The 144,179-nt window shown below is 34.6% G+C and overlaps 8 protein-coding genes across 11 annotated transcripts; 2 read left to right on the top strand and 6 right to left on the bottom strand.

Annotated features, from left to right (window-relative positions):
• The first annotated feature begins 18,414 nt into the window (after positions 1 to 18,414).
• On the top strand, positions 18,415 to 25,488 carry LOC107779213 (putative hexosyltransferase MUCI70). 3 transcript variants are annotated; one of them, XM_016599586.2, is made up of 9 exons: positions 18,415 to 19,347; positions 19,983 to 20,237; positions 20,374 to 20,584; positions 20,722 to 20,831; positions 20,959 to 21,158; positions 23,076 to 23,179; positions 23,940 to 24,127; positions 24,257 to 24,456; positions 24,946 to 25,488. In XM_016599586.2, the coding sequence occupies exons 1-9, from the start codon at positions 19,221 to 19,223 to the stop codon at positions 25,144 to 25,146; spliced, it is 1,596 nt and encodes a 531-aa protein (XP_016455072.1). In that variant the 5' UTR covers positions 18,415 to 19,220; the 3' UTR covers positions 25,147 to 25,488. The 3 variants fall into 3 exon arrangements, with proteins under 3 accessions (XP_016455072.1, XP_016455073.1, XP_016455074.1); XM_016599587.2 differs by having other exon boundaries at positions 18,434 to 19,347; positions 20,037 to 20,237; XM_016599588.2 differs by having other exon boundaries at positions 19,086 to 19,347; positions 20,040 to 20,237.
• A 12,809-nt stretch (positions 25,489 to 38,297) lies between these two features.
• On the bottom strand, positions 38,298 to 42,277 carry LOC107830016 (pentatricopeptide repeat-containing protein At2g20710, mitochondrial-like). The gene is made up of 2 exons (XM_016657487.2): positions 41,906 to 42,277; positions 38,298 to 40,022 (listed from the first exon to the last, which is right to left on the bottom strand). Exons 1-2 carry the CDS (start codon positions 42,185 to 42,187, stop codon positions 38,874 to 38,876), a joined length of 1,431 nt encoding a protein of 476 aa, XP_016512973.1. The 5' UTR covers positions 42,188 to 42,277; the 3' UTR covers positions 38,298 to 38,873.
• Positions 42,278 to 43,917: 1,640 nt separating this feature from the next.
• On the top strand, positions 43,918 to 50,298 carry LOC107830015 (uncharacterized). The gene is made up of 5 exons (XM_016657486.2): positions 43,918 to 44,266; positions 46,319 to 46,372; positions 47,581 to 47,684; positions 48,976 to 49,014; positions 49,994 to 50,298. Exons 1-5 carry the CDS (start codon positions 44,191 to 44,193, stop codon positions 50,144 to 50,146), a joined length of 426 nt encoding a protein of 141 aa, XP_016512972.1. The 5' UTR covers positions 43,918 to 44,190; the 3' UTR covers positions 50,147 to 50,298.
• An 18,552-nt stretch (positions 50,299 to 68,850) lies between these two features.
• On the bottom strand, positions 68,851 to 72,199 carry LOC107807159 (sphingolipid delta(4)-desaturase DES1-like). Its single transcript, NM_001325801.1, is given in 2 exon segments — positions 68,851 to 69,681; positions 72,038 to 72,199. Coding segments are annotated over 2 exon segments (993 nt in total).
• Positions 72,200 to 74,536: 2,337 nt separating this feature from the next.
• On the bottom strand, positions 74,537 to 84,106 carry LOC107773966 (E3 ubiquitin-protein ligase AIRP2-like). 2 transcript variants are annotated; one of them, XM_075246200.1, is made up of 5 exons: positions 83,818 to 84,106; positions 82,120 to 82,270; positions 81,921 to 81,987; positions 81,316 to 81,550; positions 74,537 to 74,952 (listed from the first exon to the last, which is right to left on the bottom strand). In XM_075246200.1, the coding sequence occupies exons 1-5, from the start codon at positions 83,907 to 83,909 to the stop codon at positions 74,742 to 74,744; spliced, it is 756 nt and encodes a 251-aa protein (XP_075102301.1). In that variant the 5' UTR covers positions 83,910 to 84,106; the 3' UTR covers positions 74,537 to 74,741. The 2 variants fall into 2 exon arrangements, with proteins under 2 accessions (XP_075102301.1, XP_075102302.1); XM_075246201.1 differs by having other exon boundaries at positions 82,120 to 82,295; positions 83,818 to 83,980.
• A 10,378-nt stretch (positions 84,107 to 94,484) lies between these two features.
• Positions 94,485 to 98,194, bottom strand: LOC107814063 (CBS domain-containing protein CBSX5-like). Its single transcript, XM_016639393.2, has 2 exons — positions 97,551 to 98,194; positions 94,485 to 95,526 (listed from the first exon to the last, which is right to left on the bottom strand). The coding sequence occupies exons 1-2, from the start codon at positions 97,889 to 97,891 to the stop codon at positions 94,689 to 94,691; spliced, it is 1,179 nt and encodes a 392-aa protein (XP_016494879.1). The 5' UTR covers positions 97,892 to 98,194; the 3' UTR covers positions 94,485 to 94,688.
• Positions 98,195 to 103,251: 5,057 nt separating this feature from the next.
• Positions 103,252 to 116,094, bottom strand: LOC107814064 (snRNA-activating protein complex subunit-like). Its single transcript, NM_001325917.1, has 12 exons — positions 115,745 to 116,094; positions 113,675 to 113,835; positions 113,362 to 113,417; positions 112,377 to 112,443; positions 112,168 to 112,223; positions 111,334 to 111,469; positions 110,457 to 110,545; positions 110,243 to 110,333; positions 106,811 to 106,906; positions 106,057 to 106,182; positions 105,699 to 105,959; positions 103,252 to 104,022 (listed from the first exon to the last, which is right to left on the bottom strand). Exons 2-12 carry the CDS (start codon positions 113,807 to 113,809, stop codon positions 103,741 to 103,743), a joined length of 1,395 nt encoding a protein of 464 aa, NP_001312846.1. The 5' UTR covers positions 113,810 to 113,835; positions 115,745 to 116,094; the 3' UTR covers positions 103,252 to 103,740.
• Positions 116,095 to 124,793: 8,699 nt separating this feature from the next.
• On the bottom strand, positions 124,794 to 137,517 carry LOC107814062 (uncharacterized). Its single transcript, XM_075246266.1, has 12 exons — positions 137,089 to 137,517; positions 129,721 to 129,805; positions 128,379 to 128,509; positions 128,187 to 128,289; positions 127,972 to 127,986; positions 127,414 to 127,559; positions 127,077 to 127,272; positions 126,935 to 127,009; positions 126,605 to 126,721; positions 126,309 to 126,353; positions 125,874 to 125,972; positions 124,794 to 125,170 (listed from the first exon to the last, which is right to left on the bottom strand). The coding sequence occupies exons 1-12, from the start codon at positions 137,406 to 137,408 to the stop codon at positions 125,150 to 125,152; spliced, it is 1,353 nt and encodes a 450-aa protein (XP_075102367.1). The 5' UTR covers positions 137,409 to 137,517; the 3' UTR covers positions 124,794 to 125,149.
• Positions 137,518 to 144,179: the final 6,662 nt, after the last annotated feature.

Here is a 144,179-nt window from a genome sequence, read left to right as displayed (position 1 = left end):
CGAATTTAGGTGCTAATTTTTCGGAAGTTTCTGAAAACTAGGATCCCTAGTATGTTATGGTAAATTGCAAGGTATGGGACTTGAGTCCCACATCGGTATTGTAATGTACTGATGTGGGGTTTGTATAGCCTTGGGCTCTCCCACCTTAATAGCTAGCGTTCGGGTGTAGTTATCCCAGGGCTGTATCAATGGTATCAGAGCCACCCACCACTCTCCGTACCCACCGTGCCATGGATAGTGACACCGATATTGCAGTATTCGCCCGGGGCTAGAAAAGTCTAGCACACAACCGTCGGGGATGATAGATGCGGAGCGTGGTAGTTTGTTATGGTCCATTGCAAGGTATGAGATTTGAGTCCCACATAGGTATTGCAATGTGCTGATGTGAGGTTTATATAGCCTTGAGATCTCCCACCTTATTAGCGAGTTTTTGGGGTGTGGTTCTCCCTGAATTGTATCAAAGTGATATGATATTTGGACTTTAAAATCATGGAGAAGAGAAAATGGGATGTAGGATCCAACAAAGAAGACAATAGGGATGGCAAAAAAAGAAGATAAAATATAATTTTTTACATATGCCACTTAGATATACACTTTTAAAAGTGTTTTATAGTGTTAACGCCTTCTTTTTGCATGCAAATCACGCGTGTGCCACGTAATAAAAAAGGTGTGTCTTAGACCTCATTTGTTTGCACTTAATGGAGGTCTGAATCTTAATCATTCATATCACAATCACTAATTGTATTTGTTTTCAACGTCTGAATCTTAATTATCCAGATCTCATCCATTAAGTGTGTTTGTTTTCAACGTCTGAATATTAATTATTCATATCTTATTCATTAAGTGTATTTGTTTTTTTAATTTTACAATCACTTAATGGGCCTGAATAGGTCTATATGATTAAGATGTATAACAAAAACTTAATTTCATTAAGATGCATCCATCTTCATTCATTACTAACTGCTGCTACCGCCTACAATTATCAACTACCATCACCACCATCCTCAACCATAACCGCCGTCACTACCGCCACTATCATACTCATCCACAACTACCCACTCACCCACCTCAACTAATCACCCCATCACCATCAACAACCATAGCTGACATCACCCACTATTATAAACTAGCTACCACCATCCATTATCATCATCCTCAATCACAACCACCACCACCACCACCACCCATCATTATTAACTATCACCACCCACCACCATCATCCTCAACCATAATCGCCATCGATGTCAATAATCACTAGCTATTACCCAGAACCACCACCATCATCCAAAAATACCACCAACCACTGTCTTTGGTCGGTACTAACAAGCACCTCTATATAATTAGTATTTTATTAGAATTTTGTGTTTATTAATTTTTAAATAAAGATAAATTTTATATATTCAGATATTAAAAAAACAAACAGTCTTAATTATTTAATAATCAGATCTTAATACACATCCTAATATTTAGATGTGTATTTAGATTCAGATGTCTTAATTTTAATACAAATCTTGATATTAAGATGACGAGCGCAAAACTCAACATAAAATTGATGCTCGCTAACTAATGATACTATAATATAATATCGTCCCCATAGAGATTGAATTTAAATAATTCTCAAGTATTTCCTAATTTAATTGCTATTCAGGAAGATCAACACTCGAGTTAAATGATTATGATCTAAATTTAACTACTAAAATAACGCAACTGACAATTGACAACAAGGAATTGGAGATTCGCATAGTGGTTTCTTATCAATGTGAGGGATAAGGGTTTGACAGGATAGGTGCAAGATAGATATTTGGGATTTAACTCTAGTTTAATTCACTCTAATATTCTAATGATTCTCACGAATTCACTCGATGATTAGTTCAAATGTGGAGTCAATACTCCTCTCTCGATTAAATCTTAATTCTACGAGATGAACTAATATAAGCACTGTGAAGTATGCAAGCATGCCTTAATGGATTAGTCCTTAGGAAAATGTCTCTCGAATATTCTCCTAACTTGATTCAATCAACAATTCATCAAGCTCTTTTGATTACTTAAGATAATCATTGAATTAAATCAAACAAAATAGTGCAAAGATAATCACCAAGATATTCCTCTTTCGATTAAATAAACTGATGAATAAAGTTGCAACAATTCAAAACTCCATAAACGAATTCAAGCATGAACTAGGGTTAAAATCCACAAATATTTATCAAAATACTATATCAATCAAACCCTAAGGTAAACTACTCCATAACATGGAGGAAGTCATCACAAATATAATTAACGAACAAGAAAATATCAACATAACGTTACAATCCAAATTCCCGTATTGAATTGATGAAAAGATAATGAAATCTTGTGTCTTGTAGCCTCCAATGCTCTCCCAAAGCTTCCAAGGCCAAAAGTCCTATAGAAATCGTATTTTTGGTGTATTTATACATGTAGGAATAGGCCCGGACGAAACTATCCTCTCCAAGCCGAAGTAGGAGAAATACTCTGTAACAATTGCACATGCGTGGTGAATGGCACTCCGCCCCATGCGATACACCTGTGAGAAGTTCAGAGAGTTGATTTTTACACTTTGCAGGAATTTTGCACTAGATCCCCGCTACACATGACGCGTCGTGGTAGTGTAAGTTTCTCAGAGTAATTTTTGTTTTCTCACTTTTTGACATCCATACTTGGTCCTCGATCCCCGAATGTGATCCCGGCTTAATTTCATGGGCTTTTACTCAGACTTCAATGCTCCAACTTGTTCAAATTAGCTCCCGAATATCTTTTTAACTCGAAATTACTTCCTGCAAGGCATAAAACATATAATAAGTGTAATACACTAACATTCAAGCTCAAACACAAGACAGTAATCAGAGTGCAAACTATGACTAAAACACGTGACTCTACCTACCATCAACACCCCACACTTAAACCATTGCTTGTCCTCGAGAAATCAAACCGCACTTCACAAAGAGACGGCCTTCTTATCAGACAACTTCCCTAACACATCATGCCAAGAATATTTAAAACAGACGAAGCACTATATCATAAAATCCTTGTCTCAAGACTCGACTAACGAGCACCTCGTATTTTTTTACAACATACTCACTTACTCTAACACAGAGCTCAAAGAATTCACCTTACCTTCTCAAATCATATGCCCTCACATAAACAATAGAGAGTAGTTCCACACACGATAAAATTCAAGAACAATTAGGACTCAAAATAGAAAGAATTCACTCACTCTTAGAATTAAGATTCATATGCCATAAAAGACGTACCATAGGCTTTCCCGTCGTGTAGTACTCTACTAATTTAAGCTCATTCAGTTAAGGATCAAGTATGGCTTTATTTTAGTTGTAATATAGGTTGCGGGACGGGTAGGATGTATATGGATATGGTGGCTACACTTTCCTGAGCACTTTAATACTTACAATTTTACAATTTAAACTCCACACTTATGTTGAATCAAACCCCAACCTTTATTCATAATAGCATCAAACTCCCAATATCTTTAAGCACAAACAAGATGATAACTACCACTAGCATGGAATCCATTTTTTCTTTTCTAAGTGCTGATTCTTTCTTTTTTTTCAATCAAACTCATTTTTTTCAATTCTTTACAAGTGTTTCTCACAATTTTTCACACAATGCACCTTTCTCCTTTTTCAATAGCTCCACTCAATAACCCGACCATACCTCAATTTTAGCTTTCACAAGCTCATAACAATTTCAAGTGCTCAAGAGAGGTAAGAGGTTCAAACAAATGGTCAATTCAAACAAAGTGGATCAGGCTTGTAGTGTGGTTGCCAAAGAAATAGGATTACAGGCTAAACGGGGCTAACTAAGATACACATTTATTAGATGGGTAAAAGCATATATGTGGCTCGATAAAGAAATTCCTATATCACTTCCTAGACTGAACAAGACTACTATTTCGCTTTGCAAATACACGGGACAAGTTCTAGACATCAACCAACATGCACACAATATCACAAAACCTCACTCACACCATGGCACATAACTCACTTAGGACTGGATCTATTCCGACTCTCTAGTCAAAGCAGATAAGCAGAGTCACAATCAAACAATTTAAGGTACCTATCCAGTCGAGAACTAAGCCTAGGCGTCACAAATGAGGTACTCATTGCTCTCAAGGCACAACAAAGTCAAGGAAAGTCATCTCCATTTAATACATAGCACAAAGACTTCAAATTTCCTAACAAAAGAAAAACTAACAACACCTGGTTCAAACAAAATCCTTGAAAAAGAACTGAAGCATAAAGAAAAACCAAGGAGAAATTGTTGCACTACCTACGAAAACAAAACAAAAATAAATGGCTCAAAAAATGTTCTTCGACTTTGATCCCTCAAGAAGACAGTCGAGGAAATCCATCATCGTAAACAGTCAAAAAATTTAGTGATTTAAAAAAAATAACAACAAACACACATGTACATATTTACATCCCCGCCCTACACTTTAAATTGTGGCGTGTCCCTATGACACACAAGTAAAAAGCAAGAGGTAAAGAAAACTCCCCTGAATTTTTTCCGTTTCCGAGAACTTATGAACTTCACCCCTAATTCTGAATTCATTCTTCATTTTCACTCTTTGGGATTCTTTATGGAGCTCATCAAGACAATGTCCTCTAAGGATATCTGCAAGCCTCGCTCTTTTCTTTCTTTCTTGGCCTCATTTTGAGCGGTGGATTGTTCTTGCAGGATTATCTTCAACTTGTTTCTTCATTCTTTTACAGGACCGATCCATGCATATTCCTGTAAATCCCCAAAAATAAAATCCACATGATCAAGGTTAGAATAAGAAAACAAAGAAGAAAGGTCATGTGAATATTCATGTGGTATGTCCAAGACCATTTTTCTCTTCTACTAAAGGTTATAAATGTGGAAAGGTGGATGGGATTTGAACTCTTCTTTTATTGATTCACAATCAACCAAACCCTCATCTACTGTCATCTCAATTGAATTAGATTCCTCTCGCATAGTGAAAACCTCTCTCTGTAGATGTTTATCCTTGTGGGTAGGCTCATTCTCACAGGGTATCTCCTCCATATATTTACTATCAAAATGCAATGAGCTTTCTGAAATGAGCTTTCTGAAAGTATATTTACTAGTTTACTCACTTGCGTTGTTAGGTTCTTAATGGCTTCAACATTTTGTATAAGTCCTTGATTTTGTATAAATCTTTCTTCAAAACTATTCATGAACTTATACAAAAGCTCTTCTAAACTACCATTTTCCTCTTGAGGTGGTTGTCTCACTTCGCTCTCATTCCAGTCATAATAAGGATATTCATCCCAACTAGAGTCAAGATTGTGCCCATATGAAACCTCATACCTGTACGGACTAGAAATAGAGTGAGACTGTTCAAAACACGAACCATAAGAAGGATACTTACCTGCTTGACAGCCAACCCATATATGATTTCCACCACGTTTAAAATAAATAGCATACTTGTGATAATGTTCAGCTGTTAATTCTGCAACCGTTTTCTTAGGTTGGTTGTACTCCATCTTCACAGTAATTAGAGTTCAATATCAATAATAGTTTATTGAAGTTTTCACCCCAAGAACTTGTTAGATGCTACAAAAAGATCTTAAAGAGAAGTTAACTAAAAAAAATATTATTAATAATAAAAAACTAATTCCCGAATTAGCACCAAAAATTATTTTGAACACTATTTATTGCCAATACCCGCCAACGACGCCAAAATTTGACGAGCGCAAAATCTAACATGAAATTGATGCTCGCTAATCAAAGGTAGTATAGTATAATATCGTCTCCACAGAGATTAGATTTAAATAATGCTCAAGTATTTCCTAATTTAATTGCTATTCAGCAGGATCAACACTTGAGTTAAATGATTATGATCTAAGTTTAACTACTAAAATAACGCAACTGACAATTGACAATAAGGAATTGGAGATTCGCATAGTGGTTTCTTATCAATGTAAGGGATAAAGGTTTGACAGGATAGGTGCAAGATAGATATTTGGGATTTAACTCTAGTTTAATTCACTCTAATATTCTAATGATTCTCACGAATTCACTCGATGATTAGTTCAAATGTGTAGTCAATACTCCTCTCTCGATTAAATCTTAATTCTACGAGATGAACTAATATAAGCACTATGAAGTATGCAAGCGTGCGTTAATGGATTAGTCCTTAGGAAAACGTCTCTCGAATATTCTCCTAACTTGATTCAATCAACAATTCAACAAGCTCTTTTGATTACTTAAGATAATCAATGAATTAAATCAAACAAAAATATTGCAAAGATAATTACCAAGATATTCCTCTTTCGATTAAATAAACTAATGAATAAAGTTGCAACAATTCAAAACTCCATAAACGAATTCAAGCATAAACTAGTGTTAAAATCCACAATTATTTATCAAAACACCATATCCATCAAACTCTAAGATAAACTACTCCATAATCATGGAAAAGTCATCACAAATATAATTAACGAGTAACAAAACATCAATATAACGTTATAATTCAAAATTCCATATTGAATTAATGGAAAGATGATGAAGTCTTGTGTCTTGTAGCCTCCAATGCTCTCCCAAAGCTTCCAAGGTCAAAAGACCTCTAAAAATCGTGTTTTTTGTGTATTTATATCATGTAGGAATGGGCTCAGACGAAACTATCATTTTCAAGCCGAAATAGGAGAAATACTCTGTAAAAATTACACATGCTCGGTGCATGGCGCGCCGCCCCACGCGGTGAGCCTGTGAGAAGTTCAGAGAGTTGATTTTTACACTTTACATGAATTTTGTTGTCACAACCCATACCGAGGGGCTGTGACGAGTGCCCGAGTTCTACCTATCGAATACCCCTAAGCATATGTCTAAGCTATAAACATGAAATAAATGTAGGTCGTGCCTAAAGTCTGGAAATAAACTACTGATACATATATATACGGTAGAGCCGACAAGGCCACATACTATCCAACTATACATGATTGTCTACAGACCTCTAATAGAGTGTATAACTGTATAGAGGATAGGACTGGGTCCAGCCATACCTATATGTATACAAAATTATCGTACCAAAACTCAATAGCAACTCCGGATCAAATGGAGCACACCAACTCTCGCTGAGCAAGGATCCTAAGATGGGGGACCATCAGCCTGTCTACCTGCACATGCGGCATGAAACGCATGCACCCAGGCAATAGGGACGTCAGTACGAATAATGTACCGAGTATGTAAGGTATAAAAATTAGTATATAACAGACATGAAAGAAGCATGGAGTAAATAATTCAACCTGAAATTCTGAATAGCTCTGTGAATCATGAAAAATTTATAATGTCATGCATATGCGTATAAATGTCATAACATGCATATGTGTATGCGTACATAACATTATCAAGCTTCTAAGGGCATCCCATCATATCATCTCAGCCACTAAGGGCGAAATCATTAATGTATACCAGCTGATCAGGTGGTGGTGCGTATATAACGCCATAACCTTTCCCCATACCCCATATACATATACTATACGTGTATATAATGCCATCTCGTCATGGGTCAATATACATGTATAAATGGATGCAATGCATAATGAAGTAAGTCAATAATATCTCTTGGAATGTCATCATACCCATGAACAGACAATATGAAAGTAGGACATATGGGAAATCCAGAACATAGGACATACTCCATCTAAGAATAGAATTATTTATGAAAGTTGTGTGCTTACTCATTTCGTTTGTATCATATGGATCATGACAAAAGGAAAACATTTATAGACTTAACATACCTCAAGTCGTAAATGAAACTCATCAACAAGCTTATGACAACTAGCGCGCAAACCCTATAATAAAGAAATACGTGTACAACTTAGATGGCGGTGGTATATCACGTATCTCAAATGATAACTCGATTCTAAAATAAAATGGGCAGCATTTCCCCTGATTTCACTGATCCCTCAAGACACTATAGGCGAGATACAAACACAATACAATCAGCAACTCAAAAACAACCCAACTACAATCCGGGACCTTCAATACAACAAAACCCCCCAAATATACCATAACATACCCAATCAATAAGTTATCAATTAGCCTGAAATTGCAACAACAAGCGACCAGCCTACTACCCTACCACATGTGGCATTTCTCCACACCCTTCATCATTCAAACTCCATAAATCAGTAGCACAATAGGCCAACACGAGTGGACTACAAAACAGTCCACTAAAAGTGAAATAAAGCGAACTTACGGCTTCCGATCACCGTCCAGTGAGTTCTAAATATTATAAAATGAATTTATCAACCTTACTTGATATTTAAACACTTAAATAAAAAACTTAGGCATTTTATTAAATATTAAATACATTCTAAAACTCAAACTACAAAGAAAAAGACAGGCGATATAGTGATACTTACGTCGTAGGGATCTTTCTAATGTTATTGCGTCTCGATTTTGTACCCGGGATGTTAGTATTCTTTGAAACACTATTAAAGAGCTCAAGGACAGGTTTTATGGTATTCTATGTAAAAATAAATAGAGAGACGAGTTAAGACATATATATCAACTTTTGAAAAGTCAAAGAGGTGCTAGCTTGGCACCCTCTCATTCGCCCATCTTCTGACGCTTATATCTTTTTATCCGGATGTCGTATGAACAAAAGGTTAAGAGCATTCGAAACTACATTCCAAGACCTTCAATTTTATATATAATATGTCCCAAAATACCCCATATAGCACACGAAATATATTTCTCAAAAAACTCTGTTACAAGGCAAATCCTTAATCGGTTTTTCCGCAACTTAAATCCGATTTTTTCCAAACTTATATTTTCTATCAAAACATCATATATAGTCATATTATGACTTTAAAATCATTTAAATCATGATTAACAAGTCTCATAATTATTATACATCACTTTGGGATGCATAGGGTGTAACAATCTTCCCCCTTAGAAATATTCGTCCCCGATTATTAAACTCCCAGAGATCTATAGAATTTTTTTTTGGCAGAGTCTCCTCCATAACGGTACTACTACCAACCTGTCATACAGAAAACCCAACAACACAAATTCACACAGGGCCACAATCATCAAAAACACCAATGGCCTCATATGACCAATGACATCTACTAACGTAAGAATTAAGTACCATATATGTACCTAAAGGCTGTGATGTCTCAGACCGATACTCCTATGGAAGTGGAAACAAGTGAGGATACCTAGAGCTTATGTCTTCTTCAGCTTCCCAAGTCATCTCCTCTACATTCTTGTTCCTCTAAAGTACTTTAACTAAAGCTACGTCCTTAGTTCTCAATCTCTGAACTTGTCTATCTAGTATAGCAATGGGAGATTCCTCATATGATAGCTGCTCTGTGACCTAAACATCGTCAACTGGAACGACTCTAGAAGGATCACCAATACACTTGCGGAGCATAAACACGTGAAAAACTGGATGTACTGACTCTAAGTTGGAATGCAAGTCTAACTCATATGCTACCTGGCCTACTCTGTGTATGATCTTATAAGGTCCAATGTATCGAGGGCTAAGCTTTCCTTTCTTACCGAATCTCATAATGCCTTTCATTGGTGATACCTTTAGGAATACCCAGTCATCTACCTGAAACTCCAAGTCTCACCGCCGGTTATCTGCATAGGATTTATGACGACTCTGAGTTGCTAATAGCCTTTCCGTATAAGCTTAATCTTCTCAACTGCCTGTTGTACCAACTCTGGTCCTACTAACTTAGTTTCCCCAACCTCGAACCATCCGATAGTTGACCTACACTTCCGTCCATAAAGTGCTTCATATGGAGCCATCTGGATGCTTGAATGATAGCTATTATTATATGTGAACTCAATAAGTGGAAGATGATCATCCCAGCTACCCCTGAAGTCCATCACATAAGCCTGTAGCATATCCTCTAGTGTCTGAATAGTACGCTCCGCCTGACCATCTTTCTGGGGATGATATATTGTACTAAGACTTACTTGAGTCCCCAATCCTTTTTGGAAGGACCTCCAGAAATTAGCTTTAAACTGAGCACCTCTATCTGAGATAATAGATATAGGGACACCATGAAATCATATTATCTCTTTAACGTAAAGCCTTGCATAATCCTCTGTTGAATATGTAGTCCTGACATGAAAAAAATGGGCTGATTTTATAAGTCTATCAACAATAACCCATATAGAATCGAACTTACGCTGGGTACGAGTTAAGCCTATGATGAAATACATATTAATCACTTCCCATTTCCAAGTTGGAATCTCTATAGCCTACAATAATCTTTCAGGTTTCTGATGCTCAATCTTAACTTGCTAACAATTAGGGCACTGAGCAACAAACTCTACTATATCCTTCTTCATTTTGTCCCACCAGTATATTCCTCCGATATCATGATACATCTTTGTCACTCCTAGATGGATAGAATAATGAGAATAGTGAGCTTCTCCCATAACCTGTTGGCACAACCCTGCCATATTTGGAACACATAATCGACCTCGATATCTGAGGACTCCATCTCCTGTAATCTCAAATGTTGTATTCTCCTTTTGAGAGGATGTATCTCTGTAATGAGCTAGCACATTATCTTCATACTGATGTTCCTTCACTTTAGTTACTAAAGAGGATGTTGTCGTGTCCTGAATAGTAACTCTGGTACCACCTGAATCTAGTAATAGAACTCCAAGATTAGCTAGCTGATGATCTCACGATCTATCTCACTCTTCTCTGGCTGTAAATATGACAGACTACCCATAGATCTACGACTGAGGGCGTCGGCTACTACATTCGCCTTCCCTGGATGGTATAAAATATCAACACCATAGTCTTTCAGTAGCTCCAACCATTGCCTCTAACGTAAATTCAATTACCTTTTGCTTGAATATTTACTGAAGGCTCTTATGGTCCGTATAGATATCAATATGAATGCCATACAAATAGTGCCTCCACATCTTTAGTGCATGAATCACCACGGCTAACTCTAAATCGTGGGTCGGGTAATTCTTCTAGTGGTTTCTTAGTTATCTAGAAGCATAAGCGACAACCTTACCATGCTACATCAATACACAACCCAATCCAACGCCCGAAGAATCACAATAGATAACATAACCATCGGTTCCTTCTGGAAGTGTCAAAACTGGTGCTGAAGTCAATCTTTCATTGAATGCCTAGAAACTCCGCTCACAAGTATCAGTCCACTGAAACTTAGCTGCCTTCTGAGTCAACTTTGTCAATGGTGTTGAAAGAGAAGAAAAACCCTATACAAATCTCCTATAATAACCTGCTAAACCCAGGAAGCTACGAACCTCCGTCGGTGTCGTGGGTCTAGGCCAAGTCTTCACTGCCTTAATCTTCTATGTATTTTTATGGATAGCCTCACCTGAAATACTATGTCCAAGGAAAGTTATAGAATTCAACCAGAATTCACATTTGGAGAATTTTGCATACAACTTCCTTTCTTGTAGAATTGTGAGCACAGTACGCAAATGATTTGCATGCTCAGCCTCTGAACAAGAATAAACCAAAATATCATCTATAAATACAATCACGAATAGATCTAGAAAGGGTCTGAACACACGGTTCATAAAGTCCATGAATACTACTGGGGCATTGGTCAAACCAAACGACATAACACGAAACTCAAAGTGCCCGTATCTAGTCCTGAACGTTGTCTTTGGAATATCTTTCTCTTTAAGCCTTACTTGATGGTACCTAGACCTCAAGTTTATCTTCGAGAAACACCTGGCACCTTGCAACTGATCAAATATATCATCAATCCTCGGGAGTGGGTACTTATTCTTGATCGTCGCCTTATTTAACTGTCTGTAATCAATATACATCCGCAAGGAACCATTTTTCTTTCTCACAAATAACACAGGTGCTCCCCACGGTGATATACTGGGTCTGATAAAGCCTTTTCAAGCAAATCCCTCAATTGTTCTTTCAACCCTCTTAGCTCTGTAGGTGTCATTCTATAAGGAGGAATAGATATCGATTGAGTATCTGGTAATGTGTCAATAGCAAACTCAATCTCCATCTCTGGTGGAAGGCATGGAAGCTCATCGGTAAAAACATCGGGAAACTCACTAACCACCGGGATGGATTGAAGGGTATGTGACTCTACTTTCACATTTAGTACCCGAACTAAGTGATAAATATAGCCCTTCATGATCATCTTCCTTGCCTTGAGATAGGAAATAAACCTACCTCTTGGCGATGCAGTATTACCTTTCCACTCCAGAATTGGCTCCCCTGGAAACTGGAACCAAACCATCTTTGATCTACAATCAACGTTAGCATAACAAGAAGCCAACCAATCCATACCCATTATAATATCAAATTCCACCATATCTAAATCAATCAGGTCGGCTATTGTAGAATGACTATGAACTACTACTATACAGTCTTTATATACCCGTCTAACTATTATTGGATCCCAACAGGTGTAGACACCTCAAAAAGTTCAATCAACTCGGGTTTTATCCCAAACTTACTAGCAATTAGCGGAGTGAGGTACGATAAGGTGGAACCTGGATCAATCAATGCATATACATCATATGAGGAGACTGATAATATACCTTTAACAACATCAGATGATGACTCATGATCCTGTAGACCCGCTAAGGCATTGATACGGTTTTGAGGACCGCTCTAGCTAGATGCTCTACTTCTGCCTCTACCACGACCAGCTGGTGCCTTTGAACCTTGCCTATGGAGGCGTACTGATGATGACGAACTGGCTACAGATCTCGCTGGCTGAACTATACCTGTACTATCTCTCATCGGACAATCTCTCATAACGTGGCCTGGATAACCACAAGTATAACAAACACCCAACCCTACAAGGCACTGCCCGACATGCTGCTTACCACACTGAGCACATCGTGGCAAGGGTGGCCTCATATGACTTGACTCACCCCTATACTGTGAACTAGAGGCCCCGGAACTCTGACTGGGCCTTGAATATATGGAACAATCAAATCTCCTACCGGCAAACTGATGGGGTGCACTAGCCGATGGCTAGGCTGGATACCTTGGGTACTGTTGTCTCTGACCACCTCGAAACTCACCAGAAGGACCTGAAAATCTCGCTCTCTTACTCTGGCCCATATCATGCTCACAATCAGCCCTCTACATCTGCTTACACTCCTCTACACCCTGAGCGTATGACCGAATACGAGAAATATCAATGCCTGGATGAAGTGAGATCGCCATACAATCATTAAGCAGATGCGGCTCCAACCCCATCACGAACCGGTGAACCAGATCCTCCATCTTAGCTACAATAGTGGGAGCATACCTAGCCAAAGAATCAAACTAAATAATGTACTCCCGAACACTCATATTACCCTGTCGAAGGGTCAAGAACCTATCAATCTGGACCGTCTAAGCTCTTGTAGCAAATAATGACGAAGAAAAGCCTATGTAAACTTCTACCATACTACTGGAAGGGCGTCCTCACCTCTAGACAACTCCCAAGACTCGTACCAATTAACTGCAATATCCCGAAGTCTATAGGAAGCCAGCTCAACTGACTCGGTTGCAGTGGCCTTCATTACCCTCAAAGTCCTCTGCATCCTATCGATAAATACCTAAGGGTCCTCATTTGGATCTGCTCCAGTGAATATCAGAGGGTCCAAATTAATGAAATCATGAACCCTCTCATTGATGGCCCTATCTGCATGACCAATACCTACCTCCAGGCGCCGATCATGTGCGGTCACTAATCGAGTCAATAGCTGAATAGCATCGATCTCCTGACCTGGTGTATTTGGCTGAGGAGCTGCGGGTACTGGGGCTGGTGCTAGAGCTGGTGCCCCTCGATCTCATTCGGAGAGGGTAGGGTATGTGAAGTCTGAGATAGAGTCTCACTATGTGTCTCTCTATGAGCCATGGTAACTCGTGGCGCTCGACTTGTAGAATCAGCATCCACGAACTTGCCCTTCTGGGCGGCTGTAGCCTTCTTGGGCATCGCTGAAAACATAATATATCATTAGGAAAATGAATTCTTATATCGCACGATCTAAGATAAGAAGGGAGGGTAACATCCTATATGTCCTGTAGCCTCATGTTTATAAGTGTGGTATACAACACACTCATAAATAAGACTCTACTAGACACGATCTGTAGACAAACCTAGGATGGAACTTTTCTGATACCACTTTTGTCACGACCCATACCGAGGGGATGTGATGAGTGCCCGAGTTCTATCGATCGAACACCCCTAAGCATATGTCTAAGATATAAACATGAAATAAGTGTAAGTCATGCCTAACGTCTGAAAATAAACTACTGATTCATATGAACAACATACATGGTAAAATTTGCCCAAATATATATATATATATATATATATATATATATATATATATATATATATATATATATATATATATATATATATATATATATATATATATACACATAGCGAGCCGACAAGGCCACATACTATCCAACTATACATGACTGTCTACAGACCTCTAACAGAGTGTACAATTATATAGAGGACTGGACTAGGCCCCGTCATAACCATACGCATACAAAAGTATCGTACCAAAACTCAATAGCAGCTCCGGATCAAATAAAGCATATCAACTCTCGCTGAGCAAGGATACTAAGATGGGGACCGTCAACCTGTCTACCTACACCTGCGACATGAAACGCAGGCCCCCGAGCAATATAGGCGTTAGTACGAATAATGTACCAAGTATGTAAGGCATAAAAATTAGTATATAACAGACATTAAAGAAACATAGAGTAAAGAACTCAACCTGAAATTATGAATATCACTGTGAATCATGAAAAATTTATAATGTCATGCATGTGCGTATAAATGTCATAACATGCATAGGTGTATGCGTACATAACATCATCAAGCCTCTGAGGGCATCCCATCATATCATCTTGGCCACCGTGTGCGAAATTATCAACGTATACCAGCTGATCAGGTGGTGGTGCGTATATAACGTCATAACCTTTCCCCATACCCCATATACATATACTATACGTGTATATAACGCCATCTGATCATGGGTCGGTATACATGTATAAATGGATGTAATGCATAATGAAGTAAGTCAATAATATCTCTTGGAATGTCATAATACCCATGAACAGACAATATGAAAGCAGGACATATGGGGAATCCAGAATATAGGCAACCCTAGTACTTCTAAAAATAGAATCATTTATGAAAGTTATGTGCTTGCTCGTTTAGTTTGTATCATATGGATCATGCCAAAAGTAAAGAAGGTATAGTCTTAACATACCTCAAGTCGTCAATGCAACTCATCAATAAGCTTATGACAATTAGCGCGCCAACCTTATAACAAAGAAATACGTGTACAACTTAGATGGCGGTGGTATATCACGTATCTCAAATGATAACTCGATTCTAAAATAAAATGGGCAGCATTTTCTCTGATTTCACTGCTCCCTCAAGCCTACTATAGGAGAGATACAAACACAATACAATCAGTAACTCAAAAACAACCCAACTACAATTCGGGACCTTCAAAACCCCCAAATATACCATAACATACCCAATCAATAAGTTATCAATTAGCCTGAAATTGCAATAACGAGCAACCAGCCTACTACCCTACCACATGTGGAGTTTCTCCACGCCCTTTATCATTCCAAACTCCATAAATCAGCAGCACAATAGGCCAACACGAGTGAACTACAAAACAGTCCACTAAAAGTGAAATAAATCAAACTCACGACTTCTGATCACCGTCCCATGAGTTTTAAATATTAGGAAATAAATTTATCAACCTTCTTTGATATTTAAAAACTTAAATATAAAAATTAGGCATTTTATTAACTATTAAATACATTCCAAAACTCATACTACGAAGAAAAAGAGAGGCGATATAGCGATACTTACGTCGTAGGGATCGTTCTGATGTTATTGCTTCGTACCCGAGATGTTAGTATTCTTTGAAACACTATTAGAGAGATCAAGGATATATTTTATGGTATTCTTTGGTCGGGTTATATGTAAAAATGAAGATAGAGAGAGAGAGAGAGAGAGAGAGAGAGAGAGAGAGAGAGAGAGAGAGAGAGAGAGAGAGAGAGAGAGAGAGAGAGAGAGAGAGAGAGAGAGAGACGAGTTAAGACATATATATCAACTTTTGAAAAGTCAAAGAGGTGTTAGCTTGGCACCCTCTCATTCGCCCATCTTCTGACGCTTATATCTTTTTATTCGAATGTCGTATGAACGAACAGTTAAGAGTATTGGAAATTACATTCCAAGACCTTCAATTTGGTATATGATATGTCCCAACAAGACCTTATATAACACACGAAATAATTTCTCAAAAAGCTCTGTTACAAGGCAAATCCTTAGTCGATTTTTCCGCAACTTAAATCCGATTTTTCTCAAACTTTATATTTTCTATCCAAATATCATATATAGTCATATTATGACTTTAAAATCATTTAAATCATGATTAACAAGTCTTATATTCATTATATGTCACCTTAGGACGAACAGGGTGTAACATTTGCACTAGCGCCCCGCTACGCATGACGCGACGCGGTAGTGTAATTTTTCCCAAAGTAATTTTTGTTTTCTCACTTTTTGACATCTAGACTTGATCCCCGACCCCCGAATGTGATCCCGACTTAATTTCTTTTGTTTTTATTCAGATTTCAAAGCTTCAATTTGTACAAATTAGCTCCCGAATATCTTTTTAACTCGAAATTACTTTATGCAAGGCATAAAATATATAATAAGTACAATACACTAACATTCAAGCTCAAACACAAGTAAAATACAGTAATTAGAGCGCAAACTATGACTAAAATACGTGATTCTAGCCTACCATCATTAGACATGTATTCAAATTAAGACGCTTTAATCTTTAAAAAAAAAACAAATGAGGCCTTAGTTATACTATAGAAAGCTTGAGTGTGTAAGGTAAGTTTTGTCCGCGAAAAACGTATAACATGAATTTGGTCGATAGTTCAGGGGTAACTTATTTTACCTTTTTTTATATAATAATTCAACCCTGTATCCTAATTTTTCTTAGTAATATTGCAAGTTTATTCTTCAATCTAATATGTGGCTTAACATCAAAACTTAAAAGAGGCCCTAAACCTTTTTAGTAAAATTGATATATATTGTATTTGATGTTTATTCTTATAGCGTCCTAAAATGCAAGGAAGTTAATTATATTTGGATAATTAATTTTTTCACTTAATAATATGGTCTGTACATGTAAATCTCATGAGACATTGTTGATTTTAAGTTAGATCTTATTTGATTTTAATTTATAATTTTTTTTAGATTGAGGGAATTGTTAGAAAAATATTAAAGCCACTCTAAAAGCAATAGAAACATTTTTAATAATATAAATAAGACTTCACATATGCAAATTAGAGTATCATCTTTTACTTGTATAATTTTCATACCACTTTTAATTCTAAAAATTGGTAAAACCATCGATTTCGTAGATCATTATACTTTAAAAGATATTCAAGGTTAATAGCTTGTTTGACCAAGGTTCTCCGAGGGTAAAAATGCTCCCCACCCTATCCCCAAAAGTATCTTTTTAAGGAGTTGCAGTTTTTTACCAAACTATTAGGAGGAAACATGCTATATGACAATATATTTTTATTAATCTAATAGTTTTATAATCTAGTTAGCTTGAGCTTGAAAATAGTCTTTTTAAAGAAATTAAATCTTACAACACTAAAGTTATAAACAAGAATGATTCAAGTTCAAATGCATTAGACAAAATTAAGATAGAAAGTAGCTACAAATATAATTGCCTACTATTTTCAACCATAATTACATTATATATTTTAAAATGTACATAGTATAAACTTTGAAATATAGACGTAATGATTGATAAAAATTGACATGTGACTACAAAAAATTATTTTTTCACTAAAAATAAATATATGGAGTAATTATTTATATTATATATAAAATTAATTTTGGGGCCTTAATTGTTTGGGGGGCTGCTTTCGTGCGCCGCATATTATATATCTATTTTAGAAGAATGTTCAAATTATATTCACCTCACGTAGTTCTCAATTAGTAAATATGCTATATTATGACTCGTTATTTGAGTTACTCTCAATCTTCATATTCCTATAGATAATAAAACCTCAATCATTCAGTTGTTAAAGAATTTTGACATTTAGTAGTGCTAGTTAGAAAATTTGACACATAATTTGAGTATTAACTATTGGGCGAGGCCCGAACGTTGGATGCTAGGAGTGTTTAGGACGTGCAATCACGCACTTGAAGCGTAAGCAACTAAGTCCCACGTGTTAATCTCATGGTGTTTTGACGGTGCACCGCCCCGGGGCACATACGTGGTGCATTCAATAAAGTATACACTATCTATTTTGTGGAGGAAATGTGTTATTAATTTGACCCTATTTTGTGTACAATGTGTTATTAATTTATTTCTATACACAGAACTCTACGAAGAAATTAATAAATTATACAAATATATCTAACCATGAAAGTGGAAAATTAAATTCCTAAACTAATAATTACCTTGAACGGTGATCTGAGATTTGATAGGTTTCCACAAAACCCTAGGAATTAATTTCCACCCCCATCTCAATTTCAGTAACGTTTATTCTACTCCTTTTTTAATTTTGTATCTTTTGTTTCTATTGGAATGGTACTTTTTATATTCTAAAACCAGCTTATGGTTTTTCAGTTTTGATTCTTAGGATTGAATTGTTTTCTTTTAAAGAGATGATTGGTTTTTATTCTGGAGATAATTTGGTGAATTGGGTCTCTTTTTCTGGTTGAATTTAGCGCAAAAAATTGAACTTCAGAAAGATAACAGTTGGATTTTCTGGTTTATTTTTTATTCTGAGATCATTTGGTGAGTTGGGTGTCGTGTTTCTTAGTGCTTTTCTCGCCTGAGTGGGGGATTTTGTTGAAGTAATCCACATTTAGGAAGTGAATTTTGTACCAAGATTTGAACTTTAGGAAAATAAAAATTGGAATAACTGGTTGAGTTGGGTATCGTTTTTTCTTGGTGAATTTAGTGCTTTTTTCACCTGAGTGGGGGAATTTTGGTGAAGTAATCCACATTAGGTGGTGAATTTTGTACCAAGATTTGAACTTTAGAAGATGACAAGTTGCATGTGAATGAGTAGAAGGCTAGCAATATTGGTCATTGGGTATGGTTCTTTGCAGCAACAGCTACCTCAGAACAATTCTGCTACATTCCAAACTATACCTTGAAAGCCAACTAAAATGTATAAGGAGAAAGAAGGATTGTTGCCCTGGATCCACAAATTCGCGCCTAGAAAGAAGGTTGGGATGCTGCTGTTGTGTGCTGTTTCATTAGCAGTTCTTGTCTGGGTCTTGTTTGTTGACAAAGGTTTGGTCTCTAATCTTTTGCCGTTGCAGCTTTTTGAATTTTACATTAGCCGAAGCCAACTAGTTTTGGTTATTGAGATCCTAGTTGATAGATCGATTATTTGATTAGGACTTAAACTCCAACCTTAAGCTTTCAACTTAATGGAGCATAAATTTAACTTTAAATGCGTACCACGTGATTCTGTTTTGATTTGTGCTGATTGGTAGCTACAGTTTGTCGTTCTAACACTCTGGGAAATAGCATATTTGATTATAATACTACGAAATTAACAATCTTATATAGCTTTATTATTACTGTTACCACAATCGTTTTGCAATTTTAAACATGAGATGCTCTTATGTTGTCAGTCATCTGATAATTATAGCTTTGGGCTTGCTAAAGGCTGAAATGGTTACCTTCGCTTGATGGTGTTTAGTTTTGTATCTTTTTTTAACTTTTCTTCATTAGGAGATTTCGTGATTATGTCTCGTTTACACTGAAGATTCTCAACTAACATTTTGAATCTTCTTATATGTCGGCTGAATAAATGATTTGATTTGGCTGTTCCATATGTGGGTGATTCTAGATGACAGCGCCTTCCTTTATTTTTGTTTTTTGTTTTCTGTCAACCTCTGCAATTTTCAACTCTTTCATAGGTGAAGATGCACAAGAACTTAATGCCTCCATAACTAATAGTGTGTTTACTCCAGAAGCTGGACAAAAGGATAATTCTACGTATATTGAGTCAATAGAACAAACTAATGTTGGACAAAGTGCATCAATTGTCCAACCTCTTCCTCCTCCGCCTCCTACTGTATACTTCAAAGGATACACTCTTCCTCCTGGGAATCCATGTGAAGGCTTCACGTTGCCACCGCCGCCAGCAGATAAAAAGAGGACGGGACCAAGGCGTAAGTTTAAGTTTTCATATATTTACCAATAATAAGATTTTAAATATATAAATTTGTCTCGGATGGACCGTCCAGGTGAAAAAAATGTAAGTTGCAGATTCTGAACTGGATGTTTACATTCTTTTTACTCTTTCAGCATGTCCAGTATGCTACCTTCCTGTTGAACAAGCTATTGCATTAATGCCGGGTGCACCATCCTTTTCTCCTGGGATTAGCAATTTGACTTACATTCGTGAAGAAAATTTAAGAAAAACCGAGTTTGGAGGTTCAGAATTTGGAGGATATCCTTCACTGATGCAAAGGAATGATTCATATGATTTAAGAGAGTCCATGAGTGTGCACTGTGGGTATGATATTTCAGAGCCCTCCTGGGCAATTCTTTTATAATATAAAGCTTCATTATTGTTGTACATTATTGCACGATTTTCAATATCTCTTACTTTGTGTTGTTTGTGTTTATTTTTGCTTCAAATCCATGTGATAGATTTATTAGAGGCATCAGGCCCGGACATCAGACAGGTTTTGACATTGATGATTCTGACCTTCTTGAAATGGAATCTTGTCGAGGTGTTGTTGTGGCATCAGCAATATTTGGTATTGATCTTTCCGTACACGCCCTCTGTCTTATTTCTTGTTGGATTGATCTTTCAGTACACGCCCTCTGTCTTATTTCTTGTTGGATCTGCTGGCTATGAGTTGTAACAAGTACATTCTTGGACAGGCGCTTTTGATTTGATAAGGCAACCAAAAAATATCAGCGAATATGCAAAGAAAAATGCATGCTTTTGTATGTTCGTGGATGAAGAAACAGAAGTTTTCTTAAGAAATTCTAGTGAGCTAGATGGTACCATGAGAATTGGTTTATGGAGAATTGTCAGTGTTCATAACCTACCTTATGATGATCCGAGGCGAAATGGGAAGGTTGGTTTTCTCAATGATACATTGCCTATGTTTGAATAGCAGTTGAAATTTGTAAGCATTATTAGTTGGGTATGGGTATTTATTAGAGTGCTTATCACGCTTTTGAAAATGTGACTGCATTGAAACCTTTGAAAAGAATTTTGTTGAGTGGACAGGAGAATAGTAATGTAAAGGAATTTTCTTCCTTTTTTGTCTCCCCTAAACCATCTCCCCTCTCCCCACAAAGGTAATCCCAGAATTTTCAAATTATTGGCATCTATGCAATCATTTACTAAGCCTTATTTGTCAGGACTACTTTTCAATCAGCATATATGATCATAATGTCTGTTTACGCAAGTGATATTTGGAAGTGAACTGAAAAACAGTGCACTTAATAGATAGTTTAATGTACTTAGATTACATTCATGGTTGCTGAACCCATTCGCTGCAGAGCTACAATTTATATTGACACAACCTTTGAGGAATAGCAGTTAAGATCTAGTTGGCAGCACTGCAACCAGTTAGTTAATGAAAAGCCTCTGGCTCTGTTAGTAATAGCAGTTAAGATTTATATGATTGGCAAATTCTGTTCCTTAAGATTCTTACAAGTGCATCTCTTCTACCTCCTTATCCTTTTGTCTGCTTTGTGTACACAATTATTTTTTCTATTCATCTTTGAAGTTCGGATACCTTTCTCAATATCCATCTACACGTGGATTTAAGCTTTTCCTTTCAAATGTTGAATTATACAGCCTGAAGAAGCCCTAGGCTGGCTATTTCTTGAAATATCCTGGTCTACAGTCGTTTTTTTCCTCTCTTTTTTTGGCTGCCTTATGAGCTAGTATAAAATGCAGTACACAATGGTTTTTTAATGAGATCCGCACAATGGTCAAGTTTCATGTATTTCTTTACTGATATTCTTGTTGCAGAAGGCAATTTTGAGACATGAATAGCCTTTCGCTTTTGGCTATGATACTTTATGTAATGTCAAATATGGTTACTTGTTAACTTAGGATCTTCCCTGTTACTTATTACCTTTTTGGAAAAGAGTAGGTGATGCTTTATGTGATTTAGTTCCTGTAGCAATTTAAATCCAGACTAGTCTTTCTTTTTCACAGTTCTTGTCGAGCACTCGATATCCAGTACTTGTATTCTCTTATCCATTGCTTCCTTGAATTTTCAAGAATAGAGAACCTTTAAAAAAAAAATTGTTTCACTTACAGTGGCATTATGAAAATGACCCTTTGATGGAAGTACAGCATGATCACGAAGATTTTTAGTGAACTAGATTAGTAATTGAGCTTGATACTGATCTCAGGATTGCTATAAGGACTTTATGTGAAATCTTCTCACTCAAACTTCTCTCTTCTATTTTCATCTGCATTATTGCCTTTTAGTAGGGCAGCTTTGCATTTTCTACCTGGATTGAAGTGACAAGGCTATATCATTTTTCTTTTTTGATAACGGTGGTGTCTGGCGTAGCTTGCGCACACCTCGACTATTCCACAGGGTGCCTGCTGCCTCCTGCAGCACAAGTACGGGGTAACTCTGTTCTGCCAGTGCCATCAAGGATAGGCAGATAGGAAGAACCCACCTAGCGTGTTTTGTTTCTGTTGGGTTTTAAGCCCTAGTCTCCCATGGCTTTTTACCCACTTCATTGACCATCAACCCTCATCTTTGGGTGCGACAAGGCTATATTATTTTCTACTTCCTTTTGTTTGGCAGTTTTTGTTGTTTCCCTATCCCATTTAACGTTTTTGTTCACTCAGTATTCTTCTGCACTGTGTATATGTTCATGAAATTATTATCTGATGGGAAAGAAAAGCTTTTGAGTACTTGAAAACCATTCATTGGCATGGGTTAGCTGAGTGCTTCACCTACCTAAATTGGTATCATATGTAAACTTAACTGATTAGTTTGTATTTGTTGACATTTCAGGTTCCAAAGCTTCTGCTTCACAGGCTTTTTCCTAATGCCCGTTATTCTCTATGGATAGATGCAAAACTTGAGCTGGTTGTCGATCCATATCAAATACTTGAAAGGTATGCCTAGGACTAAATACACATTTCATATATTCAAAGCAAAACTCATACTTAACCACAATGTTGCTTCCTCTGGGTTGAATTCTGTCTCTTGACTAATGATAGTAAGGGTTTCTGTAGAGCTTCCGCATTAGCAACCACCCGTATGACTTTCAAAAATGTATAGGCATAATTCCCCCTGATTTATCACTGGACAGAGATTCGCCTAGACTGTCCTAGCTAAAATCAACTATAATAAGCGTAAAAACATTTTGGTTCTAGCAGCTCTTAACCATAGTAGCCTGCACAAGCTTAATCAGCCTTTAATAGAAATGTAAAAAGGGTTTCTGGGAAGTTAAACGTTTGTTGCCAAAAGTTTAGTCACCTCTCAGATTTGTCAGCACGGGCTCTTCTATCGCTTTTATCAAAACAAAAATGATCTTTCTGCTACATGTCAGCATTGTGAAATGATAGATATGGTCATATTGCGTTATGATCTCTGCTAAAGCATTCTGGACATACTCAACAATGCTTTTGCATTGTTTTCACACCTTACAAGGATGAACAAGTCATACATCATTTTTTTTGTTCAAAAAAGATGAATAAGTTTACATGAAAATTGCTCTTGTTGCGTGACTTAGGTTAAGAGTAAGGGGATTGCCCTTCTGATAAAAGGTTATAAAAGACTGCAAATGTTGAATGTTGGACTAGTGATGCAGGGCTTTTATTGTTCTTTACAATTGCTTAGCTGAATTTTTTTTAATTTTAATTTCAATTTCAGGTTCTTGTGGAGAAAAAATGCGAGCTTTGCGATATCAAGGCATTATAGGCGCTTTGATGTGTATGTAGAAGCAGAAGCTAATAAGGCTGCTGCAAAGTTTGACAATGCTTCCATCGATTTCCAAGTTGAATTCTATAAAAAGGAAGGTCTAACTCCTTATTCCACAGCTAAACTTCCTATTACAAGTGGTAAGGATGTGAACGTCATTTTTCTCATCTTTCCTTACTATTTATGTACAATTCACCCCACCTCCCCCCCGAATTTAATAATGTCATTGTCTTTTTGATAAATATTTTAGCATACTATTTTGCACGCAGATGTCCCGGAGGGATGTGTAATAGTAAGAGAGCACAATCCAATCTCCAATCTATTTGCTTGTCTTTGGTTTAATGAAGTGGACCGTTTTACTCCAAGAGACCAAATAAGCTTCGCCATTGTGAGGGACAAGATCATGTCAAAGACAAATTGGACTGTTAATATGTTCCTGGACTGTGAAAGGCGCAACTTTGTGGTTCAGGTGATCTTTATGTCTTTGCTTTTGGATTTTCAGTTGATTTTACTCCACCTAACAACCTCTTTCCTTCATAAGGTAGGGGTAAGGTCTGCGTACACATTCCACTCCCCAGACCCCACGTGTTTGTTTGTTGTTGTAGTTGATTTTACTCCGGTAAAGTGAATTGGGGGAAAAAAAGAAGCAAAAGACACGTGCCTCCTTGTACCAGCTTTTTTTGAGAATTATGACACAAGATTCATAATAAGCTAATGGCGATTTCTGCAATGTATAGGAGATTCTTATGGTCGCAGGAAAAAAAAATGCAATTTCGAGTTGCTACTTATTTAGATGACCGTTGAAATTCTCTTTTCTTACTTTCCTCTTTCTTTAAAAACAAAAAACGATTTCACTTTGTGCATGCTTGAATAAGAACTACGCAATGCAATTTCAACCACGCTTTATTTCTGTTATATGATAGATTAACTTTCTGCTATACTTTCTTGTTATCTGCAGGGGTATCATAGAGACATTCTTGAGCACTGGGCTCCCCCGCCTCCACCTGGCGGTACTGAAATTGTTCATCCTCCTCCGCCTGTAGTCGATGAAACCCTACAGACCTCACGCAATGTTACATCATCAAGTTATGTTACTGATCCCAGAAAGCGTGAGAGGAATAGGAAATCCAAGCGTCATAGAAAAGTTATAGGAAGTTAGGATGCTAACTTAAATTTTTTGCTTAGGCATATTCTTTTGTTTCCTTCCCTGTTGCAAGGATATCATATTTTTGGGGCTAGGAACTATGTTAGATGAAAGTTATAGATGTTAACAAAAAGGGCAGTGTCAAGCAGGGGTAGATGCAACACTTGTGAACAGGTCCATTCGAACTTAGTATTTTCGACGTGGAACATAAATATTAGTGCTAAGAACCTTAAAGGTCGAATTCAATCAAATTTAAATCTTGACAACTTTAGATGAAATATTAGATGAAATTTTGTTGTATATATCTGAGCATTGTAAACAATATTTCATATCATAGCAATATCTAGAACTTTCACCAGCTTGTTTCTGAAGAAAGTAAAAAAAATTCAAAGCCCTTGGTACTACTTTGGTGTCTAAATTCTTGATATTGGGGATAAGGACTCATTTGGTCTGCAGCTAATGAGGTGACATACTAAAAGACTCCCCTGTTAAACTTAAACATCAAGAAACGTGCATGGGCAAATAGCTATAATTATATTGCTAATCAAAAATTAGTCACCATCTCAAATTACTCATCATTTAGTTACTATTTAACGCTAATATAAAATTTAGACAAAAATATATCTAGCTAAAACATAGAAAATTTTCAATTCTCGGAGCTTTTACAACTGAAATTTCAGCACACCTTGGAAAATTCCCTATAGGAGAAACTTCAGCATAATGTGATAAGTTTTAACCTTTTACGAGTGAAACTCTAATACACTGATGAAAAATGCGTTTATTTAAAATCACATTACATTTGGTAAGTAAAATGCTGCAATTTACTTACCAATTTATTTTCAGGTTGAATGATTACCTTGTATTTGGCTTCTACTCAATATAAGAAAATTTACACGGTTAGTAGTAGATAAAAAATATAATCAAATTGATTAACATAAAATCTTATTTGTAAAGATTGAATCTCGTTAACATAAGAAAGCGTGCATTATATACTGTAGTGGAAAAGATGGTTCAAAAATTGTTCTAGATAACGTGTGTGAATCTTAGGTGTGATATTTTTGTATTTTTTGAGTTTTCCTAATAGAGTTTCTAACTCGCCACTAATTGGGGGATGATAAAAGAGGGAGTTAAGTTATTTATACTCAGAGTTTAAAGATAATGAATTTTAATATTTGATAGTAACAAAGTTAATTACCATTTTTAATAGATTATTAAATACTTATCAACATGGCATATCTATGTGAAGGCGCATGGTGCACGTGAACACATGCTCCTCTTCCTATACCATGTGTAACAATGCGATATTCTTTAAAAATTATCTTAAATATATTTGTGTGCGCTCAAGCTCAAAGAGTTTTGTGGTGCAATGATTATTGGGTGCACCTTTACAAATAAAGTTAGAGGTTCAAATTTCACATTTGTAGGCAGATTTAGTATTCCCTCTTGTGTTTTAATTAAGTATATTTTTCTTTTTTTATATTTGATTTATTCATTCAAAATCCCCAAATCCAACACATTAAATCCTTGTTCCCTTTGTTATCACAAAATTTTATATAATTAAAACTAATAGCAGTGGAGGATGTAGAATATAGTCAACATATTTAATATTCTCAGCATTTTCTATATGAAGTATAGGTATGTATGTTAAATCATTAAAATTGCAGGGAAAAATTTAATTTTTAACCTATAATTCTAAATGGTAATGCATTCATGATAAGAACCTAAAGATAGAACCCGTCAAATAAAAATTCTGAATTCACCTCTTTGTAATAGTTCACCCATCTTCTTAAATTCCTAGATCCGCTTCTGCTTATCAAGATAATTTATATGTAATTATCTTCTCTCTCTTTCCAATTTATTTTTCAAATTACCTTTGTTAGCGCCAAATTTAGTTCGTTTGTCAGTTATCTTCCGTTGGGTTTTTGCATAGCTCGACCGTTAACTTCCTTCTCTATACAAACTAACATAACCCCTTCAATTTAACTCTCTCAATTTTCTGCATTTTTCATTCTTTAATCTAAATCCTCGCCATTTTTTCCATTGTCATTGCTCAAAACATTCCTTGCTTTTCTTTTGTTTGCTGATCATGGGCGACGAAGAAAAACAAAGACTGTGAGTTGATACGTATTTTCTACATTAACTCTTTTATTCCCTCTTCATTTGGGATTTCTGCAATTCTTGCTCTGCGCAGTGACTCTATTTTCTTGGTTTTCACACACAGTTTTTCCATGAATACTTCCGTGATATAGCCATTCCCCATTCATGTGGGGGATTGTTGAGGTTTTAATTTTTTAAGATGTAATATTCTTAAAATGAGGGTGAATGGGAAATGGAGGAAAAATGAAATTTTGAGTAAAATTTTAAGTTTCCCCTCTTAACAATGAGACATTGTCCCATATTGGAAGTGGAAGACATTTTTGGTGGGTATATATATAATTGCTCTTCTTGTAGCTCTTAAAGAGTTAAGAAGAAAGCAAGCCTCGCGCCGTCGTCGTCGCTCGCTCGGCTACGGCTACGGCTACGGCTACGGCTACGGCTTCGGCCAAATGATTGATTGATTAATTTTTTGGACCAAATTTATTTGTTAATAGTAAATATTAACGTAAGATTATCCGTATTTGTAACGGATATTTTCCAATCCGTGTATTGATAATTTGGCAGCCGGATAATGGTCTTCCCACCATGAAGTGCTTGCTCCACAAACATGTAATGCTTGCTCCACCATGAAGGGTGGACGTTTGGTCTTGCACTCCTTCTTGGATGCTATATATATGAGCAGCAAATGTTGAAGAAAGATACTCAACTCAACATACAATTCGCTCAACAAATTGGCTATACATTGCATTCCTTCCTCTCAGAACTTCCATACGTTTTTCTGAGTATATACTCCTTCGTTCTGCATTGTTTTTAACTTCAAACAAAGCAACTGTAAGTGTGATTTGCTACCGAACTTTGTGTTCGCCGAAACACTGGGGTTTGAAGTACCGCTACACCAGTGTGTTATTCGTTCTATCCTGGGAGGAAATAATCCATTACCTTGGGTACTAGGAGGGGATTAAATTCCTTAAGGAAACACTGTGAATTCAGTGGGCTCGAATTTATTATTATTGTTTCATTACGTTAACTTATATTTTGCAGAATTAATATTTACAAATACAGGAATATTGACCGGGAATAACAAAATTTGGGAAAACTTGAGCAGCAAATTAATTTATGACAATCATTGCTTTTTTGATAAATGTTTAGTAGTATTACTATGGATAATTCTTTAATGGGGACTGTTGTTTCTTGAAGTTTCTTGGTAGTAATATTTTTGCTCAATTTGGTTACATATGAAATGTACATGGCTTGATGATCATGTTGTTCCTGATAGTCTTACAAATGAAATGAGGCCATTTTCTTTAATTTCTGCACACGTTCTTGAAAAGTTTAGTCATCATTGTTATATATATATAGAGAGATTGGGGCGTATTTCACATTTCTTTAATTTCTGCACGCGTTCTTGAAAAGTCTAGTTCATCATTGTTTTTAGAGAGAGATGCACAAGTAAATTGCTCCTTTAGTAACAATTTGTTTGTCACATTGCTGTTTGAAAGATTTTCTAAAATATTATTTTGAAAGTGTAAGAACTCCTTCCTTCGTCAGATAAAATGTTTAACGTAAAACCTATGAGATACTCAACACTGAAGTTCCATGGCCTGAGCACATCCCGCTGCCACAAGAATCCTCTGCAACGGTATTACCTGCGCGAGAATTTCTTAAGTTTTTTCATATTTCCACTTAGATGATTGAGATTGAATACAATGTTGGTAAGTTTTCTAATTGTGATTTGAAGGCAATATTTTTAATATTTCTAAGTTATTTCCATGTTAGATAATTGTAACTTGAATAAAATATTCTTGATTTTCAGGCTGCACAGAATGTGGCACCTAGTAATTTTCCTGCAATGGCAGAACCATGTGTGGCCCGACCAATTTCGTGGCCTAAAGCCAAACTTTACGAGGGGCCTTAACTTTTTTATTAATAAAAAATATTTTATTTTTATTTGAATTCTATTTTTCTAACTTTTTTTTAGATGCAAAGTTATTATTATTTTTTTATAATCAATTTCTCCTAATAAGTCTTTCTCAATTGACAATATAACTAATTCATTTAATATCTTTGAGACATTGTTGACTTTAGGTAAGGTTTTATCAATTTAATTTTGAAACACTTTTTTTCGCTGAAGCAACGGTAATAGGAGTTATTAACATTATTCTATAAGTAATATATACATTTGAAAAACAATCAAACCTTTTTATTTGATTGAGTATATCAATTAAATTTTTATCTTCTAATTGTTCTATTTTCCTTAATATTTTTTATTAAGAAAATAAATCTAAACTATTAATATCGGGTTGATTATTATGATTTAAGGAGCATTCAAGATGAAGGCAGCATTTTTTCAAATTTCCATCAACTAGTGATCTCAGTTTTTACCGCCAAATATAAAACCAAAAATATTTTCATATGCCTCTAATTGTTCAAATCTATTTTAAAGTGAAAAAATAACCTTGTCTACTACTCTCTCCGGTCCATAATAAGTGATTTTTTTGGCTTTTATTTTGGTTCAAAATAAGTGTCCTTTTATATAATCGAGAAGGAATTAACTTTATTTTTTAAAATTTACCCTTATTTACATATCTCAATGTGTCAAGTTAATAACATATAAATTTTAACTAAGTATAATTCAGTCAAAATACATTTTTGTTCTAGGAGTAAGTATTTTCTTAAGGGGCGCATCAAAGGTTAAAAAGTCATTTATTATGGACCAGAGGGAATATGTATAAAAAGTAATCAACTCTAAAGGACACTTCGGAAGATTTTGAGATTTCACTATTAACATTCTCCTCAAATTGTTTTTTCCTATATATTACACGTTTCTTATGAAATTCGGGTTCGATATTAATTTCAAATGCAATTTCCTTGGCAGAAATTAAAGCAGTTGTAAATCCTTCATCTCTTTATTTGTTAAATAAAGAAATCAAACTTTTTCACTTCACATAACTTTTTTAAAAAAAAATTATATATAATCTATTAGGTGTAAAAAAAAAGGGCCTCCACAAATGTGGAGCCTACAGCAGTTGCTTTACCTGCTTTATGGACGGGCCGCCCCTAGGCAGAACCAATTCCCGATGCCCCTACAGATAGTTCGCGTTCTATACCAAGAACATCTGGTGCAGGTTTGTTTAATTCCAGATTAGTTTTCTGTAATTTGAGTTGCATAAGGACTATTCAATTGTCCTCATAACTGAATGTATTTGGTCCCTAACTCACCTGGTGATTAGCAAAGTGATTAAAGATTTGTTACTTTGTAGTCCTTCCAATATTAGATGAATTAATCAGTTCCGTTTTAATGGCAAACTGTTAACGGATATTCTGCTGTTAGGCACATCCAACCAATCCAGAAATATGCAGGTTTGTTTGATAATTGACAGTTCGCGTCCTATTGATCCAAAAACATCTGATGCAGGTTTGTTTGATAATTGACATACTAATTAATTCCAGATGCTATAAAAATACTGTTTAAATGGATATGAAACTTTACTTTTTTTATAATTTGGGACTCACATATTTGGAATCAGAATAACAATGTTGGATTTTGCTGACCTATCAAAGTATAGTATACAATGTTTGAAATCTTTAACATTTTGTGTTTAGAATCATGAACTGTTTTAGTGGTAAAGTAATACTAACTGATATAAATTCTTGTTGGTTTTTAGGATCTTGAATTCCAGCCAATCTAGCTCTTGACTGATCTACCAGTTGACATGGAATGGAGAATATGATATTTTAGGAAACGCTATTAACTGATCCAATTGAGCATTACAGTAGTATATACTTTCTTGTCCTGTAGAAATACATTTAGTACAAAAACTTTCTTAAGCTCTCAGGCCTATGACTCTACACTCTTATTATTGCCTATCCCTTATATAATTAGGCCTTCTATTATCAAATCCTTTTGGTTTACTTAGTTGCTTGGAGATCAATCTCTTTTTTAGTGTATAGAAACTACAGTGTAAATTGAAGAAGAGAAACGAAAATTATATTAATGGAGGTACTAGAGTTATATATGAAAGAAGAATAGTTATATCTCTTGAGACTAAACCAAAAATTTTGGATGTTATAATCTCATATACGTTACACTATGAAGCCGTGGGTACGTGTGTATGTGCGTGTGTTTTTAATTTCTACATATACATATAAAATATAATCCATATATTGATTTTCTATAATTTTTTTATCCTAACAATAGTTTTTAGAAGAAACAAATAGAAGCATTTCTTTCAATTTATTCATAATTGTGTGATGCATCTTAAATTGAGTCAAAAACTATGTTTAAATTTTTGCAAATTGTCTGATCAATCAATATGATCCTAAAAAGATACTTTAAATATTATAGACCAATATTTAAATATTCGGCGCGAATAAGTTTTAACCTTGTTGATATTAGTGTTATTATTTATCAAGACATGCGATTTTATTTCTTACAAATTTAGGCCTATCATTATTTCTTACTACATCACTGAATATCCTAAATTATGCTTTCGGTGATTGCTAAAGTGATAACACTGATAGCTACTCAGAGTGGACGACAGTCAGTACATTCTAACATATACATCAATATACATAGTGTGGTTTAAAAACATCACGACTCTTACATGATGTTTTAAAAATAAACTACCAAAAATCACCAAACTGCATCGATAACGAAGAGAAATCGAGATGATTGGATATACATAATAGAATAACCAAAAAATTGATATGATAAAGTTTCATAAATAACCGGCCGAACCGAATCATTCACACCCCTAGTTGTGATGAAAATAAATACATCAATTTCAAGCTTTTGATTAACCTAGCTAACTACATATGGAATGGACATCCAAAAATATTACTATTAATCATAACATTAAAATTTTATTTGCATTCATCGACAATGTAACCTTTGCATATACTCAGTTTAATGTGACTAACTATAGCAATTAATTTACTTACGCATTTTTCCAGGTACATAGATGGTCACCTTGTATTTGACATATTATTATTATTATTCACTAGTATAAAAGAATTGCACACTATTAGCAGATAAAAATAATACACAATTGATTAAAATAAAATGTTGTTTCTTACAGAAGAATTTTTCATACCCAAAATTCACTAAAATTGCAACAACTAATAGATATGAGAACATTGTCGAGTTCAGTAAAGATTTATCATACGTGTATATGATGTACTCAATGTATTCGAGCTTACCCCACTAATGTATTAGAAATTATACCTTGGGACAGCCATTTGCATAGCTATTCAGAGTTGCACTTGGAGACTTACGATTCCTCGAACTTGCATCATGACATGGCCATTGTGTAATTCCTTGAGAATCATGTCACTCACCCGTCACGTGTACTTTAAAAAAAATAATGAGTTCATGATAAGAATCTTAAAGGTTTGACTCATAGAGTTTAAATATTAGTTTCGCCTCTGATAGAAATAAAGGTGGAGCTACATGTAATGAAGCCAAGGGGCTCAATTAAGTTCTTTTTATCGAAAAATTACATTGTATAACTAAAGTAATTTTATATATATATATATATATATATATATATATATATCGTTGAAATGTCAAAACCAAGGAAGGCATACATGATAAAAGTGGTTTAAAAATTGGCTTAGGCCAAGTTTAATTCTTATACTATGTGATATTCTTATTTTTTTTCTTTTTTGAGTTTTCTTAAATGAATTTTTTACTCTACCACTAATAGGAGGATGATAAAAAGAAATTTTGACAAACTATAATTAATGCTTATAAAAGATTTACATGCAATATCCATCAAGTAACTTGGTTGTGTCATATCTGGCCAATATTTCTTTTGCGTTTCTTTTTTTCTTTTTCCTTTTCTTTTTTCAAATTACCGCCAAAGTTTTGTTAGTTTGTCAGTTATCTTCCGTTCGGTTATTGCAGGGCTTTGACAGTTAAATATATTCCTCCTCTGCAAAACGAACAATACCCAAAATTCAGTTTTACGCTCTCCCACTTTCTCTCTTTACTGCAATTTTCATTCCTTCTCTCTTTTTCTGCATTTTCCATTCTCTCTTTTCTGCATTTTTCATTCTTTAATCCGAATTAGTAAAGCATTGCTGTGATAATGGACGACGAACAGAAACAAAATCTGTGAGTTGATTCCTATTTTCTACATTTACTTTTTCTTTTTCTCTTCATTTGTGATTTATGCAGTTTTTTGCTCTGTATACTGACTCTGTTTTTCTCTTTTTCTTTGTTTTCAGACGTAAGAAGAGAAAGCATGATACTGAAGCTAATGTCGATCAGCCAAATATTGGTTAGTCTTCCTAAAATTCTGATCTTCCAATAATAGTAATTTGAATTTGCTTTAATAGAGACATGCTATATCTTGAATGGGGGACTGTTGTTTCTTGAAATTTCTTACTAAAATAATATTTTTGCTCAATTTGTTGATTGTTATGTATGAAATGTACAAAGACGGCTATTCCTTAAATGGGAACTGTTGTTTCTTGAAGTTTCTTAGTTATATTTTTGCTTAATTTGGTGAAGATTTTACATGAATGTAAAATTTCTTTAATTTCTGTACACGTTTTTGAAAAGTTTGGTCATCATTGTTAGTCTTCCTTTTTGATAAATGTTACTAGTAATTTGAATTTGCTTTAATGGAGATAAGCTATTTCTTGAATGGGGACTGTTGTTTGTTGAAATTTCTCAATATTTTTTTACCAATTTAGTGATTGTTATTTGTTATATAATGAAATGTACATCATGTTGTTCCTGATAAATGAAATGAGGTCATTTTCTTTGATTTCTGCACACGTTCTTGAAAAAGTTTAGTTGTTTTTAGAAAGACATGCACAAGTATTTAGTAACAATTTATGATATTGTTTCAGCTCAAATAACAGAAGGATTTCAGCCACAGCACGCCCCGCTTCCAGAAGAATCCTCTGCTGCGGTATTTACCTGCAAAAAAAAATCTTAATTTATTTTCATGTTTCCACTTAGATAATTGTGGTTTGAATGCAATGTTCTTAATATTTCTAAGTTATTTTCATGTTAGATAATTGTAACTTGAATGCAATGTTCTTGATTTTCAGGCTACACAGAATGTGGCAACTAACACTGTGGTGCCTATACAAAATGCTGATCCTATGATGCCAAGGCCAATAAATAATACTAGAAATCGAATGATATTAAACAGTTCAGCGACATATCTTGGACATATAGCGAGGCAAGTCCGGGGTATACATATTCCTAGGATGCCAAGGCCAATGAGTAATACTAGAAATCGAATGATATTAAACAGTTCGACGACATATGTAGGACAGCTGGTGAGGCAACGACATGGTATACATAGTCCACAGTTTCCTAGGATGCCAAGGCCAATAAATAATAATCAACTGATGTTAAATGTTGTCGCGGAACATTTTAGAGAAAGGGTGATGCAAGGCATTGGTATACATATTCCAGAAGAGCAATCTGCATCAAACTCTTTGGTCCAAGGACAGAGTTCTACTTCTTCAGACACAGACACAGATTTGCAGACAGAACCAACTTCTGATGCTCCTACAGATGACAGCTCGCGTCCCATTGAGCCAAAAACATCTGATGAAGGTTTGTACTCTTGATAATGTCTGACATATGAAGTCACCTATGTAATTAGAATGTGTTTATATTGACATACTAATACATTAAATCCATGTTGAGCTGCCAATTGTAGCCTAGAGACTAAAGCATAGAGTTTCATATGAACACTTGTAGCATTGACTATATTTGCCATTTAACATAAAAGGGGTAGCCTTGGTATGATCCTTCTTGCATTAGATATTAGATGGTAAAATTCTGCAGCTTTAGTAATGATTAATTTTAAGGACACTGGCAATTGTTTGGATTGATCTACTAGTTTGCATAATATAGTATTCAAGCTATTGTCATTTTAATTCTGAAAGGACAATAAAGTGTGAGCACTGGCGCGCTTATATAAATAGCTGAACTAGAAAATAGATTAACTCTACGAGCAATTACCTAAGGCGTATGACTATCATTTTTTCTGATGTTTTCATTCCTTACATATACTTAGCTCTAATGGCGTATGACCATACACTGACAGTTACTGAAGGTTACACTCTTAGTGATATGAATGAATAAGAAGACAAATCCGTTGGCCCTCTATTAACAAATCCGTTAGCTTTATTTACCTGTTGCTTGGAAATCTATCTGTGTATAGAAACTAGTACCCTGATCAATATTAGGAAAGCTGTAAATCGAAGAACGAATTTAAAACTAATGGAGGCACTAGAAATGTGGAAGAAGAATAGCATCTCTATGTATGTATGTATGTATGTATGTATGTATGTATGTATGTATGTATGTATGTATGTATGTATGTATGTATGTATGTATGCATGTGTGTGTTTTTGTGCGCGCGTGTGTACATACCAGACTATATCTGCCACTAATGATAGCGGTATGAATGAGTAAATAGCACGGTGATTCTCTTAGTTAAGTTTATTGAAGAGCACATTTCTGGTGGTCATATATATATATATATTTGCAAAGACCATTGGAAGTCTGATATTTGAGAGGATCTTGTGTGGGTATTTCCTATTAAGGAGAGAGATAACTAGACTTATTTGAACATAAAAATACCATTTAAAGATTTAACTGCAGACACATTCTTGTCTGAGCTAAATGGATATGGAACTTTTTTATAATTTGGATCTGGATAAGGACTATTCAATTGTATTCACATAACTGGATATGTTTAATCCCTAGATCACCTGGTGATTAGCAAAGTGATTAAAGATTTACTGGTTAACTATTTGTTGGTTATTAGTCCTTCCTAAATGGATTAATCAGTTGTGTTTTAGTGGCAAACTAATAATGGATATTCTGCTTCTCTTGCTGTTAGGGACTTCCAACCAATCCAGAAATATTCAGACAGAACCAACTCCCAATGCCCCTACAGACGACAGTTCGCGTCCTAAGCCAAAAGCATCTGATGCAGGTTTGTTTCCACACTTCACAGTTTGTTCTTAGAATCCATTTCTCTTGATAATGTCTGGCTAATGAAGTCTCCTATGTAAGTACAAGTTTTATATATTGACATACCAATACAATTAAAGAAAACTTGAGTCCTTTTAGCACCAGTTAAGAGGATTAAGTTTCATACTTGAAGGGAAATGAATCCTGAACTGCAATTTGCACATTCTGTTCTCTTGATAATGTCTGATTTATGAAGCCATATATGTAACTAGAATCTGTAAACATTGACATACCAATACATTAAAGAAAAGTTGAGTCCTTTTGGCACCAGTACTTAAGAGGATTAAGTTGCATACTTGAAAGGAAATGAATCCTGAACTGTAATTTGCTCGATTAGCTCATTGTGGTTCATGTGTAGCAATTATCTGCCTAAGCATTCCAAATAAAAAAAATTTAGGGTCAAAAATATTTTATTCCTAGTAGTCCAGATGCGCCAGAGGCAAAACGGAATAATATAGCGTAGCCAAGTAATAATCTGTGGCAGATTAGCCAAAGAAGTGTGATATTTTGTGTGGGTTTTTCCTATTAAAGAGAGAGAGTTAGAGTTATTCCAGATATGAAACTTTTTTATAACTTGGAGCTGCATAAGGACTATTCAACTGTACTCACATAACTTGATGTGTCTAATCCCTACATAACCTGGTAATTAGCAAAGTGACTAAAGATCATTTGATGAATTATTGTGTTTTTGTAGCAAGCTAATATGGATACTCTGCTTCTCTTGCTGTTAGGCACTTCCAACCAATCCAGAAATTTGCAGACAGAAGCAACTCCCAATGCCCCTACAGACGACAGTTTGCGTCCTATGGCAAGAACATCTGATGCAGGTTTGTTTAAATGCAAACTTTAACATTTTGTTTTTAGAATCTTCCAGTGAATCATGACCTGTTTTAGGGGTAAAGTAATACTAACTGATATATATTCTTGTTGGTTTTTAGGATCTTCCAGCCAATCCAGCTCCTGATCATGCACCTACCTCTCTCTAACCAAATCAAGAATTCTGATCTACACACTATTAACTGATTCCATTGAGCATTTCACTTCCTTGTAATTTTTTTTGGATCTTATAATCTCATATTACTTGATACTGTGAAGCCGTGGCTGCGTGTGCACGCACACTCTATATCCGCCATTAATGCTAGCTAGTGATGTGTATGAGTATGACTGTATGAGGTAATAATAGTTGTACTACATTTCTGTTGGTCATACATATTATGCAAAGACCAGTGAGGCTATGTCATGTTTGCTGATCAAACTTGTTTTAGAGTTCGTTTTGATTCTTATAACATAATAGCATTTCTTACTTGGTTTGTGAAAAAAGGTTTCATGCTAATTAACGACAAGATAAGTAGTCCAGTGATCCATCTCCTGATGCACCCAACTCTCTCCAACCAAATGAAGATTGTTGATTAACTGATTTACCAGTTGACAATGCAAGGAGAATGTGATATAACTGAACCCATTGAGCATTTCACTGTCTTGTGAATACTTACTTAAGCTCGTTGTGTGCTGCAGCTTGGATTGATCCACTCAGTTTGCATAATAATATTCGACGGCCATTAGAGTAGTCCTTAATTTGTTCCAGTTATAGTATAGTCCATTTTTATATGACAGAGAAATCTATAGCGCTCGGTTGATAACAAACCCGCCCGTCTACCTTTCTGCACTTAAATACTAAACTTTTGTTTGTAACTCGTGAGTCATGACGTGTGCCTAACTCATGTATCATAGGCTATGCTCTTACCACTAGAACAAACCCCACGGGGCTAGTATAGTCCTTTTAATTCTGAAACTAAAATGCCACATAATCATTCTGCTGACAATCAATATCCTCACAAGACTATTATTAAAAGAAAAAACGACTCCCTGCGGAAAACTTCGTTATGACACAATTCTGAAAATTAGAAATTATCTTTTGCCTGTTTATATACGTCTGCCACGTAGAAAAATTGCAGCTTATCGCTATTTTTATCAATTTTCATACTAATTTGACTACTGAAATTGCAGGCAGAAAGGGAAATGTAGGCTACATTTGCAACTGAAACAACACCAGGCCATATGAGATGCAAAGAAGTTACTGATCCAGAGTAGAGAGTATTGGAAGAAGAAGAATACATATACAGCACATCCAGAAGACCACAACATGGTTTCTTTTTAAAAGACAAATACATATACAGCACATCCAGAAGACCACAACATTCTGTCAAATGTTGCGCTTTAACAGGATATACAAGCTCATTAAGATGTAGGGATTGACTCTCTGTTCAGAGCTGAATAAACAAGTCAATACCCACGTTAAGAGCTCATTGACACAGCATGTGCCGAGCTCAATAATAGTATTGACGACTAATCTTGGGTAGGGTATGCTAGTAATCACGAATGAACATGCAGGCTAGGATCATTAGAAGCTAATAATCAACAAGTTTCATTGAGATAAACGTCATGCTTTTCATGCAATAAAAGACTGGAATTGCTCCTGCTTGTAAGGTGAAAGCAGAACCTGTGTATTCAGTTAACTACTTTGCTCTTGAGCGTCCTAATAAGCTTCAGTTTATAGTACACAGCCAAAACATAGTCATACCTCACATCCCAGTGTCCTGGACTTCAATTGTTCCTACCCTAGATACTGGTAAATTTAGAGTTTTACTTTGTTGATAAAGCACCGCAACTTGTCACAAAAAACTGCTGGAAAAACACCCTTCACTTCTAAAGACCTCACAAACTCCTCAGCCTTCTCCACATTTCCCTGATTTTCCCAATATTCTACACAGGTACGTAAAGTCTCCCTGCTAGGTTTAAATTTAGGCGGGCAGATTGAGACTGCCTTGCTCAATGCTTCTACAGCTTTTGAGACCTGATCTTCATGGATATACCCACTTGCCAAATGACACCATGTGGCGACTGAAGGAACACCCCCTTTTGATGATCCTCTGTCAATGAGGGCCTTAGCCTTCTGTAGAAGACCATTTCTACAATAAACGCCAATCAAAATATTTGGAACACGGAAGTCATAGGATAACCCCCTCGATTCCCATTCCTCAAATATTTGTTCAGCTCCTTCTATGTCGTCAAATTTCATTAATGAGTTCATCATGCTAATGTAACCCTTATTATAAATTGGTTGATTCTGCTTGTACAGATCCCAAACTCGGCGAACCTCTTCCTTCTTTCCAGCTTGTGCATACTGTCTTAGTAATAAATCAAATGCAACGTTATTTTTCTTGACAGGGGCAAGCATGCCCTCCAGTTTAGTTAGCATTGCCAAAGCTTTTTCCCCTTGCCCAACTTTAAGATACATCTCTGCAGCGATACTATAAGTATTCCAATCCAATGTGATCCGTTGATCAGATTCCATCATCATTACTATTTTATCTATTCCATCAGAATCTCCAGCAGCAGCATATGCACTTAACCGGATCATGAGAGTGAACTGGTCAAATGTTATACCCTTCCCCTCCATTTCATTCATCATGTTGTCCATTTTTTCCCAACTTCCTGTTTGATAATACATTTTCATCATAAAATTGTAGCATAATGGTGTTCTAGCAAGCCCCATATCCCTTACTTTCTGCATGATTTCCTCAGCTTTCTGAACACGCTTTTCACTGGTATAGCAGTTTAGAAGAGCTGAATAAACATGAAAGCCTTTCAGCTGTCGTGGGATGCTATTTAAGTACTTCTCAACTTCTTCTAGACCTTTAACTTTAAACAACAGATGAATTCGCGCTGCAATATCAGCAGGTTGGGGGCTGAAAAATCTTTTGTCAGTCATCCAATAAGATACCTGTCAACAAAATTAAGATCACTCAAGAGGGCAGAGGCAAGATTGATTAAAATCAGCTGCGTATGAAATAAAAGCGAGCAGCTTGATGCTTTCGCCTTGGATCTCCTGACACGTATGCAAAATTTTGTTCTTTCCACATCTTGAAAGAGTGAGGAACTATGTCCCTTATTATTCATATACAACACAGATTAGCCTTTGGTAGTTAGGTAAACCATTGGCATTTAAAACGCATGGCCAGGGCCACAAGGGAATAGAGATTACTCGATTAGTGCAAAAAATCATGCACAACTTTGATATCTCTGAAGGACACACACCATGCCCTTTTTAAAAAGGTGAAGTAGTTTTATAGATAAACTAGCACAGATTGTGCACTATTATTACTGTACAACATCTTCAGAAGCAAAACAGCAAAAGCATGCCCCTTTTACTCCTGTAGGGCTTCTAACAGTTGTAACACTGATTCAGCCTTATTTACATGTTCCAATCTACACCATGAGCAGAAACAAAAGTATACAGTTAAGTTTTATCTTGATGATAGAGTGACGCTAGCAGTCTTTGGAACATCTTCCATTTCTTTGAGTCCATATAGTCCACCATATGCATGCTGGTATAGCATTCCACCACATGAGCATGCCACACACCAGCCTTTTTTATGAAGAAATTTTTATATTCCCAGGCAATATTTGTCATAAGACATAAAAGCAGACACAAAAAGAGTAGGAACCCAAGTGTCAAAGACACCACGACAGGGATCCTTGGTATTAACAGAAAAGCATTTAGTTCGCAGCAGACAAACTGAAGCGCAGTGCAGTGCACCATGAAGGCTTTCCCAGTGTTATGCCTAAGCCAACAGGTAAATCCTCGATAACAACCATACGCACAAAGTTGTTACGCATCAGCTAATTCACATTGGACCTTAATCACCTGTTATGATAGTCTTTTACCCTTTACCCATTTGTTTTAAAGAAACAAAATACAAAAAGAAATGATCTAATTCACAATACATTGGGTTAAATTCATAGAACAAAGAACATGTTAAGAGAGTGTTTGGTCAAGCTTATAAGCTGGTCAAACTGGCTTATAAGCATCTTTTGGCTTATCAACAAGTTTGGCAAAATCCCAAAGTACTTACAAGTCAAGTACTTATAATACCTGAGGAGCCCTAAATAAAACCGCTAACTTCCTCTCCATTCCATGTCTGCCGTTCCTCCTTTTCCTTACAAATATACTTCTAAATTTGTAGTAATTTTTGTAAAAACTCTATGAGTAGTTTAGTCAATTGCTTATTATCAGTTTCGGGATAATAAGCATAAATGCTAATACCAAATCAGTTTCAGGACTTCTATTCCAACACGTAACTGCTAAAATCAAATTAGTTTCATCACTTCAATTCAAATACGTAACTGCTAAACTCAAATAAGTTTCAGCACGTCTATCCAAACACGTAGCTGCTAAAATCAAATTAGTTTCATCACTTCTATTCAAACACGTAACTGCTAAACTCAAATCAATTTCAGCACGTCTATTCAAACACGTAGCTGCTGAAATTAAATCAGTTTTAGCACTTCTATTCAAACATGTAATTGCTAAAATTAAATCAGTTTTAGCATTTCTATTCAAATACGTAACTGCTAATATTATATCAGTTTCAACAATTCTATTCAAACATGTAACTGCTAAAATAAAATTAGTTTCAGCACTTCTATGCAAACACGTAACTGCTAAAATCAAATCAGTTCCAACACTTCTATTCAAACACGTAACTGCTAAAATCAGTACTTATCAGCACTGTATGCTTATTAGCTATTTACAATCAGCTAACACTGACGTGCTCCAAAATTATAAGAGTGTGACTAATAGACAGGTGTAGTTAGTTATGTTACCTCAAGGGCATGTTTGTATCTTCTGTAGCCTCTTAATTCTTTAATCATATTCTGAAGGTCTTCTTTAACCACAAATTTCCCTTCTTTGATCCATTGATCAAGAACGGGTACTATCGACTCATTTGGGTCCCCTAAAGGTGAAATTCTTCTGTACAGTGAGTCTCCATTGGGTGATCTATACAGATGTTTACTTGACATTGAAACATAGAAACGGTTTAACACATTTCTGTTAGCAGATATTGAATTTGAAGAATTTCTTAAGATAGGGATTAAAAGCTTCATTTAGGGTTTATGGTGAATTTGGGGAAGTGAAGAAGAAATGGCGTTGGGGTTTAAGGGTTTGGCGGGGGGCTGAAAATGATGAAGTGCACAAATAGCCGCTTTAGAACCGTATTAAAAGCATAGCTTCCAAAAATTTTAAAATGTGCAATTTTGTTCGAGAACTTTTCGAAAAAGTATTTTTGAGTAAAACAATTTAAAAAATAATTTATATTTAATTAATTAATTTAAAAAGTATTTTTGTAATTTGTACTTGATTAAGATTTCAAAAGTGCTTTTAGAAAAAGTTAAAATAAGTTATTTTTAAAGAAAACAAGCACTTTTGGCTTCACAAAAAATTGTCAAATAGGCTAAAAGTATTTAAAATTTAGTTATCTCGAAATCAATTTTTAGATTTGAATTCAAGGTTTGAAGTTATGAATCGCCGAAAAAGCATTAAAACTTTTAATGATATTTTAAACTTAATCTTTGGCGGAAGTTAGACTCCAAAAAGTTCAATAAATAAAATTTTTATGTCAAACACTCATATATGTAATATATTAGGATGGACTTTTTATAGGAATTCAAGCTTAATGCTTTATCACACGATAATTTACGGGTATATTTCAAGTCTCATTTTCTCAACTACAATTTATGTTCAAATACCTTTTCTTCCACAATTTTATTTCTTTGACTTCGAATGTAAGTTATTAGCATTGATATCATAAATTTGTTTACACGGTCAGATTACCCAAAAGGTAATTAAAGCAACTTTATTTAGTAATTTTGATTGATAATTTCATTAAATGATAAGTAATTCGTTATAAAATATCAAATTTTAGATAATTTTTAAGAATTTTATTTCATATTAGTCATATAATTTGATTTTTTGTAATTATCTTTTCCCTTTAGTTAGATATTTTCAAATTCGAATCTTGCCTATACAAAATCCTATTACTGTCAGACCTCTTTATAACAGTATCCTTATATAACAACCATTTATTATAAAAACCAAGTTTTCCTCAAAACCGAATTTTTAAGTTATATTTTACCTTTTTATAACAACACTTTACCTATAAAACAGCAACAATCATAGTTATAGCAGAGCTCTCTTTGTAAAATTACCCCTCTATAACAGCCAGATAAATTCTCTAAGATTACTATAATATTTCTAGAAATCTGCACACAATCTTTTCCATTGAACAAGTTTTCATCTTGTATAATACAGAAGATTTGCACATGATATCTTTTTCATTAGACAAATGCAAAAAATATTTAGATAGAAGATTTAACTATTAAATTCTTAGGTTGGCTTCAAGGAAAAGCTATCGGATACCCTTTTGCTGAAAGTTTGGACAAAAATTTTCGTCAATTCAAGCGTTATGTCGCTAGTAAGAGAATGAAATCTACGAAACAAGGTACAATTATAAAGTTCTTCCCTCAATCTTGAAAGAATTTATTTTTCTAATAGCTTTAAAATGTATTCGCTTTATTTAATATTTAATTAGTGAAATATACATATCTTTTGAGATTTTAAATTTGAATAGTTTTTTGATCTTTTATATGTAATATTAGAAAGAAGAATTGGTTTTTGATTTTTAGATAATTTTTGTCTATAATAGTCAAAATTATTTAAACTTTTAGTGTTGTTATAGGTGTATAGCAATTATTTACTATAAAAGCAAAAAAAATATTAAAACAAATAATGTTGTTATAAAAATACTTGAAAATATAAAATTGGATGTGAATCCAGATTAAATGATTACATGGGATAGAAGAGAAAACAAAACCCGAGGGACAAGCAGCGATACAAAAGAGTAAAGACAGCATATTTTTCGAAGTAACCGTTGTTTGTGACTTGTGCCCCCAATTCTATTTTCGACCATCTCTTCCTTCCTTTTCCTCTCCTAGTTTTTTCCATAACTCCATCTCCTTCTTGACCCAATAAGGCAACAACAACAACAAAAAAAAAAAAAAAAAAGAAGAACAGGAAAGGCGAGGGTTATAATTTTTAGCTGTGAAAAGAGATGATTCCGCAGCAATGGGCACCGCCTTGTAACAATCAGTGCACCCATAAATACGCTGCTCTCATGCAAATCCCTTGTAATTACTCTCTTCTCACTCTTGTAGATATTTTTCTTTAAATTCTAAATGCATTTGCTCTATGTCTGAATTTTATACTATGTTAATGTGTGCTATCAAAACAAGAATAATCTCCATTTTATTTTTGTTTGATGGGAGGAAAGTAGTTGCCATTTGCTATAGGATTTTGGGAATTTTATGCAAAAGCAGAAATTTTATGTTAATTTTCCAAGTGGGTGTGACTAATTGTTCAAGAAATAATTAAAAAGAGTTAAGTTTTATGCGCTGGCGGTCACTTAAAAGCTATATGTAGGTCACTCTCTTTAATGAGTATTGATTGATATGTAACTTGCTATAATATATTAAAATGCAATGATGGTGTAAAAGCTTTCATTGCAACAACAACAGACAAAGACGGTATCTTTAGAGCTTATGGTGGTCTTTCAAATTGATTACATTGTTTATTAGCGGCTGGTACCAAATTAAGAGGTTTTCTTTAATCAAAATGCATCTAAGCCCTATAGACTGCGATGAATTGCTTTTCTGGTTAGTATGAATTTGAGTGATTGTTGAATATATGCATCCATCCGACATTTTATGCATGATATAGCATTATAGCTTAGCACATTGCGTTAGGCTGTTTTCAACTGTGTCTGGCTATTGAAGGAAGAGGAAGAAAGTATTAGTGCCTGGAGGAAAATTTTCAACTTGCCGTCATTAGGGTGTTATTTCTCTTCTATCCTAATTATACCTTGCAAACAGGTTTTGGTTGGACTATGTGTTTGGTTGGATTTCTGTGGCGTGCCGTTTCTTTCTCATTTATATTCCTTTCGGCTCTTACCAAACCCATTCTACCTTATAGACCGGGAAACTCAGACTACTGCTGACCGGGACCGGTTTACCATCATAATCCGTTGGCTTGTTTGGCGTAACTCATTACTTACAATGAAGTAAATTCTAAGCATTCCTCTAGGCCTGTGCATTTGGTTGGATTTCTAAGGCATGCTGTTTAATTTGAATCCTCCCAACTCTTAGCAAGCCTATTCTACCTTCATAGTCCGGGAAACTCAGACTACTGCTGACTGGGCTGCGTTTGCCATCATAAGCATGTTTGGTGTAACTCATTACTTACAATGAAGTGAATTGCACACATTCCCTTTTGTGCAATTTATGGTTAGCTTACTGAATTTTCAAATGATAAGATTTTGAGCCAATCTAGCTACTCTGAATAATCAGCAACAATTCATGGACTAAAATAATAGAAAGAGTGTGTTGGTTAAGCATTCAAAAATGTGTTACTTAAGCAGAAAAGGGAAAGTAAATCCTAGACATTGAGATTTTTAATCAGCTACCTCTCTTCTCTTGAGAAGGATAAGTTGGTAAAGTAACAACTCTTTAAAGAATTTTAAGATAACTGCCAACAGGAACGGTCAATAAGGTCTTAAAAAATGTCAAGTTCCTTTAACTATGGAAAATTTGAAGGTCTTTTTATTTTCCTAACGATCATCTATTTGTGATTGGTCTGTTCTCTTTGTTTAAGTTGTCATTGCAATTAAAGGTCACCTTGGGTAGCTTAAGAATATCTAGTTGTGAATGGATAAGATGCATTAGCAGGTTCATATTCAAGTATCTAAATTCTATCTTTTTTTATTACCTTGAGTGGAGTCTCTCAGATTTTGTATCCTAATAAAATCAATGCTGGTTGGACAAATATAAACTTACTTGGAATTTGCTCTTCTTTCAAAGTATTGCATGTCATAAACATCAAGTATTGCATGGTAATTCTACTGAATAATAAGTGTGTTGTTTATGGAGTAGATGGAAAAGGAGGGTAGCTAGTAAAAACCCAATACTTTAACAACAATCACTCCGGCCTTTTTTAGCTTGCGATCTTTATCTATTTGTTATTTCGTTACGAAACAATTCTCTAAGATATATTTTCTTTGACAAAATATAATACCACTTTAAGTTTATTTCAAATGTTTTAGTATTGACTTATTCTTGTAGTAATTTGTTTCTTGGCATGAATAAGCTCGGATATATCACAATTTTGCTATGTCTGAATTTTTGAAGGGAGAGTCTTCTGCAAAAAAGGATGTGATGCTGATGGCGAGACATGGGATGAATGTAAGTTCCAAGCGTCCATGCTATGGATATTGTTGGTTTCTGAATAACCCTGGTGAATAGTTAAGTTGCTTGCTCTCTTTATCTTGTTGTCTGACCATTGTGATGAGGAACTATGTTGCCTGTAAAGATCTCTGGTGAATAGCAATTTTGTTATGTTGCGCAAGATAATATGTAAATATGGGTTGCATCCCAGCAGGGCAGATGCACCTTCGCTTACGTGGTGTTATCCGACACCACTTTGTCTGTAATTTTCACTATATATATATATATATATATATAAAAACATAGGTTAAATAAGATAAAATGACACCACTAGTTAGAGCTCCTTGGCTCTACTGGTCAAGTGCCTTAGTTTAATTGGAGGCCACGGGTTCGAACATCGTCAGATGCATCGGTGTTTTAAAATTTCTGTGCATATAAGTGGGGCTTGAACTATTGACCTCTTAGATGGTAAGTTCATACTAAAACAGTAGGTCGAGGGTCAATATCACACATTCCAAAGAAAAATAAATTCCCTTCTAAGGTGCTATTGTTTTCATTGTAAGTTGTTTTACTATTTCTTTTTTCTTTCATCTTATTTCTCGGTGATGAAGTAGATTAAGACCGATTTGAGGAATCAAATGAATGATGAGTTTTTGAGTGATTGTTTGGTGTCTTATATAGAAAATGAAGAATTTAATATTATTTCTAATGAGACTATTATAGATACATTTCAAAAAACAAAAACTCGCCGAGGAGAGTTGTAGCAATGTACTTGAATTCTGTTTTATTAATATGATTCGAATTGTGTTCTTTTTTGATATATGATATCGTTAGAGTAATTTGTTCATTTGTTCACTTCTTTGAATGTCGACAATGCTTTGGAAAATTCTGCATACGCCACTGCAGCCCAGTACTATCTAGTTTATGAACGTGGAAAACCATGCCTCAACTTTGTAGAATGCCCATGTAGTTGTTCTCTTATATGGATAGCTTAAGTTATTTAACCTCGAGAGTCGAGACAAACATCGTAAGTTGATATTCATGGTTCCTCAAGTTCGGGGAATGGCCATAATGTGGCTCCCCTTTGGAGTTCAAATTAAATTATTTAATCTCGAGATGTTGCATGTATCTATCACTAATGCTCAGGAAATGTCTTAAACCTGAGACCTCAATGAGGCTTAACTATTGGTCCAAGCTACACTAGAAGAATGAATAGCTATATGCAGGTTTGTCAGAATGTGAGGAAATATGCTATAAAAATCCAGTTCTGAAGGATCAACAGTGGAGTGCTTACATTGATCGATCCCCTGGTGCTGCCAGCTGCTCTGAGGTCTCCCCACCCTTCTTATTATCTTCATTCATTGGTTGTTCTTTCACAGTTCTCAAAATGTGATGTTTCTAACAATGTCATTTGTATCACGAAGAATTTTATCGATCGTAGTTCAAATTCAATTTTCAATCTGTACAAGGCCTGGATTGAACGTCAACACTCTCAATAGTATTCTTCATAATCTTACCAAATTGCCAAATTGTATGTAGCAAAAGACTGACAAAACAAGGTTGTATATTTTGAGCTTCTAAAATATCAAGGGAGCTTCTAGAGCAGTTGTGCAAGCCTTTACTTCATATGTTAATATAAGCATTCATAACTTCATCAAAATAATATAGCGTTCATCGATCCCTGGATCAGTATCTTGACTATCTGGTTTTTGAGGTTAAAAATGGAAGGCTTAGAGATCCCTCTTAATTTGGCCGCAAGTACTATTTCTTAAGCCAACTTAAAAGTTACTTTTTCATGTCATGAAAGTTAATTACCTATATCTAGTATGATCAGTCATCAGTTTTATCCTTTGTTGCGCGGACTCTCCAAAATGCTGCCACACCCGTTTCCTATTTTTGGAGGATCCGACACGCACCCAACAACATTTTCGGAGAATCCGAGCAACATAGGTTTTATCGGCTAAATTGATTTTGAGGAGGGACTTGCTAAGCAATTGATGATTTAATACCTCTTCTTATTTAGTTTGTTAATTTGATTTCTTTAGGTATTATAGTAGTTAGAATTTCAATACTCTTTTAGCATTTCTGCATTGCAGTTGGTTCTTCTTTGGTTTCTCCTCTTTTTGTCTTTTAGCTTCTGAATCTGCATCATAGGAAAGCGTGAGTGGCGCGCCAACAAAATATGTTGCGCTTATTGTTTAGACTCATAAACAGGAACATATTGAGAGAAAAAGAAGGGAAAAAAAGGCTAAGGGGTTGAGTTCTACTCTTTAGTTTACATTATCATCTATTGAGTTAGCCTCTTAAGCTCACTTTGTGCAGACAAAATATAAGTGATGAGTTGTAGAGAATGATTGCTAACAGTTTTGGAATGTGCACAAAGAGGTCTCTGGAGAAAATGACTGAATTCCTATCCAAAGAGGAAAGATATTGTTCCATCATAATTAGAACACCGTTTGGGACGGAGGCGTAGTAGTAGTAGTTGTTGTTGTTGTTGTTGTATTATTGAATATCGTATTATCTGTTTGTTTCTGGAGTATAATCTTCAAATAAAAAACGTGAACTGCATAAACGTCTTTTTTGGCACATAAGTGACATTTAATCTTCTTTATTGCACGCAGGAATGCTTTCATGCTTGTGTAGCTGGCTGCGGATACAAGGTCAGTTTGTGTTATGGGCATAAGCTTTGGGAGTTTATTTCCCAAGTAGTTGCACTAACTGAACTGTCTAAGTAATTGTAAAATAAATTAAACTGGGTCGAGATAATATGCATTGATACAATACCTTCTTGTAACTTGTTTCGTGACCAGTGATCATGAGACCCTAATGTCAGTCGAGAAAATAGCTGTAATTTCTCAAATCAAGATACTGAAAAGCTTGGAAATTGCTGCTCTTTTTCCCTGTCATAAAATTTGTTGGACATGTTTTCGGAAGCTTGCTGCTTGAAAAGTTATTGAGTGCTGATCCTTCTTTTCTTCTCAAAAGTATGCGTGCAGATAATGAGTGAAGTTCAAGATATTTAGAAGCATGGATATAAGTAAGTGTGGTTATCAAAAGAGGATCCAAGTGAAAGTAGCACCTCAAACTTACTCTATGTTTTACCCTCTGTCAGGGCTAGGAAGAAACAAGTGCAAGAAGAAAAAAAAGATAAAAAATTTAGAAGTAACTTTATGTGGACATAAGAGCAAGGTAGGGGTAAGGTCTTGGAGGGAGAAAGCCAAGGGTCTATCGGAAACAGCCTGTCTACCCCAGGGTAGGGGTAAGGTCTGCGTACACACTGCCCTCCCCAGACCCCACTAGTGAGATTATACTGGGTTGTTGTTGTTGTTGTTTATGTGGACATAAGTACGAGGGTCGGGTAGATAAGATTTAACATGGGTAATTTCTATGTTAGCATTTGAAGAATGCATATCAAATATCCATACCGATGTTATGGGCACATCTAGGTGAATGAAGAATCCATGTAAACTAATTAACCTGCGATTTGATCCAATTATTTTGATCGAGTGCTTGCTCATTTAGTCTGCAACCGCGCTAGCATTTTGTGTTGCATTTGATGTTATTGTGCTCCTCTACATGCTATGCTTGTCATGTGCATTTCTTGTTTCTTATTCAATGGCTTTGTTGTTGGTTGTGCAGTTTGATGTCCCTTCGCAAAAAGTCGATCAAATCCATCCGAGCAAGCCTCTCAAGCCTCCTCTCAAAGAGAAGCCGGCCATGCCTGCTGTTAAAAGAATACCATCCCTTGAATCCAGCCACACTATTGATGATGTACCTGGGACTTCAGCGTAGCAGCAGTGGATCTAACAGTTAAGATAACTGGGAATCTAACAATAGATGTATTCGTCAAGTATGCATTTGTTTTATTCTACTAGTATTACTAGCATAAGTTCTAAGTTTTGGGTCTTTTGGAAACATTTTTGATAGTCCATTGGAAAATTGGCAAGAATTTTAAGGCTAACAAACAATCATAGACAAGTGTCTCATAATATCATGAGAAGAACTTTCTGTACTACTTAGCAAAACAAGTATAATTTCTCAGTTTTGTAACAACATATTAGACATACCCATTATAATCCCATAAGTGGGGTTTAGAGAGAGTAGTATGGACGCAGACCTTACCCCTATTTAGTGGAGGTAGAGATGTCGTTTCTGAAGACCCCCGGCTCAGGGACAGATGAAAAAAAGCAATAGCAACAAGCAGTAACAACAACGATATAATAAGATAACTGAAGCGAAAGAAATAAGTGGTAGAAATATAACTCTAAGTGCTTGATGGCATTATTGATTAAGATTGTCGTTGGTTGTCTAGATTAACTTAGTGTTATGGTGCTATTTTCAGCTAACGGACTTATTATAAAATATAAAAAAAAATGAAAAGGTCCAAAATTGCCGTTGCAATTGCGAAATTGTCTAAAATTGTCCCTTTACTTGTCTGGTTCACAGGTTGTTATATGTTGCTTATATTCATGGACATTTATTTAATTCGAGATATAGACTGGATTTAGTTAATTCATTTTGAAAGGATTGCAAATATTCCTCGCTAGTGGATGAAAATATTACTACTCCCTCCGTGCCATTTTATATGATACACTTTGACTAGACACAAAATTTAATAAAAAAAGAAAAAATTGAAATTTGTTGTCTAAAACAAGTCATAAATATTTGTGTGGTTAAAACTTAAAACTCATCTCATTAAAAGTAAAGTGAGAAATTTAAAGTTAAATTGTTTTCAAATATGAAAAATTATCATTTTTTTTTGGCTTGATTAAAAGTCTCCAACCAGATTAGTGTCACATAAATTGAGATAAAGGAAGTATCTAATAACCTCCATATAAAAGTCTCCCGCTCACTATCAAGAAAATTATTTTTATCATATTAAGTATAAACAAATAATTTATCTCGTCTTGATGCGTTTTAATTTCTTTGCTATAAAATTTCCATATAATATTAAACTTTCCTGCTATCTTCTATACTTGATAAAATAGTTCTTTAACGAGACGTTATTATTGAGATCCCCTGGCACTTTAATATACGTACTCTAATAATCAACAATAAAGGAATATTTAAACTTATTTATCAAAATTGTCCTAATCTTATATATTACATGTTCTAAACAATTTTTTAAAAACTCAAGGAGTCGAGAGTTTCCTTACAATTTATATACAATTCATTATTATTACTTTAATTATGAGATTTAGTTATACATTTTTCCTTTTTTCTCGCATCTCATATTTCTCTATTCTATGTCGCCTCTCTCCATCCAAAACTCCATTAATTGAGTGCCAAAATATGTGGGTTCCTCTAAGATACAAGAATCAAAAGTGTTTTTTAAGACTTTTAATTTAATATGGAATGTATCTTAATATGCCGCCTCTCTACACCTTTTTTTATCTCCATATTCCTTTTTTTAAGATCATACACTTAGATACAAGTATCTCACATGTATCAATCCGAAACAACGTTAAAGAAATATAAAAGCACGTCATATTTGCTTGAAAACCCATAGAGGACACTTTTAAGTGATGTTTCATTTGAAATAAGAATTGGTTGTATTTTAAAGTTTTTCGATTGTTGCATAACTAAAATGATATCCTTATCGCAGGTGTTTCATTTATTGTATAATACTTGGAATTGAATTATCTACGATTTTCATACATTATTTTTACCTAGTTAAATACAACTACAACATCATATAAATTTTATACTATATGTCTTTAGTATATATTTTGTATATGATTTGTATATATTTTGTATGTGGTGTATTATTTTTACGCTCTGAAATTCCAATCAAAATTTCCTCTCTTAATACAATTTTGATACATATCAATAATTTTATATCAAAAGATAGTATTTATGACTTAAATACAAATTTCATTCACGATTCATACATTATACAACTATTTTTCAACTTTCATTTATCATTCAAATAAATAAAAAAATACTACCACAACAGAATACAACATTAATACAATTTTGTATGTCTATTGTATGTCATGCGTTATTTTTCTTTTTCGAGTTTCAATCTGAAATCCAGCAAAAATCAACTCTAATCTTCACCAAGCACCCTCAAAATTGAGATATAAACTCCAAGGAATATTCTCAATCATTTACAACAATATCCCATCCAAAAAATAATAATTTTTATAAATCTAAATTCCAATTCAAAGCTTTGAACCTTTTTAATGCCTGTCAACTTGAAATTTACTTTTAGTACTTTACTACCAATCTGAATGCTTCTTCATCTATTTTGAAACTTTAAAAAAAAAAAATTAAAAAAAAAAATAAAAAAAAAGGATGTTTCCTTAATACTAATAGTTGAAAAGTTCTGTGAGGACTGAGAGATTGAAAACTTCCAAGGCGGGTTGATACATATCTATAATTTAATAATAATCTATGATGAATTTTAGCTTATACTATAAGTATTAAGCTTAGAAGTAGGCACTTTTCAAGTCACAAACTCCAGATTTCAAAGAGGACAAATAAGAAAATAACTCCAGTATTAGTTTATTCTCCTGAAAAGTTGCTCTATTTTTCAAAGGAATAACTGTAATACTATATTCAATTCTTAATATAAAGGGATACTTATTAATACTATTTTGTATATAATTTATAAATTATATATCAACTTGTAATTAAGTTAAAACCTAAACAGTGAGAGTAAATAAGTTTCTGATATAGTACATACTATATCAGGTAAAAATCTCTATAAATAATTTCATATTCTAAAAGAACAAAGTAATCAATAAAATTATAGAGACTTTTTTTTATAAACAATACACTTCATATGATCAAAACCTTTAATCTAAGAAATACTTTTCATAAAAGGAAGGGCTCTATTTCGTTAAAATGTAGCTTTTAGCCCAATCATATGTATATTGTCCCAAATTTACAAGGAAATTTTTTATAAAGTTTTAAAGATTACTACGGATTTTTATCCAAACTATTGAAATAGCAGCTAGTGAACACAAAATATATATGTTTTATAGCAAAAACACATCCAAAATGAATCACTCCTTATCCGAGAATCACACTTCTCCTAATCTCAACTATGTATTCCTAATTTCATAAAATTTTAAAGATTACCACGAATTTTTATCCAAATTTTACATTTTAGAGCAAAAACCCATCAAAAATAAATACCCCATTACTTGATAATCACACTTCTCCTAATCCCAACGATATATTCCTAATTTCTCGCTCATGAGTCATGAATTGCAGAAAAAATATTGCCCAATAATGATTATACTATTGGGCTAAAAGCCAATTAGAAGGAAAAAAATTGGATTAATTGTTAAAATGAGAGAAAGCATATGATGTGAGATCCAGGTTGAAAAAATTATCAAAATACTAGTGGACCAAAAAGGTAAATATGACTGTCACACCCCTTTTATGCCCCAAAAACGATAATGTGTGTTATGGATGGTGGATTAAAGAGTTTTTCCAAATAAAGTGACAAACTTGAATAGGGATTATTTTATTTACAGAGTCGCCTCTTGGAATTGAGTTTTGGGTGTTTCAAGTCACCTTTTATTTGAATCCCTAGTCAAAGGAAGGTTTGACTCTAATATTATTGATCTGCGAAAACAAAGTCCGGATAAGAAATTCTATTGACCGGGGAGAAGGTGTAAGGCATTCCCCGAATCCTGTGGTTCTAGCACGGTCGCTTTATTGACTACAACTTAGCTTGAATTAATTTTGGACAAACTGTGATTTATTGGTTTCCATATTTTTCTTTATCCGCTTTTTGTTGCTTGATTATTCGTAATTAAGGAATTATCTTGAAACGAGTCACGCGTACATGTACCCGTTTTATTTTGCGCATTAAAAATCATGCCACGCATGTGTGTACACAATTGATAACACTTTTATTATTATTAAAATTGTTCTGTTAAAGTTGCGTGAACGCATACCTTGCCTTTAACTTTGAAAATCATAATTATGTTACGTGAATGTATACATAATCACGATAATTAATTTATTACTGTGCGCCTAAAGCATACTAGAGATATTTATGAGTTATTTTCCTAAACTAGTTTGGGATTAAGGCCCAAGGTTTATGGGGATCATTGTGGAAGGAGTAAGATTTGACTATTATAATTATGAAATAAATGGAGACAAAAGGCTAAATCTTCTTAAATCCTATCAGCCCCAAACTACTCCAAACATAATCAAACATCTCTAAAAATCCAACTAGCTAATCAAATCCCATTTATGACATACTATATGAACTAAAACAAATATTAACTAAGCAACCTTTTAATTTCCACCAAGCAAACCTATGGCCCATATTGATACACCATAAATCACAAGGCACAATACCAACTCAACTACTGTCTTCTTCGAATGTTCCCCATTTTACATGTATATAAATTAAACCAAAACTATATGCTTACAGGATAAGAAAAAGAAAAAGAAGAAAACAAACAAAATAACCACAACCTATTTGATTAGAGCTTACTAGAATTCCCTTTATTTATTCATTTTTTTAGTAGTTATTTTACCTACAAAAGAAATTTAATAGTGCGATGAAATATGCAAATCAGTAACTTCCACCCATCAAGTAAACACATGAATATAAATCTTAACTCATACAAATTCTAGTGATGTTCTTAAACAAACGTAGGCAACAAAGAAATTTAGTAAGCTATCAAAGACATTTAAACAAAATAAAGCACTAAAAGATTAAACAAGAACATGATATTAAACCAAAAGTGAATCAAAGAAGAAAGTGACCTTTGTTGAGCAGAGCTTTTCACTGTATTAATAAAGAGCCTCGAGTGTTGGGTTACAAGGAAGAAAACTAACCAAACTTGACAGTGGACTAGAGCATCAAACGAAACAGAACGGCGAACTTGCCTCCGTCGACTGAAACTCGTGTGTTTTAAATGGGTAACTGTTGCTGCGTTTTGGCAGCAATTTCAACCATGTTTTGGCTTGATTTTTATGGATGTTTCGTGGATTTTTATGGATATTTTGGGGCTGGGATTCGGACTGGTTTTTATCATTTTTTGGCTATTTTCGCAGCTGATTATTTGCTGGAAAAATAGTTGTTTTCAGCTGCTTTTGGAGCTAAAGATGAAGGGAAAATCCATAAAGTTTTGATGGTTGATGAGGTATTTTTAATGGAGATTTTGTGGTAGTCTCATTCCCACCTCAGCTGCTGCATTTTGGCTTTTTTTAAGAAGAAAGGGGAGCCCCCGTTTTTCTCCTCACTCCTTTTGTTTTCAGCCCCTCCCCCCCTTCGTGTGTGTGTGTGTTTTTTTTCTGAAAAAGGGACATGTGGGGGTTGTGATGGAGGACAAACATGGGGGACAAGGAGTGGGGAACAATGGAGAGTGGAGTAGGAAGCAAAGAAAAGTGGAGTGGGGACACGCGTGGAAGATGTAAGCGGAAAATATTCAAGCACGGTAAAAAATTAGGTGTCACAGCATGCCCCTCTTTGCTTGAAAACATTAAAAGTTTTCAGGCAAAGATAAAGTGAGCCGTGTGACTAAGTTTTGACCATATCGTTATTCAAAAGAGGAAGAAAATAAAAGAAAAAGGTGCAACCGAGTCCTGGTTTTGGACAGCCTACATATCCCGAGTTATAAGGGAATCAGGTCGCATGTAGTTCAAGTAGAATGATGGAGTGATGAGTTCGAGAGTCAAGCGAGGTTCCGTCGAGGCTCCGGTCTATGGCCCTACTATTACATCAAAATCTAAAGAAACTAAACAAGCCTATCAGCTATGAGTTACAAGATTCCTATCTATAAGTCTTCTGAAGCTTGATCTTGAGTCTTGACTGGTTGTTCATGAAGACTCTGATCTGAACCCTGATGCTTGCTAACTGTAGGTGCTAGTTCATTCTTCTACGGCTTCTTCTGAGCAAAACGGGAAATGTGAAGCTCGTAACTTCAGTCATGTTTTGAGCAGTCCATATCCTTTCCATCTGCTTCTGCATTTGGATTCACTTCTTTTCCTTTTCTTTTTTTTATTCTGGATTGAGACTTCTTTTGTTCATTTCGAACTATGTGCCTCGAGGTAAAACCTACTCAGATATCACAACAAACAAACGAATGAAATTTTTTTTGCCCCAGTTTTCACTAGGAAAATTTCGTGAGTTATTGTAACAAAATTCTAAACTACTTCTTTATTGAAAGCAATAAAAAAAACGGGAATGGTGTACGCTGAAAAGGTCATAATTATTTTCTTTTATTGTCCCAAAATAATGTCTCAACCAAGGATTGGTGTATGGAAAAATGTGGCCATGGAATGATATACCTTATATTGGCAATGATATCAGGGAGTGGTGTACCCTACATTTAAAATCAAATCAACTAGGGAGTGGTGTACCTTATATTGGAAAACACAACTAGGGATTGGTGTACCCTATACTGGTAAGGAGACTAGGAAGTGGTGACCCTATTTCGGAAAACACAACTAGGGAATGGTGTACCATGATACTGGTAAGGAAATGTAACTAGGGGTTGGTACCATGTATTACTGAAAAGGAAATGTAACCAGGGGATGGTGCCATGTATTACTCAAAAGGAAATGTAACTAGGGGTTGGCACTCTGTATTACTGAAAAGGAAATGTAACTAGGGGTTAGCACCCTGTATTACTGAAAAGGAAATGTAACCATGGATTGGCGCCCTGTATTACTGAAAAAGGAAATATAACTAGGGGTTGGCACCCTGTATTATTGAAAAGGAAATGTAACCAGGGGTTGGCGCCCTGTATTACTGAAAAACAATGCTGAATCCCCTGGGCGAAAAGATTCTACCTCGGTTAAACTACGAAAAGAAAAACTGGGCGAAGAGTACTTATACCCGGAATTATGAGTTAGATCCCCCTAGGCAAAAAGGTTCTACCTGGGTTAAGCTACGAAAAAATACCTGGGCGAAGAGTACTTCTAGCCGAAAATATGAGCTGGATCCCCCTAGGCGAAAAGGTTCTACCTGGGTTAAGCTACAAAAAATAACCTGGACGAAGAGTACTTCTACCCGGAACTATGAGTTGGATCCCCCTAGGTGAAAAGGCTCTACCTGGGTTAAGCTACGTAAAACAACTTGAGTGAAGAGTATTTCTACCCGGAACTATGAGCTGGATCCCCCTAGGCGAAAAGGTTCTACCCGGGTTAAACTACGTAAAACATCCTGGGCGAAGAGTACTTCTACCCGGAATTATGAGCTAGATCCCCCTAGGCAAAAAGGTTCTACCTGGGTTAAGCTACGAAAAACTACCTGGGCAAAGAGTGCTTCTAGCCGGAGATATGAGCTGGATCCCCCTAGGCGAAAAGGTTCTACCTGGGTTAAGCTACAAAAAATAACCTGGGTGAAGAGTACTTCTATCCGAAACTATGAGTTGGATCCCCCTAGGCGAAAAGGCTCTACTTGGGTTAAGCTACGAAAAACAACCTGGGTGAAGAGTACTTCTACCCGGAACTGTGAGCTGGATCCCCCTAGGCGAAAAGGTTCTACCTGGGTTAAGCTACGTAAAACAACCTGAGCGAAAAGTACTTCTAGCCAGAAATATGAGCTGGATCCCCCTAGGCGAAAAGGTTCTACCTGGGTTAAGCTACGAAAAACAACCTGGGCGAAGAGTACTTCTACCCGGAATTGTGAGTTGGATCCCCCTAGGCGAAAAGGCTCTACCTGGGTTAAGCTACGAAAAACAGCCTGGGTGAAGAGTACCTCTACCCGGAACTGTGAGCTGGATCCCCCTAGGCGAAAAGGTTCTACCTGGGTTAAGCTACGTAAAACAACCTGAGCGACGAATACTTCTACCCGGAACTATGAGCCGGATCCCCTAGGCGAAAAGGTTCTACCTTTATTAAGCTACTTAAAACAATCTGAGCGAAGAGTACTTCTACCCGGAACTATGAGCTGGATCCCCGTAGGCGAAAAAGTTCTACCTGGGTTAAGCTACGAAAAACAACATGAGCGAAGAGTACTTCTACCCGGAACTATGAGCTAGATCCCCCTAGGCGAAAAGGTTCTACCTGGGTTAATCTACGAAAAACAAGCCTGGACGAAGAGTACTTCTACCCGGAACTATGAGTTGGATCCCCCTAGGCGAAAAGGTTCTACCTGGGTTAAGCTACATAAAACATCTTGTATGAACAATAGTGATGCATGCTAAAAATAAAAGAAAAATGGAGATTTCGCGGAAACTTACCTTTGGTGACATTCATCCTTTAAGAATTGTCATTATGCACTACTTTGTTCCTGCTTAAAAAAAAAGAATAATTGTGAGTTTTAAAAGTGGTGGTCGGTGTGTGGCCTTGATGTCTTTGGCAGCTTTGCTTTGTGCCTTTCTTCTTTTGATGATGATTTCAACCTACCATTAGATGTTTCCTGAGTACCACTTACATTTATGGCCCCGAAGAGCCTCTGAGTTTTCAAACTTTTACATGACGGTTGGTCGCGTGGGACTTAACCTTTTCAACTTTATTTTGCCTTTGTGGAATTTCACTTTCGACTTCTTTCCTCCGAAACTTTCAATTTCTTAGAATTAGGGAACCTTTGGCTTTTCAAACTTTGCCAAAATGGTTAGCCACTTGGGACTTAACCTATTCAACTTCATTTTGCCTTGTAGGCACTTTCAATTTGATTTCCTCCTTACAAGAGTTTTTGATTTCTAAGCATCAGTCGCCATGGCCAGTCGGGGTCGACTTGATGTCGCTGCCGAGTCTGGGTGCCTTTTTTGCATATTAGCTTATATCAAACAAAAGCCCTGTAAATCAGTCTTGCTATCCCTTCTTTGCCTTAGTTTTGGAACAGAGTTAGACCAAAATGGATTCAAAGAAAAACAAACAATGGAATGGACAATGAATTTAGACAAGAGGTATCCCTTTCGGGAAGGAAAGAATGACTTATCTGGAGTATATGCGGACTTCAATGAACATGGCATGTCTTTTGGACTTGATGTCTGATTTGTGTAAACCATCTGACTCTTAGAAATTCATCACAACTTTTGCCTCTAAACCTAGAAACCTTGCCCAGGATTGTCAATACCAATGGCTGTGAAGATCCTCTTTTCGATCAGTAGTGCCCTTTGCGGGTTTTCACCAGCTAATCTCTCTCATTTCTCTTCTCACCATCACCTTATAGTGCCCTTTGTGGGTTTTCACCAGCTAATCTCTCTTATTTCTCTTCTCACCATTGCTTTATAGTGCCCTTTGCGGGTTTTCACTAACAAGACTCTCTCATTTTCATTTTCTTTGCTCGTCATCGCCCTATGGTGCCCGTGAGGGTTTTCACCAATAAGACTCTCTCATTTTATTTCTCTCATTTTGGTGGCATCAGATCCAAATGATTGTATCCTCTAATTCTTGAACATTCTCGTTGATTGATCGGAATGACTTGAAAAGGATTTGGATTGAATTACAACTTTGGAAACTCTCAGGCGAAACCATCGCCGAACCATTATAACACCTGCCCCAGTTTCAACTTTTGGGGGAATGTAGATTTTTATTTTGGAGTGACTGAACCCCAGAGAGAGGCTGCCTACGTATCCTTTCGGAATCAAGTCGAACGTAGTTCGATTAACATGAACTTGTTTGATTTTTTTATTTTTTATTTTTTTATTTTTTTTTCATTTTCTTTTCTCTTTTTTTTTCATAAAACTTCCAGGATCCAAAGAAGGTAATCAAAGAAAAGTAACCGGCTCAAAAGGGTTTGCAAAGGGTTGATAGTGTTTGGGTAGCGAGAATGAAAGCCTTCGTCATCCCAATCAGAGAACATTAAAGATACGTAAAAGGGTCAAACATAATACCTTTTGACCGTGTCTGTATAGACAGTTGTCTCGGAGACATTTCCTTCAAACTTTCTAGGCCGCACTTTCTTGTTGTAGGCACGGGCCATTCTTTGTTGGTACAACTGCCCGTGGCAAACTGCGGCCATACGTTTTTCATCAATCATAGTCAATTGTTCCAAACTGGTTCTTGACCCAATCTTTATCCTCAATCTCGGCTTCGACAATGATCCAAAGAGAGGGAATTTCAACTTCTTCCGATTTCATTTGGATCTTGGCTTAGGCCTAGTGTTCCACTTCTTTGCTTATTTTTTCACAAGCCTTATCTTCAACACATTCTGCTTCTTGATTCATTATTTCGAGGTCTGACGGCGTTTTAGGATATGGGCATGAAGTCAGCAAGCATGTCATGTTATTAAAATCTGCATTAACAGAACTGAAAAGAGAATAAGAAAGGTGACAAGATTAAGAAAAGAGACATTCTTAGACAATGAAATATTAATTTCATTTAATTAATTTTTTTTTTTGAATTTTAAAGATAGAAAGGTTTACATCGGAAAGTAAGACAATAAAGTAAAACATCCGGATTACACCCTAAAATAAACCGGATTCAGAAAAGATAGCAAGAATGGCTACCGAGACTCCCGTCTGATGTGGGACTTTTAGGCTTGGCGACCTTTTTTTTTTCTTCTGTCTCGGCAATGGCTGCAATGGCCTTCAGTGCTAGATCAAATTCCTCATCTTCGTAGATCATTCTGACTACTGGCCCATTGGTGTGAGTAGGTAGAGAATTGTTCATCATATTAGGGGCTTTTTCATCCCTAAGCACTACTATCTTGACCTTGATAAGGTCTTTCATTGCTCCCTTAAGAGTCCAACAGTCTTCTGTATCATGTCACACTGCTCTAGAGTGATATTCACATCTAGCATTAGTCCGGTGCGAGGGGAACTAGGGGTTTGGCCGGTTCAGGGCTATTGGCTGCAGTAGACCTAGCCCGATTAGCTTTTGAAACAAACTTGAATATGATTCACCAATAGGGGTGAACTGATTTCTTCTGAGGGGCTCTCTTGGGCGAGGATTGTATTGGGGAACATTTGGTTGGGGATTATCTGAAGTTTGGTAGGGACGGGCATTTCTGGGATATGGAGCTCTGTTTTGTGTATAATGCTCTAGCCGCGTGTAAGGTTGCATGTTCATCACCGCATAGGGAGGCGGTGCCACGACATAAGCATCATCTTGATGGGGATAATAGTGTTGTGGGACCGTAGGAAGCATATATGATTGGTTGAATGACCTGCGGGTTCCTCTCGAGCTCGAAGCCATCATGGCTCCCTCTTCTCTCCTTCTTCTGTGAACCATTTTGAACGATCTGTGATGTGGCCTTAAAAGCAGCATGACTCAAGATTCGGCCCATTTTTAAACCATTTTCGACCATCTCCCCAATTTTGATAGCCTCGGTGAACGGATTACCCATAATGGACATCATGTTCTGGAAGTAGTCCGCCTTTTGGACCTGTAGAAAGACCATAGTCATTTCTGCTTCGTCCATTGGAGGTTTTACCACGGCGGCTTGCTCGCGCCATTTGACGGCATATTTACGAAAATTTTCTGTTGTTTTCTTTGTCAAACTGGACACAGTGTTCTATTTTTGGAATTTTCACTCTTACTTTCTTTTTTTTTGTTTTTGTTTTTTTTTTAAATTTTCTTTGTTATTTTTGTCACTCTTTTTTTCATTTTTCTTTCTTCTCTTTTTTTTCACTCAGTTTATTTGATGTAAATGATCGAATCCGATGGGGATTGCCTACGTGTCATGACACCGCATGAATCAGATCTTGCGTAGTTCGGGCAGATTATGAATAAAGTAAATAAACTAACTTTTTTTTTCCTTTATTTTTTTTCATATACAAAACATATTACAAAAGCTCCTAACAAGGAAAATATTTTGGATTTTTCTTTATTTTGGATTTTTTTTAAAGAAAACTTTTGAACAAAGATTTTTTTTATTTTGCTTTTTTTTTTTGGAATCTTCGAAAGAAAGATTTTTTTAAAAAAATAAAGAAAATATTTTGGATTTTTATTTTTTTTGTAAATTTAAAAAGTCAACAAATATTTTTTTTGGATTTTTATTTTTTATTTTTTTTGGGAGAAAGACTCTTTTTTTTAAAGAAGAAAATATTTTTGGATTTTTGGATTTGACATCAAATAAAGACTTCTAAAGAAGGAATTAAAGAAAAAATATTTTTTTGGATTTTTGAAAATAGGGGGCCGGAACCGATGATGTTTACGTACGTATCTCACATCCGATGAGAATCAGACTCGCGTAGTTCGGTCAAAACCGACTATGTTCTTCTTTTTTTTGATTTTTTTTGAAAAATTAATCTTTAAAAACCGTATGCACTAGACCACATCATTTTTTCTATATTTGTTCAACTGATTTATGCTAAAGTCGGTCGACATGCCAGCCTCCCAAATAATGCAACAAGTAGTACATAACATGACATAATGGTGTCAACAAGGTACCTGTCCTAAAATAGAACTCGGCCCTTGTGTCGAACGCTACTAAGTCAAATGCACATGATGCAAATAAAGCGTAGCCTACTAGGGATATTCATTGCTTGTGGCTTGTTCTTCTAAGTTTCTAAATCCTAAAGGAGATAGTATGTAGACCTGGCTTACCCGGACGAACAACCCGAGCCGAGGAGCATCAAGCGTCACCAGTAGTAGAACAACACTGGCTAGCTAACGGCTCTCCCGCCTAAGCATGTGTGACTAAATCCTTCACCAGAAGCTGGTAGGCTAACTGATTTTATCTCAAGACAGAAATTTTGTGATGTTGGTAGGCAAACACAACATAAATAACTATAAGAAGACTCAGAGGGATGCGAGAGAGGATACAATTTATATGTACAGTTCAACAATATCAAAACGAAAAAAAGTGGACAAGTAACACATTAGGCCCAAATAAATCACAATATATACAAAAATTAATAAAGCCAAACAAAGTCAATATACAAGCTCGAATTCTTGAGATTCCCAGCAGAGTCGCCAAAGCTGTCACACCCCTTTTATGCCCCCCAAAAATGATAATGTGTGTTATGGATGGTGGGTTAAAGAGTTTTTCCAAATAAAGTGACAAACTTGATTAGGGATTATTTTATTTACAGAGTCGCCACTTGGAATTGAGTTTTGGGTGTTCCAAGTCACCTTTTATTTGAATCCCTAGTCAAAGGAAGGTTTGACTCTATTATTATTGGTCTGCAAAAACAAAGTCCGGATAAGGAATTCTATTGACCGGGGAGAAGGTGTAAGGCATTCCCTGAATCCTGTGGTTCTAGCACGGTTGCTTTATTGACTACAACTTGGCTTGAATTAATTTTGGACAAACTGTGATTTATTGGTTTTCATATTTTTCTTTATCCGTTTTTTGTTGCTTGATTATTCGTAATTAAGGAATTATCTTGAAACGAGTCACGCGTACGTGTACCCGTTTTGTTTGGTGCATTAAAAATCATGCCACGCATGTGTGTACACAATTGATAACACTTTTATTATTATTAAAATTATTCTGTCAAAGTTACGTGAACGCATACCTTGCCTTTAACTTTGGAAATCGTAATTATGTCACGTGAATGTATACATAATCACGATAATTGATTTATTACTGTGCGCCTAAAGCATACTAGAGATATTTATGAGTTATTTTCCTAAGCTAGTTTGAGATTAAGGCCCAAGGTTTATGGGGATCATTGTGGAAGGGGTAAGATTTGATTATTATAATTATGAAATAAATGGAAACAAAAGGCTAAATCTTCTTAAATCCTATCAGCCCCAAACTACTCCAAACATAATCAAACATCTCTAAAAATCCAACTAGCTAATCAAATCTCATTTATGACATACTATATGAACTAAAACAAATATTAACTAAGCAACCTTTTAATTTCCACCAAGCAAACCTATGACCCATATTGATACACCATAAATCACAAGGCACAATACCAACTCAACTACTGTCTTCTTCGAATGTTCCCCATTTTACATGTATATAAATTAAACCAAAACTATATGCTTACAGGATAAGAAAAAGAAAAAGAAGAAAATAAACAAAACAACCACAACCTATTTGATTAGAGCTTACTAGAAATCCCTTTATTTATTCATTTTATTAGTAGTTATTTTACCTACAAAAGAAATTTAATAGTGCGATGAAATATGCAAATCAGTAACTTCCACCCATCAAGTAAACACATGAATATAAATCTTAACTCATACAAATTCTAGTGATGTTCTTAAACAAACGTAGGCAACAAAGAAATTTAGTAAGCTATCAAAGATATTTAAACAAAATAAAGCACTAAAAGATTAAACAAGAACATGATATTAAACCAAAAGTGAATCAAAGAAGAAAGTGACCTTTGTTGAGTAGAGCTTTTCACTGTATTAATAAAGAGCCTCGAGTGTTGGGTTACAAGGAAGAAAACTAACCAAACTTGACAGTGGACTAGAGCATCAAACGAAACAGAACGGCGAACTTGCCTCCCTCGACTGAAACTCGCGTGTTTTAAATGGGTAACTGTTGCTGCGTTTTGGCAGCAATTTCAATCATGTTTTGGCTTGATTTTTATGGATATTTCGTGAATTTTTACGGATATTTTGGGGCTGGGATTCGGACTGATTTTTATCATTTTTTGGCTATTTTTGCAGCTGATTATTTGCTGAAAAAATGGCTGTTTTCACATGCTTTTGGAGCTAAAGATGAAGGAAAAATTCATGAAATATTGATGGTTGGTGAGGTATTTTTAATGAAGATTTTGTGGCAGTCTCATCCCCCACTCAGCTGCTGCATTTTGGCTTTTTTTTTAAGAAGAAAGGGGAGCCCCCATATTTCTCCTCACTCCTTTTGTTTTCACCCTCCCCCCCCCCCCTCATGTGTGTGTGTGTGTTTTCTGAAAGAGGGACATGTGGGGGTTGTGATGGGGGGACAAGGAATGGGAAACAATGGAGAGTGGAGTAAGGACAAAGAGTGGGGAGCAAAGGAAAATGGAGTGGGGACACGCGTGGAAGATGTAAGCGGAAAATATTCAAGCACGGTAAAAAATTAGGTGCTCACAATGACTTAAAGTGGCAAATCTTTAGTGGATAGGATATTGTGAATAGCTTATTTTACCTCTTTGTTTAGTTTTATAGAGCTTTTCGGGAACCTCCCTCTTTTTTAGTAATTTTTCTTTGTAGAAGTTTTTGGTTGCTAAACATTAATTAAAGAACTTCCTTTCTGAGCAAAATACTATATGCACTACGGTAAAATTCATGTCGATTATCTACCATCTTGTCAAAGTTACCCACCCAAGCATGCGGTAAATTATGTAATTAATTTTTAAATAGCACGATTATATAAAATTCTTTACATTGTTGATTTTTTTTTTCCAATATTACTCGTAGAAACTAATGGTTATAACTAAATGACTTTCACTAATTTTATTGAAGGTTTGATAATCAAAATTAGATAATTTAACAAAACTTATAGCATGTTTGGTCAAGTTTCTAAAATCAGCTTATTTTGAGAAGTACCTTTTCTTAAAAGCATTTTTCTCAAAAGTATTTTTGATGATAAATAATTTGTGTTTGACTAATTAATTTGAAAATTACTTCTGAGCAGCAATTAACGTTTGGCCATGCGTGCTTTTAAGTATATTTTTCTCAAAAGTGCTTTTTAAAAAAGTATTTTTGGAGAGAAACTATTTTTTTCTGCTTCTCCAAAACTGCTTCTGCTTCTACTCAAAAACACTTTTTTTTCTTTTTAAAAGCTTGGCCAAACACTTAACTTTGAAAAAAAAGCACTTTTTTGGGGGAAAAAATACTTTTAACCTTGGAGAAACTTGGTCAAATAGGCTCTTAATGTGAAAATATGAAGTTTTGCATGTACGACTTAAATATTTCTACAACTGCATGCTGCTCACATGGGGTTGAAATTCATACCTTATTTACAAAGTGCGAACCATAGCCATAAAACTATTAGTGTAAACACAACATATTTAGCTCCCGCAAAATTTAGGAGCTTTTTTTCAAATTGTTTGTTTATAGATTTTAATCATTTTTTGGCAGATATTGAAAACAAAATCTTCAAATCCTAAAAATGGCTCTAGAGTAGTTTTTGAAGTTTTCTACTTACAAAACTTCAAATTCTTTTCAAGTAAAATACATGTCTAAACACAATTTCAACATTCAAAAATTATTTTTCATCTCATCAAAAACTCATGTTTTTTAAGTTTCAATCAAATTTATGTCCAAACGCTAACTTAGAACTTGCAAGGGGGGCACAAATTGAAGTGGGGTGATAAGAATTTGTAAGAAATCAAGTACTACTTTCTTTTTTCTAGTTATGAAATCAAGTATCCCATTGTTCAACTTTATGCAATACCCTTTCTTTATTAGTCTATTAAAGAAAGTGATATCTTTCCTATAATTGGAAACTTATTAACTTTAGATACAAAAATGTCATAACACGTTTAAGATCACAATTTCTAATAGTTTTACTTTTTTTTAAACTCTGTATCCATTTAAATACCTGTATATAAAATGTAACAACAACAACAACACCCTCAGTGTAATCTCACAAGTGAAGTCTGGCGAGGGTAAAGTGTAGTTGCATACGCAAACCTTACCTCTACCCGATGAAGGTGAAGAGGTTGTTTCTGACAGACCCTCGACTCAAGAACAGAGAAAGGAAGCAATAACCAAGATCAAGGAATACGAGAATACAAAACTAGTACCAGCTACTAGTAATAGTGACGCACCATGTAATAACAAGGAACTAGAAATAGGAGGCATATAAAATGTAACAAGGGAGTATAAGCTGACAACTCATTGGTAGTGTTATGCTTATGAAGGTTACTGTCATATTTTCCAAGATGAGACTCCAGGCCTATCTGATAAGTAGGGATTTTAACTGCTTATTTACACTCTTTTACTTGCGTTTTAGCTCAAAATTGCTTAAAGGTATTCTCGAAATCTAACGAAATATGCTTGCTTGCAGGAGTGTTAGAATATGAGCATGAAGAAATGAAAATTAACTCAAGAAGGAGTAATATTGGAGAAGGACAAAAACAAGGCTAAAAGGGCACTCTGCAGACCGCACAATATTGAGTGCGGCCGCAGATAATGAAGAAAACCTCTGACAAGAAATGACATGTAAAGTGCGGACCACACAATTCTGGTGCGGCCGCAGAAGACAAAGATCAGAGAGATGGGATTTCAAGTTCAAGAAGAAATGCGGACCGCACCATTTTTATGCGGCCGCATAATCAAGAGCGCGGCCGCACTCATTTTTATGCGGTCCGCAGAAGTCTCACACAACTAGAACCTAAGATCAAGGAGTGTGGACCACACTATAATTGTGCGGTTGCATCACAAATGTGCGGTCCGCTGTAGTTGAAGGAGTGCGGTCGCAATCCAGAATTGTGCGGCCGCAGAACTGGAACCTGTCAAGCCAAGTCTTGTTGTGCGGACCGCACACATAATTATGCGGCCGCACAACCTCCGCAAGGGCATTTTTGTTAGATATTTTCAGCTTAGTATAAATAGAACTTTTTGTCATTTTTAGGGTAAGTTTTGTTTTGGGAGAGCACCTGATCCGTTTTTCTTTAATGTTTTGAGTAATATTGTACTAGATTAGCTTCTAAACATTATATTTTCTTTCCCTAATCAATTATTATGCATTCTATCTTAATTTCTTTTTGTATTTCTTCATTTTTCACGAGTAGCTAAATTTCTAGCTAGGGTTGTGGCCCAACCCTAGTGTGGGTACTTAATGGTGTTTGATTTAGGACTTGTTTGTGATTGGGTTAGTGATATTTAGCCTAGTTCTTGCTTGAATTCAAGAATTAATGGTTGCAAACATTGATTCATGCCTAATTGACTTAGTCTCTACTTGAGAAAGAGAGACTAAGTCTAGAAAAACTTGGCTAACAAGAAATTAGAGTGAACTCAAGAAATTGATAGCCCCAATTAAAGGGTTGAATCTAGAGATAGTAAGACCCGACTTGAGCATTATTCACTTGTTTTGTGCAATACCCATTTGGACTTGAGAAAGCCAAATTGGGCAAAACAACTCAAACTACCGAGAGGTATAGAGTGGGTAATTGCGTGTGATTGCTATATTACAACCCCGACCAATCAGGCTTGTCCTAGAGTTTTCAACCCATTAGGTAACCACCTAGGTGGAAGTCACGACCCTAGATCTTTATCATTTGAAAAACAACCAAAACCAAAAATATTGTCTCCTAGTTTTATAATTGCAATCAATAGTTTAAAGTAGAAGTAGAAACAACAAACAAGAATGTGGAAGTGTAATCTAAGGCATGTTGTACAATTACACTAAATATATACCTAATCCCAACTCTAACTCCCTGAGGATTCGACCCCGACTTGCGTTGGGTTTTATTATTACTTCGACCGCCTCACTACCTATATTTGTGGTGTGAGTTTGGGCGACATCACTATCCAAGGCTTCAGATGGGTCATTTCTTTTCCCCTTTATTTCCAATTGAAGAGACTATATGCAGTAAAATAAATAACATGGAAATCCCATAATTAAGGAATATTATACATGATTAAAGATGAACTTAGTCACTGCTACATCAACTCTATTGCACATGATGCCGGAACTATATCATATTGTTACAAGAATCAAAACAGACAAGAAATATCACATAGTAAGACTGAAAGTATTAGCAAGGAAGAAACGACTACCACTGCACCTATTCGGACTTATTTGCCTTTGTTGACAACTTTCTCTTCATTCTGCTGAAAGGTCCAACTGTTCGATCCATTATGTACATGTAGATGACCTGGCTCCAAGATTTGTAAGAATCTAAGTTTTCATAATATTCTGGCGCAATCTCCTTCACCTTGTAGAGCTTGCTTCCGGAAATTCTGGGAAAGTCGTGGTGCTCGTTGTGGTATCCTACACTCCAAGTCATAAGGTTAAGGGGACCGTAATAGGAGTATGTCTCCTGCTCAGGATTGAAGACATAATGCTCGGAGATGAAGTGACCAGCCATTGGGTGCATCCCGCCCCCAACAAAAGTAGACAGAATTAGATAAGCGAGTGATTTCCAGCCCCAGAAGTAAACCATAGCTCCGTCGAGGGATAGCTGGATAATCAAATTAATGAACTCCCATATGCCAGGTGGTTTAGGTTTAAGAAAAAGTGGCCGGAAAGCATAAAAGAAAAGTTGGAGAATAACCCATATAGATTTTGCAAGAACATTTTTGACGACATGGGCTTCAGCAAGGCTCGGGATGTCCATGTCGATTCCATCAACTCCTTGGAAGCGATGGTGCTCGAGGTGATACTTTTGGAAGGTAACAGACATGGGCACACCCACGGGAAGGTTGGCAAATATTCCGAGCCAACGGTTGTAGACTGGAGTAGAGAAAGCGAGGTTATGACTTAGTTCATGAATAGCCAAGAAGAGATTGTGGTTTAGAAAAGAGCCGAAAAAGTAGGCTACTATCAATATCTTCAGCCAACTTGCATCTTGAAGGAAGGTAGCAGTCCAAAGCTGAAGCAAAACAACTCCAGATATCTGCAGAGGACAAAGTTTATTGATCAATAGGAAAAACATTTGAGAGACCGAGAAATTTAAATAGTCTGCAAGACTATACACAAATTCATACTCCCTCCGTCCCAATTTATGTGGCACTCTTTCCTTTTTAGTCTGACCTAGAAAGAATGTCACTTTTTCATATTTTTTTGATAACCGTGGTGTCCGGGCCAACTTGCACGCACCTCAACTAATTTCACCGGATACCTGCCACCTTCCCACTAGCAACATGTACCAGGCAACTCTATCCACCAAGGCTTGGGCAGATGGGAAGAAACCTAGTGCTTTATGACTCCTATGGGAATGTCACCTTTCCATATTTAGAAATAATTTAACTTCAAATTTTCCCAATAACCCCTAATGAGATGATCTGTGGCCATCTAAGGCTTATTTTGAACCAAAATTTTCAAAAGTCTTCTTTTCTTTATTAAATTCCATGCCAAGTCAAATAGTGCCACATAAATTGGGACGGGGGAAGTACATAGTTAATATTCAATAAGAATACACAGTAAGCACTAAAATTTGACAGATTTGCTGCCATAATAGATAAATAAATGATAATGAGTGCTCATTTGAAAATATTGCTGCCGAAATAGCTATCTCAAACATTAATGAAACATATCTATTTATAAATATATGAATTTAGCAGCACTTATCAGTTTCTGTGACAAGTTCCTCATATTTTAGAAATAGATTTTATAACTCGTAATTTATGTAATAACATCTAATGTTGTCCTCCAAGGAATCTAGTTAGGACGCTCAAACTGCATATACATGAGCAAGTCATAGTCACAGGAATTTTCTGTTGTCACCATTATTTAAGTTGTCTAAGAAAAGACATCCGGAATAGAACATAATATCATCATATAACATCATCTATCAAAATATTGGACTTTGTAGAAAAGGGGTTGTGATCATACCATCATATCAATGAGCTAAAGTGCCTATAGCAATAAAAGGTGTTTCTATCAAACAATAGATACTGATCTGAATGCACGAGCAGTCACAAGTTGATGATACAGTCATGATTTCTCTTTCTTCTTTTTTTCCCACTTTGGTTTTAGGGGAAAAGAGAGAAGAAAAAAGGTGAGGGGAGGTTCTTTCTTGATCTAGCTACAAGGATGGGGCAGTAGGGAAAGATAAAATGTGGAACCTAATAGAAATTACTAGTTTTAGAATCTAGTTGGACAAAACAAGACAAATCGAAGACCATATCCGGATTTGATTTTATTTTCAATTTCGAAATCCGCTCTCTTAGAATAAATTTCAACCGAGAGTATATGTACCACAATTGAACTATCTGATTCAGGAAGCAAATTCCTTAAAAGAAAAAAGCTAATAGCATTCCGAATCACAATATCCCAGTAATATCATAAAGATTTTCCCACATTATCCCAGATCTAAGGCACCCTCGTTCCCTTTACTCGTGATCTATGTGTGGCTATGAATTTTTAAAGTTAAATTATTTCTAAATATAGAAAGATGTCAACTCTTTTTTAAACAAATTCAAAGGAAAGTATGCCGCGTAAACTAGAAGGGATGGAGTTATTTAATAAAGATTCAATCTTTTACCTCACAGTATCCCAGATCTACGACAACCAAATTAAGCAAAACTAAGTAATGCAGCAAATTCATACCAATACAGGACTAATCCATACGTAAAGAATTCAACTTTATACATGTATAAATAAAATTGGGCATATATACCTTGAGAAAGGCAGAAGGGTGTGAAAGGATTTCCCTTTTTGGAACTCAATTAGTCCAAAATTAATAAGGAACGGACTATTAAGTAAATATAGAAATGTGTTATTCTTTTTTTGTAAGAACTAATAAGAAAATAATGCCAAATATAATGGAATGGAGGGATTATAAAGATTCAATTTTTGATCCCCCACATTATCCCAGATCTAAGACAAACCGATGAAGCAAAACTAATAATGCATCAATTCATACCAAGTTAACACTAACTTATACATCAAGATTTCAACATTATACATGCATATATATAAATATGGGCATATACCTTGAAAAAGGCAAAAGGGTGTATAAAGATTTCCCTTTTTGAACTCATTAGTCCAAAATTAACACACAAGGAAGGACTAATAAAGATAATAGTGCCAAACAAAGTGGAATGGAGGGAGTATAAAGATTCAATTTTTGACCCCCCCACACCCCCAAATAAAAAAACCACCACCACAATAATTATCCCAGATCTAAGACAAATCCATGAAGCAAAACCAATAATGCATCAAATTGACACCAATTTAACACTAATTCATACATAAAGATATGAACTTTATACATAAATCTATATAAAAATGGGCATACATATATATACCTTGAGAAAGGCAAAAGGGTCAGGGCCAAAAAGCTGTTTAATCTGAGGGTATTGAGAGAGGATTTGCCTTCTACGAGAAGCATGAGGCTCATCAGTATATGACCAAAAGAAATCATTAGCCATTACTCCTTCCTCTTCTCTCTTTTCCCCTTCAAACCCCATTTTCTGTTTTTTTTTCCCACCTCTCACCCTTTTTCCCTCTCTCTTTGTTTTGTTTTTCTGTCTCTGGCCTCCTGTCCTTTTGTGTGTGATATTTTCTTGATTTCTGTTCTGGTACGCTTGAATGGTTTAGATTAGCGGTTTGTTTTTTATTTAAACATTAACAATACTACAATTATTTAGTATAATATAATAAGAGTTAATTCCATGAATGGTCATTTATGTTATGAAAATTACTAAAAAAGTTATTTTTATTTTTCTTAGAACAATAAAATCACTCATATTTGACTATATATCTCAAAAAGTTACTATTCACTCTCTCAATTTGACGTTAGAAAAATGTAGGCATTGTTAATCATTACTCTATCACATAAACAATATATAATCTTTGGCACAACAAAATAAATCTGCTTGAGAACCAAAATTCACTTACTATTACTACAACATTATGCAAACAAAAGTTAGCTCACTTTCTATTTGTCCTCTACTATATTTGCGTGACATATGATACGACGATTGGCGTTAAATATAAGAAAATTGCATAGTACTCGATTGACTTAGCTTGCTGGTTTAATCCATAAAATTAATCATATATCGAGAAGTAAGGAGAGACAACCCTTGATATTTTAGGAGTTTGTACTTTGTACTAACCGAATGATAAGTTTACGTATTAAGTTAAAGGTTTAAATATAAATATTTCTAAAACAATCTTTATTTAACATTTGTATCATATGTTTAACAAAACACTAGTATAATATTTTTTGAATAGTTTCGTTCGTTGTCCTCTTCAAATGTAAGAAGTTTTATTAAGATAATGTGATTGCAAATAATTTATCTTCGTCTATCTCACTAAAGTATGGTGACAAAAAGTATCTGAACAATGACAAACAATAAATTTCTCAAGTAAAATATACTATTACATTTGATCCAAAATAGGCATTTTAACTTTTCAAAATTGGTACACAATAAGTGTCATCTTAACAAATCGAGAAGATATTAATTATTTTTTTATTTCAAAGTTATGCTTGTTGTCTAATAAACGATATAACAATCATTTGTCCATGCTTAATTGTATTTACTGCGAGAGATAAAAGAATAATTCGGTCAAATAATCTTATTATTAATGTTATAATTGATTTTTTATACGAGTGCAAAAATTTAAGGAGAAGAATTAATCTAAATAGCCGCTTACCCATCTACTTAAACAAAAAAATTCGGGAATAAATAATATATGCATAATTCATATACAATACGTATAATCATGTATAATTAGTGTATAATATATATAAATCAAGTAAGAGAAGTAAATAGTGAATCGACCGTCTATTTCTATTGTATAAAATCCTAATTTAAAAAATATTTTGGATCAAAGGTAGTGCAACACAGTTTATTGGGCCCGTGCTAGCACAGGCCAATGGCCTCTAGTTATGATCATAGTCTCTTACATATGCCCCTTGACTTCTCACTTCCGTTATCTTTCACGGTAGAGATAAAAAAACTTTTGTATTTTCAGTGTAATTTAATGTAATATAATAAATTACTAAGTATAATTTATTTTTCCTGTTATCAAATAATATTTGTTATAAATAATTATTTTACTTCTTGTTTTAGAAAGGTAACAAATATTATTTTACTTTAAATGCAACTTAAGCTATAGACCTTTGAGGGAAAATTAAGCTCTAGCCGTTCAAAATTTGGGACCCGAAGGTCCAAAGAAGAAAATAAAAAAAGCAGCAGCACCACCAGTAAAAAGGGGCTGAACTCTGAAATTTGCCAAATCTGGCTAAATTTTAAATAATTTTTAAAAATTAACTTTATTCTTTATAGTAGCGTATATCAAATCGTATAGTAGCGTATATCAAATCGGCTAGCACGATACCAGGTAGCCAGGTCACTATAAAATGACTGCTATTTAAAAATTAGTTCGTAGTGTCCTAAATTTCAATTTTTTTCTTCAAATTTTTAGGACAAAAATGTACTGAAATTAAAAATTTTAGTTTAGAATTTCAAGACAAAATAAATAGTGGTTAATCTCTAAATAGCATCCTGAGAATGGCTATCTGTGCACTTGACCCCCTCTTTACATGGGCTTAGCCTTAACTTCATGTCTCTGCTTGTGCATTCTCAATAATTGGGTTTAATGCCATTCTCTCGTGCTTAGTCCAACTTAAAAATAGTAAGAAGTGAAAGCTAGATTCTTGATAGTGTAAACATTATTTACTTGAAGAAAAAGAGTGATTATTTACACTGGCAGTGTATATAAATTGTCAATACATGACGTTGGCTTCTGTGCCGGACATGAAAATGAGAAACCAAACAACCAAAAAGAAATAGTAGTAATGTCAAGAACCAAACTTTGCAACTGTACAGACATGTACAAATTAGGAGATAAGAGAATTATAAAGCTCATTTTAGCTTAATCTAACTTACCTTTTCAACCCCTGCGCCTCAATAATACAGGCTGGGTTTCTTCTAATCACATATTATCTCCAATAAATCTAGCATTGACCAATTTCAACAAGATAACCAATAGGTCATTGCTCCTCTACCTTAGATGAGTATCATATGTGTCAAAAACATTATCCGGCACGATCACTGGCAACTTGTCTATGTACATGAACAGCCTTCTTAGATTCTCCCTCGTAATTGTTGCCATGTCCACCGCATCTTTGCTGTCCATATATACCCATAGATCCCCCGAGCTCACCCTTTTCAGGCTATCGCGGCAAAAGGGGCATGACTGTGACCTCGAACGCCTGTAACACATCAACGAAGGTCCTTGTTAATTTGCATCATAGGTACATTGAAAGAAGCAGAACACGTGTAGTAAAGACTAAAGAGAGAAGACAAAGAGTAGATGCTTAACCAATTGCTCTCACTGCAAGTGATTACAATTTTCCTAGATCAATAAGCAACTTATAATCTCTCCAAATAGAAATGCAAAATCCGCAAAAAGAATAAAAGAGAGGACATATCCCAACCCTCGAGCAAATGATATAACTATTTAGCCTCGGAGTTGAGAAAGCATCCCTAAATAGGTGATGATATGTTCATCATATATTACTGGGAAGTGCTAAGAGATTCCTTCTCATGTGTGTTCAAAAAGAAAAGAAATAGGAAACATAGTTACACTTAACGCAACAAAAAGGAGAGAGCTAGTAGAAAAGAGCGAGCTGACTACTCAAGCTCAGAGAGTAAATGAGACATTTCCGGATCACACTTACTACACCCAGAATATAGTTTAGATGCAGAGCAACTTATTTCCCGGCAGTAACATTATGCCTTCTCTTGTGCATCTAGAGAACCAACGGAGACCGGTTTTCTTACCTTTTTCCTAAGGGGTCTCATAAAGAGGAAAACATCCTATCACTCTTAATTTTTACCAATTATGATCATTAATAGAGATTGCCATTAAGCCTCAAAATGAAAAATGTTTGCTTATGCAAATCACGTCTTCATCTGAATAGTTCTATACTTCCATATAGAGAAGTTGACCTTCATATGTTCTTATTCTTGAATTATGAATTATCTTGGAATTTATGTAGTGATTGCAGAAAAGTTGGCTGAAGACAAATTTTCACATAATGGGAAAATACCTAAAGTGAGCAGTGAAGTTATTTGGACTAGCAAATTGGTATAGATAACAAGTCAGGACTCCAACAAAATAAAACCGTCTCGAGCAACATGTTCAAAGCAGAATTACCAGAAGTTAGTCCTAACATAAGGGGCGGAAAAAGAGAGTATAGACGTGCTTCAGAACCAAACTCCTGTATAATTACTACTCAGCAACCAAAATATAAAACATCCTAGCTGCAGTATCGGATCACACAAAAGAAACAAGATTTTTTCTTATATGCCACTTAATTTGCATGAAAAAACTCTAATTTCATGTAGAACAACTTAAAAATAACATTTTATACTCATTAACCTGATTGGTCATCAACGATTAAAGGCAAAAGTTAAGCACACATAATGGAAAAAAAGTGTCTTCAGCCAACTTTTGACAAATGTCCGCATAATGGAAAAAACAAAGGTTAAGCACACATATAAGACCAGCATAAGCTTATGGCAAGATCATTTATGATCACTCCTCGTCTCCGTGTACATATAAAATTTTGGTAACTCCGAGATCGATGACATTCTTGAGCCGAGGATCTATCGTACACAGCCTCTCCACCTTCATAAGGTAGAGGTAAGGTCTGCGTACACAGAGGCGGACCTACACTAGGCCTGGAGGGGTCACGTGAACCCGTTAACCTCGGTAAAAACCCTGTATATATATTGTATGTATAGTTGTATATACTTTGGGGACCCCTTAAATATGTTTTTGGCCCCATTATAAACGAAATTCTGCTTGGAGCAATGGTCCACCTCTGCGCGTTAGTTCTGTTCCTTTTGCTACGACTGGGGTTCCAAACCCCTTTTCTACAAATACTTTTTTTTAGTTTCTTTCACTTTTTATAACTGGAATAATCAATTATATACTAATACAATAGTCTTTTGCTATGACTGGGGTTCGAAACCCCTTTTCTACAAATACTTTTTTTTAGTTTCTTTCACTTTTTATAATTGGAATAATCAATTATATACTAGTACAATAGTACTATTTATTAGTCACTAGTCAACAATTGACTAATTTATAATTTTTGATTTTACCTTTTCTCAATTTAATTAGATTTTAATAGTTATACATAATAATCAATTTTATTATTTAATTCTTCTACAAAATCCCACCCCAATCAAAAGCCCCAAAACATTAAATCCATAAACCTTTCTTCAGTTCTTCCTCGATCAAACGCAGAAGCTCCCCTCTGTCAAACTTAGAAGCTCCCCTCCGTCAAACTCAGTCCTCAGCCATCACTCCTCACTCCAAAATAGAGAACCATTCTTCCTCAATCTCAATTCCTCTCATTACTTTGAAAAAGTAGCGGGCATCGAATCTCTGGTTAGTGCTTCTCTTACTTTGAAACTTAATTTTTATTTATAAATTGTAAGAGCATGGAGAATTGGGGATGGAATTTATATGATTTTATTTAGGTTTAAAATTTTTGGTTCAAGAATCCCCAAGGCATTCTAGGTAAACCCCAAATCTATTATCCAAATGATTTTGTTTAGGTTGAGCTTCTCTGAAATTTAGTGGTCTCTTACTTTTGTTGTTAAACTTTAAGACTGGCTTCTCTTTCTGTTGAAAATTTGTCAGATTCTTGTACAGTTGTAGCATTAGTATTCAGTAAGTTTCCAATTTTCTTTTACCCACAATTTCTATATTCTGTTTGTCAGATTCTTGTAGAGTTTAAGTTAACCATTTTTGCTATACAAAAAGAAGCAAATTAATGGGTGCGATTTCTTTATTGATATTGTGTTTGTTTGTATTCTTGATAAACTCTTAAATTTATTGAACTCATTTTTTTGTAGGATGTTCTTGTTCTTGTGAATTGAGATGGACGTATTTTTGACGAAGTTTAATTCTTCTCAACCAAGTTTTAGTGTTAGAAACAATTCCTCTCATCTTATAGATGAGTTTGATGAGAAATTACTCAATCCCGACCTTGGAGAGAGAGTACCCATTGATAAATATAGTCTTAGAACACGGGATGAAGTAAGAAGACACTACATTCAAAATGGACCTTGCCAACCGGTTGATCATAAATTTCCTAAACTTTATTCGGGAATAAAATGCGTCAATTTAGTCCGGGTTGGTTTAAAGGTTCGTATTCTAGATGGTTGGAGTATAGTGTGAAGAAAGATGCCGCATTTTGTTTATGTTGTTATTTATTCAAAAATAATTATGTTCATGGAAGCACGGGTGACTCTTTCACAAAAACGGGCTTTAAGGCTTGGAATAAAGCTTCAGAAAGACTTGCTTTACATGTTGGTCAAGTAAATAGCCTCCACCACAAGTGTTTCAACAAGATGCTAGACTTATCAAATCAATCCCAATCAATTCAAGTTGCTTTTGATAAGCAATCTGAGAAACAAAGAAATGAGCACCGAATTCGTTTAAATGCATCAATCGATGTTGCAAGGTTTCTCTTGTATTTTGGATTGTCTTTTCGTGGTCATGATGAAAGTGATTCTTCAAAAAACAAAGGCCTTTTTCTAGGGCTTTTGGAATGGCTTGCAAAGAGGTTCCCTGAAGTAGATAAAGTCATATTGAAACATGCTTCAAAAAATGATATGATAACTTCGCCAAAAATTCAAAAGGACATTGTGAGTGCTTGTGCACAAGAAACCGTGAAAGCTATAATCAATGATTTGGATGGGGATTATTTCGGGATATTAGTTGATGAGTCCAAGGATATTTCACACCATGAACAAATGGCCCTTGCTTTGCGGTATGTTAACAAAAAAGGCCAAGTGAACGAGCCATTTATTGGTCTTGTTCGTGTTCATGATACCTCTGCAAAGTCGTTGAAGGAAGCAATACTTTCTTTGTTATGAAACACTCATTAAGTCGATCCAAAATACGTGGGCAAGGCTATGATGGAGCTTGTAATATGCAAGGAAAAATAAATGGTCTTAAAGCTTTAATTTTGCAAGAAACTCCTTCGCCACATTGCATTCATTGTTTTGCTCATTGTTTTGCAAGTTGACGCTTGTAGCGGTTGCTAAAAAACATAAGGAGGTGGAAACTTTCTTTGCTATAGTTGCTAATGTGTTGAATGTGATTGGAGCATCCTTTAAACATAGAGATCAACTTCGGGATCATCATGCCGAATTATTGGAGCAATTGCTAGAGAGTGATGAAGTTCAAAGTGGGAAAGGATTAAATCAAGAGCGAGAACTTCAAAGGCCAGGTGACACTCGTTGGGGATCACATTGTAAAACATTAGATAACTTTGTTGTTTTATTTGCATCTACTGTTCATGTGCTTGGGGTGATTGAATATGAAGGTCAAGAGGCTAATGATAGATTGCAAGCAGAAGCTTTTTTGAGTAAAATCAATTCATTTGAATTTGTGTTCATGCTTCACTTGATGTTGAAGGTATTGTTGATGTCGAACGAGCTGAGTAAAGCTTTACAGAAGAAAGAGCAAGATATTGTCAATGCCATGATATTTCTTGACCTTACAAAGGAAAGGTTGCAACAAATGAGAGATAAAAGATGTGAATCATTAATGGATGAAGTCTATTTGTTTTGTACTAAACATGATATTTTGGTGCCCAATATGGAAGAATTCTATATTCCTGGAAAGTCGAAGCGTAGGCCTTCTAGTGTTGCTTATTCACATCACTTACGTGTTGAGCTTTTTTATACAGTGATTGATTTGCAACTTCAGGAGCTTAACAGTCGTTTTGATGTTGTTAGTGATAACTTGCTTCTTGGTATGGCTAGCTTGAATCCGGCTAATTCGTTTGCTAATTTTGATAAAGAAAGAGTAATGACATTGGTCAAGATGAGTTTGGTGAATTGAAGCTTCGAGATCTTAGTCACCAACTTGACACTTTCATATTGCACATGCAACATGGTGACCCTAGATTCTCGGATTTGAAAGGAATTGATGATTTGACAAAAGCGTTGGTTGAGGCAAATCTTGTGGAGACATATTCACTTGTTTATTTACTTGTGAAGTTGACTCTAATTTTACCTGTCGCGACTGCAACGGTAGAAAGAGCATTCTCATCCATGAAGTACATCAAAGATGAATTGCGTAGTAGTATTCGTGATGCATTTTTAAATGATTGTTTAGTTTGTTACTTTGAAAAAAAATTATTTACAAATGTAAGCAATGATGCTATTATTGACCATTTTCAGAGTATTAAAACGCGTCGAGTTCAAGTATAAGTGGATGATGTACTTTTGTTATATTAGTATCAATTAAAGATATTCTATAACATTAAAGTTTGTATTTTGATGTAAATTGTGCCTTTAGCTCTCTTTTTTGGACAACAGTAGATATTACTATTAGTATGCCAGGAATTGCTATTAAGGTCACTAAGCTTGTTTTATATTTTAAAGTTTATTCCAGTTTAGTCCATGTGTGCGCAAGGATGTGCATGAAGTTGTTTATTTTCTTGGAATGCTTAATTCGCAGATCAATTGGGGAGTCTGATGAAATCAAAGCGTAAGCTCTTCTTACTTTATTTTAGTTTTTTGCTTAGCAAGTTTATATTATATAGTGGATTGTGCTGCTTATTTACTGGTCTATCATAGAGTTTATATGTATTCTTTTATTGGCTTTGGGTAATTCACTCTAATGACAATGGTGCCCCCGTCATACTCAAATCCTGGGTCCGCCTCTGTGCGTACACATTACCCTCTCCAGAGCCAACTCGTGGGATTCCACTGGGTTTGTTGTTGTTGTTGTAGAGATTTCCGATGACAAGCGGCTCACAGTTCGGAACTCGATGGATAATGGATGCACCCCCTCCCCCCCCCCAAACCCTTCTCCACTTAAATACCAGGTTTTTATATCTGCAATAGGGCTCGAACCCGTGACGTGCCCCTTACCACACATTATGCATGGAGCTCTTAAGTCTTACCACTAGACCAAAGCCCAGAGAGCACTGCCCCGAAGAAATTCATCAATCCTGGAGAAGTGTGTCAAATTTACTAAATTCTCCTAAGTAATTTACTTGTCGCAGAATGCTGTAACTTTTTTTTAACCCCTGCAATGTCTTCATCATGCATAAGGTATTACGAAAACCATGTCAAAAGACAGAGCTCTACTATCCTAAATATACTGGATGCTTCCCTTAAAACCAAAAAAATGAAAGGAAGAAAAAGCTCATATAAGTGGAACTCTGTACATACGATAGCTTTATCTATGCCCAAGATATGTGGCAGCACGCTTGTGCCACATGCATTTTCCATGCATCAGATGTTTCCAAATTGACTGTTTCCAGAAAAAGACAACCGAAGCAAGAAACAACAAAGCTTACCCAACGAAATAAGCAAAAATATTTCCCCTGTACATTTGACTCATGTCTTTATTATCTGGCCTCTTCAATGCCATAAGCATGTCCTTTTTCTCCATGAAAATCCTTTTTTTTCTTCTTTATGTTAGGGTACTAGGGTCGGAGTAAGGATCTTGTCACTGAATTCATGATGGCATATATTGTTTTTACTTAACTGGAAGCTTACTCAAGTATGTATCAAAAAGTGCATATGAAACATACCATTCGCGATAGCATTTCAAGCACATCACATGATTGCAGTTGGGAAGGACAATTTTGCTGTTCATTTCCATGCAAATTCCACATTCATCTTCCCTTTCAATGTCCAAATCATAAGCTTGTCTGTAATCCTCATCATCTCGTCTCCTGTATCTCTCCAAACAAACTGCTTTTTGCTTTTTGTCTTCTGAGTCCGTAACACCTCTTTCAAGTTGAAGTAAGGAGGGATAAATAACAGCTGGACAAGGAAGATTAATGATTATAAGCGACAAATATTTAAATTTACATGATTTATCATGAAGTAGTTACTCCATCTGTATCAATTTGTTTGAACTTTTTCATGATTAATTTTCCGTGTGAATTCGGACATAAATCTCTAAGGTCTTTGGAATAAAATGTACATATTTAGAAACAACATAAAAAGTAATATAAGTCACAACAGTTAGCAATTCAAAATAGTTAAAAACTATTTGCAAAAAATATGGTTGAAAAAAAATTGTTTGACACCCCAAATAGTAAAAGGTTTATTCTTTTAGTAAAAGGTTCATTCTTTTTGAAATAGAGGGAGTATGTCATCAGATTGAAAGAAGAAAAATATAGAAACTCGCCATAGAACTCCCTAATGCTTGCTTTCCGTTCATGAGTTGACATGGTTGTGGTGCCATCGACGTATACCTGTAGCAAGGTAAAAGGTACTCAATTGAATACCCTAGATATTCCAAAATGAGAAAAAGCTTGAATGGAAGAATTTGGTGCTTGAAAAAAGAAGGGAATTTTGGTAATGCATGAATTAGAACAATTCCAAACCTTGTAAATAAGAATTCTCAACAAGCCAAGGGCACCAGCAAGATGGCAATCAGTCCATTGCACTAAAAAGAGGAAGATGTGTGCCGCAGGACTGTAGGACATTCGCATCTGTAAGCAAGCTCCATCATACTCCCCGGAAAAGTCAGATGCACTGCATTCCAAATTACCATTACCCGCTATGGAGACACATTCACCAAAACCAGCAAATGATTGTCACCAAATCAAATCATCAATTCATTATGTTTTGATGACGGAACATTTTCTTAATGATCTATTATTTATTAATGGTGGTGTTCGGGCAAACTTGTGTGCACCTCGACTATTCTACCGGGTACCTGCTACCTCCTGGTACTGGATAACTCTGCCCACTAAGGATTAGGCAGATGGAAAGAAATCACCTAGTGTTTAATGATCTATTTTATGGATATGCGTCTACAAAAAGGTGGGTAATTGGTCTATTTGATACTAAATTGCATGCCACGTTTCGACGGTTAAATAATATTTCATTCTAGTGTTGCCTCCAAGTCCCTTGCTAAATAGATGGAAGCACGATGGCAGCACTGGGTTGCTGGTCGATCCACCCAACCCAACCCCCAACCCCCGGAAAAAAAAGAAAAAAGTACTCTTAGAAAAGGAAAGCAAAGAGGGGTCCACAAGGGACGGGTGGACAAGCTGGTGGATTAGCCGAGGCGCATGCAAGCTGGCTCAAGATACCAGTCCTATACTAAAAAGAAGGATAAAAGAAAAGCCAAAGGCAAAGCAGAAGAGCACTAATGGAGAGAAAAATGACCTACTAAATAACCAACATTTTACTTTCTTTAGTCAAATTTCCAGCTCTAACACCAGATTGCAACAATCAAATATTCAATGACAGAAGCAAAAAAAAAAAAAAGAAAAAGGTAAGCCTTGAGAGTTTATAAATAAAATTCCATAATAAGAACATTAGAACTCTCTTCACAAGCTAAGTATCAATTAGCATTGAAAATGTTACCTTCATCTCTAGTTGAAGCAATCAAATTAAGAAGTGAACTTCAAACTAACACTGATAACAACAAACTCCCTTAATCAAATATATACTCTCTGCCACAAATTACTTAGCAACTGTAACTCCAAAAATCCCATTTTGGTAGCCAAAACAGTCTCCAAAAAAAATCAATAAATTAACCACCTCCAGAAAAAAAAAAAGATTCTAACTTTATTTATAGAAATACGCCTTAGGGTAAAATTATCAAAAGGTAGAATAAAATAAAAAGATAAAAAATTCAAAAAAACAAAAACCCATATCACTAAAAATTATTTCTGAACCAAAACAGAAAAAAAAATGAAAAGAAAAAATGATTCAAACAGGGTTGAAACCACAAAGGCACAAACAACCTAAAGAGATGAAAAGGTTTCAGAATAATCAATAAAAAGATTAAAACTTCAAAACTAAAAAAAAACAAAAAAAAAAAATATCAGTAAAAAAAAATTTGAACCAAAATATTTTTTTATAAAAAAAAACAGAAATAAAAAGTGCCTCAAACAGGATAAAACCACAAAACATCCAAAAGGGGTAAAAAAATTCAGAAAATTTTAAAGCAATCACAGTAAATCCTAAAACACCATAAGATTTCAGATATCAATAGAGACCAAAATGAAGAGAAAAAACACTTTTTTATTGGCTAAGAAGAAAAAAAATAAGAAAAAAAGTTGACTTACAGAGTATTAGCATGTTGAATATCAGCTTCAAGAACTTTAAGAGAATCCTTAAATGATTTTCGCATAGGCCCTCCTAATCCTCCTGTATACATATCCCCTCTCTCACACACACACTTTTCTTCAATTTTCCTCAGAACCAAACAATTATTAAGTCACCCTTTTCCTCTTTCACTCTCATTTAAAGAAAATCTTGAAAGAATTGTACCAAACTTTGATGAGTGATAAAACTCTGCTGCTGTAACAGTTCTATGTTGTATACTAGTGGGGGAAAAGAGAATGGGAGGAGGAGTTGTTTTCAGTGGGACACGTGGTATTGAGCTTATGACACACACACACACGCGCGAGTGGCTTAAAATGTCTAATAAGAATGTTTTTCATGGGTAAAATGGTAATATAATTCAAGCATAATCAATTATATTTAGGAAAAGAAAAACTACTCCATCCATCACATCTTATACTATATAATATTATGGTGTTTAATCAGGTAGGAAGATTTAAAATAAAATAAAAAAGGCAACTTGGTGCACGATATGCTACGTTCCTGTAGAGTTCGGGGAAGAGTTACACCCAAAAAGAGTGATGTAGGCGGTCTACCCCGATACAAGTATCAATGACAGATTCCACGGTTCGAACTCGTAATAGATCACATGGAAACAACTTTACTGTTGCTCCAAGAAAGATTAACAAAGATAAATAGTTTGAAATTCACTTTTTATAATAAATCATAAATATTTGTATGTCATAAAACATCTAAATAAGGATAAAATAAAATTAAAAAAAAATTTATTTTTAAAAAATATAAAGGTATTTTTTTAAGACATTAAAAAAATTGTGTCACATTAACTGATAGGGAGAAAGTAATAAGACAATTCAGAAGTAAAATGAGAATAAACTTTACAAACACAATTGATAATAAAAATGTTTATATTTGATACTAATTCAAATTGATTAATAGTTACGTTGAGGTGATATGCTTTTTAAAAGCTCACACTTTTAGGTGTAAACAAGATATGGTGCCACAAACAAGGAGATTGGGTATGGCCTAATTTCTTTTATGAAAAGCTTAAGAGTACTTTGTGTTTAACAAAAAAAATTGGCATGCCTAATTTATTCTATTAAATAAAAACTTAAAAGTACGTTGTATTTAATTTTAAACTACTGTGAGAAGAAGATTTTGACTTGAGTAGCTTTGGCAAGTTGAAACTTGTAAGGATTCGCACTAATTAATTGTAAAAATAAAATAATCTTAACTATTACTATAAATTTTTTAGATATTGAACGAATAAATTGAGTTTTTTATAAATGATTCTAATTTATTTAACACTGACATACATTTTTTTCTTTATTATGGATAATTGACATTTAAAATAAGAAGTAAATAACATACGCCGAATTTGATGTCTATTACATCTCTAAGGTAATGGCCTATTATTTATTGTACAAGAGTAACTATTTAGAAATTTCAAATTTAAATATTAGAACAATACTTATGTAAGTATATCTTTTTAAAATCTTGATAGACAATATAAAATTATCAACTTGCACTTATGTACACAAACTGACTCCAACATAACTAATAGTATTATTATACTTTCTCTGTTCACTTTTACTTGGCACATTTTGACTTTTCACGTCTCTTAAGAAACAATGATTGACATGATAATTTTATCACAATAACCCTATTAATTGATACTCAATAATTGAACCTAAATTCCCAAATAACTTCGGAAAAAAAAATACTTCATAAAACAAGAGAATAAAAGATGACTTTAGTTTTTAAAGAAGGGTGATAATGAAGAGTTCTGTGTGAATTCCAGTATTGAGCATTGGAAAGTTATAATTGACCATTATTTATTCAAGAAATATTGGTTAATGAATTAAGGGTAAAATATGAAGAAAAAAAATTGTCTTCTCTTGGTATGCGTAAAGTGATAAGTAAAAATGAAAATCTATTTTTAGTATACCTGCAAAGTAAAAGTGAACGGAAGGAGTAGTACTTAGTGGGCGTTTGGACATAAGAATTGTAAAATTCTGGAAAAAAAAAGTAAAATTATTTTTCAAGTGAAAATGATATTTGAAACTAGAATTGTGTTTGAACATAAATATATTTTTGGGTTATTTTTGAAGTTTTGTGAGTAATCTGAGTGAAAATTTTGAAAAACAGCTTTTTGGAATTTTTTAAATTTTCGAAAAATTCCAAAATTCATCTTCAAGTGAAAAATTTAAAAATTTATGGTCAAACACTGATTTAAAAAAAAAGCAAAAAAATTTCGAAAAAATTAAAAAATTTCTTATGTCCAAACGGACTCTTAGTATACTAAATTAAATAAAAAATGTGCACTGAATTTTAAGTCTTTTCGTCTGCCGTCTTTCTTCCGCTCTTTTACATCTCTCCATTTTCCGCTTCTCTTTTTGTTTATCTATTTTTGTTCTTTTTTATTTATTTCTTTTAATGTATGCCACTTTTCTCTCTACTTTCGGTACTTTAGCGCCACGCACCTATGATGGCTACCGCTCACCTTCCTTTAGTTATCTCCCCTCTATTCTCCTTTTTTCTTTCTTTTCTTTCATGTAGCAGCTCAATTTAATAACATGTTTGGCTAAATTTTTAAATTAATTCATTTTAAAAAATATTTATTTTCTCAAACGTTCTTTATAAAAAGGTATTTTTTATGAGAAGTAGTTGGTATTTGATAATAAATTTAAGAAGTTCGAACAATAATTAATGATTGACCAAACTTGTAAAACGTACTTCTAAGTATATTTTAATGAAAAATACTTTTTTAAAAAGTACTTTAGAAGAGAAACTAATTTTTTAGCTTCTCAAAAACTGCTTGTGTTTCTACTCAAAAATATATTTTTTTTCCTTCTAAAAACCTGATCAAATACCTTAACTTTCGAAAAAAGTACTTTTGGTCGAAGAAAGAAAGCTCGGCCAAACAGGCTATAAATCTCATAAGAATATATTATTCTTTTTTTAATTTCCAAATAATAGAAAAATCCAATTAGATGTATTCTTTTCGATTCAATTTATATGCTCTAATTTGAGTACAAAAATTTAAAAATAATAATAATAACAACAACAACAATCCTAGTGCAAACCCATAAGGTGCAGTCTGGGGAAAGTAATATATACGCAAAGCTTATCCCTACCTTGTGAAGATAGAGAGATTGTTTCCGGTAGACCCTCATCCCAAAGAAAGATGAAAAAGAAGCAATTTTTTTTTTTAAATGAACTTTTTTAAAACATGTGCTTTTAAATGTCTATTAACTTTTATGTGTTATAAGACTTTAAAATTTTATGATCTTAAACATGCCATAATATTTGTGTAGTTACAAAAAATTCTCGTTAATTGTTAAACGGAATTTCAAGTTTAATTATTTTTAAATATAAAAATATATCATTCTTATTAAACATGCTAATAAGGAAATGGTGTCATTCTCTTTAAAACGAATGAAGAAATATTTTAATTTATTCCGTAGAATCATAGATAAATAATAAGTTATATATTTCTTCATTTTTCAATTTAGAAAACATTTTGAATAATTTCAAATGTACATTACCAAATTGAAGGCAGCAAAGAGAAAAAAATTATATCGGTGATCTTAATATTACAAGTAATTAAAATAATTTCTCTTTTCACATTTAATGTAATTACAGACTTACTCTAAAGATCTAAACCACAGAATATTCTTGGACTCTGCCTTCAATTAGTTGCACTTATTCTGTTATCGTTGCTAATTGCAGTAATTAATTGATCTGATCATTACATTCTCCAGCCAAACAAAAGGACTAGGTTTGCAATTATTTGGAAATGTTTGATCATTTTTGGAACGTGATATGATTCCCTTTCTCTCGTGGTCCTTCTTGATAATAGATATGATATGATGTAATAGGAGAATAAAGAAGGGATCTTTATAGAAATAGCTGATTAAATTTGCTGTTATGTTTTTTAGCTGGTATAAATAGATTATACACGATTATAATTATGTTATACATAGATCATACATATATTATACATTGGTTATTTTTAGTTTAAATTGTTGGATGAGCGACTATTTGGGTTAATTCTTTTTTGAAAAAGAGCATCTTTAGGCCTTTTCGGTACTCTATGCCGTCTATAGTTTTATTGACAAATAGTTTCTTGCGTTTCCCTCATCTTTATCCAAATAGCCAACCATATTCATTATTTTTTTCTAGTTGGTGTACATAATTTATACACTGATTATATATAATTATACATATATTTTACCTGAATTATTTATATGTTATACTTTTATCAGCTATTTTAAATTTAAACAATTTGGAAGAAGACTATTTAGGTTAATTCTTTTTGAAAAACATTGTGGCGTTTGGTCAATAGTAAAAGTTGTTTTTACTTATTTAGAGAAAATTAGCAAAAAATATGGAAATTATTTGAAAACATAATTTGTATTTAGATGGTTCTTTTAGAAAGCTACCATCATTGTGTTCAAAATCCACTTAGTTAACTTCTACATCTCCTGGTTTATATTTTGCGCACTTTCTTAAAAAATATTTTTTAATTATAAAAGTATTTGTATAAAATATTTCTCTTACATATCTTACTTAGTTAAAATTCTACTAATTAAGGTAGTGTAGGTCGAATTTTGAAAAAAAAGATAAAGAAATGCTTCTTATTATTTAAAAAATTCAATTTTTTTAATATAAGCTCAGCATACCAAACAGATTAATATTTGGAACTAGATGGAGTTTGTGTTTCCAAAATTAGAGCAACATGTTGCGTTTTGATTGAGATTGTCATTTCAACTACCAGATAATGAAGCCAACTAATGACATTCTAATTAATATCTATGTCAATAAGATTATTTTATATAAACCTCGTTGACTTTACATGTTGAAAAGCAGAGAATCGGATTAGATTAGAAAAAAGGTCAATATTAATCTGGAGGATAATTATTTCTTAAATCTCAGAGTGTCAGACATCATTATCTATCTTTAATCCATAATGATCGAATCTTTACCAAATTTAATCAATTAACTATTATATTTACTAGATTTTTATAGGCAATTATCAAAAGATTTAAATAAATATTCAGTCAGCAAGAAGAAAGGATAATTGACTTTTACTTTTTTTTTGAAAAAAATAATAAGATAAATATCTTTTATATTTGGCTAATCATTTTTTTGGAAAAGAAGATGTTGCTGCAGTCAGCATCGCAAAAATTAATAAATTAATTTCTCAAAATAATTATTTGAGTTTATATGTTAAAGTTTTGGGTGAAAACGTTAGTTTTCTTAATAAAAAATTTGATAATTTAACAGTCTTGATTAAGGAGATGAATACGAAAAAGACTTTGACTGATATTGCCTCTTCTTCAGGAAGCAAATCAGAACCTCAGATTGTTGTTACTCATATTCAAAGACCTCCTGATATTCAGGATTTTAAATTTAAATCTTTTGGAGACTTAGAAGAACTTCTTGATAAAAAGTTATCCGGTTTGAATATCAAACCCATTGATTTATCAAATGATTTTGCTGATAAATTAGATTCTACTTTTGACTATAAAAAGGATGTTTTGTCAGAGTTTAATAAACTCAGAAGTTACCCCAAAAAGAATAGTAAGTTTGCAGATAGCAGATATGCTGATAAACCTAGAATGCAGACTTATTATTACAATCGTCCTACTCCTCAAGATGTTTTAATAGAGGAACGTGATTGGAATCAGACTAATACGTCTTACAGTGGTTCCGAAATTTACGAATGGAATCTTGATGGTTTGACTGATAGGCAGTTAACTATTCTAGTACATAGAATGCTTATGTATGCAACTATCTGTAAAAGTGTAAAAAATACAGATAGGAATATTTGCAGAATGATTGTTGCAGGTTTTACTGGCCAACTTCGTGGCTGGTGGGACAATTATTTGTCTGTCGACGAAAGGGCAATGGTTATTAACGCTAAAGCCGTTGACGAAGGACTTGATAACTTAGGCATGGCCCTAGTGGCAAATAGAGAAGATGCCGTTTATACCCTTATTCTTACTATATTAGAACACTTCAATGGTAGATTTACCAACCAAAATGAAACTGTTCGTACTCTCCTTAATAGCCTTAGATGTAAGACTTTAAGTGAGTTTAGGTGGTATAAAGACACCTTTATGAGTAGAGTGATGGAACTACCAGAAAATAAGTTTGAACATTGGAAAGCTAAGTTCATAGATGGCCTTCCCTCTTTATTTGCCGAAAGAGTTAGAAAGGTTTTAAGAGGTAATTATGGAGAAATTCCTTATGCAGACTATACCTATGGTAAATTAATAGGAATTTGCACACAGGAAGGATTAAACCTGTGCAATGAATTAAGATTGTCCAGACAACTTAAGATGGATAAGCTTAAAGAAAGAAACCAGTTAGGGGACTTTTGCGCCCAGTTCGGTTTACCCGAGACTTCTACTCATAGGAAAAAGAAACATAAGTATCATAGATACCCCAACCAAGACAGTCCTTATAGGAAAAAGAGATCTAGATATAGATCCAAAGAAGAACGAGAAGCCAAGAAAGCACATCGCAAGTCTACTAGATTTACCAAAAATAGGTCTAAGCGAGATCTTGCTGACATTAAGTGTTATAAGTGTGGTAAATTTGGCCATATAGCTCCAAATTGTAAGCTTCAAAAGCTGAAAACCTTAGGACTAGAAGATGAACTATGTGATAAGGTTTATAGTTTGTTATACACTTCTGGATCGGAATCTGATTATTATTCTGAATCAGAATCCGAAGCTGAAATTGATTTGCTTGATTTATCTGATAGTGATAAAAATATTGATAATACTTGTACAACTTGCAAAGGTGATACATGTACTTGTGATGATGAATTTTATAAATTACAATCACAGTTTCAAGACCTAAACATGAAAACTATTACTTCTGATAATGTAATAGAACTTTTAAAAGAAGTTAATGATGAAAAACTTCGTGAAAAAATTATTAATTTGGCTGCTAGTTCAAGTTCTAATTCAAGTTCTGGTTTTGCAAAACCTTTTGAAAAAGAATTTGAATATTCCCCGCCTTATTCCTTACTAGAGGTTAATAACCGTTTGTTAAACAAAAATGCAACTCCAGCAAGAGATTCTTCTTTCGATGATTTAAAAATTGAAGTTGATAACTTAAAATGAGAGATCAAATCTCTTAAACAAAATCAAATGATTTGTGATCATAGGATTACTCAGATTGAGAAAATCAATTCTCCAGCTGAGAAATCTAATGATAAAAACAAAGGTATTTTTGAAAATGATATTGAAGAAAAACCTATTAATTTTAATCCTAAACATGATATGTTTTTAGGAATGATGCAAATTATTACTGCTCATAAATGGTACATCAAATGTACTATTCTCATTGATAATAGTTTCTCAATTACAAACATTGCCATGATTGATAGTGGAGCAGATGTTAGCTGCATTCAAGAAGGTTTAGTACCTACAAAATATTTTCAAAAAACTACTCATATGGTTAGATCTGCATCCGGACATGCTTTAGATATAAAGTATAAAAGCCAATTGATCAAATCATGCTTAATTATTTATTGTCATATTGTTAGGTTCCACATAATGCTAAGTTATTTCGATTCCAACATATTTCGATTCCAACACTAATTGCAATGAAGCATCACTTATATTTCACATTACGCGAATTCTCCAAAATAGCTGTCGCATTCGTATCGAATCCTCCAAAATAGGTCCAATGTGTACCATCAATATTTTCGAAAAATTCGAACGACAACTTATAATTCCCTTTTTAAACACTTCTTGAAAATAAATATATGGCGGCCTCGTTTTTACACTTCTGTGATGCAAATGCTCAACTTTTTAGAGTTTGATGACTCCATATTGGATAGTGAAATTCATCTATCTTCTTGGACTTGAGATGTGGAATGGAGATCTTGGATCTCGCCACTTCTGACCCCCAAAAGTATTTATAATTGCACTTGCACCCCATTACTTTTTCCCCAAAATAATAAATAGAAAGATGTAATGGTAAAGTTGTTGAGTTCGAGCCGTAGAAGCAATCACTAATGTTTGCATTAGGGTAAGCTTGACTACATCATATTCCCTGGATGCAGAGGCGGCTTGACTATATTAGTGACTTAAAGCCAAACTGTATATAAAGAGGCCTCTTAAATTTATTTGATAATTTTATTCAATAATGAGACATAAAAGAACTTATCTTTTAATCTATGAATCAATCAAATATGATAAAAGAAAATAGCTAATTTAGAAAAATTGAGTCAAAATGAGACAATGAAGCATCGGAAAACATTAAAAAAAAGTACATAGAGGATGAAAAATTAGAATTGAAAACGTAGGTGAATATATTAACCAGTGAGAGAAAAAAATAGTATTGTTATTGATTCACTCGTCTATACAACCTCAATCAAACTAAAAAATGTTAAACTTTAAAATATCTTTTTAATAATAATTATAAAAAATGTATACAATAATAGATTATAATATTTTTTGGGGCCTTAAGTATCTAGGGCAAAGGCAATGGCTTTACCAAGTACCAACCTTGACCTCCGGCCGCTTCTATTTAACTGTAGTACTTTTTCGAATCCAGTGTGAATACAAATATCTTGTACACCGACTTGTTTCTGTTTAAGGAAGAACCGAGGATTAAAAACTGATTTGCTCCTTATTTAGGGACAACCACACTCCTCTCAAATCCTAGTACTGAAAAAGCTAATGAACAATCGTATTTAAGTTTTATTCACTGAAAATATAAAAAATATTTACACAATTGACAATAAACCTTTATGATTAGTATTGCTGTTAACCTAGAAAAAAAAAAGTTAACCTTCTTAACTTCTATAACAGGTTAAAAAAAACAAATTGTGTAAAAAATCTTTACCCGATTACTATATACGATATAAATTTAACGGAAAATGCCTAAAAATGCCACTCAACTAACATAAATAATCTATCTATGCCATTCCTTAAAAGGTCGGCGTATTCATGCCACTAACGTTATACTTTTGGCTTATTCATGCCACTCAACTAACATAAGTGGCATATCTATGCCATCCGTTAAAAGGTCGACCTATTCGTGCCACTAACGTTATACTTTTGGTCTATTCATGACACTGACGTTATACTTTTGGCCTATTTATGTCATTGTCTACTAACGATTCTATTTTCTGGTTTTTAAATAATAAGAATTAATTTTTCAACCCCACCTTTGCCACGTGTCTTTATATTACTGGTTCTTCTTTACTTGACCCTACATTTCAGGGTTAAAAGAAATGTAGGGTGGTCGTTTACTGGAGATCATGGTCGTTTTGGTAGAGGAGATTTCATTGAGTTGCTGTGGAACTAGAGGCTTACAGGATAAACGATTTTTTTATGTTTCAAGAGGTAACTCGTGCAAACCTCGTATATGCTAGTTTTTAATTTACATGTGAGTAGATATTTGATTGATTCCACTGCATATTATAATCCATCAGTTTGCACATCAGATCTAGAGATTGATAAGAATTTTCCTTTTAAGATATTGTCTTATAACGTACAACTTACAAAAACCTTTTGAAGGACTGGAAATCCAAAACAAAAACATGGGGCCAATGGTTGGTAGAGATGATAAAATATAATGTACTAGGAAAATATCATAGTGGTTATAATATCATAATAATGGTGTCATAGTCTCACAGCAGTAATATCAAATCACAGCTATTAGATCCAGATTATAACTTTCTTGAAAATGTGTTTTATTTCAACCAAACATCATTATAGGTAGGAGCAGGCGAGAATTTAAAGTTGATGGGTTCAAACCTTTGAAGTTTTTGTATTGAACTTATTGTACTTTTGACATAATAGGTTCAAAATATCATAATTGTTAAAATTTTGTAATTTTTTGCATATCTATTCACGTTCCGTATTGAAAATACCGAGTTCAGTTAAATCCGTAACTAATAAACTACATCCACCACTGGTTAAGAATTATTTGAAGCTCTATACACATGATATTCAAAGAATTATATGATAAAATCAAGCTATTTTGTTTCAATGGTAAAGGTGTTTGTTCCTACCCACTCCAATTAATTAGTCAATTTTATACTCCAAAGGGTTATTTAATACTGATAGGAAAAGGGTAACCTTATCAATCCAGCTTTTAGGTTTGTTAAAGATATTTAGTAGTTGTCTCTACCTGAAAGTTGCTAATGATAACAGCTTATTTTTGTTATGATAATAGAGTAAATACTTATTCACACTGGTTGTTTACACTTAACTTAATAATTAACCTTAAAAGTTAACAAATAAAAATGAAAATGTATATCACTTAACAAGGGCGGAGCTAACATAGAACTTGCGAGTTTGGCCGAACCCAATAACTTTGGTCCAAACTCTATATTTTATTAAGAAATTCACTGAAAATATATAAATTATTAATTTAGAACCCGATAACTTAAATGAGTTAGAATTTCGAACTCATAAGATTCAAATCCTGAATACGTCTCTATCACTTAACTATGATTAATTGTTAAATATGTATATAAAAGACATATGTCTTACATTCGTTAGTTTCGTGTAAACACTCTGTGTAAGTAAGTTTTTACTCCATATATAAGACAGGTTTTTTGTTTTTTAATAGATCCATTGTACTGTGGAGATGATGCTCCATTGCAAAGCCATAATTTTAGGATTAAACTTTCACTATGAAAATAATTAATAGACATAACGAACATTATAAAACAACATATACAAAGATTAAGTTCCAAAACTAACTACATTCTCCAACTCGACGTGTTTCAATCACCACCGAAAAAGTCCCCCAGCCATTTGAAAGAACTTTGACACAATTTTGTGCATATTGTGTTATCGACTTCACTGAATTCTCCTTATCTGGTTGCAGGCCTCGCATTAGCAAGACTCCTGAAAACTTTCAGAATTCCTTTAAATGTTACACAACCAATCAAAGTGTTATCCTCATCCATGACCCAAACGGAACTTGCGCGATGTGCAAGTGCTTGAATCATCACAGCCACCAACGAACTGCTTGGATAACACGTGATTGCCTCCGCTCTTCTTGCTGATGAATATCGTCCTGAACCATTGTTTCTGCAAACCCCTAACTCGTCATCAGAAGAACAACTTGAAGCTGAGGATGATGACGAAAACAATGAGAACTCTTCATCCATTAATTCCAATACTGCGCCAAGTTTTTTCTCTTGCAGCCTCGTCTTCACAAGCTCAATCAAGTCCTCTGGAGGACCGCCACAGTCAATGTAAGCCATCAGATCACCGGCTGAAAGGGTCATGATTGCTGCTGCAGCCATTTCATCGCAGTATGCAAGAGTGAAGGGGGAGATTTCACCAATTAATTTGTTGTGATCATCAATAACAGCCACTGAAGTTTGCTCAACGTGTGCAAGAGCAAGGGAATCTAAGGCAGAGATCGCAGGATCATGGTAACATACAGTCATGACGTTATTATCTATGATGTTGAGCGGTTCAATTGAAAATGTGGGCATAGGGGAGAAGACACCAACAGAATTCAGAAGGAAGCGGACAATGTCTTCTTGCGTTAGCCAGCAGTATTCAACTCCGTCGTGATGTTTGCAACTCAGAGAGGAAGATTTGCTCAGCGTTTTCCTAGTATTTGTGCTCATGTACTTTTGGATTGGTATAACCAGGTTCTGTGTGCCTTCCAGAATGTAATCTATTGCTTCCAGTAAGCTGAACAAACAAGAAAAATAATATCAAAAGAAAACAAATAACATGAAACAACAAAAGTAAACAGAATAAGATGTCCAGCGAAGCATCAATTAGATGAAGAATGAGCCTACAGAGACATGGCAAGCCTAAACAATGTGTTGCAGACCTCTCAAAGCTCCAAAAGTCGTTCACGAAAACGATACATATAAAGCACAAAAGGAAATTCCTAAAAATGAAAGACTACCAAACAGATTATAACGTACTTGACGCTAGATCTAGTGAACAAGTAGAGTTAAATATTTGAAAAGGGACAAGTAAAGATTATGTTGAAGCACCAACAGACTTTTTTTGTAACTGATGAGAAAGAAAAAAACTTATTGAAATGGGTTGGATTTGGATGAAAAAATAAATGTTCAGAATAGAGCAGGATGACAATGAATTCATCTATCCTACGACAAATAGTTTAGGATTGAGCACAATAAGATTCATATACTCGACCCCAACTAATTTGGGATTGGGAATTAGTTGTTATTGTTGCCTATTTGAAATGTACACAAAAAGGTTCTTTTTAGCAGAATTATCAACAAATTTTATGTAAACAAACATTCATACAACTCCTTTTTCCACCATCCCTCGGACATTGCGCCTCAATCCTGGTAAGCTGAAAATGTGGTACCTTCTTCCTCCCATCTAAAGTTGAAACTTTTATGTGTTCTTTCCCCAGATTAAGAATGCCACATTAAATCATATGTTCATTCATCAATATCATGACCATTACCCAAATGCCACCTATATTTGTACATCTCCCTAGGAACCATATAATAGATGTGATATTCTTAGTTATTTGCAAGACAAATAAATACATATAGAATATGAAGAATATTCGTTCCAAAATGCTAGAACTGGCGTCATAAGGAGCAAACCCTCAAGTTTCAACCATATATTGATATCTTCTCCTACTATTCCTAATGCTTAATAAATAAAAAAGAAAATACTAAGTAAATGATTAAAAATTGAATAAAAAAATAACCTTATAAAGATCTCATGTGTTACATTTCATATCTAGTCAAATACCATAATATAAAGAAAGTACTGAGTAAATGATGTCCTATAATCAATCACAATTTGAATAAAAAATGAACTTGAATATATCCTGTGTTTTAGATTTCATATCCAGTAAAATACCGTAATATAATGGAAGTACTGACTAAATGATCCGTTATATTTGATCGATCTCCTGCCGGGAGGAGGACCTACCCTTTGGGTAAGGGATTGCCGTCCCCCCATAACTTCAGAAAAAAGTATGCATATTTGTGTATATTATCTTAAATAATAGGTATATATTTTGATTGGTACCTTGAGGTTCAAATCTTAGTCAATTGCATTGGTGGATTTATGGGGCACAACTTGAATTTTAATGCGTTGTATGGATTAGATTCCAACACCATTTTCAAATCTTGGGTTCCTAAATTGCCATAGTAACTAAGGACCCGTTTGGCCATAGATTTTGTCAAAATGAATTTGAATTTTATTTGGCAAACACATGTTTGACCATAAATTTTTCCTACATTTTGGCAAAATTTCAAATCTCAAATCCCAAAGCCAAAATACCACTATTATATTTTTTAAAAATTGCTCCAAACTTTTGTATTTTATAAAATAGCCCACCATTTATTATTTTGTAATAATGTTGCTTCGTTTTCTCGATCACCTGATAGTGTATCATGTAGTTCATTATAAAAATGATAATTTTGTATCAAATTTATTTATGTTCAGGATTATGGTTTGCAATAATATAATGAATGTTATTAATAATGGTATTGTTGGATATTTGTGATAGTTTTTAGAACTTGTGGGTATAAGTCATGTTTCATGTTTTTCCAAAATAAATTTGAAAAATATGTTTTGAAAATTGATGTCCAAACACATTTTCATTTTCAATCCAAACTTCACCAAAATCAAATTTTTCAGAACAAATTTGAGAATGGCAAAACGCTAGCTAATAATAATACTATCGAAATTCAAAGGGAAAAATATCGCAATACCTTGAATTGGGCGCCAAATGCCTCACAACATAATGCCCTTTCGGCAAAATCTGGGAAACAGGTGCCTCAAGAGCCTTGGAAGGATTATCCAATTTCACGTTTTTACAAAAATAGCAAATCACATCAACCATACAAATCTTCCCAACACAATGGCACTCACAATTACGACCGTCTAGAACCTTCTTCGAATGGTCACAGCTCCACACGCTCACGTGAGCCTCGCCGGACTTTTTCAACACCGCTAACGCCTCCGCTACGGTGGATGCCGCCGGTAATGGCCTTAACGCCGGTTTCCCTACGCACAAATCTGACACATTCCGGTTCAGAAAATTAACCGCCATGCAATGACGAGAAAATCAAACGGATTTGAATTTTTTTTAAAATAGTATTCGAAGAAGATAAAGAAGAATATTATATAATGCGGTTAATTTTATAACGATACGAAGATAGAAGGAGATAGCAGAGGGATAACGGAAAAATTTTCCGGGACCGCCGTACACGGAAGACCCCGGTGGTGATTTTTAGAAATGACGAATAGGGAAGAAGATTAGAGTAAAAAATTCCTGATGTTTATACTGGTGATTTGATTAATGGTAATTACTGTTGAGTGGTGATCCATTTTTTCTTATACCTATTCTCCACACATTTTTCTTTTTCTCCCTTTTTTCTTTTCTTTTAGTAGTATGATATTTGGCTTGTGGACTCAGAAATTTGTAAATGTTTTTTAATTAATATTTCAAAAAAATTATCTACAACATGTCTATGGTGTGTTTGATACAACACAAGTTATTTTTTAAAAAATATTTCAGAAAACGTCTTACTCCTATTTTTGAAAAATATTTTCTTGGAAATTATTTTTCACGAAAAACATTACCTGTTATACCAGAATCCTAATACTATTATTAAATAATAATAATAATAATAATAATAATAATAATAATAATAATAATAATAATAATAATATTTAAGTGATAGTTAAAATAATGACATAACGTTGAGAATGGAGATTTTGGTGGAGCAATTAAATACCAGAATTTTAGAAATGTTTTTTGTATTACTAAACATACCCTAAATAGTTTGTTTAGGGAAAAGTACGCTCGCAAAAATAATAGCTGATAATATATATATTTTTTTATATATATATTAATATATAATATATTTATTATAAACATAATTATTCCATAATTTTTATTTATTTGACTAACAAATATAATTATTTTTGACTGGCCTGCTTGCAGAGTCATGATTTCAAATGTTTGGATTTACTATCATTAAATTTTAGTTAGTAAACTATATATGTGAAAAGTGATGTTGAATTTTGACCTATAGCATGTTGTTCTACCCTTTATAAACTCATTGCAAAGATCATAACAGCAAAATTAAAAATTGTTGTGGACTACATTGTTGGACCTTCTTGGGGCATCTCGAACCTTTACTCCCATTTTGGTATTTTTCCATTTTGGGACAACTTACTCCAACCATTTCCCTATTTTTTTCCCCAAAAGAGAATATTTTTTTTATATTCTTCTCTCTTTTCTATATTTATTATTATCTTTCATTTCAATTTTATTTTTTAATTTTCATTAAACAAATTCCATCTTTTATTTTCATTAATTTATAATTTTCATTAAAACAATTCCATAAAATTTTAAATAATATAATTTGTAAGCAATTATTATAGATTAACTAATAATTCAAATAAAAGTGAAATCATTGCGATACAAGATTAATTAAATACATATTACATAACAATAAAATTCATTCGAAATACTACATAAATATTCAACTTCAACCTCTAGTATTCTCCCATGAATGATCTATTAATGCATTACGAAGTACAAAATGAGCATCTTTGTCCTTAATTCTTCTATGTCGAGCTAAAAATTCTTGAAATCGTTGATTTTCATCTACTGCCATTTTTACTGTTGGATGTGGACCTTCCAAATCATCTTGAATTGGTGCATTAAGATCATGCTCATTCTCGATTATCATATTGTGCAGTATAATACATGTAGTCATTATATCATGGAGCAATATCAAATATTTTATATTTGCACCTTTCATTTTTTGTGATGGTTATATCTTTTTCATACAATTATAACTCATAATAAAATTAACCACCAATTTTACATAAAAAAAAATAGATGCACGATAATTAATTTTTTAAAATTATACGTCAAAGTTAAGATGAAAAATTAATTAGGTAAATATATTATATAAACATAATTAAGTATATATAAAAAGATAAATTAAAAGATTAAATAATAAAAATAATAATATTTTAATGAAAAATAGTAAATGGGGAGATGAATAGTGTGTCCCCAAATTTGGGGAGACACTATTCACTCCCCATTTTGGGGACAAAAATGGGGGAGGGTTGGAGTAAAATTTTCCTATTTTTGTCCCCAAAAATGGAAAAATCCCCAACAAGGTTGGAGTTGCTCTTAGCTAGCTTTCATTGAAGGCAAGAACATATTGGACAATGTCATCATTGCAAGTGGTCAAAGGATATACTCAAAAAGGGGTCTCCCCGAGGTGCTTAATCAAGGTGGACATAAGCAAAGCATATGACTCAGTTGAATGGCTATTCCTCAAAATGATCTTACTGGAATTTGGAATGCCTATGAAGTTTGTTCAGATAGTGATGGAGTGTATAACGACTGTCAGCTATTTTTTGCTATTGAATGGAGGATTGACTACCAAATTTCAAGCTAAGAAGGGGCTAAAGGCAGGGAGACCCAATGTCTCCTTACCCATTTGTATTGGTGATGGAGTACCTCAATAAATTATTGAAGACATTAAAGTATATCCGGACTTCAACTACCACCCAAGGTGCTCCAGAAAAAAACATAACTCATACTCAAGTTTAAGAAAAGAGAGAAGACTTTTGAACTTGTGGTGTAAAATGAGGCACATATATTTTGTGTGGTTATAAATCAATACATAAAAGTAAATTATTTCCAAATAAGGAAAGAGGTCATTCTTTTGGCACGAACTAAAAAGGCACATAAATTGAAACGGAGGGAGTATATGTTTTGTTGATGACTTGATTTTGTGTTGCAGTGCAGACAAGATCTCCATATGCTTGCTTCTGGAAATATTTCGTCATTTCTCTGAGGTATCAGGTCTTAAAGCAAATATGAAAAAGAGTGCTTTGTATACTGCTGGGTCCCTGGGGAGTTCAAAGAGCTGATTCTAGCTGAAATGTAATTCACACTAGGGGAGCTGCCATTCAAGTACCTTAGAGTTCTCTTATCCTCTAAGAAACTATCTGTCTAGCAATGCATGCCATTTATTGAAAGGATATTGCACGACTCAGCTGTTGGACTGCCGGATTTCTCTCATATAGTGGTCGACTACAGTTGATCAAGAGTGTAATATTTGAAATGCATGCATATTGGGCGTATGTGTTCTTATTGCCAAAGAAGATAACTAAGCTAATTGTTACTGCTTGCAGAACATTCCTATGGACTGGGAGCAGTGACACATCTAGGAGAGCACTTATAGCTTGGGATAAGATTTGTATGCCACTATCAGCTGGAGGACCAAAAGTTATTGATATATACTCATGGAACAAAGCTGCATTATGTAAGCTGCTATGGGCCGTCAATGCAAAAAAAGATACTTTGTAGATTCAATGGATCCGCAGCTTCTACATCAAAGAGCAGAATTGTATGACTATGAACACTCCAAAGCAGGCTTGTTGGCTAGTTAGGAAAATATTTGATACTAGGGAATGATTACTCCAAAAGGACCCTTCTTCTGATCTGAACAAATACTATCTGCATGGGAAGTTCAGTATTAAGAAGTTGTATGTTGCATCAATGCATCAATACCCAAAGCGTCCTTGGAAAAGAATTATTGTCGGATCAAAAGTATTACCAAGACATCAGTTCATTCTTTGGTTGGCTCTGCATCGAAGGTTAGCCACAGTGGATCGACTAAGGAAGTGAGGGTTGTCAATATCAAGTGATTGTGTGCTATTTGGGAAGAATAATGAGGAGACAACGGAACATCTGTTGTTTGAATGTGATTACTCCAGAACTATATCGTCATTTCTACAATGGATGGGAGAAAGACACCAAATTGAAAGCTGGAATGAGAAGATTGAATGGCTAACGAAAAATTATACATGCAGAGTTCGAGCTCACATACTAGGCTTTCTGTTTGTAGCTGTGGTTTACCATATCTGGGCTGAGAAAAACCAACGAAGATTTTAAGGAAAGATGATATCAAGCACACAGAGGATTAAAGATATTGTACTGGAATTATACCTCAGAGGGCAAAATAAATCCAAATAGCACAAGGATTTAGAAAGATTAAACAATTTTTCTGTCTAGCTATGGATAGAATACATGTAGAGATAGTAAGGATAAGAGTTGTGGATAGATAAGGAATTGTTTCTTTGATTTATTTCTTTGGTCTAGCTCTAGAGTCCAAATGAGCTAGCGGTTGTACATACTTATACTTGGTTAAATAAAAAACGGAAAAGGGCATGAATTGCCCCTAAACTATCGGATTTGATCTAAAATTGCCCCTCATTCACCTATTGAGCTAAATATGACATCCCGTTAATGTTTGGGCTCACAACTGCCCTATAGTTAACAACCCAGATCCGGTTTAAAAATAATATTATTTTAAATGACGTGGCATTAAACTATTGGTTGATTTAAAACCCACCCAAAATATGTCCAACTCACCCATTCTACTCGACCCATCAGACCTTACCCATTTAACTCTAACTCAATCGATAATTTCTAGACCCAAAAGCTATTTCTTATTCCACGTCATTTAACATACTAATGGATTATTTTAAGGAGAGTCATTATTCCTCTCATTATGGCTTCTATATATGATTTCATGACATGCAAGTAATGGATTAGAATTTTGAAATGTATATATAAATATTTTTATTTTTTATTTTCGCACACCCAAAATATTGTTTCTGTCAAACTCGTGGTTGGCAAATCGGTTGGAATACATTTGTCAAGATCCTATGCACATATATGATTAGAAATTTCTTAAATATTTATAAATATTTGATTGTGTACCTAATCATTTAATGTATAAATTAACTTGAGGTCGCTATAAAAAATCATAAACTTCAAATTCTGGATCCAACTCGTGGTGAGACATCCGTCGGTCTCCCGTGCAAGATTTGTTTGTGTCTCTCTTTTGTGTGATTCTGTCCAATTGACCAACTCCCTCATATTTTTTATTGCATTTCTGCATATCTAATGTATATGCTACTTCTAGCTTAATCAAGTCAAGTCCACTATAAGAAAACAGTAATTGAAGTGTTCACCTTATTCTGGTTTAAGAGGTAGTTCAATTTTCTAGGAATTATCGATTGAGTGAGTTTAATGGGTAAGGTCTGATGGGTCGAGTAGAATGGGTGGGTTGGACATATTTTGAATGGGTTTTAAATCAATCAATAGTTTAATGACATATCATTTAAAATAATATTATTTTTAAACCGGATCTGGGCTGTTATCTATAGGGCAGATGTGAGCTCAAACATTATCGGGAAGGTCATATTTAGCTCAATAGATGGATGGGGATAATTTTAGACCAAATCTGATAGTTTAGCGGCAAATAAGACCCTTCTCCGAATAAAAATGTCTGTTTAACCCAAAAAAAAAAAAGAAGGAATGCTGTACTTTTGCTATAAAGGGATTTATAAGATATGCAATTAAGTAATAATTCAACGAAAACGTTACAATCTCACATCTGAAATACATGTTCAATTTTTTCACTAAAGCTTTTCCATTCCCGTTTCTCGATACCACTACTTTCAACTTCCAAAAATATTCACCTAAGAAAAGGATAAACCAAACAGACCAGTGCAGTAGTTAATATTTTAATTTGGTATAACGTTAGAGGATAGAATCTGTAGTTGAACTCTGAACAAACAGTTCTGAAAACAATAAACAAAGAGAAACTGAAACCTATTTTCCATAAATTGGATGATAGTATTTATTATCTGTGTGAAACTTCGAACTTGCATATATACATTCTTTGGCTTGAACTTGCATATCTGTGTGAAACTGAATACTGCTTGCAGAGTCCTGAGCAACGTCTGGATTTGGCCGTCCTCTATTCTTCTCCACTTAAATACCAGTGTTGTTAGCGGCAGGGTTGGAACCCGTGACATGCACCTAACCCACACGTCAGCTCTTCTAATTTAAAGTTACTCATGGAGATATTCATACACAGAGAAATCATCGTAAAGCAGAGACCCGTTTACATAGTGGAGCATGTAATAGCAAAGGTCACAAAAGTAGCAAGGATTTTCAGCAGCCCATTTATCATCAACTGTCACCTTAACTGCTTTAAAAATCTTGCAAACAGAGCATTTCTGGAACCGCAACTTCGGCTGAAAGGTGATCAATGGATAAGCGGCTCGGTTCTGTACGTCCTCTGGATGTATCAACCTCATGTCTCTTATTACAACTTGATGCTTGCAATCCCCCTTATACAAGGCAAAACAGACACAAAGCCGTCAAGCAACATCTATATATATAGTGTAGTTCATGCAAACATGAATGAGTTTAACGGTGAAAGAGATATTTACCAAACCAAGTCAGTTTAAGGTATGTACAGAAAGATCTCAATGATATATATTACTACTTGGTAACTTGATAAAAGTGGTAACTAATCTAAATCCAGTGTATAAAATTTAAATGAAACATTAAGTAATAGGGAAAGGTGATGCAGAAAGGAGAAAATATCATTTAGTAAAGTGGAGCATTGTGACAAAACATAAGAAAGAAGGGGTCTGGGAGTTAGAAATCTTAGAGCTCAGAGCCTGCTATGCAAATGGCTATGGAGGTTAAACGATGGGAAAAAAGCTCCCTGGAAAGCAGTGGTAGAGGTGATATATGGAAGAGGGCTTTTTTGCACCTAAAACAGTGAAGACTCCATATGGAGTAGCTGTTTGGAGACAGATTTGTAACCTATGGGAGAAATTTAACATGTATGTTGGCTTGAGGGTGGGCAACGGAAAAAAAATCAGACTTTGGGAAGATAATTGGGATGGTTCTGGTCTGCTGAAAATTCAATTTCCCAACCTGTACAGATTGGCCAATAATCCAAAAATCCTCTTAGCTGATATATTTACTGATACAGGTTGGGACTTCCAGTTCAGAAGGAATCTCTGCGACAGAGAAATGCATGAGGTTGATATATTTATTCAGATGATGCAATCAGTGGTGTTATGGCCAGAAAAAGAAGACAGCCTACTCTGGAAAGCTAGTAAAAAAGGTTCTTTTACTGTTACTAAATGCTACCCAGCCGGTGCAAGCACAAAAGTGGCCTTGGAAGATGATCTGGAAGACTACAGTCCCAACAAAAGTGGCCTGTATTGGCTGGCTAGTAGCACATGAAGCATGCCTGACTCAAGAAAATTTGATGAGAAGGGGTTGGATAATGTGCAGCAGGTGTTACTTGTGTGAGAAAGCTTGTGAATCTGTGGACCATCTTTTTTTGCGTTGTGAATTTACTTGGCAGGTGTGGTCCATGTTCACGGCTAACTTTGGCATCCTTTGGGCAAGCCTAAGAAATTCAGGAATATATTAGAGTGCTGGGAACCTGCATGTCCAGAAGCATCCTTAAAGAAGATTTGGAGAGATATCCCTCTTAGCATAGCTTGGACGATATGGAAAGAAAGAAATAATAGGTGTTTTGAAGGCAAGAAGGAGCAGCTGCAATATGTGAAATACAGTTGTTTACATTATTTGTGTTATTGGAAAGATGGAAATGTTGTTATGAATTTTCATGCTATGCTGGACATGCTAGAACGCTTAGGATTTTAATGTTTTTAAGCCAGCAGTATCTCTGTATTTTTTGATACTGTTTTTAATAAAGTCTTCACCTTATCAAAAAAAAAGAGAAACAATAGAGGACTTAAATTAGACCAGACAAAGAATAATTAATAAGAAGTGCTCCCATTAATACAACTACAAATTCCTACCTAAAAAATATACAACCATAAATCCTTTCTTTAGACCACATAAACAACTAAATATTAATTTGAATTAAAAATGAACAATTCCCCTGAGCAACAGAAAAACAAAATACAACAACAACAAACCCAAGGTAATCTCACAAGTGGGAAAAAAACAAAATACATTGAAAAAGAAATATTACCTGGTGACAATAAAGATATCCAGAACCAAGTCGAAATCTTAAGTCACAGAAACGAGTTACTTGCATTTTAGCGGTCTTGAAATGGGGCAATTGTGGTCCAATTTTACTGCCTAAAAGTGCCTTTTGTTTCTGTGGCAGTTCACCAGAGGCGATAGATTCCCATTTTTCCAGCGCCTCACTCTTAGAATCTTGAAGCCAATTAAGTATTGGCTTACTATAATTTACAGCAGCAGGATGCCTAAAATCATTGCAAAAGACATCCTATGGAAAATTTTTAGGTTAGTGATAAGAAAATAGTAAGGAACAGAAGAAAATGATATATATATCATTAGAAAATAAAATTGGCCAGAAAAGTAACCTCCACAAGGAAATAGCCCGAAGGATCATTCTGGCCTGTGTTCTTCATTATCTCATCAGTAATACAATATATCTTGTCTCTCATTTCCGTCAAAAATTGTCGCCCAAGGACCAGAAATTCTTGCGTCTACAGATATATATCATCAGAATCAGTTGTAACAATCAGATAGATTGTAAAGTTGTTACCGGAAAAAAAAAACAGTACCAATAGGAAGATCTTTGATCATCTCAACAAGGTCAACTATGTTGTTTCAATACTATGGCAGCCGGCCAGAATAGTTAAAAGATGCAAAATGCATAATAGATTGATCAAAACATACACAACAGCAAAATAATGGGGATGCTGGACAGTGTATTTGACATGGTTTTAACTCCCATCACTCCAGGAATAAAGTCCTCTGATACCAGATTGAAAGGAGAACAGCAAAAAAGTGGGTGCGGAGAACACCCAAGTGATTACCTTCATGAATCCAAACACACACAACAGTTTTTTTTTCAACAGGTTGCAAAGACTGGAGCATGAATGGGAGGTTGTATTTGAATTTACTTATTTCAGTTAATAATTTAAAAGTGATAAGCCCATGAATAAGCTATAACCTAGCAGAAAAGCCTTCTATTTTATCACCCTGAGAAGGTCTCAAACATACTGTTGCAAATTGCAACAGAGAGAGGAACAAAGAGCATCTTGATAGTTAATAATTTATAACTTCATTTCATCAGCAGTTCAGAGATAACAACGAAGAGCATGTTCATACTTTTACCCATGTCTTTTTGTAATGATAAACCTCAATACAGAGGACAACTTCTGGAAAATGCACTGCAATATGTCCATGAGCATTTGCTGCCCTCACCTGCCATAAACCAAAACCAAGCATGAAAATCAATAAACCATCATTGGTTTAGATCTAAGATCACAGAAAGACTAAACTATCAAAAGTGTTATGTACATGTAATTCAGATTACAAATGCAATAAAATTACTTCAGTTTCTATAAAAAGCGATACTAGAAAGGTCACGATGCCGTTGCATAGATATACTGTGGATTTACAATGTATGCAAGTACATTGATATGGGTGAATACTTACCTGCACTGGGTGTTTACACCAAACCAATTAAACTTATTATTGTTAGCTAAAATAATAAAATACATGCATTAATTAACCATGATTAAGTGATAGAACTCTATGTGTAAACAAATGTCACGCTTCTGTTGGTTTGGTGTAAATTCCCTGTTCGGGTATGTTTTTACCCGATGATCTTTGCTTACATAAAATTCAAAAGGTTTATGTTTAGGTAATGAGTTGTTCTTTAGGTAATAAGGACTGTTTAATACGAATATTAAGACAGTGCAAACATGCAGATTACTATTATTTAACAATGTCAAAAATACGGCTTTCATTAAGAGAAGCATTGATTACCACATTCTGTTACACTGCAAGGCGGCAAGCCATTTGTGGTGGGAATTGTTAGTTGATTGGAGTACAGTGATGATTTCAGGTATAGTGAATGAGCCGCTGCATAGTTGGGCGTAGAGAAGGAGGAGAAGACACAAGATATATATTTTCTTTGTCTGCTTCTCCTGAGACGGGCCTACTGGCGAAACTATAATGTTAAAGGTAATTTGTCTTCCTATTTGAAGATGTTAGGAAGGCAAATTACCTTTAAGATTATAGTTTCGCCTTTAGGCACGGGTTGCTGATGATGATAGCAACAGATTATTGAAACAGCTGAGAGATGCCAAGTATGGTAGGAAGGACATGCCGGCTGCTTGTTCAGTTCATTCTTCTGCAAAGGGGGGAGTCTGGTGCACAATCAGTAATTTATGGAACAAATACAGTCAGTTGGTAAAGTTGAAACTGGGGAATGGTAATAATACCCAATTTTGGTCTGATATATAGTTGGGAAGTGAAAGTTTTAGATTAAAAATCGCTGTTTTGTATAGCTGCTCCACAAACAAAAATGGAAGGGTATCAGACTTTTACTCGAATACTAGTTGGCAGCTGATCTTCAGGAGGGGTCTTAATGTCTGGGAAGTTGATGAATTTGCTCCACTGATGTAGCTACTGAACATGGTTAGATTGGAGGACAACAAGAAAGACTCATTGATCTGGGCAGCAAGCAAAGATGGTACTTTCACAGTCAGGAGTTGTTACAGTCTGCTACAAAAACAACAGGGGCTTTATCAATCAGATTAGCCATGGAAAGCAATATGGAAATCAAAAGCACCTGTTAAAGTAGTTTGTTTTGGTTGGGTTGCAGCAAAGGGAGCTTGTTTAACTCAGGAGAACTAGCAGAAGAGAGGAACTATTCTATGTAACAGGTGTTACATGTGTGAAGAAGAAGCAGAAACAGTAAGTCATCTATTCATTCATTGCAAAGTGCCAAGACAGTGTTGGGAGCTCTTAAATATGTATGATGTCAAGTGGGTGATGCCCTCCAATGTCAGGAGTAGGTTGGAGACTTGGCAACACCAAAAAATAGCAAAAATCAACAGATATTATGTAGAACAAAGCTCTTAGACAATATGGTTGGAAAGAAACAAGATTTGCTCTGAAGGGGAAAGGCAGCATATTTCCAGGATTAAAAATAGTTGTTTCTTAAATTTATTTTTCTGGTGTAAGAAGTATGCTATGGAAAATATGGAACAGTATATGGTTGTTCTAGTAGAGTTAGGAGGAATGTAATTGCCCTGTTGTGGTAGCTGCTGGTTGTTTGTAATTTTGTACCATCTTGGTACCTTTTGTTAATAAAATTTTACCTCATCAAAAAAGAAAAAAAGTAGACACAAGGTATCATATGTTGCTCCAATTGCACTTGTGTGTGTCCTATGGAGAGAGGGGTAAGAATGCCTTTGACAGCACAGAGACTGACTTTGTACATATGAGGAATATCCTCTTTTAGTTTTGTTTTGGTGCACTCATGAGGTTCCAGTCTGTATAGAACATTTGCGGATTAGGGAACCATATTTTTGTGGAAGCTCTCTACTTTTTGGTATACGGCTTATATAAGAAATTCATTGTTAACAAAATCATTTTACAATAAAAATAATTTAAAAAAGATTTGCTAATTAGTACTACACTTCTAAATCCAATTAGTAACTACTCCCTCTGTTTCAATTTAGATGACATATTTCCCTCATGGAGAGTCAGTTTGACTAAACTTTGAAGCTAAATTGAATTAGTTCAAGTCAATATTTTAAAATTAAAATTTAGATAATCACAAACTATACGAGAAATACTACTATACAAGTTACAATTTTTCTTTTGTCAATATGTTTAAAAAAATATATTTTAAAATGTTGGTCAAACTTCACATAGTTTGACTCTTGATAAGCGAAATGTGTCATCTAAATTGACACAAAGGGAGTATATTCTTTTAAACAATCTCTTTAATTGTTATTTTCATAAACACCTTAGGCACTTTAAGTGGATACTCTGGAAGAGAGCATTTGCATGGATGGAAAATGAGGTTGCAACGTTGTATATCAGATTATCCATATCCTCTCAAGTATAGTAAGAATGTACTCTTTTCATCCTTTTTCTAAAACTATTCAAATAAAGATATAAATTCTAAAAGAGTTCTGAAAGTAAAATTTTAAATTGAGATGATTCGCGGACCTTTGTTTGACACTCAATATACCTGTAGTAATCCATCTTCATAGATGTTCTTCTTGAAGCTATTGATTATCAAATAAATTTGACCAATTCCTTAATTTTAATGGTTAATAGTTCAAAGTAGATCTGATATATCAATCTAATCGAGAAATGGAAGAAGCAATTTTCCTTGCAAATACATAAAATACAAATTTCCAGTAAAATTAATAAGAGGTATAATTCATTAAACCACCTACCTCACCCAACTCCATACCCACAAAAATGACAACATAGAAAAGGTGCTCTCCCAGCAAAGAACAAGTATCTATAGTCCATAAACAGGACTTTTCACAAATATCCACCACGGAGATTATATGGTGGGGGAGAACTGTTCAATTATATCTCTTAATAGACCAGAAGACCTCTCCTTCAAATATAGGCAAAAGATACGAGTCATTAAATTTTTTAAACAGCCTAAACAAGTTTTAATCTAAATTTAAACTTGCTCCAGACCTTTTAAATTCTAGACTCATCTAAAACCCAGGTCATACAGTAGATAGGAATCAAGGTCTTAGGAAGTCATTCTAAACTAACCTTTGTTCCCGAACTTATTGACTTGAGTGATGTCATTCTCCCACTCTTACTGGAAGATGTTGAAGCAGAGTGGCTGCTGCCGCAACTACCACTGAACCAATATAAAAAATATAGCTAAGATGGAGAACACAAGATATGAAAATATAAACAATGGATATAACAGGCTGGTTTAGTCATAAATAAAAACATATCAACTAGAGACGATGATCTGTACTTGAAAGAATGCAATCTTGCTGCTGCTTTCTCTTCCTCTTGTTTTTCTTTAATTTTTGCAAGTTGTTCCACCTTCAGAACATAGTCTTCCTACAAAATGCAAGAATATGAACTCATATTTTTTTTAAATACTTAAATTGAAACAGTGAGGACAAAGAAAATGGGGAAATAATGCGCAAACACAATGTTGATGAACAAAAATATATTAGGATGTAACTAAATGAACTGGCAGCTTTTACAAGCCAAATTATGTTCGTCATTTACTTTTTTCCTCCATACTTTTATCTTGCTCAACTATTACCTTCTCTTTTCCAAAAAGGTATTGCTACACTTTTGATCAGATCTCTCATTTTCAACCAGTTGGAATATGTGCAACTAGGACTAATAGGATAAAATAGTAGATTTCTTTGAGTTTTGGAGGCTTTTTTCAATGATTAGCTGGAGGAGCTTCCATTCATGATCCAACACTTCTGAAGTCGGTATTATTAAGATTTCACCTTTCAGTTTTCATACTACCACTTCTTTACGATCTATGACAAACGCCTATAGGTCTAATTTGGAAAGTAAATTCTTAAGAGATTAAAAGGGCAAAAATAAGCCTGAACATTTGATTTACTCCGATACATCTTAACTAGATCATCAGTACGAAAAAAAATAAAAGCAAGATTACCCATTCAAGTGATCTAATAGTGCCAGCTGTGGCATAGTATAACTATACAGAACTCTCGACCATATCCATGATAGAATAGGACATAACTTTATTTTTAGTAGGTAAACCGTAAACAGAAACTCAAATCACTAAGAACCAAACAAAGACTTAATACAACAGAAAATAGAACACTAAAACAGATGTATAACAGAAAAGCTCACTAGCATACATCAACAGCATTCTTCTGACGAACATTCTTCCCCCGCTTCCTCTTGTTGGACTTGCGTTTATCTGAGCCTTTGTTGTCGAGGGCGACATTGTCTGAGGGATCATGAATAGTAGAAGAGTCCACTTCTCTTTCTGACCTTTCAAAATGAAGCAAGTTCAGTAACCGAAGTCCCGTTATCTATTCTTCTGTTTTTAGTAAAAAAGGTCATGAAAAATATAGGATTAAGGCAAACGAGTGTGGAACACATGCAGAACAGCAAACAAGCACAAGTGAATGGATAGATGAACAGTGAAATATAGTTTTATCAGGTTTAATTGGTGTTGGAACTACCATTTTGACATCAAGAGATAACTTGAAGATATAACTGTTTTTGTTGGAAAACCTGTCAATGACACTAATACATAGAATGTCAAAAGCAGAAAGAATAATTTTCCATCCCCTTTTCTATAGATATATACACATGCAAGAATAATTTTTGAATATCAACATGCTCATTAAATACTACTTAGCAAAGCACGGCAATCTAATTCTTACACAACATGCTACTCCCTTTTTTATTCCTTAATTTATTTCTTTAATAAAAAAATATTCAATACTAAAAGTTGTTTAACTTGCTTTGCTATTGAAATAGCATAAGATTTGCACATGTATAGCCCTACCGGGAACAAAAGGAAACCAAGATTCCAAGCTAATCAAGTATCAAGAGCCACATAATTGGAATTGGGGACACTTCATAAAATTATGGATACATCATCTAATGCAAAGAGGAAAAAAAAAAAAGACTGCAAAAAATAAGTAAAATGGGTCTTGGTCTAGAATATTCATTTCACTAACCTTGTATCAAGGTGCTCTGTCAAAGTTTGTGAAGATTCTTTGGTCAGCTCATCGTCCTGTCATCATCACATGAAGATCTGGTAAACAAACTGGCCATTTATTTTCTTTTGAACGTGAAAGTTTGTGAACTGAACTTTTTTCTGATTAGTGAGGACTTGTAAGCTAACTGTTAGAATGGCTTCCTATAATTAAAAAGAATGTTACTGTACCTTAAATGCTTCTTCAAAGGCCTGAGCCACCAATTCCTCTTCACTGAAAGTTTTAAGATCCTCAACCCTACAAGGCAATCAATGACAAGAGTCAGATAATTCTACAGAAAATCCGAGTAGACCGGTCAGAACCTATGAAACAAGCCATACAGAAATCCATCTTAACGAAGTTTGAATTTGAAAAGTAAATGTAATAACTACTAAGTGCTACTATGTTTTTTTGGATAAGTACCACTGCAGTTATTTTGGTAGTAGGGAGTAGATATGGGATTAAAAACATAATCAATTTTGATATTCTTTAAAGTACATCCACAAAATTAAAGTGAAGAAAAAATAAAATAACTATCAGCTGCCAAAATAAAACCGATTGCAAGTTATCAGCTGCCACAAATAACTTAAAAATGAAAAAGAATTAAAAAACAACCTACTAACAAGGGGTTATTGATAAATACAAACCATCTAAAAAAAACTCTAAACAGTTACTTAATGATATCTACCGTCTGAATAAGAAACTTGGGAGCAGAGCGCAATATTCTAAAACCCAAACTTTGGAAAGGGAAAAGAATCTGTATGTGCAATGAAAACCCAAAGACGCACAAACAAAGAGCTGATCTCGACAAAAGCTAGAGAAATCTCTCAAAATATTTCCAGGAAATCCTATTTCAATTTTTACTCCCACATCTATAACACAACAACAACAACAACAACAACAACCCAGTATAATCCCACATGTAGGGTTTGGGGAGGGTAGTGTGGACGCAAACTTTACCCCTACCCAGGGGTAGAGAGGCTATTTCCGATAGACCCTCGGCTCCCACATCCATGACATAGTTAACCAAAAAACTTGCAGTATTGCATTTCAAAAAATAAATTAATCACCATAGTTAAAGGATATGCAAGAGAAGTAAGTGGCAGGTACATATGATACATTTTAGTTTTCTTTCCTTTTCTAGTATCAAAGAGGAGCAAAAAAAGATGCACTTACGATATCTCATCATCAAACATTTCAAGTGAATCAACGGACAACTCTGCCTTGAGCCGCTGCATAACAGAATAAGATACTTAGAATACTGACCATAATCAAGGTATCAGAAATGATGAAATCTGTAATAAGCCTTTTATCTTCTTTCTTTCATGTTTAATTTTTGTTTATTTAAGGTCTAGGGGAGCTCTGCATACAAACTCATGACAGAAGTATGTCTTCATATGAACGTGGAATCTATTAAAGGTAGACAAGCTTCAAAGTGAACATCACAATGAGTGTCGTTGTAATCTAAATGTGAACAACAACTTCATACCTCAAGTTCACGGAAGATGCTGACCTCAAAGTCAGCAACCTTAGTGAGTGGACCAACCATGTCGGAAATGTAAATAGGGCCACCGCGAGGAATGGAAACATAGTGTTCATCTGCTGAAGCCTTAGGGTCCGACATCAAAGAACCTATTTAACAGATGAGAGCTGAAAAAAGGATAAGAGAAAAAACAGTTAAGGGTTGTAATCTTTGATCTGACATCCTATGCGACTTTTGTCCAAGAATAAAGAAAAGAGAATGCCAGACAATCACCCAATTTCGGCATAAATACACGTGTGTATTACAAATATTTACACAAAATGTTGTATAAAAACTTTAAAAGGCGGTAACATTGCTTAGCGATGGCAAACTGCGGCAATAAGTAATAGTTGCAACTGGGAGCAACTCCAAGATAGTGCAACTGATCAAGAAACAAACTCAGTGTAAGGTCGCAACTATTTAAATAGGGTACGGAGGCAGCCTAAGATACTGAAAGAGAGAGTTCAAGGAGTCACAACTATTTCTTTCTACGAAGGGGCAAAACGCATTTCATTATTCGTTAAAGAAAAGAGAAACATTCTTTTAGAGAGAGATAATCTGAAAAAGAAACATTCGTGGAATTCTAAAAATCTTGATTTCATTACAACACTATTTCAGAAAATAATTCTAATAAAAACGTTCTTTGGAAGCTATTTCCCAGAGAAAAATTCTTCAAAAGATTCATATGAAAAATCACTACAATTACGGGAAAACAGAAAGTACTTTTCCTAAGCAATTAGAGCATATGATAAGATAAACATTAGTCAAGACATGACGCATCTTAAGCTTAACGAGGACATGACCCTTGATATGAGAGTGTGGAAGTCGTGAATCGGGGTAGAAGTAAAGTAGGGAGTCGAGCGTCCTTCCTTTTATCCTAGTAGTGGTAGAGTTATTCTCGTATTTCCATATTGTTCGATTTCTATTACTATCTGACAATGCTGCATTTCGATTTTACTATTTGCCACACCCCTTTTTCACCTTACTACCCCTCTTTAAAAGAATAAAAGGATTTTTAAAGCTCAAAAGGGTTTTCAATTTGAAAAGTGACAAAAAGATTGTGTTTCGAATGACTTTTCAGAGTCGCCACCTGACATTTGATTTCAGTGTGCCAGGTCACCATATTTTTTAAAATAACAAATTTCCTTCAAAACACATTCGACTCTAAAACTGACTGCACCATAGATTCTGAGTAAGGGGTTCATTTGACTCGGGGAGAAGGTGTTAGGCATTCCCCGAGTCCTGTAACTAGTACGGTTGCATACTTGATCTGGTTGGCTTTAGAGAATACTCAAAGTGAGGTAAAAACACACAAAAGAAAAATGAACACCGAAAGAGGTTCAAGGTCGTCCCCACCTAAATAAAATAAAATTAAACGAAACGAAAGAAAAAGTTCTAGAAAAAACCTATGCTAGCCTATACTAATGCTTCCTTCATGATGATGTCGCCGCGGCCTTCTTTTACATTTACTTCATGGCATTCCCCGATGAGTATAAAAATATATATACAAACTCTACAAGGCATTCCTCGGATGAATTAATTAACTAAGGGGGCGGCCTCTCACCTCGAAAGAAACTAAAACACAAATATCCTAAAAGTTTGCCTACCCAAATGTGGTCGGCCTAAGCATACTCCTAACGTCACGAAGAAGTAAATAAAATTAAAATAAGAGCAAGATAATCATTTAAATTTCTCACTTAAAGTAATTCCCTTTTTAAGCTTCTAAATTCGAAACCACACGGCCCCAAATTCAATCTTCTCAAAGTCCCAATTCTTGCTTTCCAATTTAAACTACAGTAAACACGGCCCATTAATTCCAAAAGCTCACATTTGAATTTTGTCTTTTCACTAGTTAAACCTTAATTTGTTATCTTGGCTATTCTAAGTAACGTCTCAATATCAATCAACTTATCAAATTAACTTCTCTGCACTTATAAAATGCAATGGAAATCTAGTAATGAGCAACTTCAACACAAGGAAGCAAGCACAATCATATCAGACAAAATTTATGAGATAATAGTGAAAGCAAGAATGGACCTCGAAACAGAGTAATTTTCCTTTGATTTAGATCAAGGAGCAAAAATCAAGCTCACAGTCGACGAACTGAACTTGAATCAAAAGAAAAACTTGAACCGAATCGGCGTCTTTGTCTCCTTCGAACGGAAACCCAAATTCGACCTCAAACGAAAACAGGGACAGAGAAATGGTGGTTCAATGTGCGGTGATGTCTTCTGTCGTCTCTATGTGCAGAGGTCAAAAGAAAGTCTGATTTTGAGCTAAAAAAAAATGGAATCCGAAAAGGAATTCCCTTTCTCCTGTTCTCCGTTTCCCTCTATGTTACTCTCCTCTGTTTTCCTATGTCCGTTGTCCCCTTCTATGTGTGTGTGTGCGTCTTTTTTTTTGTAGAAGAAGGGTCTTTAGGGATTGGGTAAAGGGTCAGCTGCGGGGGTTAATGGGCTAAGGTGGGATCCAAATTGGGCTCAATTTTGGATAAGAAAAGCTGAAAATTCATTAACAAACCCAATTTTCTTCCAAATTAATATAAAATACTTGTTAAATCATTCCTAATTAGTTAAAATAAAAATAAAAAATTAAAAGTGAAACTATTTTTTGTATTTTTAAATATTATAATAAAGTAAAAAAGGTAGAGAAAATATGCTAAAGTTATGGTAGAATTAAAATAATATCACTATAAAAATATTAATCGACCTTAATTTAAATTGAAAAAATATAATAAGATGAGAAATATTATAAATAAGACTATTTTTCTATTTTTGGTTTTTACATATTAAAACAATAAAAATAAAGATAATATAAATTAAAATCCTAGGAAGAATAAACTCGACTAAATGTGTATAAAATACTAGAGTAGCTTGAGAATGTGGCGGGTCAAAAATTACGTGCTTACTGCTTACACTATTATCTTATTATCGTTACTGTTTCTTTGACTTCTTCACTACCGCATATCTTTTCTCTATGTGATTATGCATGCTTGCTTTGAGCCGAGGGTCTACCAAAAATAGTCTTTCTATCTGCACTAGGTAAATATAAGGTTGCGTACTCTCTATCCTTCCCAGATTCCACTTGTGGATTACACTGGATATGTTGTGGATTACACTGGATATGTTGTTCTTGTTGATACAACATTAGTCGAAAAGTCACAATTAGGCATTCTTCTGATAAAATATTTAATAATCATTGTCTCAGGCTCAAAGCCCAACAGACAGAAAATATTAGGTGATTAATTCCTATCTGTACGAAAGTTGACCCAGACACCACGGTTATGAAAAAGTAAATATATAATAGTCAAAAATTGTAAATTTTCAGATAAACAATAGGGAGTCAAGAGCCAGAAAGAAACATAAGTATCCATTAAGTAATGACTATACAAAGATGAATTTCTTATTATATCATATCCTAAAACAGGAGAAAAACCCAAAAGAAAACATGAAGTAGGCTGATGTGGAGTAGGGCGCGCGGCAGTGAATCAGAAGAAAGAGGACACAGATCTCTGTTCCTGTTCTCGTTACACCTTTCGTTATAATTGTTTTTGATATAGCCTATTTAACCAAACTTTGAAAATCCCTTCATTTTTTTTAAATATAAAATTTTACGAGTACTTTGAAAAAATACAATTTATGTTGGTTAAAACATTTGAGGCCCTTTTTTGTTTTTCAATATCAAGATAAATAATTTGTATTTGACCAGACCTTAGAAATAGTATTTGAATGTATAAATTTATTTTTAATTAGTATTATTTATTTAGATAAATTATTTTAGATATTATTACGAAAGATCAGACAAGATAAGACATTAAGAGATACATTGGTGAATTAAAGACAGATAACTTAATAGCTGTAAATTTTTATTAAGCTTATTTCTATTCTTAAAATTCTGCTTCCAAATATAAATTACAAATTTCTACTTCTTCCGCTTACTTTCTTTCTCTAATAATTTTGCTAAACATTTTAATCTCCAAAATAAGTATTCTTAAGGAAGCTCTTCTAACTTTTCAGAAGTTTGTGAAACAAACTTAGAGCCTGTTTGGCCAAGCTTCTGGGAGGCCAAAAATACTTTTTTTCCCCCAAAAACTACTTTTTAAAAAATTTGAGTTGTTTGGCCAATACATAGAAGTACTTTTGGCCAGCAGAAGAAGCAGTTCTGCTTTTGGGAAGAAGCAGAAAATTCTAACTTCTTCCAAGAAACAGAATCAGAAGTAGAAAATTAATTTATTCATGACAATACTATCCTCACCATAAATTTATATTTTTCAAATTATCCCTTACTAATTTAAGTTTTTTCTTTTTATATTTGTTTCTAGTTTTTACCATTCTATTAAAATTAAAGATATTATATATATGAATCATATTGTAACTTTCCAAATTCTTTATTGACTTTTCTTATTTTTAATTTTTTTTCTTTGTGTAATGTCTTGTAACTTTCATAATTATCTTCTTCTTTTTTCACACTAAAGCAAATTATCTACATCCTTCTTTGGATTATCAATTCTCTTCCTACAAATAATCATTTATAATTTCTTCTATTATATGCTATTAGTTTCCGAATCTTTAAAACAGTTATCAAATCTAATTTGTGAAAATGACCTACAAATAGGTAATAAATTTACAATTGCATTGCATAATCTATCTATATATTATTAAAAGAAGAAGAAAATGTATCCACATTAAGTCAAGTGACAACCTCACAATAGGTCAATTGGCAATTTAGGACAAATTTAGTAAGGTTAGGCAATAATTAGTTTCTTTTTAAATTTAAATTTTAAAAAATTAAATTATACATTATGTGTTGTTAATAATTAGTTACTCTTTTTGAATTAGTTTAAACATACTTAACTATTTATTTTATGATTTATTTTATATATTTAAAATTATTTCTATTTTATGCTCAATGTCATCTTTCAAGTTTGACACTCAGAATTATCTAGTTACAACTACCATGGCTATACATAATTTCATCCGACGATATTCTTCAACCGATAAAAAATTTAACTATTATTCTAATTGTTACGCTCCGAACTCGGGGAGCGTGACCGGCGCTCAACCGAGTAAACCCGGCTAAGCAAGCCTGTTAGATTTCTTTCTACCCAAACTCATCCATGAATAAAGAGGAGATGTACTCCATTAATCAAACACTGAAAAAAATTTATTAACAACTCCATTTTCATTTTCATTAGCAGCTACATTTATAATTTTTAAAATATTACAAGTTGATAGATATAATGAAAAATATGGTTGCCAAATACCAACATTTCTAGTTCAATTCCCCACATCAAACACCACCCACAACCTGTCTACGGAATCTCTAAGTACAATAGAAGAGTAGTATGGAAGTGTCACCAATAAAGCCCAGGCTATACCTTAAAACACAACGTATAACTCAAATGACATCAGGCCCGGAATAGAGTAGGGCTCACCAAAACTTGCTGAATAGAGAGTGACTGCTAACGAGGACCAAAGCTGCCCGTTGATGAACCATCTGCATCAATTGAAGATGCAGCGCCCCCGGTATCTGCATCAATTGAAGATGCAGCGCCCCCGGTAAAAGGGACGTTAGTACATATGGAATAGTACTAGTATGTAAAGCTAACTGTCCACTTTCAAAATAGAATGCCAATATAAGAAAGGGAAAACCATAGAAACATCAAGTCACAATCAATTATATCCAAATGCCAAGTAAAAACATAACAATTTTCAAAATACGAAAATAATATATATATTTTTGGTTGGGAGATCTTTAGCACCGATCTACCACTTTTCACAATATCACCTTTTACAATACCAATACCACTGTACTTTTAGTACGGAGTCCGATCACGACCCGATCGGCTAGGCCGTCTCATTTGAGACATCAATCATAATCATAATTTCAATTACAATTTCCAGCACAATCACCACCATGTGTGCGGCATGGTATCCGATCATTAACCTTTATCACATCATTTCATTTCATTCGCACCATTGGACACAAGTATAAATTTCATTCTTTGGCACGATGGCCACAATTTATATCACCAACTCACTTCTTTCACTTTCGAGCATCTTTATACATTAACAACAACAAGACATTTCCAACCAAGACTTTAAGTACACATATGAGCAATTAAGGGTATTAAGCACATCGAGTTTTTATCCCATAATTTTGCATGATAACTTTAATTTGAAACACTACTCAAAACCATAACATTTTAATACACATATATATCATTCTTGAACATATTCTCGAAGGATATCATAATATGATAGGAACATTCGGAACATATTTTGAATACATAATTCTCAACACTTTGCTTACTCGGGATAATCAAATTTATTGGAAACAACTCGGAATATGGGAATAAGGAACTTGAGCCAACCATACTTGAAACCTACGGGAATATCATGGAATTCAATTCTAAGAGAGTAGTTTAGTCAACATACCTCGCTTTGAGCTTTCCTTAAATTACTACGACATTCTGAAAATCTTAGCAATCCCAATCTATTTTGTGACATAACAAAATTGAACTATAATTAGGAAGATATTCGTGGTTTCAGCTCATTTGAGCACTTTATTAAACACTAGGTGTGTAAATTTGACTACAAGGTTCTTTTATAAGATTTCCTTCATTTCACAACCCAATCTTTACTTATTTGAGCTCAACAATCTTCCCATAAATCTTATTGGTACATGCATGTATAAATAATACTCTTACACCTAAGAATCATACTCCTAATCAACCATCTTCTAACCAAATCCGAAATTGAAAACTAGGGTATGAAACCTTACCTCTTAGATAAAAAACTTGAGGGATTTCTTGTTGGATTTCAAGGCTTGAGCAAGATTTGCTGAACAAGGGCTTAGGAATTCCTCCTCTCACTTTAGGGCACCTTCCCTTCTCTAAAAATTTCAGATTATCCCTCCAAAATGACCCTAAGATCGTTTTATAGGAACTAGGGTCGGGTTTGTGAAATTAGAAAAACGGTCGCTCAAAAATCCGGACCGGGGTACAGACTAGGCTAGGCACGGTCTATAGCGAGCTACAGACCAGGCTTCGCGAGCTCTGTAGAGAGCTACAGACTAGACTTCGCGAGGGACATAGCACGGTCTAGCGCGCTACAGACTTGGCTTCGCGAGGGTTATAGCACGGTCTAGCGCGCTACAAACCTGGCTTCACGAGGGTTATAGCACGGTCATATTCTTCCAGCCTTTGGGAATTGGAACATAACTTCTTGTAGAAGTGTCCAAATGACGAACGGTTTGAAGTGTTAGAAACTAGACTCAAAGGGCTTTAAGTTGATAGGTATATCACCTCCTAAGTCGTTATAGTTTGGTAGCAACATGTTTTTGAAATAGGATCTTGTGCGAATTAAGACATCCTTTCCACTTAATGTATCCAACTTATTCCACACGAATTCTTGCCATTCACAAAACTCCTTAGTATGTTTCAACACACCTTAAACATATATTTTTCAATTCAAAATAATGTGGTTCTATCCCATGGGTCTCCTTTAATACTCGAACACGTTATTCCCAAATACCGTTGGCGCACTTTAAAATCTTCAATCATTAGGAAATTTTTAACGGGACCTTACATTCTTCCCCGCTTAGGATCATTCATCTTCGAATGAGGAGTAGAGTCCGTCCCCAAATACTTAACATAACACGTCTCTTCTTTTTCGCATATCTCAAACTTCCAAATTTGACTAACTCCCAAAATTTTCAGAAATTTCGACAGAGTTTCCTCTGTATTCGGGCCTATCCTCCTGTCAGAGAATCACCAAAACCAGTCCTAACAACATATCCACAACTCCACAAAGCATCACAATATATATCAACAACATTAATTTCAACATTACAGGCATCATATTAACAAGAGTGATATCTGGACATGAGCTGCACATATTTAAATCATAACACATATAAAGTGCCTTTCGATCCACAATCATTTGACTATACACTTCTTTGACTAATAAAGATTTGGTTCGTTCCCCTTGCGTTCTTTCTGTCATTCAAGAAAAAGATCGCAGCCAAAACTGAATGATGTATTTTAGTTATTCAAATCATCATATAACAATAAGTAATTATACTAGATAATATCATATGCTTTGGTATAACTATATATTAAAATTGATTTAAATCTATAATATGTTTGTTTACTTTATATTTTATATTTTAATTAAATAAAATAAAATAATAATAAAAGTCTCTTACGATAAATATTTAAGTTCATTTTTCTATTTAAAAGAATTATAAGACTTTGGTACTATCCTTTTTGGTAATTTGACACTCAAAAGTACTTTTTAAAAAGATTGGCCAAACACAATTTGTTTACCAAATGTTGCAAAAAATACTTCTTAAATGAATTGGCCAAACACAAATAGTTTTTTTTCTTCAAAAGTACTTCTAAAAAAGTACTTTTGAAAAAAAGTACTTTTCAAAATAAGCAGATTTTGGCAGCTTGGCCAAACGGGCTCTTATAGCATGTTTGGCCTAAGCTTTTTTTTGGGCCAAAAGTGCTTTTTTTGGCCAAAAGTGATTTCGGCCAAAAATTGAGGTGTTTGGCCAAGCTTTTAGAAGGAAAAAAATACTTTTGAGGAGAAGCAGGAACAATTTTTGAGAAGCAAAAAAATGTAGCTTCTCTCCAAAAACACTTTTCTGAGAAGTACTTTTGAGAAAAATATACTTAGAAGCAGTTTTCAAAAGCTTGGCCAAATACTAATTACTGCTCAAAAATGCTTTTCAAATTAATTAGCCAAACACAAACCGATTCTCACCAAAAGTACTTTTTTGAAAAGCACTTTTGAAAAAAACACTTCTCAAAATAAGCAGATTTTAGAAGCTTGGCCAAACAGGCTATTAAACTGTTTGGCCAAGCTTCTCAAGAGGTCCAAAATATTTTTTTTTCTTTTTCCTCAAAAGCACTTTTTTCCCCTAACTTGAGGTGTTTGACCAAGCTTTTTTTGGTGAAAAAAATGCTTTTGGGAAGAAGTAGAAGCAGTTTCTGAGAAGTAAAAAAAAGTAGCTTCTTCCCATAAGTAGAAGCAGAAGCAGTTTTGACTTTTCTTCTTACCAAAAATACCCTTAACAAAATATAGTATATATCAAAATAACTGTTAAACCTAATACTTAGGATATTAATGTATAAATATTTCTTATTATTTTTAGGATAGCTTTCTAATATATAGTGACTTTAGGGGTGAATGCTTTTATATTTGTTGAATGATTTTTAATATATTTAACTTATATTAAAAGAATTAAGTACTTTTAAATTTTATTTTCATATTTTACTTAAATAAAATGAAAAGATTTAATTATTGCTTGTAATAACAAATTCTTAAGATTCTTTATTTATTTATAATATTAACTATTAAGTAAATCTATTCATGTTCTTATTCGTAATTTGATACTTAAAAGCACTTTCTGAAAAGTTTGGCCAAACACAAATTATTGCTCAAAAGTGCTTTTCAGAATGATTAGCCAAACACAATCTGCTTCTCTTTAAAAGTACTTTTTTTCAAAAGTATTTTTGAGAAAAAACACTTTTCAAAATAAGTTGATTTTTTCATCTTAGCCAAACATGGTATAATACTAAGTAATATTTAACAAAGAAGTATTGCATGTTTTGTCAATAAAATTTTGAATGAGCCATCAAATCTAGAGAAATGTAAAAACTTACATCTGATCCGTGAATTCACCAGACCAATAAATTTCGTAATATATGGCATTTTATGGTCAATGGATAAAGGTGAAGTCTATGTAAATTCGTAATATATAATTTTATAAGCAATTTAATATTGCGTATAAAAGATTCTTTTAGTGTTTAATAATTAACATCTGGAGTTAAATTAATAAGTCCTTCCCATCTTACCTTTATTGATGTAATTTTTTCAAAAATATAATGGAGTTGAAATAAAAAATCACAACAACAACAACATACCCATGGGTGGGCGTTCAAATAGCTTTATCACTAGGGGCGGGTGTTCAAAGGCCTTTCGGATTGGATATGTGAATTTCGGTTTGGATTTTTTATTTTCGGATTGAAGAAATGACAATCTAAATCCAATCCAAATAAGTTCAGATTTGATCGGATTTTTTAAATTCGGTTTTGAATTAATCAGTTTGGATATTATGGATTTTCGGTTTTGATCGTATAAGTTGAAATGTTTCTACTTTTTTACAACAATGAATATCCAAATGAAGTACTCATGTTAAATTGCCTGAAAAGCTTCCCATTCTTGCCGCAATCATCCAAATAAAGTATTCAAGTAATTAAATTATTATCTTATCAAAAAAATGTAATAGAGACATTAATACAGACGATACGAAGTAGCAATAGTAAAATTATGTCCAAATAGAAAGTATTCTGACAGTAACTTAGTAATTAATATTGAATATATGAGATAATATCTAATGGGTAGGTTATTGAACTTATTACTATTGACATATGGATAATGGACTAAATATAAAGTATAAAAATTTCAAATTTTCGGATATCCAAAAATCCGAAGTAACAAATCCGAAATCCAAAATTTTTAAATTGAAAATTCAATCTGTAATCTGAAAATCTAAATCAGAAATCCAAAAAATCGGATTTCGGATTTGCCCGAACTATGCCCATCCCTACTTACCATCTTTGAAAAATTAATTATATTGCCGACGTTGTAACCTTTTTCTGCAGTCTATCTCGAGCTTTACCAAATAGGGTTAAGGAACATCTCTTTGGAATCGTTTGATTGAGAATAAGTTATTCCAGGATTAATTATCGTCGGATTGTTATTCCATCCTCCCATACATATAAAAAAATACTACAATCCTGAGGTAACTACTCCAAAATACCATTATTTTATCCCAACCAAACGTGGAATAAACTCATCTCAAATTTAATCCCGCGATTAATTACCCCTTATCCCTCGTACCAAACGAGCCCTTATTCTCTTCCTAAGACTCAGAATAACAAACCCCTTGTAAAGGAGTGTAAAGGAGAAAGGAGTGGTAACTCACAACCATTCTCAACCTCTGTTCATTTTTAATATAGCCAACAAAGCGACGTTAAAACTGCTAATCAACACAAGAACATGAACACAAGCAAGACCAAAGAAAAATGATCTTCATCATAAATTGTAGCACATTGGTAGAGTACGACAGGCACAAAACTATATACTAAGAAAATAACATGTGCCTAGCTAGTGTACACTGCCGATTGATCGAGAAAAACACATATTACATCATTTTAAGATCTTCTGGATGAATGCTAAGATCCATTGGGGCCATTCAACAGTCAAGTATCCTTGTCATCTGTTTGGCACGACGAGAATTCCTTTAACAATGAACTGGTTAGATCTCTACTTTGACGTTCCGAGTTGTAAAACCTCTCAACCAACAGAAACTCCAACCTCAATCAAATCGGTCTTCCTATTATTTTGCAACCACATCTGGCTCAAGTACCTACTGTGAATCGACAAATACCTGCAGCATCATGACGAACAAAATTCTATGCACTTACTCCATAACACAATGTTAAAACAAAGAGGTAAATGAAAACTATAATACAAGGTTATGGCGTAAGATGACATCCAGAATTTTGAAAAGTTTTTCGAACATGTATATGACAACAGATTCCTGTGCATGTATTCAGTGAGTTCTATTTTTGGGCTGCTATTTTTGGAGTGCAAAAGAAGGATGAATAGTTAAGGATGTGGTCATTGATCAATTTGAGGCCATCTCATACTTCAGATCACAGGTGGATCTAGTTCGGGATTCTACCACAACTCATTGATTTACTAGGTTCGTAATCAATCATTTGTACTTATTAAGCAATTTTTTTACATATATACCACATTCGAGCCAAAGCTATCAGATGAACCCGTATCTTCCTCTCTACATCCACCCCTGCTTCGGATTTTAGCAACATATTTGCCGGTAGAAAAACAGTTCTTATCAACGCCATGTGGCATGGCATGAGAATATACAGTGATCTGGATCTGTACTGAAGATAGGTCAACAATTAAACCAAAGAAGATGTCACCAAAGAAGATGTGTGGACAATCAAGTCTTAGAAGGGTGCAACCACGTTCTACAATAAGAAAATGGAGTAACTGAAAGAGAATGAAATTGAAAAGAAACATTATCCTCCATATCAACTGTTCTGTGAGCTGAAACTGAAACTAACCTCCAACTCCAGCAAAGAATCATATGTTTTCTTCTCACGCGTGTCAAACACTGTAATGCCTGTGATTTTCTGTACCCCATGCTTCACAGCAATCAGGTTCTACATGGGAAAGTGCACCAAAATTCATTTTTATGATGTTAAACAACTGAATAATCAAATAAACAATTGCAATTAACATAACTATCTCTTGAAGCTAGATTTTGTTATGGAGCTAGCATATCTACTTTTGTAATCTCTGCATCTTCTTGATGCCAATCTATGAAACAGCTTACTTTATCAAAAAAAAAAAAAACTTTACTCTTGAAGCTATCAGGATATAGAACATTGTTATCAGCAGTTCAACGACATCAGTCACCAATGACTAAAATAATATATCCAATAAAACGTGCATTTGAGCTATCCATTTTATAATATTAAATAGAAGATTATCCTCACCAACTGGAATTCTGAAGAGCTAAATGCTTCCACCTGCGCCAAATGCTGTTCAAGGAAGACAGAGTTAGCTGAAAGTATACTCGTAGATGAAGTAGAAATTATGATAGAGAACTTGCACATCAAAGTGCATGATTAACAATATGACACAATCACAGTGCTATGAATGAGTATGACAATTAGTAACAGAACAAAAACGCATGCACCAAACAAGAGCTTCAATAAAAAGAAGGGAATTCATCAATTGTAGGAGAGGTTTAAGCTCATCATCTCGTGCAGAAGCCATTTCAGTGTCTCACCGTTGTTAGAAGACCATTAACCATAACAGCCTTCTCATCGAGTGATTCACTTTGTGACACCCAAACTTCAAAAGGGCCCAGCAACCTGTCTGTCTGGTTTGCGAGATTCAACCGTACCTACAGAAGTGCCCACAAAGACATCCAGTTTCATGACAGACAAATCGCAAGCGGAAGACAGAAAAGAAGCAAATTCAATTCAAATGGACAAACTTCCTCACCAATACTGTAGATAAAAGGACTTGTGTAATAATCCCAAATCCACTAGTTTAAGCAGCAATTAACACACTGTGTAAAGAGAAATGCGCTATAGTAATGTAAATGCGGACTTACTACGAAAGGTTTCTCCAGAATGATAATGGATGGCACTTCCACTGCTCTTAGCTCAATGTCTTTATGAGCAATAGGCTGCAAGGTAAGAAACAAATACCTTAAGAGCTCATAAAAATTCATCACTAGAAATCATTTGACTTACACTTCCAAGAATTTGTTGTGTCTGAAGGCGTCCAGGTTCTCCCAAATTTGTGCGCCAAGTAATCTGGAGTTTGCCCAAGACATTACTTCCCTCCACCTTCGGCAATGAAGAGCCATCGGATGATAATTTCAATTGGTAGAGGAAATTATGGACCCCGCCTCCAGATCTTAAGAGAACAGGGGGCTTAAACACATCACTGGTAGATCAAAAATTATCAGCAAAGGCTAGTCAAGGGAACAAAGGTGAATGCTAACACCAACTGGTGATTACATCAACATTTAAAACCAAAATAAAGCAGCAATTCCCATTGTAAAAGAGAAAAAATCTATTAGTCAACCTCATTGGCTGTTTGCTCTCTGGTTGATGATCAACGCCTCTTAGTACTGTAGCACTCCAATGCTGAGCTGGCTCAAAATCAACTTGGTCCATATAGAGATTAGATTTTGTATGATTCTCTATGCTAGCCTCCAAAAAGGTAGTTTCCTGGGATGGAAAAAGACTTTACTGTCATGAACAGGAAAAGTATTAGAAATGCAGAAGCTGAAATTGCTGCTTCTGGTAGATCATTCTCAAGAGACAAGATGGTTTGTAATATTAAAAATCAAATGCGATCTCACATTATCCTTTTAGGGACAGAAAACTGCCCAAATGAGTAGAAATAACTGACATTCCATATAAGCAAATGAGATTGGTGGCAGTATGTTGCAGATTTATGAAAGTGGTAAGTTAGATGCTATGTTATCACAAATTGGCCTTAACTGAGACATCCCAATGATTGAAATTGAAATAATAACTGCAAAACTGACTTTTCTTGACCTATTTTCCTAAGATATTCAGCCTACCAGTAAGAACGCAAGATAATGAACTTACACCCAAGGAGCTTGAACCAGCCTACCTTAACAACACGAACCTGCAGAAACAAACAACAGTTATTATCTTGAAAAAGCACGTCCAGACTTGAGAAATAAATCGATAATAAAGAAGCAAATATGAAATATCTTAGAATAGCAGAAAAATATAGTAAAGAACTGCTCCCAATGCATAGGATGTAAAGCATATAGAATCCTATCAAAATAAAATTGCTAAAACAACACAGGTTTATGGATGTACCTTTGTTCTAACAGAAAGTGGGTTCGCGACCATAAATTTGAAATATTGTGGAAGATATTTACGCTCACCATCATTGTCGCTATAAAGAGCAGTGCATACCAACCTAAAAGGTGAAGCAATTGAATAAGTGAACTATCATATTGATATAAGGTTCCTATCAACATAGAACACAAATTTTATCATGAAACTTACGTGTGTGCACCAAGTTCTTTCACATCATGTTCCACAATGAAGTCATATCTCCCTCCAGCACGTATTGATTCCACAGGTGATTTAGAAGTATCTAAAAGAAGTATCCTCTGCCTCTCTGTTTGGATTTCTGCCTGTAGAAAATTAAATCATTTCTATAAAGCAGTTCGTAGAGCCAAGAGATAAGAATTCAAAAGGTTAGAAAGTTTCTAGCAGCTTACAAAACTGATATTATGAAAAATAAGATCCCTGTAACTTGACTCTCAATCAGAGATGCTTGAGGTCTAAATTCTCCAGGTAGATATTTATCTCACCCTTTTCACTAAACGATTCCTAGGCTTTTTATAATCACTTGACAATTACCTACGAAAGCACTTTATACCAGACACACGGTAGCAAAATTGCAGCATATCAAATAATAGAAACTTAAGTTTCATAAGCCATGCTTAAGAGACATTCCATTGTCCGTACACTCACACAGACTCAAATATGCCCATTGAGCAAATTCATTTTCTTCAGTGTAAGATACATTTTGACGGTCGGTGTAAGATACATTTTGACGGTGGGTGTAAGATACATTTGGACCATACTTTCCAAAAATATGAAAGCTTGACTAACGGCTTTCAATAAGTAGCTTAGTTTAGCCAAAATGATCAATACAAGAGCATAAAGGCCACACATATACAAAATGCAATAGCCTGTTGTCTATATATCTACTTAGTCAAGGATGTCCCCTATGTGTGCACATTCCTAAATATGGAAAATGCAACTCTATGACCAGAAGATTGCGATGACACTACTATTCTCCATTTACTATTTTTCCAATGAAATTTTCTACACCAGAAGCACAACCTTTTTTTTGATTTTGCACCGGGTGTCCGAGTCTCTTTGAGCCCCGACTAATCCCGGGGGTGCATAGGCCCTCGGCAAGGAGTTTCCCGCAAGTGCACCACGGTTAATTCAGGTTTTACCAGAAGCACAACCTTCTTGCAGACAATTCACTAAGTAGAAAAACTATTTGGTTATATTTGTGTAGTTTTTTGAACAGTTGATCATACTTGCGCACTAAAATGCAGTAAGCACTCAAACAGGGTAAACCAAGGAAAAAACTTTTTTTATCAATTTTATTTTGTAGGATAGAGAAGTAAACCCCCGGCTAACGTACAGCACCAAACTTCATTTAATACTTTTGCCAAAGAGCACGTATTCAGCCTTGCCACCTTACAAATTTATGCCCCAGATGAAATAGTAAGGATCTTGGTTATCAACAGGTTGAATAATCCACAGCATCTCTATCACTATTTACAGTAGCTTCTCATAGTAATCAGCTAAGGGAGCAAATCACCTTGATGGTAACATCTCTAACTTCAAAGTTGGAGCTGTTATTAATGCTTATATAACTGCAGAATGTCTCTCCCAAATATATTGCCCTGCAAGATTATAAATTTAAAAAGGGGAAAAGAAAAATAATTAATCACAACATCCAACATATAAGCAGTGATTGCACGTCACTCATTATCTATTGTTTGAATATATGTATATAGAAATTTTAAAGAAAAATGTTAACAACATATACTCCATTTCAAAAACAATAACGGATATCATAGTACAAGGGTCAAACCATTCAATTTTATCTCAATTTGAACATCAATTCCTTTGTTTTGTAAAATAAAATCTCCACATTCAAAGACTGCTCAATAGTAGAATAGTATTTTTAAGTTATTTGTATTAAAAAGTATTTTAAAATGTTACTTCATGTCCTAATTTATGCGACGCTCTTTACTTTTTAGTTTGTCCGAAACAATTTAACTTTAAATTTCTCATTTTACCCTTAATGAGATGATTTAGAGCCACATGAATTTCTTTCTAGAGCTTGTTTTAAATCACAAATTTCAAAAGTTTTACTACTTTTTTTCTTAAACTTGACGGACAGTCAAACATCATCATATTAAATTGAAACCGAAGGAGTACTATAAGTTACAATTTTTGTAACTAAGAATAGTAAAAAATGTTATAAAATTACAATAAGAAACTATTCGACTATCCAAATAGTTATAGTGTTATTGTGAGTTGTGGTCTCATATAGAGTGTATACATGGCAATGCTTCATTGGTGGTGACTAATTCTCATGTGACAGATACGTATAAGTTAGTTAGTTGGGTTAGTCAGTTTGTTAGGAGACAGGTAGCTTAGCTTGGCTTTTGTATATAAGCTCTTAGCTGTGTATAATCAAGTTGGTGGTTATCATTTTCATCTCACACATTCCTCATTTCTTCTTCTCGAAGCTTCCGCCATTAGAGAGCTTTGAAGCTCATGCTCTTGCTCACTGATTGTCGTATATTTAAGCATGGTATCAGAGCAGGTAATGCTGGTACTATACGCGAATTAAGTTTCTTCTTCAGATTTCATCGATTCCGCAGATCGCCTTTATTTCCTGTTTTTTCAGTTTGTCAATGGCAGAATCAACAATTTCGCACATACATCCACTATACCTTGGTGCATCGGATACTCCAGGCGTTATTCTAATCCCCGTAAAAGCTTACAGGATCTGAGAACTACAGGCTTTGGAGCAGGACGATGAAGATTGCCTTTTTAGGGAAGAGGAAGTTAGGGTTTTTTAACATGCACCTGACAAAGGAGTCATGTAAGGCAGAGTTGCATGAGCAATGGGAAACTTGTACTGCGATTGTCCTTTCGTGGCTGATGAACACGGTGTCCACAGAACTCCTCAGTGGAATTGCATATGCTTCTAATGCACATCTTGTGTGGGAGGATTTGAGAGAGCGATTTGACAAGGTGAATCGCATGAGCAGAGTCTTTGGAATGAATATGATGCCTTAGTGCCTGTTCCAAATTCGAAGGATTACGTCGAACATCTTCAACATCAAAGGCTATTACAGTTCCTTAGTGGTTTAAATGATTCTTACGATCAAGCTAGAAGACAAATTCTCTTGAAATCCAATGTTCCTTCTATTAATCAAGCATATTGTCACAACTCGCAATTTGGAGTTGTGATTTCGGCTAATATCTGGTGAGAAAAGGCCCTTCTGATGGTCTGACGTAGAACTGTCTACTCGGGCAACTTGGGTTTTTTAATTTTAAGCATATATAAGGGGGGTATAGGTGATGAAAGCTCCGACCTGCCTCCCCCATACGTGCTGCCACCGAGCCGTATAGAACGAGCTATCTTGGGGCAACCTCAAGGGCCTGCCTAGATGACTCAAAGGAGTGTCAAAGGTACCCATACGAGTTAGGGAAACTCTATGGGCGGCGCAACGCCTTCGGGCTAGCGTTGGGCATCAAAGTGGTGCTGGAGGCTCGATGTGTGGAACGGCCAGCCCCGCGGGCTGCCGAATGTTGGAACGAGACCTCCGTGCCGATTGGATACTTGATGCACCTGTCATAGGGGCATCATGTGTCGACTTGTGAGCATGGCTTGGGTTCAACCATGCAAGCAAGGGTCCGTTGGCCTAAAGGTGCAGTTGTGGGGCGACACTGCACTATTCGGGATGGAAGCGTGTCGCGAGGGCAATGTATGGGCATGGCACGAAAGACGCGCATGACAATGACCAAGGGCTAAAGGTTGCCTTACTCGGGCGAGGTACGAGCTAGTCGCGGATGCACTAGGCGAGTGTCAAGCTTGAGGATTGGGCTGTGCACGCGGGAGCGATGCTCAGTCTCGGGCGAGGGACAAGACATGTCCTAAGTCAATCCCCCAGGGCGCGCATGGATAGTGATCCTAAGATGAAGCGCCACGACATGTCTAGGGCCAAGGGCCTAGGCATCTTACGGGCGGCACAAGTTGGGGCGAGCCTACGGGCTATCCCCACCAACAGGCACAGGATCGTGCTTGGGAATCCTGGGATAGGAAATAGGCTGGCCTGCAGCGAGGGGAACTGCAGGCGCCGCACGGGCGAGCAGGTGCCGCTACCCAACGTAAGGATTTGGGCCTGTGACAATATGCTATGGTAATCAAGGACGAATCACAACACTCTCCTGGTCTAGGCTCAGTGAATGAGAAAAATGATCTAATTGCTATGCAGGTTGGTAAAGGTCAAGGTTACAGAGATAAAAACCCTTTCCTATAGTGTGAAGATTGTGGGCTTAAGGGCCACATAAAGGAAAACTGTCATGAAATTATTGGTTATCCCGAGGAATTTAAGGGAAAGAAGAAATTTGGTTCTGGTAATTCTGGAGGTCAATATGGTCGTGGCAATGGTAATTTTGGAGGGCAACTTGGTCGTGGTACTCAACAATCCTTCAATGTTATCAACAATATATGTAGAAATGTTGATATTCAATCATAGGGCTCTTCAGCCAATGATCGGCAGAACACTTTTGTTGGTAAGGGACCATATTTCACTAAGGACCAATACAGTCAAATCCTAGGTTTGCTAAACAAGGAGACCACTGACAGTCAGGCTAACATGGCAGGTACTGCTACTTGTCTAATGTCACACACTCTTGCAAATAACTGGATTGTAGACACATGTACAACTCATCATATAGCAGCAGCTGAGAAATGGCTAAAAGATGATCCTAATGCTTAGAGGCCATCTAAAGATAAAGTCCATTTGCCGACAGGGATAAGTTGAAATTTCATGTATTGGTCAAGCACTTCTATTTGGAATTGAAGGTGTAAACAATGTGCTATTTGTACCTGACCTCAAATTCAACATGTTATGAACTCTCATGTTCAATCAATTTTTCCCTGACTTTGTTTTGTTTCAGGGTGAAGGGGATATTGGTAAGGAGAATGCAGATTCGTACATATACAAGGAAGCAGGTGACAATAATAAAGCCAAAACACATCGACGGGCTGCAAATGTGAGTGGAGAAGATAGCAGATTATGGCACATGAGGCTTGGTCATCCTTTAGCTACTATTATGAAGACTATGAGCCTAGGAAGTGCTGTAGATAATGATTTGTTGAATAAATGTGCCATAATCTGCAATCTTCTCCACTCATTATATAATGATTTGTTGAATAAATGTCCAATCTGTCCATTAGCTAAACAAACTAGGTTTCCTACTAGTAGTTCTAGAGCTGAATTTCCCTTTTCTTTTGTTCATATGGATCTTTGGGGGCTTATAAAGTTGCTACATTTGATAAGAAATACTATTTCTTGACTGTTGTGGATGACTTCAATAGATATACATGGATGTATATGTTGCAACTCAAATCTGAATCCATAGTAGCAATTAAAAACTTTTTGTTGATGATAAAGAACCAGTTTGGGACAATGGTGAAAACTCTAAGGTCAGACAATGGAACAAAATTCTTTAACTCTCAATGTAATGAATTTTGCGGAGTCTTGAGATAATACACCAAAGCAGTTGCACTCATACTCCCCAGTAAAATAGAGTTGTGAAGAGAAAGCATACACATATTTTAGATGTAGCAAGAACATTAAGATTTCAGTCCAAGATGCCACTCAATTATTGGGGTGTGTGTGACTGCTGCAGCATATTTGATCAACGGAACACCATCTTCAGCCATCAAAGGAAAGAGTCCTTTTGAAATGTTGCATTCTAAACCTTCATCTCTAGCTCACTTGAAGGTGATAGGATGTCTCTGCTACGCAATTGTTGTGCCTAAAGGTGACAAGTTTGCTGGAAGAGCAAGACTTGTAGTCCTAATGGGATATTCTGAGAGACATAAGGGATATCTGTTGATGGAACTAGCCACCAAGCAATTCTTTGTAAGTAGAAATGTGTTATTCAAGGAATCAGAGTTTCCTTTTACTAAAATTCAAAACTCTGTACATTCAATAGTTCCTGATGTTCATGATTTGAGCATCTAGGATGCTAAATTGCAACCAGTTACAATTGATAGTGTTACACTTGACATTGTTGAGCATCCTACAGAGTCTTGAGTTTTTTTATTAAAAAAAATAAATTCAAACCATCACCCAGGGTATGCTGCCCTGTGGTGGTGGCGGGTTTGGCATTACCCCTGCCAGTTTATTAGACAATCCAAAAAAATACACAAAGGAGGACATAAACCTTAGCCTCTAGAGATACATGGAGAGTGACTGAGCTAACTCTAGGATAATTCTATGCATAGTCTAAATTTTCACTGAGAGGTACTCTCCTCTCATGTTACAGATAAAAGAGCTAGCTTTGAAATGAAAAATATATGTGAATACAACGAGAGTAGTCTTAACCATTATCAAATATGAAATGCCCCTTCTTGGACCTGATTCTGAAGCGGATAAAGCCATTTTGATCATTCTTCAATAAAGCTTTAGTCTTTCGTGGTAAGTCCATAGCTTGCGTGAAGAACCTCTCATGTTTAGTCTCCACTCCAATGTTAGCAAGCGAGTCCGCAACAAAATTGGCCTCCCTATAAAAGTGACCAACTTGAGTTTGCCCTTAAATCATCAGGTATCTGATTTGATAGATATAATCCTTGAGGTATGACCGAATCTTGTTCTCCCCTTTAGTCATTCTAACTAGTAATAAGGAGTCAGTTTCTAGAGCAGGAATCAGTAGCTCAAGATGAAGAGATGCTACCTGGAGAGTCATTGCAAGAACAAGATTCACAGGAAGCAACCACTTCAGCACCAACACAAAGTGTTCCTCCTCTTATTAGAAAATCCACAAGGGAATCTAAGGAGCCTATTTGGATGAAGGATTATGTGCCCCCCAACAAAGTATCTAGCAAATATCCCTTGGCCAACTACCTATTCGATGACAACACTACTCCAACTTATCATAGCTACCTAGCTAAATTCTCATACTTTGGTATAGCCACAGACCTTTTCAAACAGGCAGCAAAGGATGCCAGGTGGATCAAGGCAATGCAACAAGAGATTTAAGCCTTGGAAGATAATAAAACTTGGGAAGTTGTAGATCTACCAGCAGGGAAGAATAATGTGGGATCTAAATGGGTATACAAGATTAAGTACAGCCAATGAGGAATTAAAAGATTTAAATCCAGGTTAGTTGCAAAAGGCTATAGTCAACAGGAAGAGCTTGACTATCATGACATCTTCTCTCCTGTGGCCAAGATGGTCACAGTGAGATCAGCTATAGCACTGGCTGTGTCTAGAGGCTGAACTTTGTACCAAATAAATGTTTACAATGCTTTTTTACAAGGTGATCTCTGTAAAGAAGCGTACATGGAGATGCCAGCAGGCTTTAAGAAGCAATAAGAGCAGAAAGTCAGTAGGTTGCTTAAGTATGGACTCAAGCAAGCCTCTGGGCAGTGGAGCATCAAATTGACAGATGTTTTACTTGCAGCAGGTTTCACTCATAGTAGTCAACTAGTCATGACTATTCTCCGTTTACATTGAAGAAACAAGGAGGAATGGTAATGATTCTGGTATATGTTGATGATTTACTTATCACATAGAGTAATGAGGAGTTGATCACTACTGCATCAAAAATTCAAGCTCAAGAATTTAGATGAACTCAAATATTTTCTGGGCATTGAGGTCTTAAGGTCTAAGTCCGGTGTCATTCTAAATCAGAGAAAGTATGTGCTTGAGCTTATTTTTGAAATGGGACAGCCAAACCTGTTGTTACTCCCATGGAAACAAACTTGAGATTAACCACAGTAGAATATGATGAAGCAACTGGTGCTGTAGGAGATGTGATTCTGAAGGATATTGGTTTATATCACAGGTTGATTGGGAAGTTAATGTATGTTACATTCACCAGGCCAGACATTAGTTATGTCAGTTTATGCAAAGACCAAAAGGGTCACACTAGGAAGCTGCACTTAGGGTGGTCAGGTATTTGAAAATGCTCCAGGCCAAGTAGTTTGGCTGAAAGCTGATCCTGTAGCTGAATTGAGTTGTTGGTGTGATTCTGATTGGGCAGCCTGCCCCAATACAAGGAGGTCTGTTACAGGGTGTGTGATCAAATTTGGTGATTCCCTGATTTCTTGGAAATCAAAAAAACAACAAACAGTATCTAGTAGTTCAGTTGAAGCGGAATATAGAAGCATGGCTTCAGCTGTAGCAGAGGTCACTTGGTTAAGTGGCTTGTTCAAGGAGTTAGCGGTTGACATTAAGGTTCCTATTCCTGCGCAAAGTGACAGCAAATTTGCTATGCAAATAGTAGCTAATCCTATCTTCCATGAGCGCACCAAACACATAGAAATTGATTGTCACTTTATTCGAGATAAGATCAAGGGTGGCATCGTCAAGACAGTGTATGTGAACACTAAGGATCAGCTGGCAGATTTGCTCACTAAGGGATTGAGTCAGACTCAACATCTATACCTTCTAGGCAAGCTTGGTGTGCTTAACATCCAGCACCCTCCTGCAGCTTAAGGGAGAATATTGTGAGCTTTGGTCTCGTATAGAGTGTATATGTGGCAATGCTTCATTGGTGGTGACTAATTCTTATGTGACAGACATGTATAAGTTAGTTAGTTGAGTTAGTCAATTTGTTAGAAAGACAGTTAGCTTAGCTTAGCTTAGCTTTTGTATATAAGCTCTTAGCTGTGTATAATCAAGTTGGTGGTTATCATATTCATCTAACACATTCCTCATTTCTCTTCTTCTAGAAGCTTCCGCCATTAGAGAGCTTTGAAGCTCATGCTCATGCTCACTGATTGTCGTATATTTTAGCAAGTGTCTTATAAAATAGAACTGCAATAGTTATACGTATACATTAAGAAGTGCAACACTGAATTTGTTTCGCGACATCAGCAAATAAGAGTATACCAAAATTTAGACAAATAAAGCGAAACGAAGCTAACCCAAAGGACTGAGGGAGAAGGAGGAGGCCAGGGAGGCCAAGCGAATCAGAAGGATGCTGAAGAAGGAATCTATTACGATATGACAGATCCGAGGGATCAGCTGAAGTATTGCCGGCGGTGGTGGCGGCGGAGGAGGAGACGGTATCGGCTAGGAGACGAGGGAGATGCTCAGCGGCGACAGGATCATCGAACAGGTCTTCGCCGAATAAGAGATCTGTAGGGTCGAAACGGAGCGGAGTTTCGACATGGAGAGAAGGTCGACATAGTCGCATGACCCTAAAGGCCAGAGAATGTGGACCTTGCGTACTGCTCATCTTCATCTAGATTTCGATTCTGTGAATTGCTGTCTTGAGGAAGGAAATGGGAGCATAAAAGATAACCAAATTGGAGTAGTATCAATTATGAACTGTTAGGCTAAAAGGAGAAAATGTCTAAATTGTGAAATTGTTCATTTTTTTCTCTTTTGTTACACTTTTGATGCATTTATCTTTACTAGCTTTAGAGTACAAGTTAACAAACTAAAAATTACATACAAAAAGAATAAATTATGTAAAATTAAAATAGGCATTAAAATTGATGCGATACTCATTTAAATGACAATAATAATATCGTTATATTGACCCGTTTATTGAATTTAAAATAATTAAATATCTTTTAAACTTGCAACAATGAACAATTTAATTAAGTTAATTATATTAATAATTATAGCTATTTTCTTTATGAGAATGTTGTGTTGATATTAATAATTATAGCTATTTTATTTTAAGATTTGAGAATGAATAGATTGATCCGGTAGCTGAATTCAACCACGCACGTAAGTCAATACTCATAATAAGAAGCTGCTCAGGGCCTTATGCCGCCAGAAGGGGCTTAAATTCTTAAAACGACAAGTCGGGTCGTTGCAAAAATAAAAATAGAAAGAAAAAAATTTATCACAAATTATTTAAAATACATATCGTCTTCTACTGTTGCATTATATTGTAACTCTTTCAAGGTTGTGTTTCAACCAATTTAACTTGCAATACTGTATTATTACTTATTTTACTCTATTTTTTGGATATCCTTTACCAGCAACATTGTGCTTATGGAAATAAATTTATGAACCCTAATCAACTTGAAAAAATAATTTTACTTATATGATGAATTTGAAAAAAAAACTAAATTGATATTTTTTGCTAATTATCTAAATCAAAGACTTAATTATCTGTTCTAAATAATTTAGTTCTTTTCGATTCAAATTCTTAATATTAACTCGTATTATTTTTTAATATTTAACTGTAATTATAATTATATCTAATAAAAGTTTAATTATTTTCAAACGATAAAACATAGCACATAAATATTGTCTAAAATACGACAACAAAAATAAAGAAAAGAAGTAATTTTATATATTATGGTCACCCTTTTTTTGTACTAATGGTATTTGAAGTCGATCAACATATCAGTGTTTTTTTTTAAAAGAAGAAATATTAACAAAATAAAAAAATAGTTATTTGTAACTATTGGATTTGTACAATATGTCAAGCACGTAGTATAAATAATTAGTAAGAGCAACTAATGTTAATTCAGTAGTCGAAGAACATTCAACAACGAGAAACTCGACTCATCACCCAATCAGTCGTTCCATCAAACGAATCAAAAAATTACAGTAAAATAACTTGTATAAGAATATAAAGATTTCCTCTATTCAATTTAACATACATATCTTACAAATAAAAATTCAAAAAGAAGAGGCATGCATGCTAACATACTTGAAGTACTTATTCTTCTTATATCGAAAGTTAAACATAACCTAAAAAATAATGATCACAATTAAAAAGTTAAAAATTTAAGCACAAATAAATATAGAATATTTTTCTCAAATAAAGAAAACCTGGAAACTCACAAAGCTAGAGACCCAATAACGAAAGCCAACCTATGATAATGAAGACCGTGGAATACTTTTTTTTATATATAAGTATTTGCCAGTGCAATTGAAAAAGGGAAAGAATCTATGTTAGGTAAAATTATGTATAGTTTCAGTAGACAAAGAAAAAGGGTTCTAAAAAAGAAAAGAAAAATAAGGCATATTAAAGGTAAATTTTCATAACCCAAAAAAGTGCCCATAACCTAGAAAAAGGAACTAAAACTGAAGAAGAAAAGAAAAATAGGAACTCCAAAAGCAAAAATTTTATAACAAAAAATAACACTCGTGGTCCTAAAAATACTCCTAAACTTAAATGGAGTTGACAGTGAAGGACTCTTGAAAAGGAATTGAGAGAAATACTATGATTTTTTAAATCAAAATCCTAAGTATTAGGCAAATAATTAAATAAATATTATGATTTTTCAAATTAAAGTCCTAATAGTCCTAAACATTAGGTAAATAATTAACTGGCTATTTTTAGTATTAGAAAAATAATTAATGACTATTCTTATAGTAGGAAAATAAGTTAAATTACTATTATGTTCAATATAAATATATTTTTAAGGGGCATAAAAGGCGAACGACATTTCGCTAAGGGTCTTTGTACTTTTAATATAGGGTACGCGTTTCACGCGTGTACCCCATATCAATGAATATATAAGTTTCTAAGTGTGTAATCTTGAAATTAGTAAATATTGATCTATTTAGATATCTTAATCAAGGAAGAAATCTTTCTCTACATAATCCCCAGATGCCTTATTACGATTTCTAAAGAAATATGGGAATATCTTATGAAATTTGTTGTTATTTTTGTGACCTAATACTAACCGGTATGTGCTTTGCGCGTATTAAGTCAATGAGCAAATACTTTAAAAAAAATAAGTCAAAATATGGACTACACTTTTAATGACAAAGAATATTTACTAGAAAATAATTATAGAAAATTGATGCATATACAATAGTTTATATATCTAATTTGGGAAAAAATATATGTTGAATGAAGTTTAAAGATTTCTTTATAAAATTCATATGTGCATGTCCCTAGCGTACGTTTACGAACAATAAATAAAATATTATAAATAAATTATTTAATTTAAATAAGGTAAAATAACTTCAATAAGGTCATTAATGACTTCTTTTATATGAGTATTTGGCTTTATATAATACAAATAAAAAAGAATTTAACCAATAAAATCATGTATAACTCAAATATAGAAAAAAAGAAAAGAAGTAGCCAACATTATCTGTAGTTTTATTTTTTGTGCTCTAATTCAGTAACCAACTTTATTTGTTGTTGCTTACTGTTTTTTAAAATAAAATAATTAAATTATGAATGCTTAATTGGTTATAGTACCATAACACAAACTCCCAAACCTAGAGCAACAAATCTCAATGACGGTAAATTGAATTAATTTCTCAGATTTCGTTTGAAGAATTTTCGTGGGTCCCTCTTTCATAATAATTATTATGTTACATAATTTAAATAAAATTAATTTATATAAGGTCAAATTTGAATTTATCTTAGGGAAATAATTTAATGATTATTCCTAAATATTAGAGAATTAATTAAATGACTATTCCTAAATATTAGAAAAATAATTAAATGATTATTTTGTCCAGTGTGAACTCTATTTTTAAAGGGTAAAAAAGACGAACGACATTTCGCTAAAGGCTTTCGTGCTTTTAATATAATATAGATCATTAACATATTGTGAATATTTATCTTTTTTTCGTCATAAAATGTGTGCATTTGAGTATGATTCTAAATTAGACTTAGGCTGACTAGCAAAAGTTCAATCAAAGACAAAATTGCTTATTTTCCAAAATACAAAGGTATATTTGACTTTTTCCTAAGTTAAAAATGCATTCCCCCTCCCCCAGGGGATAAGTTTGGTTACACAATTTTTTTCACTCTAATTTTATTTAATTTTTAAATATTGTACAAAAAATTATGATTAACATGACTTTTTACATAATTTTAATTATTTTATTTTTTATTTTAAATAGTTAGAGATGTTCACACTAAGATTGACAATTAGATAATTTGATTTTAGTGTTTCAAATTTCGTAATTTTGTGAAATAGATGGAATAGGTTTTTTCGGCTCTGATACCACTTGTAACAATCGAAACTTAACTGTCAAGTAAGGCTGGCAAGTGGGCCGGTCCAGGCCCGGGACCGCGGGCCAAAACGGGCCAGAACCATTTGGTCCGATTTTAGCGGGCCTGGTCCAGTCTCGTGGGCCGGTCCTATGATTTGGGCCCGTCAGGCCCAGGACCGTTTGGTCCGCTAGGGCCCGGGACCGGCCCGGTCCCTTAGCGAGCCCAACGGCTATTTTTTATTAAAAAAATAGCCGTTGGGCTGTCAAAAATAGCCGTTGGCTATTTATGAAATAGCCATTTAACCCCCAACTTTGTTTTAATCCCAAACTTTTTATAATTACACTTTTTTCCTATTTTCAACTATAAATACCCCATCATTATTTTATTTTTTCTTACAAAATCATCAATCTATCACAATCTCTCTCTAATTTACTTCTATAATTGCTACTATTGCTTACTTTATTGTTACAATTTGTCAAACAATTGTGAAGTTGGTGAATTAAAATCTTCAATGATAATCAATTTCCAACAAGTTGTTCGTCAATTCGGTAAACTCGTTCCAACTCTTAAGTTTTAATATTATAATTTTGTTTGTTTTATTTACTTTTCTTGATTAATTAAGTTGGCTTATTCCTTAAAAAATATGTTTAGTAAAAATAAGGGAAAATCGAAGAGTGGTGAATCTAGTGGCCAATATGTTCCTCCTCTACTTCCCCCGGCTCCCCGACCCAAACATGTTACCCGTCCTACACCTCCTATTCTTGATAGCGATAATAGTTTATTACAATTTACCGAGAGTCAATTTTGCCATAATATTGCACCCGGTGAACAATTAAACCATGAATATATGAATGCTCTTTATGGTAATCCAACTATTGATAAAAATGATGATGAAGAAATAGATTTTGATGAAACGCAATCGGATGATGATACACCCATTAGTCATGCTCCTGAAGTTAACCCAACTAATAATAATCTAGATGATCCCCCGTCTGACCCTCCTATTAGTGCCCCTATTTTTTCTAGACAACCTTCTAAATGGGCAGAAACATCTCTTGTTTGGCAATTTTTTACTCAACTAAGAGAAAAAAATAGGGCTAAGTGTAAAACTTGTGGCAAAGAGTTAGTTTTTCAATATGTTGGAAGTCGGGGGGGACGGGAAGTTTGACTAGACACATATTGCTACACCCTCAAGATAAAGCTAGATATTTTCGTATGAAAGCTTTGGCTGAGGGGACAAGTGCACCTAGTCAGGCTGACCTTAGTACCGGGTCAAATCAATTTCAACCGGGAATTAACACTGTTACCGGTGATATTTAATATTATAATCCAAAAAAAGATCGGGAAGAATTGGCAAAAATGGTCACTGTTATGTGCTTACCCTATAGTTTTCCTTCTAACCCCCACTTTGTGCATTATATTAGAAAAATTTATAATCCTACTTATAAAGGTTTTCCTCGCACAACCGTAAAGAGTGATATTTATAAATATAAACATGAATATGAACAATATTTGCGCTATTTATTTACTCATATAAATTATCGTCTTGCTATTACAACTGATATTGGTAGAAGTGGTAATGACTGTGATTATCTTACTGTTACCAGTCATTGGATTGATGAGCATTGGATAATGCAAAAGCGCATTATTGCTTATAGAATAATTAATTCACGTCACACAGGGCAATTTATTTCTAGCACGATTGCGGATATTTGTAGATATTTTTGCATTAGTGATAAAATAATATCAGTTTCAATGGATAATGCTACTAGTAACACAAATGTTGTAGCCTTGCTTACCACTATACTAAGTCCTGTATTTAGTAACATTTTTCATGTTAGATATATTTGTCATATTTACCATTTAATTGTGGGTGATGGTATGCGAATTTTAAATGTTGAAATTGAAAAGGTTAAAATGGCTCTTAATTGGCTTTTTTATTCAAACCGTAGAAGTAGACTTAGAGAATATTTTAAAAGATGCGATGAATTTGGCCTAAGAGAAAGAAAGGTTCCTAAACCTTGTCCAACTAGATGGAATTACATGTATGAAAGTTTAGTTGTTGCATATGAATATAGAAACCCCATAAACTCAACGTTTAATGCTCATGTAAGTGATGATGATGAGCACCTTACAAATGCGGATTGAGCTAATGTTAAAATGCTTGTAGATTTTTTAGAAAAATTTCATATTGCTACAAATGAATTTTCTGGGCAATATTATCCTACTATTTCTAACTGTTTAGTTTATATTGCAGAACTTGCAAATTTGTTTGATCATTTTTCAGAGGGTGGGAAAATTTATCAACTTGCTATTGATTCCATGAGAAAGAAATTTAAAAAATATTTTTTCCCTATATACATCTTACTATATATATATATATAGCTTATATATCTTAAGATGTATATATATCTTAAGATCTACTATACTATACTATATATATATATAGTATATCTTAAGATGTATATATAGTATATTTTAAGATGTATACTATGTATATATAATATAGTATATATATATTTTAAGATGTATATATAGTATATAAATCGAATATAGCTTATATATCTTTATTACTATTTTTTTTCTCTAACTTCTATAAAAAAAAATTAAAAATACAAAGTTTCTGTTGGGCCCGTTTAGGCCCGGGACCGGCCCACTTAATCCGGGACCGTTAGTTCGTGGTCCCGGTCCGAGCCGGTTCCAGCAATAAGCCCGCAAAACCCGGGACCGTTTAGGTCCGGACCGTATAGGACCGGCCCACTTAGGACCGGGCCCGCGAAGTCCACTTAGGACCGGGGCCGGCCCACTTGCCACCCTTACTGTCAAGGTAGACTACTTTGACACTGTGAGCACTTAATTTTTGACCGTATTTGAATTTTTCCCTACTCATATCCCCAATACTGTAAGCACGTAATTTTTGACCCACACATTAGAATTATCTTTAATAGTCTTAGTATTTTTAGAATATTTATTTAAGTTTATTTTTATAGGATTTTACTTTATTATTAATTTTAATTCTAGTTTTAAAGCATAAAAATTAAAAAATACAAAAATAATTTCATGTAGTTTGCCTTAATTAATTTT

Source organism: Nicotiana tabacum, chromosome 23, assembly GCF_000715075.1.
Source record: "Nicotiana tabacum cultivar K326 chromosome 23, ASM71507v2, whole genome shotgun sequence".
Classification (NCBI taxonomy): Eukaryota; Viridiplantae; Streptophyta; class Magnoliopsida; order Solanales; family Solanaceae; genus Nicotiana; species Nicotiana tabacum.
The sequence above is the reverse complement of the archived record's forward strand: the minus strand, read 5'-3'. Positions and strand labels throughout refer to the sequence as shown.

What these genes read in the sequence shown, in the direction of transcription:
- LOC107830015 (XM_016657486.2), top strand. Translation starts at nt 44,191, where the DNA reads ATGATTCCGCAGCAATGGGCACCGCCTTGTAACAATCAGTGCACCCAT. An exon ending in TGGCGAGACATGGGATGAAT is followed by an intron (nt 46,373 to 47,580) that starts GTAAGTTCCAAG and finishes AGCTATATGCAG; the next exon opens with GTTTGTCAGAATGTGAGGAA. An exon ending in GTGCTGCCAGCTGCTCTGAG is followed by an intron (nt 47,685 to 48,975) that starts GTCTCCCCACCC and finishes TATTGCACGCAG; the next exon opens with GAATGCTTTCATGCTTGTGT.
- LOC107779213 (XM_016599586.2), top strand. Translation starts at nt 19,221, where the DNA reads ATGTATAAGGAGAAAGAAGGATTGTTGCCCTGGATCCACAAATTCGCG. An exon ending in AAAGAGGACGGGACCAAGGC is followed by an intron (nt 20,238 to 20,373) that starts GTAAGTTTAAGT and finishes TTACTCTTTCAG; the next exon opens with CATGTCCAGTATGCTACCTT. An exon ending in GGCGCAACTTTGTGGTTCAG is followed by an intron (nt 24,457 to 24,945) that starts GTGATCTTTATG and finishes TGTTATCTGCAG; the next exon opens with GGGTATCATAGAGACATTCT.
- LOC107814063 (XM_016639393.2), bottom strand. Translation starts at nt 97,891, where the DNA reads ATGGCGGTTAATTTTCTGAACCGGAATGTGTCAGATTTGTGCGTAGGG. An exon ending in CATTTGGCGCCCAATTCAAG is followed by an intron (nt 95,527 to 97,550) that starts GTATTGCGATAT and finishes TTGTTTGTTCAG; the next exon opens with CTTACTGGAAGCAATAGATT.
- LOC107814062 (XM_075246266.1), bottom strand. Translation starts at nt 137,408, where the DNA reads ATGAAGATGAGCAGTACGCAAGGTCCACATTCTCTGGCCTTTAGGGTC. An exon ending in TTAATGGTCTTCTAACAACG is followed by an intron (nt 126,354 to 126,604) that starts GTGAGACACTGA and finishes TTCCTTGAACAG; the next exon opens with CATTTGGCGCAGGTGGAAGC. An exon ending in GCTCTTCAGAATTCCAGTTG is followed by an intron (nt 125,973 to 126,308) that starts GTGAGGATAATC and finishes TTTCCCATGTAG; the next exon opens with AACCTGATTGCTGTGAAGCA.
- LOC107773966 (XM_075246200.1), bottom strand. Translation starts at nt 83,909, where the DNA reads ATGTATACAGGAGGATTAGGAGGGCCTATGCGAAAATCATTTAAGGAT. An exon ending in AAGCATTAGGGAGTTCTATG is followed by an intron (nt 81,551 to 81,920) that starts GCGAGTTTCTAT and finishes TTCCTTGTCCAG; the next exon opens with CTGTTATTTATCCCTCCTTA. An exon ending in TTGAAATGCTATCGCGAATG is followed by an intron (nt 74,953 to 81,315) that starts GTATGTTTCATA and finishes GATGTGTTACAG; the next exon opens with GCGTTCGAGGTCACAGTCAT.
- LOC107830016 (XM_016657487.2), bottom strand. Translation starts at nt 42,187, where the DNA reads ATGAAGCTTTTAATCCCTATCTTAAGAAATTCTTCAAATTCAATATCT. An exon ending in GATACAAACATGCCCTTGAG is followed by an intron (nt 40,023 to 41,905) that starts GTAACATAACTA and finishes TTTTGTTGACAG; the next exon opens with GTATCTTATTGGATGACTGA.
- LOC107814064 (NM_001325917.1), bottom strand. Translation starts at nt 113,809, where the DNA reads ATGTCGGACCCTAAGGCTTCAGCAGATGAACACTATGTTTCCATTCCT. An exon ending in GCAAGATTGCATTCTTTCAA is followed by an intron (nt 110,334 to 110,456) that starts GTACAGATCATC and finishes ATATTGGTTCAG; the next exon opens with TGGTAGTTGCGGCAGCAGCC. An exon ending in CGGGCTATTTCCTTGTGGAG is followed by an intron (nt 105,960 to 106,056) that starts GTTACTTTTCTG and finishes AATTTTCCATAG; the next exon opens with GATGTCTTTTGCAATGATTT.